The 115,444-nt window shown below is 48.6% G+C and overlaps 7 protein-coding genes, 11 non-coding genes and 1 pseudogene across 33 annotated transcripts; 11 read left to right on the top strand and 8 right to left on the bottom strand.

Annotated features, from left to right (window-relative positions):
• Positions 1-8,635: 8,635 nt before the first annotated feature.
• On the top strand, positions 8,636-13,864 carry SLC25A35 (solute carrier family 25 member 35). 5 transcript variants are annotated; one of them, XM_036341662.1, is made up of 6 exons: positions 8,636-8,994; positions 9,995-10,391; positions 11,428-11,493; positions 11,932-12,084; positions 12,983-13,117; positions 13,290-13,864. In XM_036341662.1, the coding sequence occupies exons 2-6, from the start codon at positions 10,017-10,019 to the stop codon at positions 13,461-13,463; spliced, it is 903 nt and encodes a 300-aa protein (XP_036197555.1). In that variant the 5' UTR covers positions 8,636-8,994; positions 9,995-10,016; the 3' UTR covers positions 13,464-13,864. The 5 variants fall into 5 exon arrangements, with proteins under 5 accessions (XP_036197555.1, XP_036197553.1, XP_036197554.1 ...); XM_036341660.1 differs by having other exon boundaries at positions 8,637-8,994; positions 9,830-10,391; XM_036341661.1 differs by lacking the exon at positions 8,636-8,994 and adding an exon at positions 9,433-9,611 and having other exon boundaries at positions 9,830-10,391.
• Positions 13,837-15,994, bottom strand: RANGRF (RAN guanine nucleotide release factor). The gene is made up of 6 exons (XM_036341665.1): positions 15,213-15,994; positions 15,048-15,134; positions 14,840-14,956; positions 14,499-14,655; positions 14,341-14,426; positions 13,837-14,107 (listed from the first exon to the last, which is right to left on the bottom strand). Exons 2-6 carry the CDS (start codon positions 15,122-15,124, stop codon positions 13,984-13,986), a joined length of 561 nt encoding a protein of 186 aa, XP_036197558.1. The 5' UTR covers positions 15,125-15,134; positions 15,213-15,994; the 3' UTR covers positions 13,837-13,983.
• Positions 15,995-25,143: 9,149 nt separating this feature from the next.
• On the bottom strand, positions 25,144-41,328 carry PFAS (phosphoribosylformylglycinamidine synthase). 6 transcript variants are annotated; one of them, XM_036341532.1, is made up of 29 exons: positions 41,249-41,320; positions 40,771-40,951; positions 39,420-39,600; positions 39,201-39,336; positions 38,294-38,399; positions 37,723-37,912; positions 37,515-37,620; positions 37,017-37,157; positions 36,774-36,898; positions 36,468-36,596; positions 35,826-35,957; positions 35,567-35,695; positions 31,376-31,449; positions 31,105-31,261; positions 30,759-30,820; positions 30,484-30,645; positions 30,137-30,262; positions 29,880-30,011; positions 29,417-29,647; positions 29,104-29,284; positions 28,937-29,020; positions 28,565-28,720; positions 28,241-28,360; positions 27,809-27,954; positions 27,503-27,710; positions 26,843-26,934; positions 26,649-26,763; positions 25,774-26,103; positions 25,365-25,675 (listed from the first exon to the last, which is right to left on the bottom strand). In XM_036341532.1, the coding sequence occupies exons 2-29, from the start codon at positions 40,804-40,806 to the stop codon at positions 25,365-25,367; spliced, it is 4,098 nt and encodes a 1,365-aa protein (XP_036197425.1). In that variant the 5' UTR covers positions 40,807-40,951; positions 41,249-41,320. The 6 variants fall into 6 exon arrangements, with proteins under 6 accessions (XP_036197426.1, XP_036197425.1, XP_036197427.1 ...); XM_036341533.1 differs by lacking the exon at positions 41,249-41,320 and having other exon boundaries at positions 25,144-25,675; positions 40,771-41,242; XM_036341534.1 differs by lacking the exon at positions 40,771-40,951 and having other exon boundaries at positions 41,249-41,328.
• A 370-nt stretch (positions 41,329-41,698) lies between these two features.
• On the bottom strand, positions 41,699-46,432 carry LOC118672119 (annotated as a pseudogene).
• Positions 46,433-46,785: 353 nt separating this feature from the next.
• CTC1 (CST telomere replication complex component 1) lies at positions 46,786-65,286 on the top strand. The gene is made up of 23 exons (XM_036341941.1): positions 46,786-46,919; positions 49,912-50,075; positions 53,397-53,634; positions 53,774-53,985; positions 55,568-55,724; positions 56,470-56,760; positions 56,860-56,988; positions 57,549-57,781; positions 57,902-58,079; positions 58,154-58,354; positions 58,818-58,944; positions 59,510-59,624; positions 59,757-60,084; positions 60,175-60,264; positions 60,523-60,716; positions 62,511-62,599; positions 62,695-62,869; positions 63,161-63,238; positions 63,669-63,813; positions 63,904-63,968; positions 64,199-64,364; positions 64,470-64,596; positions 64,757-65,286. The coding sequence occupies exons 1-23, from the start codon at positions 46,887-46,889 to the stop codon at positions 64,915-64,917; spliced, it is 3,696 nt and encodes a 1,231-aa protein (XP_036197834.1). The 5' UTR covers positions 46,786-46,886; the 3' UTR covers positions 64,918-65,286.
• A 714-nt stretch (positions 65,287-66,000) lies between these two features.
• Positions 66,001-66,074, top strand: TRNAI-AAU. The gene has a single exon. It is a non-coding gene; the product is annotated as a tRNA-Ile (tRNA).
• Positions 66,075-66,499: 425 nt separating this feature from the next.
• TRNAS-AGA lies at positions 66,500-66,581 on the top strand. Its single transcript has one exon. It is a non-coding gene; the product is annotated as a tRNA-Ser (tRNA).
• Positions 66,582-66,881: 300 nt separating this feature from the next.
• Positions 66,882-66,955, top strand: TRNAT-AGU. Its single transcript has one exon. It is a non-coding gene; the product is annotated as a tRNA-Thr (tRNA).
• A 1,769-nt stretch (positions 66,956-68,724) lies between these two features.
• On the top strand, positions 68,725-68,796 carry TRNAP-CGG. The gene has a single exon. It is a non-coding gene; the product is annotated as a tRNA-Pro (tRNA).
• Positions 68,797-69,376: 580 nt separating this feature from the next.
• TRNAD-GUC lies at positions 69,377-69,448 on the top strand. The gene has a single exon. It is a non-coding gene; the product is annotated as a tRNA-Asp (tRNA).
• Positions 69,449-70,006: 558 nt separating this feature from the next.
• On the bottom strand, positions 70,007-70,078 carry TRNAG-UCC. Its single transcript has one exon. It is a non-coding gene; the product is annotated as a tRNA-Gly (tRNA).
• Positions 70,079-70,767: 689 nt separating this feature from the next.
• On the top strand, positions 70,768-83,899 carry AURKB (aurora kinase B). Of its 7 annotated transcripts, none has more exons than XM_036341920.1 (9): positions 70,844-70,870; positions 78,377-78,448; positions 80,216-80,318; positions 80,425-80,464; positions 80,908-81,099; positions 81,387-81,525; positions 81,641-81,789; positions 82,350-82,524; positions 82,709-83,899. In XM_036341920.1, the coding sequence occupies exons 2-9, from the start codon at positions 78,401-78,403 to the stop codon at positions 82,880-82,882; spliced, it is 1,020 nt and encodes a 339-aa protein (XP_036197813.1). In that variant the 5' UTR covers positions 70,844-70,870; positions 78,377-78,400; the 3' UTR covers positions 82,883-83,899. The 7 variants fall into 7 exon arrangements, with proteins under 7 accessions (XP_036197814.1, XP_036197817.1, XP_036197813.1 ...); XM_036341923.1 differs by lacking the exon at positions 70,844-70,870 and adding an exon at positions 77,687-78,052 and having other exon boundaries at positions 78,400-78,448; XM_036341922.1 differs by lacking the exon at positions 70,844-70,870 and adding an exon at positions 77,688-78,052.
• Positions 83,900-88,845: 4,946 nt separating this feature from the next.
• On the top strand, positions 88,846-92,337 carry BORCS6 (BLOC-1 related complex subunit 6). Its single transcript, XM_036341600.1, has one exon. The coding sequence runs from the start codon at positions 89,282-89,284 to the stop codon at positions 90,341-90,343; it is 1,062 nt and encodes a 353-aa protein (XP_036197493.1). The 5' UTR covers positions 88,846-89,281; the 3' UTR covers positions 90,344-92,337.
• TRNAI-AAU lies at positions 91,639-91,712 on the bottom strand. The gene has a single exon. It is a non-coding gene; the product is annotated as a tRNA-Ile (tRNA).
• Positions 91,878-91,951, bottom strand: TRNAT-AGU. Its single transcript has one exon. It is a non-coding gene; the product is annotated as a tRNA-Thr (tRNA).
• TRNAS-GCU lies at positions 92,187-92,268 on the bottom strand. Its single transcript has one exon. It is a non-coding gene; the product is annotated as a tRNA-Ser (tRNA).
• A 307-nt stretch (positions 92,338-92,644) lies between the features above and the next one.
• TRNAW-CCA lies at positions 92,645-92,716 on the bottom strand. The gene has a single exon. It is a non-coding gene; the product is annotated as a tRNA-Trp (tRNA).
• A 2,919-nt stretch (positions 92,717-95,635) lies between these two features.
• Positions 95,636-97,857, top strand: TMEM107 (transmembrane protein 107). Its single transcript, XM_036341804.1, has 5 exons — positions 95,636-95,868; positions 96,011-96,078; positions 96,158-96,258; positions 97,426-97,522; positions 97,718-97,857. The coding sequence occupies exons 1-5, from the start codon at positions 95,782-95,784 to the stop codon at positions 97,785-97,787; spliced, it is 423 nt and encodes a 140-aa protein (XP_036197697.1). The 5' UTR covers positions 95,636-95,781; the 3' UTR covers positions 97,788-97,857.
• Positions 97,858-98,395: 538 nt separating this feature from the next.
• Positions 98,396-98,532, top strand: LOC118672533. Its single transcript, XR_004973098.1, has one exon. It is a non-coding gene; the product is annotated as a U8 small nucleolar RNA (small nucleolar RNA).
• Positions 98,533-115,444: the final 16,912 nt, after the last annotated feature.

Below are 115,444 nucleotides of genomic sequence, written 5' to 3'. Positions count from 1 at the left end.
TCCCTCCCCCTCCTCTCTGAAATCAATAAAAATATATTTTAAAAAACAAAAAAATAAATAAAACACACACACACAAAAAAAAGATAACTAATCAAAAGTGGTCAGCTACGAACATGAGTGGCACTTGGTCCCGCGTGAACCACCCCAAGTTTGAGCGGGAATGTGCGCAAAAGAGGAATTAGATGGGATGGGCTGCCCTAGACCTTTGCCTGCCCTCCCTGGCAGGTCTGAGCTCGTTTCATTGTCTTCTTTCCCCAGACAGACCCACCTGGAGGCTTTTTACCTGTCAGGGCAGCATGTTTTGAGGAACATGAGAAGCTCCTTGGAGCTACACTGAGGACATTCTAACACGCCTGGCAAAAAGCTCCCATTGGGCCCACTGCGCAAAGCAACCACAAAGATAAAAACCATGACTTCTCAAGTCTGTGCAAATCACCATCTATTTAGTTGTGCCCCATCCAATTCCAAAACAAAACTGAGCTCCGTAGATGGCCCTGGGTTGTCATTGCTGCTGCCTCCACCGCGTTGTGCCCGCCCCTCGAAGACCTAAGGGTCAGCGAAGGCTGATGCTCAGTGGGCGAGTGGTGACCAAGGTCATTTCTGCTCTGGGGCTAGCCTGGCCTCAGCCAGCCTGCAGACTGCTGAGGTTTGAAGCAGGAGATGGTGTGGTCAGTGTCCCTCTCATTAGAGCTGGAGGAGAAGCCATCGTGAAGGTCTCAACAAGGCCCGGTGATGCTCTAGAACGGGAGGCAAGCCAGTTGGGAGCAGATTAGATCCAGCTCCAATGTTGCTACCTTTTCCTGGAATGGAACCCTGCATCAGCTTCAGGGGTCCTCAAACTTTTTTTTTTAATATATTTTATTGATTTTTTACAGAGAGGAGGGGAAAGATAGAGAGTTAGAAACATCGATGAGAGAGAAACATCAATCAGCTGCCTCCTGCACACCCCTACTGGGGATGTGCCCGCAACCAAGGTACATGCCCTTGACCAGAATCGAACCTGAGACCTTTCAGTCTGCAGGCCGACGCTCTATCCACTGAGCCAAACCGGTTTCGGCAAGGGGTCCTCAAACTTTTTAAACAGGGGGCCAGTTCACTGTCCCTCAGACCGTTGGAGGGCCGGACTATAGTTTAAAAAAAAAAACTATGAACAAATTCCTATGCACACTGCACACATCTTATTTTGAAGTAAAAAAACAACACGGGAACAAATACAATATTTGTATTTGCATGTGGCCCGCGGGCCGTAGTTTGAGGACCCCTGAGCTAGATGTTGCCATCCTAGTAACAGCAGCAAATGTCTTCTAGGAGACTCTCCATGCCCGATCCAACTCCATATGGTTCTAGTGGGACAGCCAACCACAACAGCCGCCTCCTGGCCACCTGGCCAGGTTTGGTCAATCACAGTACCCATTGCTCCGGCCACAGACACTGGCCCCGGAATGAGCAAGTCACCCACGCCAGCACAGCCTCCTGCCCTGAGCCTCTGGGAAAGAGCAGCTCTCTCTTTCCTCCAAGGTCACAAAGCAGGATAATGTAAGTCTGCAGCAATCTGTGCCTGGGCCTCTCTTCCCTCTCAACAGGGGAAACCAGTCAATAGTGGGAGAAAATGCGCCCCATACCCACAGGAAGCTGAGCCGAGAGAGGGTGGGAGCCCAATTCATTTGAGTCCCTTGGCTGTCCAGGTTCCTAAGCCACTGAATTCACTTTTGTGCTTAAACTAGTTTGAGCTGGCTCTGTCACTTCCTGCTGAAAGAATCTTCGTCACTGCAATGCACTCCCTACTGCAGGGCAGTTGGGTAGCTTCTCGTTTTTGCTATTACAGTTAATGCTGCAATGAACATCTTTGTGTCTCCAATTTGAAATATGACACAGAGTAACCCTAGAAGGGTCGCTGTGATTGATTTTGATGGTGCTTGAAGATTTTCTGGAAGAATGGAGGCGTCCTCGGGTCTTTCTCATCTCTTTACCTCCACATCAGGTGGCCTTCACCCTTTTTCAGTCTTCCTTATGTCGCTCTCTTAGAGTTTTCCTTGAAACTCAGTTAGAGTTTGGACATGCTGATGGGCAAGGCATGACCATTTGGGGAGACCACCCAAGGGAGGCACACTGAAGAAGAAAGCAGGCCTATCTGAAGAACTGTGAAAGGGAAGCTTAGGTAAAAGACAGAGGGGTATGAATGAGGCTGGAGGAACAGTAGAGTCCACACTGTAGGCAACCTGACAGGGCAGAACAGGCACTGAAGGTGTCTGAGCAGGGGTTGGGGAGTGGACAGCAATCGTTTTAACCAGTTTTATACCCAATTTCCCCTCTTCCGGTACCAGCACCTGGTGTGTTTTGTTTTGTTTTGTTTGGGTGGGTTTTTTTGGAGGGGGGTGTCACCCCTCCATCATTCTAGGTCCACATGACCCATCCTAGGGGAATGCATAGCCCAGAAGCAGCCAATCAACACATTCTTTCTTCCCTAGGTACTGAGATTAATTTAGGAATAAGCATGTGACACAAACAGGGCCAAAGCATAATCCACCACGCCTTACTCAGTTATTGGAAAAGAAACTCTTCCCTCTGGTGGATTATTTTCATATATATAATTAATTTCAGAGAGGAAGGGAGAGGGAGAGAGAGATAGAAACATCAATGATGCGAGAGAATCATTGGTCGGCTGCCTCCTGCACGCCCCCTGCTGGGGATGGAGCCTGCAACCTGGGCATGTGCCCTTGACTGGAATCAAACCCGGGACCCTTCAGTCCGCAGGCCGACGCCCTATGCACTGAGCCAAACCAGGTAAGGCTCTGGTAGATTATTTTCAGAGATGGCTGCAACAATCCCTCCCATACAAATGCCCTTTTGCAATGTGGCTTTACCACTCCTCCCATTAAGAGGTGGAATCTATTTCCCCTCCAATTCAATCTGGGCCGGCCCTGTGACTTGCTTTGATCAAGAAATGCAAAAGAAATGACACTGCCTATTTGGTGCCCCGGCCTTAAGAAAACTGGCAGCTTCCACTTTGTTCTCTTAGAAGCTATGCCGGGAGCCGGTCCATGCTTGCTGTTTCAAGGGACCTGGCATATATGGCATACTGTTCTTAATATGTTTGCTCACCTTCTTGGCACTGTGTTTTAACCAAGGTCTCCTCTCTGAGAAAGGTTGTTTCCCCAGGTAGGGATTTTCCCCTGAAGTTAGGGAGGGAATAAAACCCCTCAACTAAGTGCCAGGTGGGTAATTAATCACTTTAACTATGAACAATCATGCTTAAGCTACATAATCTTTACTCCCTGGAATGGAGATAAGAAACGCCCTAACCTTTGTAATAGAGATTGATAGGATTGAATCAACTGGTATAAATACAGTTGTAACAAGACAGCAAGACACAGAACTTAGAATACAGAACCAAGAGAGACGGAACCTAGGCACAGAACCTACAGAACGTTCTCTAGAGACAGAAGAACTTCGCTGGAGAGAACATGGCAAAAGTTCCTGGACTGAAACTGGCCTCAGAACCTAGAGACAGAACCTAGCGAGAGAACATGGCAAAAGATCCTGGACTGAACCTGACTACAGAAATTGGCAAGAGAACCTGACTAGAACCTGGTGACTGAACCTGGCTGGAGAACCTGGACAGAACCTGGCTGGAGAACCTAGCAAGACAACATGGACACAGAACCTGGCTGGAGATCCTAGCCAGAACTTCGCTGGAGATCCAGACCAGAACTTGGCTGGAGATCCTGGCTGGAGATCCTGGCTAGGCTGCTGATCAACTGAACGCTGTCTCCGTGTCCTTCCTTCTTCGCCGACTCCGTCCACACCTTTGGGGACCCCTGGACCTGCTGGGGCTGGACCCCGGCAAAGCTATCCACCATGTACAGCAGTGTGGGTTAGACTACTGAATGGTGAAAAGCCATGTGAAGAGAAAAGTCACTTGGAGAACCAGGATGCACCAGCCATCAGTAGGACTGAGGTCTTAAGACAGAGAATTCACAACAGAGGGCTACTGTAGTCATCTTTTTACTTGATAACCTAAGGAAAAAGAGGTCAGTATCCCTGACTAAATAATCAGATATTGCATGTTTTAAAAATTCTTGCAGCACAAAAGTTGAAAGTCACTGCTATAACGCATTTGTCAAAACTCTTAGAACTTTACAGCACAAAGAGTGAACCTTAATATATGTAAATTAAAAAAAAAATTTAGAAGGTCAAGGGATCCCAAGAAAGAATGCAGAATGGGACTAAATGTAAGTGCATTACAAATGTATGAAATGGCTTTACTAAAGGGAGTGAGGAGGGGGGAGTGCTGGCCTACATAACTTCGGAAATGAGTGGAGTCTCTAAGACTAAAGGCAAAAGGAACTGCACATAAACACTGTGGTCTATTTCATAAAGTACTTTCCCATGGAGATATGGGTTAATTATCCTGAGGCTCCTATATATGTATACTGGAATTGAACAATTAAGCAAATAGATGGCAGATGGTAGGAGCCAAGTTTCTCATTGTTAGAGAGTTTACAGATAAGTATAGAGAGGTGGCTACAATGATCCATGTAGTAATAGACATCTTGTAGTATGAACTCATGTTTAACTTAATACACAGATGCTTACATGTAGAAATATCTATAGACTAGAGGCCTGGTGCACGAAATTTGTGCACTTGTGGGGGGGCGGTGTCCCTCAGCACGGCCTGCACCCTCTTGCAGTCCAGGAGCCCTCAGAGGCCTAAGCCATCAGTTGGACATCCTTAGCGCTGCAGGCTCCTGCCACTGCCACTGTGCTCACCAGCCGTGAGCCCAGCTTCTGGCTAAGTGGAGCTCCCCCTGTGGGAGCGCACTGACCACTGGGGGGGGGGGGGGGGGGGCAGCTCCTGCATTGAGCATCTGCCCCCTGGTGGTCAGTGGATGTCATAGTGACCAGTCGTTTGCCTTCGGGCTGAAACCAGCTCTCTGACATCCCCCGAGGTGTCCCAGATGGGAGAGGGTGCAGGCCAGGCTGAGGGACCCCACCGGTGCACCATCAGGGCCGGGGAGGGACATGGGAGGTTGGCCAGCCAGGGAGGGACCGTGTGAGGACCCCAGGGCATGTCCGCCCATCTTGTTCAGTCCCAATCAGCGCTAGACCCAGCAGCAAGCTAACCTATGGGTCAGAGCATCTGCCCCCTGGTGCACATCATAGCGACTTGTTGACCAGTCAACTGTCTGTCCCCTGGTGATCAATACACGTCATAGCGAGCAGTTGAGCGGCCTTAGCATATCATTAGCATATTATGCTTTGATTGAACAGACAACTGGATGACCGGACACTTAGCATATTAGGCTTTTATTTTATTTTATTTTTTATTTATTGTCAAAAGTTTTACATATGTCTCCTTTTTCCCCAATTGACCGCCCCCCCCCCCAGCCATTCCAACCCCGGGCAAGCCCCCACCTTAGGCTTTTTTTCCCCCCCACCTTAGGCTTTTATTGTATAGGATATGTATACATACATGTGTAAGTATACACAAATATATTTAGCTGCTCTCCCAGCCGAGAGGGTCTAAAAGCAATGACAATCCAATGGCAACAAGCACACCCAGTGCCCAGATTTTGGTTTCAATAAAAGAAACTAGGGCTCCTTGGAGAAATGACTGCGGAAGCAAATATACAACATGAGCTTAGAGCAGCGGTTCTCAACCTGTGGGTCGCAACCACTTTGGCAGTTGAACGACCCTTTCACAGGGGTCGCCTAAGACCATCCTGCAAATCAGATATTTACATTACGATTCATAACAGTAGCAACATTACAGTTATGAAGTAGCAACGAAAATAATTTTATGGTTGGCTCCCAACATGAGGAACTGTATTTAAAGGGCCAGAAGGTTGAGAACCACTGGCTTAGAGTGTCATATATTGCCAGAAAGAAAGAAAATGCTTTAAAATTTTTTTTGCTTAAAAAATTATGGACAGGAATGTGCCAAAGAAACACAGGAATCAAGTAAAAGAGCTCCCAATCTGGCTGGCATGGCTCAATGGTTGAGCATCGACCTATGAAGCAGGAGGTTACAGTACAAGTCCCTGTCAGTGCACACGCACAGGTTGCGGGCTCAATGCCCATTGTGGGGGGTACAGGAGGCAACCGATCAATGATTCTTTCATCATTGATGTTTCTGTCTCTCTCTCCCTCTCCCTTCCTCTCTGAAATAAAAAATATATTTTTTAAAAAATATATATTTTTAGCCCTAACTGGTTTGCCTCAGCGGATAGAGCGTCGGCCTGCAGACTGAAGGGTCCCAGGTTCGGTTCCCGTCAAGGGCATGTACCTTGGTTGCGGGCACATCCCCAGTAGGGGGTGTGCAGGAGGCAGCTGATTGATGTTTCTCTCTCATCAATGTTTCTAACTCTCTATCCTTCTCCATTCCTCTCTGTAAAAAATCAATAAAATATATATTTTTAAAATATATATATATATATATATATATTTTTAAAAAGAGCTTCCAAAGGCCAAAGCTAGAACAATTTGTATGACTGATTATAATAAAGTATGACTGATTATAATCTAAAGTATAAAATAAATATCCATTAGTTCATACTGATAGAAACAGTTGGATATGCCAAACCGGTTTGGCTCAGTGGATAGAGCGTCGGCCTGCGGACTGAAAGGTCCCAGGTTCGATTCCAGTCAAGGGCATGTACCTTGGTTGCCAGCACATCCCCAGTAGTGGGTGTGCAGGAGGCAGCTGATCAATGTTTCTGATTCTCTATCCTTCTCCCTTCCTCTCTGTAAAAAAATCAATAAAATGTTTTTAAAAAATATATAAATAAACAAATGAGGAGACGAATCTCCCATGCAGAATCCAATAGTTTAGATACTTCTCCACTCCTAACATGTGGGCTGTGCATAGTGACTTCCTTCCAAAGAATACAATATGGAACGGAGGAAAGAAAAATAACTGACAAACTACCTTCGGGGATCAAAGTCAACATCAACAGTAACAAGTCATTCTGATGGTGTGTCTCTAGTAGCAGTTCCCTTCACATGATGTGATAAGTGGCAGTTACTTTACTTCCATGGTCTTCCTCCCCCGAACCCATGACCTCAGTCCAATCATGAGAGAAACACACACACAAGAGAGGCATCCATAAAATGCTTTACCAGTACTCCTCAAAACTGTCAAGATGATCAAAAACAGGACAATCTGAGAAACAGTCACAGATAAGAGGAGCCTGAGGAGCTATAACAATTAAATGTAATGTCGTATCCTGGATGGGATCCTGGAACAGAAAAATAACTTGAAGCAAAAAATGAAGAAAACCTGTATAAAGCATGGACTTTAGTTAAAAATAATGTATCAATATTGGTTCATAATTCTAACAAAATATATTAATACAAGACTTTAATAGCAAGGGAATTGGGTTGGAGTACATGGGAACTCTCATAGTATCTGTACCAATTTTCTGTAAATGTCAAACTTCTAAAAAGTAAGCTTTTTTTAATTTACAAGGTCAATTTTTTAAAAATATGTTTTTAATGACTTCAGAGAGGAAAGGAGAGGAAGAGAGAGATAGAAACATCAATGATGAGAATTCTTGATCAGCTGCCTCCTGCATGCCCCACCCCCACCCCCCGACCCCCACTGGAGATCGAGCCTGCACCCAGGCATGTGCCCTTGACCAGATCGAACCTAAGGCCCTTCAGTCCGCAGGCCAACACTCTATCCACTGAGCCAAACCAGCTAGGGCAATTAAGCTTATTTTTTTTAAAAAATAACACTTTAAAAACTATCTCTATGCCATCTGGATATTACAAATAAAACTTTAGCATTCATCAGAATAACCTAGAGAATCTGTTGAAGCATATTGTCAGGCTTCACCTCCAGAGTTCCTGGTATAGGAGGTCTAGAGTGGGACTAGAAAATGTTCACTTCTAATGAAGACCAGGTGCAGCTGCTGCTTCTGTTCCAGGGACCACACCTGAAGAACCACTGGTGTAAACTCAAGGATTAAAACAATGAGGAACTCCCATCCTATCCAGCAGGTGGAGGCATTTGGAGAGCACTCCTTGGAAAATTTTCAGGGACCCTTCCCGAGCCCAGGAGAAGCCCCATTATCTACTCAACCTTCCACCCCATTATCTACTCAACCTTCCACCCCTCCTGCTTCATCCTAAGGCTCAATGACTTAGCAGTACACTGGGGAGGTAGAAATGCTTCAGTCCAAGTCAGCAAGGCACCCAAGAACTTCCCCTGTGGTGAGGGACTCTGAGAGTAAACAATTGCTAAACAAAATGAGAAAGAGCGATAAATGCAGGACTGGAAATGGCTTGAATGTGGAGAATTTGAAAGGTGCCCAGGGTCAGGAGATAAGGAATGATTTGAATGATTTGGAGATCACCAAAAGAAGGTGGCAAGGATATGCTAATCTGGCCGTGGGAGCAGGACACTCTAGGGCACACGGGTCTAACAGCTCTTGCCGTTTCCGGAAATCTGTAAACTGAACACCAGGTGCAAGTCCAACAGTCCCACTCAGGTATGTGCAATAGGTAATTATCATTCCCATTTTACAAAAAAAAAAAAAAAAAAAAAAGCTCTGAAATGTTTGAACTCTTAAGCAACTTGCCCAAGGCCGTCCAACCAGTAAGCAAGAAGAAGCAAACTGGCATTTAGAAGGCCGGCTCAGTCTAAGTCTGGCGATGGCCTCGCACACAGCTGTGCGCCGGAGCACAGGTCCTATCCTCCTGCCTTTTCCCAGCTAGTAGTTTCCCTGGTCGCTTTTCTCAGAACTTTTTCCGTGACTCATGAGCAAGGGCAGGAGGCCAAAATCTCAGGATCTTCCCACCACTCGCGGGCACTGTGTAACCTGAGCCCAGAGACCTCTGTTTGGCAGGTCCGGCTTCCTCCAGGTAGCGGAGGGCGAAAGAGCCCAGCAAAGAGACTACGCTCCCCGGGCCTCCATCACCCGGCGCCGCCGCCGCCACCTCCGCGCCCGCAGCCACACCCCGGAGCTAGAACCCACAAGTCCGGTCCAGTAGGTGAGTCTCACATGCCCCACGGACACAGCCTTAGCTTTCAGGCTGTGCTGGCACCGGCACCCAGCAGGGCGTGGATCTACAGGTGCCAATTCCACTGGGCCCAGACCCGGGACACAAGGGAAGAGGGGCAGCCCCAAACACCCCAAAGCGGGACTGCAGCCTCGCGCTCCGCCTCTGCGCCCGTCCAGTAACCAACCTCTCCTCCCCACCGGTGATAAGCCCTCGGCCCCGCGGACTCCCGACCCGACCCGAGGCCCTGGCACCGGCCCTGGCACCGGCACCGGCCCTGGGGCAGAGCCGGGAGAGTTAACCCCAACTGCCTCCCCGCGGTTCCGGGGGTCAGGTCGCCGGGAGCGCCTCCCATTGGCCGCGGAGCCGGCGCGGCGCTGATTGGCTGGGGCTCTCCCAGGCTCCCCATTGGACGCTGCGCGCCGCGACTGGAGGTGGCGGTCCCGCCTCTGCAGGTTACGGGGCGAAGCGGCTGCGACTCTCGCAGCTCCCGGGGGTCGCTCAGCCCCGGCCTGAGTCCCGACTTACTTCCTCGATCCAGATCTCGTGGCTCTCCCGGGACGTCAGCGGATCTCCTCCCGGATCCTTTTCCTCCATAACCTGCTGGGGTTATTTTTCTTCCTCCCCGGCTTCCAGCTCCCAGCCCCGCGTTTCCCTTCCCTGCTCCCCGGCCCCCAGTAGCCTGCCGTTCTCAGCATCCCACCTGCCATCGTCCTATCCCCCTGGCTTCTGCCCCTTCTTGATCTCAACTCCTTTGACCAACTGAGCCCTATCATAACCTTCTCGCCAAACTCTCCTAAACTCCTCTTTCTTCTCTCTTTGCCAGCTCCTGACTTCCAAATTCCAGCTATCCTTTCACCTGACATTTGACCCTGACACTTGGCTCCAGAACGCGACATTCCTACCTCCTGCAGCCTGTTGAAACTGAGGTCTTTCCTGATTTCTGACCTCGTGTCTGAAGCTCGTTTTGACTTTCTTTCTCCTGGGCCAGTTCTTGCTACCACTGCCCCACCATGGACTTCTTGATGAGTGGCCTGGCAGCCTGCGGGGCCTGTTTGTTCACCAACCCCCTGGAGGTGGTGAAGACGAGGATGCAGTTACAGGGAGAACTGCAGGCCCCCGGCTCCTACCAGCGGCACTACAGAAACGTCTTCCATGCCTTCATCACCATCGGCAAGGTGGACGGCCTGGCTGCCCTGCAGAAGGGCCTGGCCCCTGCCCTCCTGTACCAGTTCCTGATGAATGGCATCCGGCTGGGCACCTATGGGCTGGCTGAGGCTAAGGGCTACCTGCACTCAGCTGAAGGCACCCACAGTCCTATCCGAAGCGCAGCAGCTGGGGCGCTGGCTGGGGTCCTGGGAGCCTACTTGGGGAGCCCTATCTACATGGTGAGAAGAAGGGTCTTGCCTGGGGCCTTCAAGGCAGACATTTGGTGTAGGGTGGGGACCTGGGTCTTCCTTCATAATCTGATACTAAGGTTGGAAGTGGACTTGTGTAGGGGAGGGTGAGGAATTTGAGTAACGTACCTCAGTAAGTGTGAGGACCAGGGGAAGTCCTGGATATCACAGAATTACAGTCTCACAGTCGGCCCCTTCGAGCCATCTGGTATAAGTGAAGGGTCTGTAGCCTGAGGCCCAGAGAAGGGAGGTGACCAGCTCCAGGTCACACAGCTGCTTATTGCCAGGACTAGGTCCTGCTTTGTGCTCCTCCTGGAAAGACTGAAAGGCAGGGTATGAGATTCAGGACAGTGGCCTCTCCAAAGTAAGGTGAGCACATGCCCCCATGAGGCTTTGGGGTCAGAGAGCAAGTTTTGTTCATGATCTCCCAACCTACCGCAGAGTCTGATGGGGAAGCCTGGTCGTGCTGGTAGCTGGAGATCCAGTTTGGGAAATGGAGCTGGCATGACAGACTAGACTCCCCAAGATGAATAATATTAGGAAATATTGCCATTCTTCAACTTCTCCATTTCCCCTCCACCCCCGGCCCACAAGGGAAGGAAGAAGTAGAGGGGTGGAGTGTCTGTGGTGCTAGGAGATCCATCACCCCAGGGGACTGGAGCCAAGAGATAGAATCTCATGACCAATTTGTTAAAGGAAAACAACAATAATTATCAGGTCAAAAGGATATTCATTGTTGAACACCCCCAGTGGTTCTCAACCTTCCTAATGCCGTGACCCTTTAATATAGTTCCTCATGTTATGGTGACCCCCAACCATAAAATTATTTCGCTGCTACTTCATAACTGTAATGTTGCTACTGTTATGAATCATAATGTAAATATCTGATATGCAGAATGTATTTTCATTGTTCGTGACCCACAGGTTGAGAACCGCCGCGAGGAAGTGTGAGGGGTTCAGGCGCTTGGGTCTCTGGGGTGAAAGAATGGTCACTGGGCCATAGGTTGTGATACTCTCTCGTCCCCAGGTGAAGACACACCTACAAGCACAGGCAGCCTCAGAAATTGCCGTAGGGCACCAGTATAAGCATCAGGTAAGATGTTCCCAACACCGCTGGAGTCTCTGCCATTCTCTCCCATCGGCCCCCAGCTTTCTGTCTGCACCCAACAACTCCAACCCAGCCAAGGCTCTGCTCAGCCAATCAGTTCAGCCTCACTCTGCCCCTAATGTCCACCCAGGCCCTCTTTCCCACACGCTCCCCAGCTCCTCTAGTCCTCTGCACCTGTTTCTCCTGCCCTGTTCTCCTGGTCTGCTAATGTCCTCACTTCCATACGCCCTAGTCTGGGATGGCAAGGGAGGGAGCAATGAGGTGGTAGACAATGGAAGGGCCACATTCTGGTGTTAAGCTCACACACAACTGGTTGTCCAGATATCAGATGCCTGTTAAGGACCCATCCTTAGCAGTGTTAGGAGATGGCAGCCCCTGATGCCAGGGTGACTAAACCCCACCTCATGATCTTCCCCCTCCCAGGGCATGTTTCAGGCGCTAACCGAGATTGGCCAGAAACATGGTCTGGTGGGGTTGTGGCGTGGGGCCGTGGGCGGCCTTCCCCGAGTTATCGCCGGTTCCTCCACCCAGCTGTGCACCTTCTCATCCACCAAGGACCTTATTACCCAGTGGGAGGTACTGCCTGGGAAATGGGTGGGGCCGCCCTGGGAAATGTGGGCAGGGGGGAGTACAAGCTGAACTGAGCCCTAGAGGGGTGAGGGAGTGGCAGGATGGCTTGGGGGTCAGCTGCTACACCAAGCATGTCAAACTCAAAGGCCAACAGGCCAAATAAACAAGATGTAAGTTTATGTGGGCCACAAAAAAAACCCCCAAAGCTTCAATTTTCATAGAAACATAGGTTTATTTCGATAGAGACATGCTGAATACAAAGGGCTGAAATAAATGAGTCATCGTTAACATAAAATAATAGAACATTTTAATAAAAATTAATATTTTCTTGAACATTAACTTACCACTGAATAACTGCACAAATAAGCAAATAAACCTATTTTTCTCATTCTCTGAAAGCGAAATATTTCCTGTTGCGCACACCAAACAAGTTAGCCCAAGACTAATGACATGGCCATCGGCTGCTAAAATAACCGCTGCTAGTATTAGTGGAGAGAAATGGTGCGCTGTGCGTAAGGCGTGTAAGAAAATGAATGCGACACGATGATAGTAATGTCATTAGCGAATGTTGTTCGTTATAATTATGTATAACAGGATATTGTAAAAATTAAGTTATGAATTTTTTATTAAAATGTTTCTTACATATCGTTATATTGGCTGGGCTGCAAAAATATTCATTGTGGGCCGCGAGTTTGACATGCTTGTGCTATACCCTTCCCACAGCTTTTGTCACTTCCTCTCAGGTGTACCTGAGCCTTCACAGTGTTATCACACTGTATTAACTGATAGAGTGGAAGCTCCCAGAGTTACCAGCTCTACTGTATTCCCAGAGCAGGGCCTGTCCTTTCCTAGGAGTTGAATGATTGACTGACTGACTGACAAAGCTCTTCCTCCCTCCCTTTAGATATTTCCTCCCCAGAGCTGGAAGGTGGCTCTGGCAGCTGCCATGGTGAGTGGCATTGCGGTGGTCCTGGCCATGACACCCTTTGATGTGGTGAGCACAAGGCTCTACAACCAGCCCACAGACACTCAGGGCAAGGTAAGGGAGTGCTCTGTGGTTCAGGCAGGGAAAACTGCAGGGGGCGGGGGGGAGGAGCAGATTGCAGAGCCAAGTGGGACAGCCTAAAAGGTAGCCTGCAGAGGTGAGACCCCTGCTGGGCTCTGACAGGCTCCTTCCCTGTTCTCTCCCTCCTTCTCCAACCTGCTCTCAGGGCCTCATGTACCGAGGAGTGCTGGACGCTCTGCTGCAGACGGCTCGGACAGAGGGCATTTTTGGCATGTACAAGGGTATTGGAGCCTCCTACTTTCGCCTTGGCCCTCACACCATCCTCTCCCTCTTCTTCTGGGACCAGCTTCGCTTCCTCTACAACACGTACACCAAATAACAGCCACTCCCCCTCACTCCACCAAGTTGGTACTCCTTGGACACTTTTGCCTCCATTACTATGTCCTGGTGACTTCTTACCAGGCGACCTCCTAACCATCAGAGGGGGACAGCCAATCCCACTCCCTATCTGTTTTCTCAGGGTTGAATCACTACAAGAGATAGTTTCCCTCCCTTCCGTGGCTGTCTCTTTAAACTTTCTCTACCTGTCCCCCTGTACACTTCACTCCAAAGTTTATGCCCCCCCCCCCTTTCTTCACTGCCAGCCTTGGGTCCCTTCTGATCACATGTACAACTTTAAAATCCCCCTCCAAGACCAAAGGGAATTGGGGGGACCCAGGTGTCCTGTTAGATTCAAAGGCACAGAGATTATATTGGTTATAAAGCAAGTTTATTTCTGCAGAGAGGTGTCTTATGTTTATCCACAGGGAAGGAATTTGGGGAATATATCCCACCCTTTGTTCCCCTTGCAGATTGGGGTCCCCAAGTCTTCAGCGGCATCATGTAGCATTTCAGCATCTTTACTGGGGACCAAAGATGTTGGGATCATGAAGAGTCAGACTGGTCACCAGCTGTTCGAAGTCACCCAGGCTCCAGGGTGGAAGTGACAGATTTTCAGGGTCAAGAGATGACCTATTGTCAGGGCTTGGGAGCGGGGGAACAGACGGGGAGAGAACATCATCCAGGCCTCATGTGTGGAAGTTACCCTCTTCTGTTCCTGGGACGACCTGGGTATCTGTGACCCCAAAACTCTGGCCCACTCCCACTTCCTTGGAGGACCCCGCTAGCCCGCTTCACTGCTCTGCCCCTCCCAGCCCATGCTCCTGGGGACACCCCCCCCCCCCCCTTGAGCCATGTGCCCTCTCTGTCCTCCTTACGGGGGCTGATTGAAGGTGAGCAGGAGATCAGTCTGGTATGGAGTCAGCCTCAGCAAGGCCTGGTGCAGGGTCACGTCCTTCGCTACCTAAAGGGATCGGTGTCAGGATGTTCGAGGGCCCACCTCTTCGCCCCTCCGGGCCATCTCACTCGCCCTTACCTGCTGGTTCTCTTTAGCCACCTGCTGCTTGCCCGAGAGGACCCAGGCTTCTTCACAGCAGCCCCTCAGGGCCAGGTTCTCCAAGAGGAGGGGCTGCACAGCCTCCACTTGAACAGTCCTAGCGCCCTGCACCCCACCAACGTCCTCAAAGTGGTACCTGGAGTGGGGAGGGACAGGGTCAGGAAGGGGCACCTCCCACCGTCGCCCCACAAGCATTTTGACGTCTAGGCTTCGCTCACTGCGTGACACGAGTTCTCGTCGCCCAGGGAACCGTCCCGCGCAGGCCCCGCCCACTCCGGGCCCGGCCCTCCCATTGGCCAGCCACGGCCGGCCCCGCTCACCGCGCGGCCTCCTCTCCCCGCACGTGGGCCTGCAGCTCCAGAAGCTCCACGATCAGGCTCTGGTCCGTCACGCGGTGGCAAAAAACTTCCTGGTTGTCCGGGACCGGTCGGAGGTCGCTGGAGAGAGGCGAGGCAGGCACCGGTTGACCCCGGTTCCTCTCCGCAGCCCCACCCGGTCGGCTTCCATCCGCGCGGGGGCGTTTCTCACCTCACGTCAATGGCCCCGGGAGGGAGCGTGGCGGAGAAGGCGCCCCCGAACAGTGGGTAATCTTGCGTGGGCTCCATGGGCCAGGGACTAGGGAGATTTAAAGAGAAATCGACACGGGGCCACGTGGCGTCCCGCCCCGCGTCCCGCCGCAGCCCCCGCCCTCACCGGGCTGCCTCGGCTCCGGCCCTTTAAGATGCGGCCCCGCCCCTGCGATCGCGCCGGCCAGTGGGCGCCCGCGCCTCCGCCGCGGCCCGTGGGGCGCTCCCAGAAGCTCGGTCCCTCGGCGGGCTCGGGCGGGGCCGCCTGGGAGTGAGACCCGGTCTTGGGTTTGTGACGTCCGGTGGCGGCTAACTCGCGCCCGCCCGTCTCCTCCTCTTAAAGGGGCCGCACGGTCTAAGAATGTCGCTGAGACCCTCCGGAGGGGTCGTTGCTCGTCCGAGTGACCGGCGTCTGGGTCCGGGGAGACTGTTCTCCGCCAGCCAGGCCCCTCCAAAGGCCTGTGGACAGCGAAGGAGCCGCCAGATCGCTAATTCCCGCATCGGTGGATCGGTTGCAGGGAAGTAAGGGAACAATGGGGCCAGGTGTGAGGCCGGATTAGGATTCGGGCCTCACCCGTTCCTGGAAGCGAGACCAGCCCGGGGATTACATAGCTAATCCTTCTCAAATCTTCGCCTCGGAGGGCGTGGGGAGGACGGCCCATACCGCCCCCCGCACACCTGGACCGAAGCACAGGTTAAGCCCCCTGTTGTTTTCCTTGCGCAGGTTTGTCCTTAAGTTTCTGCTCAGTTCCACCCTCCCAGCTAATCTCTCCATTCATCTTTGATTCCCAACACCTGGCCGAGTGTTGAGAGCATAACAGCCCCATTGTGCACTGGGTGATTAACTTCGTGGTTCTGGAACCCAGGGGGCCACTCCGGCCCTCAGCCAGGAGCTGAGCAAGAGGATCCTCATCCTACAGCCATCCCTCCCACGGGACTCCAAGTGCCGACCATATCTCTGGACCCGAATAATTTTGTAACACGGGCCAGAGGGCACATGTATTTTGGTACCTTACTCTGCCAGGCCCTGTGTGAAGGGCTGGAGACACAAAGGCAATTAGGACACCACCCCTGCCTCGCCGGAGGTATACAGGGAACTGTGAACTCAGAAGTCAGGGTAGCCTAGTGTGGAGAGCGGCCACAGCGTTTGGACAGGGTCAAGCCTGGGACTAATGAGAGGGCACGATCCTCTCCTGGCAAAGCCACGTGCAAGCCCTCCCAGCACAATTATAGCCAAAGGCTATAGTTGTAAGCTCGACCTTATGATCGGAACCTGTGGTCCCACGTGGCTAAGTGATAAGGGCTGCGGGAGGTGCAGCAAGTAAACAAAGCTTGATCAGGTGCATGTAATTGAGTAGATTCGAAAGCTGGGAGAATGTAGTAACCACGCCCTTACTTTGCCTCATGGAGTCTGGCTATAAAATAAAGACTCGGTTTATAGGCTGTGGGGCTGTCTCCATAAAAGAAGCAGCGTCCCACCTAGACCCAGCTTTCTTCTCTTGTCTGTCTAAATCCTTCACCGCCCCTTCTCAGGTTCACCCATGGCCTTGCCCGCTCGGCACAGCCGCAGTGATGGCGAACCTATGACACACGTGTCAGAGGTGACAAGTGAACTCATTTTTTTGGTTGATTTTTCTTTGTTAAATGGCATTTAAATATATAAAATAAATATCAAATATATAAGTCTTTGTTTTACTATGGTTGCAAAGATCAAAAAATTTCTATATGTGACATGGCACCAGAGTTAAGTTAGGGTTTTTCAAAATGCTGGCTCGCCGAGCTCAAAAGGTTTAAAAATAGGCAGGGTCACGGGCACAGGCACAGGCATGGGAGGGACCTAAAAAAAAAGAAAAGAAAATGGGCAAAGGACCTGAACAGACACTTCTCCAAAGAGGATAGATGGCCAACAGACATGAAAAGATGCTCAACTTCACTAATCACCAGAAAAATGCAAATTAAAACCACAATGAGGTATCACTTTATACCTGTCAGAATGGCTGTTATCAATGTCAACAGCCCTAGCTAGTTTGCTCAGTGGATAGAGCATTGGCCTGCGGACTGAAGGGTCCCAGGTTCAATTCTGGACAAGGGTACATGACCGGGTTGCAGGGGCTCGATCCCCAGTGGGGATGTGCAGGAAGCAACTGATGGATGACTCTCTCTTATCATTGATGTCTCTGTCTCTCTCTTTCTCCCTTCTTCTCTGAAATCAATAAAAGTATATTTTAAAATAATAAAAATAAATTAAAAATGGAACTGCATATGACCCTGTGATTCCACTTCCAGGAATTTATCCAAAGAAATCCGAAACACTAATTCAAAAGAATATATACACCCCTGTTTTCATTGCGACATTATTTACAATAGTCAAGATTTGGAAGCAGCCCAAGTGCCCATCAGTAGAGGAGTTAATAAAAATGATGTGGTGCATTTACACAATGGAATACTACTCAGCAGTGAAAACAAAGGAAATCTTACCTTTTGTGACAGCATGGATGGACCTGGAAATTATTATGCTGAGTGAAATAAGCCAGTCAGAGAAAGACAAGTACCATAAGATTCCATTTATATGTGGAAACTAACGAGCAAAATAAACTAACAAAATGGAGACAGACAAGAGACTGACAGTTTCAGTGGGGAGGGTAGTTGGGGGCTGGGTGAGATGGGTGAAGGGATCAAGCAAAGAAAAAAATACTCATGGACACAGACAACAGTTGGCGATTGCAAGAGGGTAGGAGGAGTTAAAGAGGGTAAAGGGGATAAATAGTGGTAGGAGGAGACTCGACTTAGGGTGGTAAACACAAATACAATATACAGATAATGTATTATAGAATTATATACCTGAAACCTAATAATTAATAAAGTAAAAATAAAAAAGAAGCAATCAATGAATGCATATATAAGTGGAACAACAAATCAATGTCTCTCTAAAAAAAATCAATAAAAATAAAAATAATAGAAAAGTTAAGAAATGTTGTACAATAAAGAACTTGATTGTCTATGGTTCCTAAGAGGGAAATTCTAAATGCTTGGAATTTCCCTAGCTAGCAATAGAAGTTCTTTGTTACTCATAATGGGCCCTGATAGTTTATACTAATGAGATGATTAGATAGTTTATGCAAAGGAGAGTCAGGATGGGGGAAGGCCACATCAGAAAAAACAGCCACGTGATTAAACGGTTAGCACTTTGAGCCACTTGTTAACAAACCAATAAAACCCCAAACCGATAAAACGCCAAAATTCTGGACACTGAAGCTCAGGGAAACTTCTTGGTTGGTAAACACACTAATGTGCCAGGAGGGTGGAGCACCCTTACTCTCGGGGAAAAGGGCATGGACGACGTGCTTCTGGGATCCTTCCAGACCTTGCCGATGTATATTCTTACAATGAAATGGTAATCGTGAGTACAGCACTTCCCTGAGTTCTGAGAGTTATTCTTGCAATTACTGAACCTGTGAGGATGGCAGGAACCCCTGAATATGTGGACAGCCTGGGAACCCATGAGATTTATGGCTGGCATCTGAAAGTAGGGCAGTCTCATAGAAAACTGAGTCCTTAACTTGTGGGATCTGGTGCCAACTCCTGATGGTCAGCACCAGAATTGTATAGTAGTAGTATGTCTAGTTAGTGTTAGACCAGTTGGGGGTGAAATAGAATAAGAACCCATTATACTATCCCAAGTTCAAGGTGGTAGAGGGTCTGCACTAAGCTGGTAGAGGAAGAGTTCCCATCACAGCTCTTCAAAATCTGATGGATCCTCATGGAGAGGAAGAAGGCAGGTCATATTCCCAAGGGTAAGGTGGGGTTTTCTTCGGCTGCAACCCAAACTAGGATCCCTGTGTCGCCAACCCAGTTGGAATGTCCCCTGACCCTGTCCCTTCCCTTGGAACCTCCTAGAAGGTGCCACCAGGAGTTCTGAGGGGTCCCAGACTCCAAAGTGCCTTTTAATTTGGCTCTTTTCACCTGCTTTATTAGTCAAGGCCATTTCCTTATATATGAGGTATTTGGGAGTGGGGAGAGCTGTCTGTACTATGTTGGGAAAGGATCTAGGGAAGAGAGGTCGGGTGAAGACAAGGTCAGCAGAGCTAGGATTCAGTGGTCAAGGAGAACAGGCTGGCCTCTCTAGTGTCTTCTGTTGCCCTGGATACCTTCCCAGGGGCATCCCAGGATACTCCAGTGACTCATGCAGTGGGAAGCTAAGCCAGTCAACTGGTTAGACTGTAACGTTAGCAGTGCCCTTTCTTCTCAGTCTCCCCTTCTCTGCCAACCCCTTAAGTGGGGCATTACCAGGCCCTACACACTCCTCCTAGATAACCTCACCCATGCATATGCCGGTGCCTCCCAAACCCTCATCATGTCCACCCAAGATCTCTTTTTTTTAATGTTTAATATATTTTTTATTGACTTCAGAGAAGAAGGAAGAAGGAGATAGAAACATCAATGGTGAGAGAGAATTATTAATCGGCTGCCTCCTGCACACCCACCACTGGGGATCAAGCAGACAACCCCGGCATGTGCCCTAACCTGGAATCAAACCTGGGACCCTTCTGTCCGAAGGCTGATGCTTTATCCACTGAGCCAAACCAGTTAGGGCCCCAAGACCTCTTCTGCCTCCTGGAGGCCCCTAATTCATGCCCCACCAATGCCTCAAACTCAACACAACCCTAAGCAAAGCAAATCTTTCTCCCAAACACGAGCCATCTGCTGTGCTCCTATTACAGCTGATGAATTATCACCCACCAATGAACCCAGCAAGCAGACTGGGCATTGGCTCTTTTCTTTCTCTCCTCACATCCAGATCCTAAATATTCTACCTCCGAATGTCTCTCAAATCCTTCCATTTCTTTCCATATCCACTGCCACAACCCCAGTCCTGGCCAACATTATTTCTACCTGGATACTGCAAAGCCTTCTTATTGAATCCCCCACATCCTTTCCTTTCTCCTCTGTAGCTGGAGGGATCTTTCAAAAATGCAAATTGAGCCTGGCTGGCGTGGCTCAGTGGTTGAGTGTCGATCTCTGAATTAGGAGGCCATGGTTTGATTCCTGGTCAGGGCAGATGCCCAGGTTGCAGGCTCAATCCCTGGTGTGGGGTATGCAGGAGGCAGCCGATCAGTGATTCTCTCATCATTGATGTTTCTCTCCCCCTTCCTCTCTGAAACCAATAAAAAATATTTTTAAAAAAATGCAAATCTACATGTTTATCCTCTATATAACCCCCTTCAAATGGTTTCCCATTGCTCTTAGGATAAAGTCCAGATTCCTTAACATGCTGCTAGTGCCTGTCCCATTTATAGTGTTCCAGACAGACCCATGTTTGTTCAATTCCTTACTATCGCTCACTTCTGAGGCTTTGCAAATATTCTTTCCTAGGGTACCTTCCCTTCCCTTTCTTGTAATAATCTGCTACTCATTCCTCAGGTCTCAGCTAATCCCAGGAATCCTTCCTTGTTCCTAAAACTTTGGGCTGCATTCCCTGCTAAGGGCTCCCACGGGACCCTGAGCTTCCCCTAAAACAGTGGTTCTCAACCTTCTAGCCCTTGAAATACAGTTCCTCCTGTTGTGACCCAACCATAAAATTATTTTCATTGCTACTTCATAACTGTAATGTTGCTACTGTTATGAATCGTAATGTAAATATCTGATATGCAGGATGGTCTTGGGCGACCCCTGTGAAAGGGTCATCCGACCGCCAAAGGGGTCGCGACCCACAGGTTGAGAAACGCCGCCCTAAAAGATACTTCATTGAAATTCCTTGCTCCAGCCCATGTGGCTCAGTGGTTGAGCATTGAACTACGAACCAGGAGGTCGAGGTTTGATTCCCAGTCAGGGCCCATGCCCGGCGTTGTGGGCTCGATCCCTAGGAGGGGGCTTGTAGGAGGCAGCCAATCAATGTTCTCTTTCATCATTGCTGTTTCTCTCTTTCCCTCTCCCTTCCTCTCTGAAATATATATATATCTATTTTTTTAAGGAAGAAATTCTTGTTCCAACTTTCTCCCTGCATGTGTGCCACCTGGCAGGAGGCCCTTGGCCATTTTCTTACCCAAATGACAGATTGGGTGTCATATCCTTTGTCCCCTTCTGCGCAAACCCACCCTTCCCCAGGGGAAAATGGCCCACCGTCACAGGCACTCCCGGTGGGTTGCGCACAGAGGAAGGTCTTTCCTGAAGCCCAAGATAGGACCCAAGACCCAGGCTCCATGATTTCAGTCCACAGGGCTCCACCCTGTGGCTGTTTGCTGCCCTCAAGTGCCCAATGACAGATTTCTTTGATTTCACCCCAGGGTCTTGAATACCACAGGTGCAGGGGGAATATAGCTCATGGGACTGGGGGATGCTGCAGGCTCAGCTGCTGGGAGACCCCGCCTCCGACAGGCTCACAAATGGCTGGCCCCACCTCTTCTCCTGGCAGTCAGTTCCTGTGTCCATGTCCTGGTTGTGTCTGGTGCCCCAGGTGCTGTTTGGAGGGACGCTCTGGAGAAAGTGGCCTCCTCCAGGCAGCCCCATGTGGACCCCGCACACGCCTCCCGGTCCTCAGCCTCCCCAGCAGTGCTCTTTGCAGCACCATGAGCGCCCACAGGGGACTATCATGCTTGCTCAGCTCAGTGCTGTTTCTTTTGTTCAATTAAGACAAGACTTACTACTGGTTCTCCCTGTCTCCTCACCCCCTCAACCCAGCAGGAAGCAAGAATAAAGAGAAGCAAGACCCGTCCTCTAAGGACACTTGGAAGCTGTACACACCACTTTCTTTCCCATTGGCCAGCATCTAGTCAGGTGTAAGGGAAGTGGGGAGAGGTCTTTATGTTGAGAAGCCACAGCCCCTGCTAAAATACTGGAGGATTCTATTTCTAGAGGGGGAATCGGATATGGAGCATTGGGCAGTCTCTTCCACAGGGAGTACTGGGGAAGTAGGCAGAACACAAAGGGGTGAAGGTGACATAGGAAGGCATAAACCTAAGATGGGCACGATTTTCTTTGAAGAGAGTGGAAGTGCTACAGGGAAGACGCAAATTCCAACTCCCTGGCCTGAGGACAGTGAGGTGTGAGAATAAAAGCCATCACTTGGAGAGGTTTTCAGAGAACTGGTTTTCCATGCAGTGAAGAGAAAGCCTGGAGGAGTTTGCTAAAGGGCCTTGAGAGAGGTAGGGAAAGACAGGAGCTGGGCCAGGGTCCAGGAAGGACAGAGTTGTGTGGCTACTGGATGAGAACAGATGAGAAGCTGGTCCTGGCAGTGTCAGAGGGTCAGTCTTGCGTGGCCAGGGTGATCCACACCAGAAACTGTTCCACCACCAAAATGTATAAATTTACCTATACAACCAATCAGCAGGTAATCACACACCATCCTACCTGTGCATCAAGCATTTAGTAAACTTGGTATCTAAGCCTTGCTATCAGCCCTCAAATTGTACATTTGAGATTATCTAAACATTTTACATATACATACACGTTGCTTCCCAAGGGCAGGGATATCCAAATGTGCAAAATAATCCATATTAGCCCCACACTGCTCAGGGTGAGTCAGTTTGCAAAACAAGAAACAATTATTTTCTCCATAGCCCTCATTTAAGTCTCATTGTGACCAGTCTCTTCTGAGAGGTGTGATCCATCTCCCCACTCCCTCAGGCCCCATACACTCCAGGATCTGAGATAACAGTCTCCATTCTCAGGGATACATCTTTCATCAAGATGTTGAACTATGTATGCCTGGCCGGGGCGGCTCAGTGGTTGAGCATCGACCTATGAATCAGGAGTCATGGTTCAATTCCCAGTCAGGGCACATGCCTGGGTTGTGGGCTCAAGCCCCAATGTGGGGCGTGCAGAAGGCAGCTGATCAATGATCACTCTCATCATTGATGTCTCTATCTCTCTCTCCCTTCCTCTCTGAAAACAATAAAAATATATTTTAAAAATAAATTTAAAAAAAAAGATGTTGAACTATTTAGGGGCAAATGAACTTGAGTTGTATAACAGAGAAGTCACAGGAAGTGACTTCTACACACAGTCCTGTGAGTAAAGGAAGCAATGGGTAGCTGTCAGCAGGAACTCTTGATAATGCTGCTGCCAAGAAATGTGACTGCAGGACAGTGAGCCGCAGATGCAGCAGAGGGAGCATGGGCCTGGCTCTGCCGCTTACAGCTGTGTGACCTCTAGGCAATTTAACCTCAATTCTTTCTTCCTTTTTTTTAAGAAATGGGGTTAGTACCTTGCTGAATTCTGTGAGAAATAACTTAGATACATATAAACTGCCCAGCACATGCTTGGCTCATGGTAAATGCCACATTCAGCTACTGTTTTAAATTCAGTTAGACATAAATTCCCTGGGGCAATGACAGCGCTTGGCACTGCAACAAATCACCCGATATTAATAGAATGGTTAAGACTCAGTTGTAGGAATGAAAGTGCTGACCACTCCTGTCAGGAAGGAAGCTGTTAAATTAGCAAAATTAGGAATATTGAGTTCAGAGGCCAGAGACCCTATCAGAGAAACTTCTGCCAACAAAAGCTTACATGTACACAATGCTGCATTTCTAATGAGGAATCCAGAAAGCTTCTGTTTTTCAGATAAGAATGCTGACATCCGGACTTGTATGCTTTTGTTTGGCTCCACCCTCTAAACCTCAGTGATGAGGAAAGGGCCGGAAAACATCCCTTCGAGCCCAGGTGAGTGACAGGAAGCACCACGTGGTGAAGGGAAGTAGGGCAATGGAACCTTCCTCCTCACCCCACCGTGCTCTGTGAATGCTAATTTTCCACTGCAGATTCTTTTCTCTGAACCACATGCTTCCTGGGCTCATGAAGGATAAAAAAAATTACAGCAGAAATACTACAAACAAACCCAACAGGGCATTGGAAACTAAAGAGAAAATAAACAAATGGGACTACATCAAAATAAAAAGCTTCTGCACAGCAAAAGAAACCATCAACAAAATAACAAGAAAGCCCACTGCATGGGAGAACATATTTGCCAATGTTATCACCGATAAGGGTTTAATCTCCAACATTTATAGGGAACTCATACAACGTAACAAAAGGAAGATAAACAATCCAATCAAAAAATGGGCAAAGGACCTAAATAGACACTTTTCAAAAGAGGACATTCAGAAAGCCAAGAGACATATGAAAACATGCTCAAAGTCACTAATCATCCAAGAGATGCAAATCAAAACAACAATGAGGTACCATCTCACACCTGTCAGACTGGCTATCATCAACAAATCAACAAACGACAAGTGCTGGAGAGGATGCAGAGAAAAAGGGACACTCATGCACTGCTGGTGGGAATGCAGACTGGTGCAGCCACTATGGAAGACAATATGGAGTTTCCTCAAAAAACTACAAACTACTGGGTCAAACTCCCATTTGACCCAGTGATCCCACTGCTAGGAATATATCCCAAGAAACCAGAAACACCAATCAGAAAGGATATATGCACCCATATGTTCATAGCAGCACAATTTACCATAGCTAAGATCTGGAAACAGCCTAAGTGCCCATCAGTAGATGAGTGGATTAGAAAGCTGTGGTACATCTACACGATGGAATACTATGCTGCTGTAAAAAAGAAGGAATTCTTACCATTTGCAACAGCATGGATGGAACTGGAGAGCATTATGCTAAGTGAAATAAGCCAGTCAATGAAAGAAAAATACCACATGATCTCACTCATTTATGGATAATAAAGACAATTATAAACTGATGAACAAAAACACAGTGGGGCCTTGACTTACGAGTGTCCCAACTAACGAGTTTTTTGAGATACCAGCTGTCTCTCCGCTGATTTTTTGCATTGAGTTGACAGAGTAATTTGAGTTAACAAGCTCGGTCTCGGAACGAATTAAACTCGTAAGTCAAGGCCCCACTTTGGATACAGAGGCAGAGCAGCATCGAACAGACTGTCAAACTACAGCAGGAAGGCTGGGGAGGGTTGGTGGGTGGGGTTAAGAGATCAACCAAAGGACATGTATGCATGCATATAAGCATAACCAATGGACACAAGACACTGGGAGGTAGGGGAGGCCGGGGAAGGTCAAGGGGGAGAAAAAAGAAGGAGACATATGTAATACTCTTTGTAATACTTTAAGCAATAAAACAAAATTTTAAAAAAACACCAAAAAAAACACCAACAACATAAGGCAAAAGTGGGCGGGTTTTTTTGAATTTTGGTCCTTATCTGTCCAAGACACATTTGAAAATAACGAGGGTGCTTCTGAAGGTGACGAGGTAGAGAGCAGCAGTACCCCAGGGACAAACCATGAGGCCAGAGGAGTCTCCTGGCGGCTCAGCAGCCTTCTTCCTGGGTCCAGTTCCGGGCGTTGATGAAGAGCTGGAGCCAGGGGGAGGTGGTGAGAGTGTCGAACGGAGGGGGCTGCCATGCCCACTGCCAGGGCCTCACAGCCCGCTCAGGGTGAGGCATGAGGGCCAGGTGGCGGCCATCAAGAGAGCAGACACCAGCCACACCCCCTGGGGACCCGTTGGGATTGAGGGGGTACTGTTCCGTCGGGTTCCCGTCATCGTCTGCCCAGTGCAGTGGAGCCAAGCCCTTGGCCTCGATCTGGGCTTGGAGTTCCGGAGAAGAAAACGCCATGTAACCTGGGAGGGAAGGAGAAGGGGAGCAAGAGCAAAGCTGTTTCATGCCCTCTCCCCACCCCTGCCCCCAGACACTCCCTCCTGCCTTCCAGCTGTCTCACCTTCACCATGGGCGCTCCACACAGGCAGCACGGCCCCCTCCATCCCTCGGAGCATCAGGGCTGGCCCGGGCCCCACACGCACACTGGCCCAGCGAGACTCAAAACGCCCAGACAGGTTGTGGCGAAGCAGGAGGCCGGGCTGGGCTGTCCAAGAGTCGGAGTCGTAGCCCATCTCCTCTTCCTCCTTGTTGGGGTTGCCTCCCACCCAGCCCAGCAGAGCCAGCAGCTGACAGCCGTTACACACACCCAGGCTGAAGGTGTCTGGCCGCTTCCGGAAGCGCCTCAGCTCAGCCCCGGCCTGTGGATGAAAGGTCACGGCAGCTGCCCACCCTAGGAGGGAGCAGGACAGGTGGAGTGAGACTTGGAATGAAGGGAGATGGCTGCTTTTCCTGCTAACATGCACTGTTACATGCCCTCAGGCCCGCCCCCTCTGCAGAGCTCAGGGCAAGAAATGGGTTCATCTGCTTCATTCATATTGCCAATTCCTGGGCCAGACATGGCCCATGAGAAGTCTTTTGCTGGACCAGCAGAGCATTTTCAAAATTTTTTATTTAGTTGCTTAACATTTAAAAATAAGATTTCATATGAAAATCTGGATTTCTGGCTTCTCTTAAAAAACAGAAGGATTGAGCCATGCTGAGCCAGCTCTCCCACAGCACAATCTGCTGGAGGTTCGACAGGGTGCGTGCCCTCCAGCCGAGGGGGCACTGCCCCACCGGCCACCTGCCTCATTTAAGTGAGGCATCTGGCCCAGAATGAAGGCCCTCTCCCTGGGCCTGTGGAGGTGCGAGGCCAAGGCGCAGCCTAGGAGGAGGGGAGCTAAGGCACCTCCTCAGGAATGTGGGGAAGGAAGTGGGCAGAGCCTGCGCGCTGACCTTTGGCAGAGCCCAGGACATCTGCGTAGCTGAAGCCGCCCACGAAGGCCACACCGCGGAACGTGTCCAGCTTGACTGCCCCCGAGCAGAGGTCTTGCATGGTCACATCCCACACCTGGCAGGGTGGGGAGGGGAAGTGTCAGAGGACACACAGTCTGAGGCCCATCCCCAGCTCTGCCAGGCTCACTGCTCACCTCGAACCCAGCCAAGTGGAAGGCATCGGCCATCTCCCGGTCTCCGTTACTGCCCTCCTCTCGCAAGATGGCGACTCGGGGGGTGGGACCACCTGGGGGGGAGAAGTGTCTCTTCTAGAGGGCCACTTCCCACCCCAACCCCCAGGCACCTTTTTATCCCTAAATTTTTATTAATTTTTTTTAAAAATATATATTTCTTTATTGATTTCAGAGAGGAAGGGAGAAGGAGAGAGATAGAAACATCAATGATGAGAATCATTGATTAGCTGCCTCCTGCACACCCACCACTGGGGAATGAGCCCGCAACCCAGGCATGTGCCCTTGGCCGGAATCGAACCTGGGACCCTGCAGTCCGCAGGCTGATGCTCTATCCACTGAGCCAAGCCGGCTAGGGCTATTTATTAATTTGAGAGAGAGAAAGAGGAAGGTAGAGATAAGAGAGAGAGAGACTGATTTGTTTTTTCACTTATTTATACATTCACTGGTTGCTTCTTGTATGTGCTCTGACCAGGAATCAAACCTGAAACCGTGGTGTGTCGGGATGATGCTCTAACTAACTGAGCTACCTGGCCAAGGCCCCTGGACTCCTTTTGAGGAGCAGGCCGGGGCCTCCAGGCCCAAGGTGCCCAGGAAGCCAAGCCTCTGCACACACTTCCTCACCGGGCTCGCGGGGCACGGACGCTTTGGGAAAGCTGGGGGGCAGGCAGTAGCGGGGCCCTGTCCGCTCCCTGAGCCCTTGTTCCTCCTCTGCCACACAGCTCGGCTCTGCCTGCAGCCGGTCCAGCTGGAAACTCGTCTCTTCCCAGAGGGCTCGCAGCTGCCCAACAGGCTCCTCCAGAGCCACAGCCCCGTTCACTGACACCCGGACCTAGAGGGGGGCGAATCTCTCAGAGGCCAAGGGCAAAATGCCCAACCTGAGGCTGGAGGAGGTGAGCCACACCGCCCTCCACACCCGCTCTTCCTCACCATGGCATGGGGCCCGACGTGCCCCGTGTGGCCCAGCTCCAGGCAGTGGAGGCCAGCATCCTGGTATCGCTTTAGCACCTGGGCCAGGTCTGTCTCCTGCACCTCCAGGACCAGGCCTGGCTCCTCAGCGAACAGCATAGGCAGCACTGGGAGAGCAACGGGGGCGTCAGGGGGACTCGAGTACTGATATGACTCGGGTAGTCAGGGGGGTATGACTGAGGATTGAGGGAGTGGAGCAGGGACTGGGGTGGGGTGAGGTCTATGAGACTGGGATACAGTCAGAACAGGGGGTGCCACCCGGCTCAGTGGTCGGAGAAGACAGCAAGGGACTCAGGGGAAAAGGAGTTGGGGACACTATATTCTTTAACAGGACATGGGTTTGCAGGGTGGGACAGGCAGCTCCCGCCTGAGTCTGGACCCTGTGCTCCTCACCATCGACCTCAGAGGCAGGCACGTCCACTTCTATCCCACAATTCCCAGCAAAGGCCATCTCCAGCAGGCAGGTGATGAGACCCCCATCGCTGACATCGTGGCCTGAGCAGAGGAGGCGGTCTGGAGGAAGAGGAAAAACGCTCAGCAACCTCCGAGGCCAAACCACGCCCCTGCTCATGGGTAGAGAGTATGTGTGAGAATGTGGGCATACACAGAGAGCCAGAGAGGAGAGCAACTGCTCCCTCTTGCCCACCCTCACATGCTCAGCTGGGGAATGCTGCCATTGCCGGCCATACCCACCACCTGCACCAGGGCCTCACTCACCTCTCAGCAGCCCCTGGGTGATGCTGAAGGCACGCACCAAGTTTTCAGGAAGGTCCAGGTTGGGAGGGTGCTCACCAAGCTGGGAGAAGCACTGGGCCAGGGCTGTGCCCCCCAGCCGGTGCTGCCCAGGACTCAGGGGCACGTACAGCAGACGGCCTGGAGGGACAGGGAAAGGTGAGGGGAGATGGATGGCTCATGAGCACCCAAGTTCCAACAGGTGCGCGGACACCCAGACCCAGTCCCAGAAAGCACCGCAACCCGTGCGGACATGGGGCAGGACGTGGCAAGGGCTGGTTAGCATTCACGATGGAGACCCAAACAAAGGACCAGGCTCTGAATACACAATGCAGGGAGGAGGGCAAGAACCCATACCTCTCCCTCCAGGACACTTGAGGTCCGGGGTCACAGTGGCTGTAATGTCTGGACAGACAGCATAGGCTGAGATGACCAGTGACCCTATGGAGCAAGGAGTAAGAGAGTAAGGTGCCAGCCTGGACCCGCAAGGTCCCATCCCTCTCCCAGTGGCCCCCAGACCTCACCAGGAGCCAACACAGTCTCAGAGCCAACCCGGGCAGCCATGCTGAGGGAGTCCTTGCCGCCGTCCACTGCCACCCCCAGGGCCGCCATCACTGCCACCATAGCCTCACAGGCATCGGCCAGAGCCGCCCCCTCCCCTGGGAGCTTGGCTGCCCACATCCAGTTCGCACTGCACTTCACATCCTGGGAAGTGGCAGAGACTTGGCATTAGAGGGGAAGGGAGGCCACAGCATGAAGGGCAGCGGGGTAACTGAATGGTGGATGTGGATGTGTCCCAGAGGCCAGGGCTCCAGGCAGAAGCTGTGGGGGACTCACCCGGAGGTCAGTGACTAGAGCAAACACCAGGTTGGTGAGGGCCTCGGCCACAGCCAGCCGGGCAGCAGCCTTGGGGTCCAGCAGGCTCTTGACCGGCTGCTCTCCCAGGGCTGTGGCAGCTCCTACGAGCTCCTGGTGACTCAGTGCCACAACTGCCACGTCTGCTAGAGGAGTCTGCAGGGGCCCGACACACTGCTGCTGGGCCACCAGGCCACCCACGGAGCGGTCCACCTGTGGAACCAGGTGGGGTTGGCAAGAGCACAAGGGCCAGGGATACAGGATTGGCGGGAGGCCTAGCTTGCCTTGACCATGCAGACCAGAGGCCATGAGGGTGGCTGCCCTGCCCCTTCTCCCTTGGGGCTGGTGAACCCCACAGCAGTCCCCAGGGATGGGAGGCCAGGGGTGGGTGAGCTGGGGGAAGAGTGCAGAGGGCTGAGGGCCAGGGCAGGAGTGCAGGGAGGACCTTGTTGGTGAGGTAGCGCTTGCTGGCCACAGCAGGCAGCCTCAGGACCCGCTCTAGGGCCTGGCGCACGCTCAGCCCCGGAGGCAGGACCAGAGGCTGCAGCAAAGGGACAGTCCTCTGGAGGAAGAACTCCTGCAACACAGATGGCAATCGGGGTGTAAGCACCTGGGGGAGGGCTGGCACACTGGTGACAAAGCACAGGCAGGGCGACAGGGCCAGGAGAGGAGAAACTCAGCCTCCTCCCCAACCCCACGTACCTTCCGAGGCATCTTGCCCAGCACCCAGTCCAGCTCCAGGTCCACAGGGGTTGTGTTAGGCATCAAAGGGGCATCTCCCTGGCCCTTTCTTCCCACAGGACACTGCCGGTCATCCACCAGCACTATCTGCAGACCACAGGCACGGTGCCCAGAGGGAATGAGGCGATGACCACCGCAGGGGGCGCTTCAGAAAGCGGGGCAGAACGTGCTTCCCCCCTGGCTGGTTTCCCCTGGTGAGGTCCTAGCCCTTTCTGCCTCCCACATCCTGCTCCCCATAACACGTTTGCCACCAGCTGTACCTAAGCAGCTCAAGCCCACCCACAGTGTCTGCTTCAGGGGCCACTCACTCTCCTGTCCCCAGTGATGGTGCCCACAAAGCAAGCTGGGCAGCGTTCCCGGGCGCCGACCCGACGCAGGAAGTCCCGGTCTGAGGGCCTCAGCAGAAGCGCATTAGACTCCTGGTACTCAGCCCCCCAGATTTCCAGGGCGTTCAGGGTTGGGTCCCCGAGCTGCACACCATGGAGGAGGAGGAAAGAGAAGGGTCAGTGGGTACTCCCAAGTTTCATGTGGGCAGGCTGGGCTGGAGAGACTTTGATAGCCAGACTTCCGGGAAGAGACTCGCCTGGAAGCAGCTGGTGTAAATAATGGCTCCAGCCGGGTCGCTCAGCTCCTTTAGGACATTGCCTGGTGAGAGGGTTGCAGGAAGAGGTGGTGATCTGGGTCTGGGCAGCACCAGGCACACAAAGGGCAGTCCCTGGCCTCCAAGTTCTGTGTGTCCCTGAATGAATCCCTGCTACACCCGCACCACCCACTGTCCCATGCAGCAGGCTTCCGTGCCCCAACCTTTAGCCTGTCCACACAGTATATAGGGGATGGAGACCAGAGCTGCATGGTTCGTTGCAGATTCTTGACGCCTCTTCCTAAACCAAACCTGGCAGGAGACCAGGTAGGCCAGCCCCTTCTCTCACCATTGCCACCAGCACCCTGGTCATGGAGGCTGCAGATGGGGTTTCCCCTGGGGGCCTCCACACAAGCCCGAATCACACGGTTCATCTTCTGTTCCATCTCCGGGTCTCCCCGCTGCACAGCCCCAAAGTCCAGGTCACTGGCATTGTCTCCCTGCACCTGCGGGAACATATGGCATAGCTCAGCTCAGGGGGCTCAGGAGCTCCCACTCCCCATCCGCACACAGGGCCTGGCAATATCATGGAGTCTGCATCTGCAGCTATTCCTACTCACCTGTACAGACGAAGCAGCTCCGCCCCCCACTCCAATCCTGTAGACAGGACCCCCAACCTTTACAACATCCATGCCTGCAAGGAGGGAGGGAAGATTCAGAACACTGAGAAAGTGATTAAAAGAAATATGAGTATGAAGAAGTGTGAGGACAAAGGATAGAGCAATCAAAATTACAAACACAGCCCTAACCCGGTTTGGCTCAGCGGATAGAGCGTCGGCCGGTGGATTCAAGGGTCCCAGGTTCGATTCCGGTCAAGGGCATGTACCTTGGTTGCGGGCACATCCCCAGTGGGGAGTGTGCAGGAGGCAGCTGATCAGTGTTTCTCTCTCATCGATGTTTCTAACTCTCTATCCCTCTCCCTACCTCTCTGTGAAGAATCAATAAAATATATTTTTTTTAAAAAATTACAAACACACATATTCTTTGATTGGATAAATACACTTAGAGGAATTTATCCACCAGATTTATTTGCACAGGTACAGAATCACCTATGTCCAAAATTAAACACTGCAGCATTATTTGTATTACCAAATTTAGGAAATAATTTGAATGGTAACAATAGAGAACTGATTAAATAAAATTATGGTATATCCACACAATGAAACACTAAGCCACCAAAGAAAAGAATTACATATGAATATAATGAAGTAATATGACTGCATCGGTATGAAATGATCTCTAAAATATATTGCTAGGTTAAAAAAAAGCAATGTATAGAAGTATGCACACCCATTAACAATAGCATCAAAAAGAATAAATTACTTAGAAATAAATTTAACAATAGAAATGTAAAACTTACTCTGAAAATTATAAAATAGTAGACTTAAGTAAATGGAAAGGGATCTCATGTTCATAGACTGAATTAATATTGTTTTGATAGCAATACTCCCCCAAAAGATCTGTAGAATCAACACAGTCAGTCACCTTTTTCACAGAAATTGATCAGCTGATCCTAAAACGTCTATAGAAATATGAGGGACTTCAAATAGCCAAACAACACTTCTGCTTTTAAAATTCACTACAAAGCTACAGTAATCAAGGTTGTGGTACTAACATAAGGATAGATAGATACAGATCTATAGAATATACCTGGTATAGGTCAATGTACTAGAACTGTTGAGTCCACAAACAAACCCACACATTTATGGCCAACTGACTTTCTTAACATACATTTTTGTTGATTTCAGAGAGGAAGGAAGAGTGGAAGAGAGATAGAAACATCAATGATGAGAGAGAATCATTAATCGGCTGCCTCCTACACGCCCCTACTGGGGATCAAGCCCGCAACCCGGGCATCTGATGTTGACCGGAATAGAACCTGGGACCCTTCAGTCTGCAGGCTGATGCTCTATCCACTGAGCCAAACCAGCTGGAGCTGGCCAAGAGACTTTTTTTTTTTTTTAAATATATTTTATTGATTTTTTACAGAGAGGAAGGGAGAGAGCTAGAGAGTTAGAAACATCGATGGGAGAAAAACATTGATCAGCCGCCTCCTGCACATCTCCCACTGGGGATGTGCCCGCAACCCAGGTACATGCCCTTGACCGGAATCGAACCTGGGACCTTTCAGTCCACAGGCCGACGCTCTATCCACTGAGCCAAACCGGTTTCAGCAGGCCAAGAGACTTTTGACAAGAGTCCCAAGACAATTCAATGGGATAAGAAAAGTCTTTTCAAAAGGTAGTGTTGGGACAACTGGATAGCCACATATGAGAGAATGAAGTTTTATAAATTAGTATAAAAATTAATTTAAAATGTCAGAGACCTCAGTGTAAGAGCTAAAAGGTACAAAAATATTATAAGAAAACATACAAGTAAATCTTCATGACCTTGGCTTAGGCAATGGTTTCTTGGTCATGACACTAAAACCACAAGTAGCAAAAGAAAAATTAAATTGTATTTTACCAAAATTAAAAACATTTGTGCTTCAGAGGATACCATATAGAAAGTAAAAAGACAACCCACAAAATGGGAGAAAGTAGTTGCAAACCATGTATCTATCTGATAAGGGTCGAGTATCCAGACTATATAATGAACTCTTACAACTCTATTAAAAAAAAGATAAATAACTCAATTTAAAAATGGGCAAATAGACATTTCTCCAAAAATATACAAATGACCAACAAACATATGAAACGTAAATCAAAACCACAATAAGATACCACTTTATGCACATATGATGACTATCATCAAATAGAAAGCTAATAACAAGTGTTGGTGAGGATTTGGAGAAACTGGGACCCTCATAAGGGGGATATAAAATGCTGTACTGCTCTGGCCATTTTTTATTTTTTAAATATATATTTTAAAAATTTATTACAGAGAGGAAGGGAGAGGGAGAGATAGAAACATCAATGATGAGAGAGAATCACTGATCAACTGCTTCTTGCACTCCCCACACTGGGGATCAAGCCCACCAACTGGGCATGTGCACTGACTGGGAATCGAACCATGACCTCCTTAGTTTAACCACTGAGACAGAGCGGCTGGGCACTTGGCCATTTTTTTAAAAAGTTGAATATAGTTACCATGTGACCCAGCAATTCACTCCTAGTTATATACCTAGGAGAAGAAAGAACATAAGTACACAGAAAAACTTGTACACAAATGTTTATAGCAGCATTGTTCATAACAGCCAAAAATAGAAATAACCCACTTGTCTATCAACTGATGAATGAATAAATTGTGATATGTCTATACAATGGAATATGATTCAGCCATAAAAAGAAATGAAGTACTGAGACATACTATAACATGGATGAACCTTGAAGATATTATGCTAAGTGAAAGCCAGACACAAAAGGTCATGCATTGGATGATTCCATTGATAGGAAATGTTCAGAACAGGCAAATCCATAGAGACAGAGAGTAGATTAGTGGTTGCCACAGGCCAAGAAAGGGGGATGTGGCATGACTGCTAATGGGTGCAGGGTTTCTTTCTGGGGTGATAAAAATGCTCTGGAATTAGTGGTGATCGATGTACACCTTTGTGAATATACTAAAAACGAGTACATTTTAAGAGGGTTGCCCTAGCCGACTTGGCTCAGTGGATAGAGCATTAGCCTGCGGACTGAAGAGTCCCAGGTTCGATTCCGGCCAAGGGCACATGCCTGGGTTTTGGGATCAATCTCCAGTGGGGGCGTGCAGGAGGCAGCCAATCAGTGATTCTCTCTCATCATTGATGTTTCTATCTCTCATTCTCCCTTCCTCTCTGAAATCAATAAAGAAATATATATTTAAAAAAAAAAGAGAGTAAGCTTTTTGGTACGTAAATTACATCTCAATAAAATAGGTAATAAAAGAAAAAGACGTGTATGCACATACGCTATTTATTCTTTTTAAAAGGGGGAAATAGCCCTAGTAGGTTTGGCTCAGTGGATGGAGCATCAGCCTGCAGACTGAAGGGTCCCAGGTTCAATTCTAGCCAAGGGCACATGCCTGGGTTGTGGGCTTGATCCCCAGTGGGGGGCGTGCAGGAGGTTGCCAATCAATGATTCTCTCTCATCATTGATATTTCTCTCTCTCTCTCCCTCTCCCTTCCTCTCTGAAATCAATAAAAGTATATTTAAAATAAATAAATAAATAAATAAATAAATAAATAAATAAATGGGCCAGATATACATATGGTTCTGTTACATATGCAGGAAGCACCTCTGGTAGGGTACAAAAGTTACTAATTAACACTGGTTATCTCCAGGGAGGGAAACTGGGTGGCTGGAGGTCAGGGAAGGAGCGTTTTCACTGCATCTTCTCTTTTGCCTTTGCAATTCTGAACCACATGACTGGGTCACTTAGTCATAAATGGGACCTGGCCTTTATCTTGATTCTATTACAGCACCTGGCACAGACCTAGCATGGAAGGGGTGTTCAATAAATGTTTGCTCAACTAAACTGAGCTAGCAGATAAAAGCCCCTGGCATATAACAGGCACTGAATAAACACTGGCTGCCTTGACCTAGCAGCGTGGGCCCCTGTCAGGAAGTAAACTGGGCAGGAGGCAGAGGCAACACAGACTGAGACGGCCCGTTGCCTAAAGCCCTGACCTGCCTTGACCACCTGTACTGTGAAGAAGAGGCATGGGCTGGGAAATTAAAAACTAACCACTGAAGTGTCCTCTCAATTCCCCTCTGCACCTGCCACGTGCTGGAGAGAAAGCTAGCCGGATCTGGAAAACGTCAGGGGGCTCTTACCTGACTCTGGGGGCTCCTTGCTCACGTGCTCGGCTTCCATGGAGCCAATGCCCCCACTAAACATGATGGGCTTGATCCACTCACGCCGCTGGCTGTCTGGGAGCTGGAGGCCCAAGGAGCGGGCAAAGCCTGGAGTGTGGACGTCACAGGGAGAGGAGACAGGATCACCACCCAGTCTCCTCAGCGCTCACTCAGCCACACACCCCGTCCCACCTCCAGTACTAGGTATCTATTCTCCCCCGGGCCCCCCGAGCCTCACCGGCCAGCACTGGTTCCCCAAACTTGTTGCCATAGTCAGAAGCCCCATTACTGGCCTCAATGGCAACCTCCAGGGGCCGGGCAAAGTTCCCAGGATACTGGAAGCTGGGATCCTCCCAGGGCAGATTGTAACCTGGTAGGAAAGAGAAAGTTGGGTAGACTGTAAAAACAGAAAACGGAGGAGCCAGGCCTCTGGGAAGAATCTAAGCCACCAAGGACTACCTGCACCTGTAGAATGTTCCATTTTAGGAAGCCCTATTTTAGGAAGGTGCAGTTTTCCTAACGATTGGTCTTATTTCTCACCTCCCACACCAGCCTTCCCTGGCTCTTGGGACCAGAGTTAAGCCTTTCTAAGTAACTGGATTTGGGAGCAGGTGATGGTCATAAGTCTGACCCAGTACCACACTTTCTTGATGAGTGGATACTAGTTTATAAATTGTGGTTCTACAAAGCCAGAATGGTGACCTGAGTTCCCCCTGGCATATAGTCCTCATGACCATGGTCGATGAAAAGCCAATTACTCTAGAGCCCATCATCCCATAATGACCCAGGATGACCTTTGACTTAAGAGATATAAGTGTTTGGCGCCTGCCAGGACAAGGAATCTGGAAGCAGAGATGTCTAGAAAGGAAAGAGATGGGACCTGGGATGTGCAGATTTCCAAAGCAATAGCCAGCAGTGCCAGCCACCACGTGGGCCCCACGTCCCGTGCACTGGACATCTCGGATCCGGCCCCCTGTGCCCGTGGTTGCACCGCTGAAGGGGGCTACTCCTGTAAACAAAGGGGTCAAGGTCTGAGTACTGAAGAGACAAACCCAAGCTCTGACCACCCCACTGAAGATAAAAACCACCATCCTGCTCTACTGTTTTTCACAGGCCCAGCCCAGGGGCCTGGGAGCTGAGCACTTCCCGGCATTCTCTGCTCTACCCCTCCCAGGACCCAGCTCACCTGTGGGGAAGTTGTGGGTCTCTGCTGTGAAGACAACATGTCTCAGCCCCTGCTGTTGCCGGAAGCAGCTTGGCTGTGTGGGGTCCTCGGGCCGCAGGAATCGGACTTCCTTCCCCTGGATTGCACTGTGGACACATTCGCTCTGGACTTTGCTTCCTTCTTGGGATCTGTCCTTACCCAGCCAGGGTCTAGGGGCCTCCCCTCCCCTAGGCCTGAAGTTACCCCAGCCTTGGGCGTACCCACCTGCTGTTATCACAGAACTTGAGGACGTTATTGGGATTCGAGAATGCCTGGGTGCTCATGATGGACTCGAAGAGCGACTGTGCCAGCTCCTGCCCATCCACGTGGAGTCGGCCCTTGAAGAACCAGTGTCGGCTGTGCTCGCTGTAGGGGATGACATGGGGAGGGGAAGGTAGGGTGGAAACCTGAGGTCATTTCTCAGGCCTTGCCATGCTTCTCACCAGCATTAACAGCAGAGTTACAATCTATTCATACTTAGATAATATCAAAATATATTCCCATAATCTTCAAACATTGTCATTGTGGAATGTCCAGATCCAAAGTGAAGAGAAAAACCAAGATTTGAATGTAGACTACTGGGTAGGTGGGGAGCCCAGACTTCAAACAGACTCAGGGAGGCCCCATAAAGCAAAAGAGAGCCATGAAAGCAAGTCCCTGTGGTCTGCCCTTCTGACCTCCACAGGCTCAGACATCAGGACATACCTCCCCATTCCTCCCTACCTATTGGACTGAGCCAAGTCAAAGGCCTCCACTGTGCTAGGGTTCCGCTGCAGCTCCTGGAAGCGCTTGGTGTAGAAGTCCAGGTCCCAGGAGTCTAGGGCCAGACCTAGGAGACGAGCCCAATCAGAGTTGACTGTTGGTCGCAAGCTGCCACTTCCCAGGCCTCAGCATCCCTACCAGCCTAGCCTGGGCCTTCTTCCCTGCTTACCTAGCTCCTGGTTGGCTTTCTCCAAGGCAGGCCGGCCCTCAGCCAGTATGTTGATTGGGCCATCGAGGAGTGCTGGGATGCACCCGATGGAGAAGCTCTGGATGGGACGGGGGAAGTGCTGCTCCGTCATCCGGTCAAACAGGGTTGCCAGAGCAATGGCCTCCATCTCAGCTGAAGGGGGGTGGGCAAACTAGGGGTGGAGACACACAGAGTACAAGGGGTAGAGAGCTGAAGAAGAGATAAAATAGTCTACTTTCCATCTTCCAAGCCAGGCAGGGCCAGCCCACTGCTAGCCTATACGGCGCCTCTGTTCAGATTAGAAAAGTAGTTCCTTTCCCAGCATGATGTGAGGGTGCAGGTCAGTGAGGGGAGCAGAGGCTGGAATTTCGGTCCCCTTCACTCTTCAACCAGGTGCCCTCAAGCAGTGAATAACCTGCGAACAGGGCAGGCCTAAAGCCAGGAGCTCCTTCCCCCGTCTCTGCCACTATTTCCCTAGGGTTTAGAGCCCACTCTCTTATCCCTGACCCATCTCCTCCTCCCGATCCCCCATCCTGATGGCCTAGCACCTCACCGAGAGCAGGTAGCGCCGGGTAGTCTCCACGCGGTCCCCAGCCCCCAGCCCAGCGGCCCGGCACACTGACACGATGTTGGTGGACGTCGGCGTGGAGAAGTTCAGCCTGAGGAGTGGGCCACACGGTGAGGACCTGAGAGCCCCAGCTGAGAAGACAGGCCCTACCCACTGCTGTCCAGCAAATCTCCCATCTCCACTACCCCCATCAACGGCCTCCAGCCTCAGACCAGGGCACTCATAAAACTGTTTTCAGTCCTAACCGGTTTGGCTCAGTGGATAGAGCATCGGCCTGTGGACTCAAGGGTCCCAGGTTCGAGTCCGGTCAAGGGCATGTACCTTGGTTGTGGACACATCCCCAGTAGGGAGTGTGCAGGAGGCAGCTGATCGATGTTTCTCTCTCATTGATGTTTCTAACTCTCTAGCCCTCTCCCTTCCTCTCTGTAAAAAAAAAAAAAATCAATAAAATATATTAAAAAAAAAAAAAAGAATCATGATGATCTAGTCAAAAATACCAACCATAGAAGGAATATCACTCCCAGAATGCTCTAATCTCCTTCTAAAAAAAACCAAAACCAAAACCAAACAAAACTGTTTTCAAAGGTCACGCAAAGCAAACCATAATTGTCCTTTTTGCATCAAAACGCTTTGATTTCAATTTCTCAGAACTCAATCTGTTTTATTTCCAGAACATGCCTGGGAGCTCGCTCAGTCTTCGAAGGCATCTTCCCACGTGGGGACGGCATAAGCATGGTTTTCTAGGCAGGGAGTAGGATGGAGCAAATGAAAAACAAATCTGAGGATCACAAGAGGAGGAAGCAAAGGAATGGAAGTGGAAGGGGCAGGCAGTATGTTTAAAAGAAATAGTGTGCCTGATCCTGGAAGGAGTTGCCCCAGGGGAGACACCTGCCTGGGCCCAACCTCCAGCAGCAGGTCACTGGAGCCAGGAAGGAGCCAGGACTCCTGAGCGACGTCATCTAGCAACAAGGGGCAGCCAAACAGCCACATCAGCTTCTTCATCTCCTCAGCACTTGGGAGGGACTCAGCTGCAGGGAGACAGGGTAAGGATCCTTGAGCCACTGCCTGGGCACCGGGGTACCTCCCTCAAGAACCCGATACTTGGTCCAACCTGTCCAGTTCACATTGTAGCACAGCTCGGTCTTCACGCTCTGCAGCTCTGGCAGTTTCCCTTGCAGCTTCCGTCGAGTGTGGCCGGCCGCTGCATCTTCATGGCCAGAGGGACGGACATAGAAGTGAAGGACGGAGGACATCTCTTCAGATGTCCCTTGCTGGAGAGATGAGTTAGGTTCCTAAAAAAATAACATTCACTGTAGCCTATCTGCTGAACCTATTTCCAGTTTTCAGGACAGCTGAGGCTTTGGAGGCATTAAGGATTGATGGGGAAAGGGATCGGGGCATTCAGAGAAACAAGGTCACCTGAAAATGTAACCTTGGGGGTTTTAACGAATTCTGCAAAATGCAGGCTTGAGCGGTCTGGGACCTGGGTGTAGATACATCCTTGACACTCGGTCCCTGTGCACCTGCCCTTTGCTGGGTCCCAGGTAAGTTCTTAGGAACTCTCCTTCTCACCCATAATGTATCAACACTGGCTTCTCTTCTATTCCTCTAACTCACCAGGTTCAGTTCTGGCAGGCATTTTTCTCACCCTGATATGTATTTGCATGGCCAGCTCCTTACTCTTTAGACTTCAGGAGAAATTCACTTTCTTGGAATGGATGTCTTTGACAAACCGGGCTGAAGTAGTCACTATCGGATGGCCCTATTTTAATTTCCTATATTGCACTTATGGCTGACATTTTTTTAGCTCTACCTTCCCCATGAGAACAAAATTCTTCTCCATGTGGGCATGGACTGTAGCTGGTTTTTCTTCATTGGTAAACACACTGGATTACCAAGGCTTAGAACAATACTTGGGTCTTAAAAAGAAAATATATAAATAATCATCTTGGCCGGTTTCTCAGTGGTTAGAGCATTAGCCCATGGACCCAAGGCTCTCGGGTTCAATTCCCAATCAAGGGCACATACCTCAGTTCAATACCTGGCCCGGATCAGGGTGCATACGGAGGCAACCAATGTGTCTCTCACATGATGTTTCTCTCTCGCCCTCTTCCACCTCCTCCCTCCCTTCCACTCTCTTTAAAAAAAACCAATGGGATTCGGTGAGGATTTTTTTTAAAAAAGGGAAAAATCGAAAACGTGTAGCCTTGGCCCGTGTGGATAACTGGTTAGAGCGTGGGGCTGCACGGAGGGACTCGGGTTCCATTCCCAGTCAAGGACAAGTAGCTGGTTTGCAAGTATGATTCCGCCCTTGGGGGCGCGTGGGAAGGCAACCGATTGAAATTTCTCTTTCCCCCTCCCTGCCTCCCTTCCGCTCTCTCTAAAAATCAATGTGAGGATGAATTCTTAAAAATTTTCAAATAAAACTTGTTGACGGACTAAACTCGATTTCCGTCACTCACCAATATCTTCCGACACCCCCCTCTTTCGGGCCTCATTTCGGTAAAGGGCGCTTCTGCCGAGTCAGTGCTGACGGCCCCTTCCTCCCCGTGCTGACCACCCTTGGTGAAGCGGGGCCCTCACCGTTGTCCTCCGTACCCTAATTCCTTCACAGGGGCCGTATCACACCACTTGACTTACGTCCTGGTGAAACAGAAGCCAGGACAGAGCTGTCTACATCAGGGATGCACCCCCAACAGCTAGCACAGCGCCTGACACAGGAGGGGTCGGCAGGTGTGTTTCTGTTGCAGGGAGAGGCGAGGGCATGAGTCTACGTGGAGCCCCTGCAGCCCGGCGTCCAATGGACGCCCGCCCTGAAGCCGGCTGGCGGGCCCAGCGGGCGCCGCTCGGCTCGGCTCGGGGGGGTAACCAGGCCCGGGGAGGGTCGTGACGGGTGCGGCAAGCAGGGCTATCCCCACGGCGCGCGCGAGCCATACGCACGTGAAAGCGGTTCTCCCGGCCACAGGGCTCCTCAAGTGCTGGCGCGCTCGGACGTCATCGGCGTGCGCGGGAGGGGCGGGGCCTCGGGGCGCCCCGCCCTCCGCCCCTGGGGAAAGGCCTCTCCCGCAGGTGGTTTAGCCCACACATCTGTCTTGAGCTGCCGTGGAACATCCGCTCGGCCCCACACCCCGCCGCTCTGGTTTCCGCGCAAACTGTGACGGAGGCAGATCCTGAGAGCAGGAAACGGAATGGGAAGCATCATCCATGCCGGGACTCTCTCCCTACCTTACTCCTTGGTTTTCTGTCTCTTTTTTCTTTCCTGAACGACTGAAATTATTTGATTCCTAGCAGAGTGGAGGCATATGTTTTCATTTAAAAATTTTTAAGGCTACATGACTGAGCCATGTAATTGCCAAGGCCAGTATGTATATACAGGTAAGAGGTGGAGCTTTATTTCTTGGTCTCTTCCTCCTTGGACAGAGTGTTGTTGATTTCCTCCTTCTTGCCTCGATCCGCTCTTCACGGCGCTTGCGTGCTTCCTTGGTCTTAGACCTGCGGGCCTCAACCTGGTCAGCCAGAAGCTTCTTGCGAGTCTTGTCTGCCTTCAGCTTGTGGATATGACCCATAAGAATCCGCTTGTTTTTGTTTTTTTAAATATATTTTATTGATTTTTTAAAGAGAGGAAGGGAGAGGGATAAAGAGTTAGAAACATCAATGAGAGAAACATCGATCAGCTGCCTCCTGCACACCCTACTGGGGATGTGCCGGCAACCAAGGTACAGACCCTTGACCGGAATCGAACCTGGGACCCTTCAGTTAGCAGGCCGACGCTCTATCCACTGAGCCAAATCAGTCAGGGCAAACCCGCTTGTTTCTTCACATGTTACTCTTCACTTTCAGGTACAGGCTGTGATACATGTGGCGGTCAATCTTAGATTCACCGTATCTTCTCAGTAGCCTGCAAAGGATTCTCATCCCCCTCATCCAGGTTACTTTCTCAGGCATTTGAGCATTGGCTGTACCCTTTCACGTACCTATGCCCATATGCCTGCCCTTCCTGTGGGCCAAGGTGTTTTTCTGGCATCGAGCCCGGGAATGGACAGTCACAGGTTTCCGGATGCTCAGCCCATCTTTGGCCAGCTTCCAAATCTGCTGAAGGAGTTGGCATTGGCGATTTCATTGGTCTCATTGGGATCCAGCCAGATTTGCCACAGCGGAGGACACTGGAGGAGAGCCACTCTGAAGCCTGAGCATACCCATGGCGTGGCTGCAAGAGGGAAGGAAAGAAGGCATGTATTTTTAATTGCCATATTCTTGCTCTTTATAATAATAATAATAATAATAATAATAGAAAAAACTTACTGAGCAATTTACATGATCTTCACACACACACACATACACACACACACACAACCTATTTTACTAATACAGAAGCTAAGGCTCATTGCAATGTCTTGCTCCTTAGTTTTGTACCTCAAACACAGCACTTTCTACCTATGCACATTTTTAAACCCTCGTAATACATAAATGGCACAGTGGAAAGCGTTTAATCAATAAGAATTTAGCCAAAACCGGTTTGGCTCAGTGGATAGAGCGTCGGCCTGCGGACTGAAGGGTCCCGGGTCCGATTCCGGTCAAGGGCATGTACCTGGGTTGCGGGCACATCCCCAGTGGGAGATGTGCTGGAGGCAGCTGATCGGTGTTTCTCTCTCATCGATGTTTCTAACTCTCTGTCTCTGTCCCTTCCTCTCTGTAAAAAAATCAATAAAATACATTTTAAAAAAAATAATAAGAATTTAATAGTCTACTTACATAGATAAGGTCAGAATTAAGGGAATCAGCAAAGTACAGTGGGGCACCCCTAGCAGAAAGTGGTTACCACCTGTAGGCTTAAGGCACAAAGAGAGAATGGTGTTTTCAGCTGAAAGAGATGTGGAGCCATGAAAGAAGGGCATCCAACAGGACAGATGAAGCCATTGCCACAAGTACACTGTTGAGGGATAAAAGGAATAAACACTGGGTTCTCTCCCCTTTTGACCTTGTTTCTCTGTACAAACTCTTGTTTCCTACCAGCCAAAGCCTGAGGGCAAGGAAGCTGGAGTGGTCACCAGGTCAGGCACAACACCCAGCCCAGTGGTCTTTTTAACGAGTCAAGCAACACAGAAATGTTCAGAGGAAAAAGTGAAAGTCTTTATTCTCATCTCTTTTTTTTAATTTATTTTTATTTTATTGATTTTTTTACAGAGAGGAAGGGAGAGAGACAGAGAGCTAGAAACATCGATGAGAGAGAAACATCGATCAGCTGCCTCCTGCACATCTCCCACCGGGGATGTGCCCGCAACCCAGGTACACGCCCTTGACCGGAATCGGACCCGGGACCCTTCAGTCCGCAGGCCGATGCTCCATCCACTGAGCCAAACCGGTTTTGGCTATCCTCATCTCTTCACCCCATTTCAGTCCTCTCTCCAGGACAGGGCCAAGACTAAAAGCAAGTGAGGCACCTTGGGTGCAAAACTTAATAAATTGTAGGTGTCTCCCCCTCATTCCAGCCCTGCTGCTGATGTGAGTTATTACCTGTTTGGTGTGTAAGATTCCAGGCTGTTGAAATAGTACTCTCTGGCTCCCTCTGACGGAGGCCACATGTTCATCCTTGGCATCTGCTCACTCCTGGGTTTCTTTCACTCCAGGTACTTCCTGACTCCATCTCTTACCTGCCTTCCAGCTCCTTCGGAGGCTCTAGTTTGCTCAGCCCTCTGTCTGTCTGGTTCTGACTTCTCCACATTTTAGCACTCCCAGTGCACCATGCCATTTCAGCTTTCACTTCCATATAGTGACTTCCAGATTCATCCATTTGGCCCTGATCCTTCCTCTGACTTTGGTCCCATATCTCCAGCTGTCCTTTGGACAAGCATAGCCTGTTAAAAATCACCAGGTCTGAGACAGTTCCCAATCCTCCCACTTCCCTCCCTCTGTGACAAACTAACTAGTCTTCTCCATGCTTCCCTAACACCTTCCCACCACCACTTTCCTGTAAGACACTTATTAAACCAAGCCTTATTTATTCGGCTGCCTCCTGTTCTCTTGTGCCCCTCTCATTTGGTCCTGCATGCTGCCATCAGATTAAGCTCCTAACCTGACATTTAAATTACACCAATGGAGGTGTCTAGTACCACTCTCTCTGATCACTATAGCCTACCGTAAACTGAACTCCATCTTCTATAATCTACCAAAAGTAAATCCCAGGATATAGGGCACATCTTCATGAATTTAACAAGAAGGGGAGTCTTCCAAAGTTGAGAAATGCTAAAAGCAAAAGGAATAATTTAGTTTGGGAGTTTAAGTAGGCTTTGACTAATATTCTAACAAGAGGGTCAGTGCAGCTAGAGTGGAGTTAGAAGAGCTTTCAGCTTCTTCTGGGGGGGGGGGGGTTGTTGTTCTGGAGGAAAGGCAAAGAACACAAACCTGACATGATGATGGAACATAATTGCAAACAAAGGTTCACTTTATAAAGAACTTGACATCAGAGTGCATAACTAGTTCATGCAGTAAGCAATAGAAATTAAAAAGAGTGAAGATGGGAAATACATAAAATGATTCACTTTAACCAAGCTGCTAAAATTATTAACATTATGACGTTTGAGGCATGAGGAAAGATTCTATTCTTGTTCTAACTAGCCTGTGAACCCCTGGAACTTTCCAGTCCTGGATATATCTGGACACACACCAGACCTCCAGGTAACCCTCTGACTACCCCACTGAAGGACTCACATATCCAGACCAGCTAACATCCGTTCTCTAGACCTCTGGATATGACCAGACCTCCTGGCACCCATCTTCCAGACCACCTGACATCTGACTGATAACCATCCTGACAACCCTAGGGTTTAAAATGCAAAACTGATAATTCTCAGGAATGTTCTTTTTACTGTAAAAACTCTTAACCTTTTTTCTTCTTCTTTGGAACACTTCTAAGTTTTTGCCTAATTGTGTTTACAGTTTGCAAACACTGAGGTCCTTGAATAAATCTTTGTCATTTATTTATAGATAAAGCCTCCTGACTTTTTGAGTACGTTTGACAGAGGTCTTGCATCAAAAGTGAAGCTGAATTAAGGGACACCATAATTTGTAGAGTTACAGTCTTTATTTTCCTATTACATGACTAGAGGATTTGTATTGTCTACAGTGTTTATACTTACTATCTCATAATCAATGTTTATTCTATCCTGTTCCAAAAATGTTTCGAAGCAACTATAAGTGCACAATGGCCTTAAATGCCCCTCTCTCACTTTACCTCTTTTTTAAAAATTGATTTCAGAGAGGAAAGAAGAGGGGGAGAGAGGTAGAAACATTAATGATGAGGGAGAATCATCTATCAGCTGCCTCCTGCACACTCCCTACTGGGGATCGAGCCCGAAATCCAGGGATGTGCCCAACCAGAACTCCTGGTGCATAGGTCCACCCTCAACCACTGAGCCACCCCAGCTGGGCTATTTTAAACAAATTTTAGCAAATAGGCCATGTGCTAAAAAAAAAAACAAAAAACCTGGTAATTTCACCAACATAAATAAATATTACAAGTCTACAAATATAGTCTACATATTTAAATCCAAAACTCGCTGCTTCTAAACAATGTTCAGGAATGATTAGCATGTGAATATAGCACATCAGGCACAGTGACTGGTTCTGCTGTCACCTGAGATGACTTTCTGTAGCAGTTTTTATTTATTTTATTGATTTTAGAGAGGAAGGGAGAGGGCTAGAGAGATAGAAACATTGATGAGAGAGGAGCATTGATCAGCTGCCTCCTGCACATTCCCACTGGGGATGAAGCCCGCAACCCAGGCTTGTGCCCTGACTGGGAATTGAACCAGTGAACTCTTGGTTCAGGGGTCCACGCTCAACCACCGATCCGCCCCAGCTGGGCTCTGCAGCAGTTGTAACCGCTGTGGCCTGTCGGTCCTTGTTCCAAGTGCGTTAAGCCACGCCCCAACCATGTGCATTTGTTTACTCTCAGTGAAGAGTGAATGCTCGCATTCACTAGATCTATTCAGTATACATTTAAAATTACAGTAATACATATAGAAATTTTTTTCTGTGAAATTAAACTTTTCATACAGACTTAATTACACAATGTGTCAACGTAAGTAAAAACAGGTAACTAGCTAATTTAGTTAACATACTCATTCAGAAAACTTATTTCATTATATAACGGACTCTGGGCTTTAAGGGACGCCCCCCACCCCCACCCCGCGCCCGACCCCTGAATTAGTCCGTTACGGCGAGGTTTTGCTGTACTCTGGCTGCATTGAGGAGGAAACACTTCTCTCTGTTTAGTACAAAAACCAGGGAAACGTACAGATGCTAAGAGTTACCGACCAGGCCGCTGCGTTTCAGGCCCCGAGCTCCCCTACCCACCCCGGGTAGCCAGATGGGGTGAAACGGCGGGAGATTGGGCGCCCGAGGGCGGGGCAGAGGTGGGCGGGGCGTTGGTGGGCGTGGCACTCGGTCTCTGGGTGGGGGAGGAGCCGAAGGTGCAACGGAGAACGCGCCCTCCGATGACGTCACGGGCCGGCTCTCCCGTGAGCACTCGCGCCGACGCCGGTTGGCTTAGCTCGCGGAGCAACGCCTGGGGCGTATCATGGCGGCTCGCCGCGCTCAGGCTGTTGGCTCCGTGAGTGCTGTTCCCCTACCCTCGTCCTTTTTTTCTTGTCTGTCCTGGTTTTTCTTTCTCTTCCTGTTGCCCCCACCTTGCCTCCCTGACTCCGCTGGCCGTGCCCAGCGAGGGGGAACCTGTGAGGCTGCCTGTCCTACCCCTCTCACTGGTTCTGCGAATATATTTATTTATTCCTTCACGCCTGTGGCGCCGCTGTGATCCCTAAACACGTGTCGGGCCACTCTTTAGACTTCCAGCCCAGGAGCAGACTGGGGGCGAACTGTGCACTGTGGGTGTCTTGGGGGAGACCCCTGACGCGGCGGTAACTGGTCATCAGGAAAAGCTTTTGAGACCCAAAGTGCGTGTAAAGAGTTCGCAAAGCAAAAAAAATCACTGAAGGAGCGTTCAAGGCGGAGGCAAAAACATGGTTAAAGGCAAGAGGTAGAGAAGGTGTCCTTGAAAAACAACACGTTCAGATGCGTGGTGATGGAGGAATCAGAGCCGACAGGCTTGTAAGTCTTGCTAAGCAGCGACTCGAACCTGAGGCCAGTTGGGAGTTATTGAGGGTTTTAAGGAGAAAAAGGATTGGATGAGATTCGTGTTTTCACATCCTGAGGTGGCAGCGTGGAAAGTGGACTAGAGAGTACCAGTTAGAAGGCTGTGGTTGCCAGGCAACCAGAGAGGACGGTGATCCTGGCCGAGGCACTGATGTCGAGGGACCAGGGGTGAAGGCAGATTGAAAAGGGAAGCGGGATGAGGACATCCGGGTTGCAGGGTCGAACTGTGTGCTTGGGGATGCTATTTGCAAGGTTAGTGAGCACTGGAAGAGGAGTGGATGTTGTGAAAAGTTCAGCGGTGAGCAGCTGTGGTGCCTGCAGGTTGGCCAGGTGGAGAGTCTGCCAGGCGCATGGGTAGAACTAGAGCTAAAGTAGAGGTTTAGGAACCATCAGCATCTATCCATGGCATCCAGTGGGTGAAGTCATTGAGAGGAAAATGTCCAGTGTTGTCAAACTTCAGCCTATATCACTATCAATCTGGGGAGCTTATTTAAAATACTGCCCCCCTCCCATTCTGACTCAGTAGATGAGGTCATCTACAAATCACATGTATTGTTAATGAAACTGATGACTCTGAGGTACCGCTTTGAGAGAAACCGTAGCGTTCAATGTGCCAAGCAATGGACAGGCTTTCAGAGAAGCAGGGGCTTAAAAAAAGCAACCAAGAGAGGAAGACGCAAAAAGTCTGAAAGTCTGGGCTTTGATTATGCTGATGGGGAGCTCTGAATGAAGACCTGGTCCCGGTTTGACAACCCTGACCATGTATGAGAGTGGCTGAGGTGGAGTGAAGGTGAACGTCAATAGCAGGGCTGTCCACAAGGACACTGATGTCATCTAGAACTTGAAGACTGGTTTTTGCTAAAAATGAACTGAACCTGGAGGTTTGGCCAGAAAGCTAATTAAGGAGCATTGAGGGACAGGGATAGAACTGTAATGGCTTAGAATTATCACTGAGGATCAAAAAGGATGAAGGTCCTTCCCGTAGGTATTGTTGAACTCTGTCGGAATCCTATCCTATATAATAAAAGGGTAATGTGCAAATTGACCCTAAGGGCGGAATACTGGGAACCACTGGGAATGACCGGTTGCTATGACATGTACTGACCACCAGAGGGCAGACACTCAACACAGGAGCTGCCTCCTGGTGGTCAGTGCTCTTCCACAGGGGGCGCTCCGCTCAGAAGCTGGCTCATGGCTGGCCAGCGCAGCTGCAGCAGGCCTAAGCCATCAGTTGTACATCCCCTGAGGGCTTCCAGGCTGCCAGAGGGATGTCTGACTGCCAGCTTAGGCCCCATCCCTTGGGGAGCGGGCCTAAGCTGGCAGGTAGACATCCCCCAAGGGCTCCTGGACTGTGAGAGGGTGCAGGCCCGGCTGAGGGACCCTCCCCGCCCCTGAATGCACGAATTTTCATGCACCAGGCCTGTAGTTATAAAATAAAGCTGCCTAGCACTGGGAAAAGGCCAAGCTGGACCCATGCCCTAGAATTATCTACATATAGAGAGAACTGTGTTCAGAATCTGTGACAAGTATATACAAATAGTTCATGTCCTCCTTAGGAAGCCCACATCTTAGATGAAAAGATAGTACAAGAAACAAATGCAATGGGGTTGTATTATATATGTATTTAGCTTATGGGAATTCAAAAGTATAGATGACTAAACAATGGAATAATAAAAAATTGTACTCATGTCCTTTTTTATGTACTGTTCATTATTAGGCACATTTTCATTTATATTACTATAAAGTACTATGTCCTATTTTTTTTTTGATATTTTTCCATTGATATTTTAGAGAGAGTGGAAGGGGAGAAGGAGAGGGAGAGACAGAGAGCAAGAAGCATAGATGTGAGAGAGAGACATCAATTGTTTGCCTCTTGCATGCGCTTGGTTACGTGCCCTTGACCTGAATCAAACCCAGGACCCTTCAATCCGAGGCCTTATACTCTACCCACTGAGCCAAACAGGCTAGGACCTATGTCCTATTCTTTATGAGCAATTTAAAGGATTATTTTCAAGGGTGATTTTGAACAATCTTTTTTTCAACCTGCTGGCTTCATAGCTAGACTCTATATAAGATGGGACCCACTATCTTTATTGATCATTGCTCTTAATAAAGGTATGTGCAAGATGCTGTGGGAGCCCTAAGGCGGGAGCAGCATTCTACCTGGGATGGTTCACAGAGGAATATAGGTTCCAGTTGAGCACTTTAAGGATTGGTGCAGGTTTGTTAGAGAAAGATGCAAGACCAGAGCTGGATGGCCAGCTGTCTGAGTTGATTGTATAGCTGGACTAAAAGACTTCTAAGATTTCTTTAAGCTCTCAACTCCTTTACATTTCCTCTTCATTTACATGCCCTCTTGATTTTTTTTTTTTTTCTGTTCCTTTATTCTTCCCCAAATTTCTTCGTGGGCAGGATTGTCATGAAGTTGTTTTAACTAGATTCACTTTTCTCAGGAGAAAACCTGGCTTGAGGCTGCCCAGGCCTTCATCCAAGAGACCCTGTGTCCACCTGGCAAGGAGCCTACTGTCCAGTTCACTCAGTTGGTAATTGACTGTGTGAAGACTACCTGGTTGTCCCAGGGAAGGCACCAGGGTTTTACACTGCCCCTCAGCTACAGGTAAGGAAAGTTGGGGTTCAGGGGGAAGTTCGATTTGGAGTGGAAAAGGAAGGACCAGAGAAAAGTGAGGGGAAACTTGGTAAGGCGAGGGAAAGGAGGAAACACACCCCCTTCTGCCAGACACTTCCATTCTTCATCAAGCTGCTTTGCTTTTCCCGTAGTTCTCCAAAGTAGGCGTAAGTTAACTTTAGAGAAGAAAAGGAAGGGAGAGGTCGAGGAGAAGCCTGAAAGAAGGTTTGGAGAAAGAACTCTCAAAGTGGGGAGGAAAGCTGATACTATTTTATTTTGTGTGTTAGGAAACTAAGATTCACCAAGTGCAGATGGTTGTGTTTAAGAACTAAGTGTAAAAGGTATTTTGTTATTGTTTTGCTTAGTACCATTTCCTAAGCTGTTCTAGGCAATATTAATAAAATAACATAAGAAAAGGGCTCCATGGCTAAATAAACTTGAGAGACATTGGATATGATAAACTATTCTAAGAGAGTCATAACACTCATTAACATATTGAAGGCTTTGAAATACCCTGCAAAAAGAAACCTCATAGAAGTATATACTATTTTGAAAATAAAGTATTTATTCATGTGAATATTCTTATATATTTACTATATATGCAGTTATCCCTAATCAGTATACAGTAGAGTTTTGCATACCTTTAGACTTTATATAAATTGTATACACACACACACACACACACACACACATACATATATATATATATATATATATATATACATATATCTTTTGCAATTTGCTTTTTGTACTTGACATTACGCTTCTGAGTTTTATTCATATCGATAGCTCTAACTCATTTATTTTAGCTACTTTTATGGTATTATGTGAGTATACATATCACTGTATATTTATCTTTTAAAAAATAAAAAAGGTAGAAATCTGTTCTGCTTTGTTTAATTTGTCATTTACCAAACTTATTTGAGAGCAGGAGATGTTTTCCCTGACACTCCCTTAACCTGCATGTAATTTGGGCAACACTTCAGTCAGCTTGGCAATCTGTCTCAGTCAGTGAAGGCAGGGGATCTTTGGTGAGAAGACAATGTAATTGTACTCCGTGTTATCTAAAATACCATTTTCAAAATTCTGTGTAATTTCTCATCCATGGACTTCATTATACACCAGTGGAAAATAACAAGTGTTGGAGAAGATATGGAGAAAAGGGAACCCTTGTACACTCTTGGTGGGAATGTAAATTAGTGCAGCCACTATGGAAACACTATAGTGATTTCTCAAAAAACTAGAGTAAAACTCCCATATGATCCAGCAATTCCTCTTCTGAGTATTTACCTGAAAAATATGAAAACACTTATATATAAAGATATATTTACCCTATGTTCATTGCAGCATTATTTACAATAATTAAGTCATGGAAACGCCCTAGCCAGTTTCGCTCAGTGGATAGAGTTGTGGACTGAAGGGTCCTGGGTTAGACTCTGGTCAAGGGCACATGCCCAGGTTGGGGGCTCCATCCCCATTTGGGGGCATGCAGGAGGCAGCCAATCAATGATTTTCTCTCATCATTGATGTTTCTATCTCTCTCTCCCTTTCTCTCTGAAATCAATAAAAATATTAAAAATAAATAAATAAATAAAATGATCATGACCTTCTAAGTATTTGGAACATCTGAAAAACTAAAAAAAAAAGAAAGACATGGAAGCAACCTAAGTGTCCACTGATGGATGATTAGATAAAGAAGATATGGTACATATACATACAGTGGAATACAATTCAGCCATAAAAAAGATGAAATATTGCCATTTGCAATAACATGAATAGATCTTGAAAGTATTATGCTAAGTGAAATAAGTCAGACAGAAAAGGACAAAAACTGACGATTTCACTCATGTAGAATATAAAACAAAAAGTAACAAGTAAAAACTCAAAGACAACAGAATGGTAATTACCAGAGGAGAAACAGGGTGCAGGGAGGGTGAAATGGGTAAAGAGCTCACATATATGGTATTGGAAAGAAATTAGACTTCGTGTGGAAAGCCCTTCATAAGAGTACACAGATCTTGACTTAAAATCTTATACACCTGAAAATTTTATGTTACCCCAATAAATGTAATTTAAAAATATTAACATCAACAAGGATGGGGGGAAATTTTCTAAACTGGAATACTAAGAGAAATGTCTGTATTAAAATGTTATTCAGCCCTAGTTGGTTTGGCTTAGTGGATGGAGTGTCGGCCTGCGAACTAAAGGGTCCTGGGTTTGATTCCAGTCAAGAGCACATGCCTGGGTTGCAGGCTCGATCCCCAGTAGGGGGCGTGCAGGAGGCAGCTGATCGATGATTCTCATCATTGATGTTTCTATCCCTCTCTTCCTCTCCCTCTGTGAAATCAATAAAAATATATTAAAAAAATAAAAATATAATGTTATTCATAGCCCTGACTGAGTGGCTCAGTTGGTTAGCATCATCCCAATATGCCAAGGTTGCAGGTTTGATCTTTGGTTAGGGCACACCAAAGAAGAAGCAACCAATAAATAAATAGAATAACAAATTGATTTTTTTTTTAAAACATATTTTATTGATTTTTTACAGAGAGGAAGGGAGAGAGATAGAGAGTTAGAAACATCGATGAGAGAGAAACATCGATCAGCTGCCTCCTGCACATCCCCCACTGGGGATATGCCCGCAACCCAGGCACATGCCCCTGACCGGAATCGAACCCGGGACCCCTCAGTCCACAGGCCGACGCTCTATCCACTGAGCCAAACCGGTTTCGGCAACAAATTGATTTTTTTTCTCTCTCCCTTCCTCTCTCAAATCAATAAATGTTATTCATAACTACACAGAAAAGGAAAATATATACTTCAACTGGTTAGCTTCAGAATAAAGACAAAAAGGATCACAAATCAAATAAATAAACCAGTTGGTAACTAAAATTGCTGGTCCACCAGAATGTAAATCAGCACCCTACTGTCTTCATTGAGAAAGTGTTGCCTGCAAAAAAGAGTTGAACTAAACAGTGAGCTTATTGACATTGTGGTTAGCCAAGTACTTAAGGCTCAATTTTTAAAACCTTAAAATTTGCCATATTTGATTCAGCTCTTTTTTATAAGAAGTAAAATGTTACAAAGTGAGTGAAGTCCCCTAAGTGCTCTATCCTGATCCAGTTCTCCCCTATCCCTTCTCCTTAAGCAATCTCGCTCCCTCTCTCCCTTCATCTTTTCCCCCTTCAATCAATTGAACTTTTCCCTTAGTCCATTTTCCCCATTGACCTTTCCTTGGGATATGGGGAGATTTGTCGGGGTTGAGTGTAACTTCCTAGGTTTGGACACAACTTTGCTCCCTTCCTTCTGCAGCTTTGTCTCAGTACAGGACCTCAGGAGCCACCAGCACCTTCCCTGCTGCAGCCACCTGACATGGAGCAGTACTGCATATCAGGCTTGGGCCCAAGAGGCTGGACTCGGTGGGGCCGCCCTCCCCCGAGAGCGGCTGTTACTTGTAGGGACACTAACAGACTTACCGGCGGACTTGGAACAAGAGTGCAGAAATGGAAGCCTCTATGTGAAAGATAACACTGGTATCCTGGGCTGTGAGGTGAGTAGCAAGGGGGATGCCAGATGCCTCAGATCCTAACAAGAATGGTGTCTAGGGAGTGAGGCAATTAAGTGTTGGGAACAAAGGTGGAAGCAGGTAAAAGGGATGCTGATTAACCCTTGATGTTGGTCTTTCCTAGCTCATAGATCTGGACCTTTCTTGGTTGGGCCATCTCTTTCTGTTCCCCAGTTGGAGTTACCTTCCTCCTGCCAAGTGGAATGCCTCAGGAGAAGGGCACTTGGAGCTCTGGGGTGTCCCTGTGCCAGTGGTTCCCTTGACCATCAGCCCTGGCCCTCCGACCCCTATTCCTGTTCTCTACCCGGAGGCTGCTTCCCGCCTCCTCAGGCACAGGTAATTCTTCGCTCTCCAGGGGAAGAGGGAGCACTATGAAACCGGGAGGAGGATGGTGAGTCAGTGCAAAGAAGGAGAGAAAGGTATTGAGAGTAATATTGATGAGATGCTCCAAATAAAGGGAATAATATGGCCTCTTTGGAATACCCATGGGAAAATGGAAATTTTTTTTCAAAACATCAAAACAAACTTCTGGTTATTAACAAAACTATAGACACAGCAATGTTTCTCGGTGGGACAAGGAGCTTCTCTGGGTCCATTGTGGTGTCGCATGTACGTTCTGGCACCCAAATTGGCTGCACTGCTCCTTCTGGAGAGACACAAACACAACCTCTTCTCCCCCTTTTTGTTTTAGTAATTGCATTTTAAGAGTTTGATTGGCTACTAAATCCTGAAGTGTCTTCCCCAGTCTGCCTAGTGTCATACAGAGACCACTGGAATAGAGACAGAGATCCCACTCTTGTTCTTGCTTGTTTAGAAGGCGACTTGAGAGGCTTACGAGTAATAGTCAGCTTCCCGAAGGCTTGTCTTAGACCCCCATCATCCCAGTCCTGCCTGCGTTGTTCCCTCTCTGCCTCCTCCTCCAACTCTCCTTCTTTTTTGGGAGGAAGCACCTTATCCAGAGGGCTTTCCCCCATAGGAATGGTGGACTGGAGGAGGTAATGGAGGTGCAGAAGGTGTAAGTGGAATTGGCAGCCTCTGGTCACTTTCTACTATTTGTCTTACATCTCCTGCCACATTCTTCCATCCTCCCTCCGGAAGGGGCTCCAAGTGGTCCCGAATCATGGACCACAAACTGAAGATAGAACTAGGAATCTTCTCTGGGCCTCCGGCTATATAGCAATCTTTAAGTTGCTTCCATACCTTTTCCCATATTTCCATATTTACCTCTCCATCCTCAGGAAACCAAGGACAAATCTTCTTTACAACATTTAACAACTCAAGGAGCTGTTGCTGTTTTACGGAACAGCCTCATGCTCTGAACATGGCTTTAAGCATAGATATATATACATTTTTATCTTGTGACCCTGTATTTCGCATATTTTACACCGAGCTAATATTACCACACTTCGGCTCCCTACCTCTTTGTTTTTTGGCCTTATCTCACTTTTGCTCTTTAAGCTTACTTTCTTTTCTTTTCTTTTGTTTTCTTCTTACCTTATGCGCGCGCCTTTGGAGCCTCCTTTCACCCAACCACCTTTTTTAAGTTCCCCCGAACTCAGGCCTGTTCGGACGCCATTTGTGTCTCGCCATTTGTTACGGCCAAAGGGGCCTGCTCGGACGTCACTTCTTACGGCCAAAACTCAGGCCCTGGTCCCAGAACTCAGTCCCTGGTTGGGCGCCATTTGTGCCACGTCAGCACGACCAAGGGTGATCCCGAGTGGGGGCGGTGAAAGGATTAAGGAAAGACAGACAAGAGAATAATAGCTGGATCTCGGTGGGACGCTGCCTCCCTGATGAGGAGACCAAAACGGAAATTTATAATCATAATTGGATTATTCTTTACAGGGAAGGGGAGGAATTTGCAGGGGAAAAGAAGAGAAATAATGACTTCTTCCTCTCTTCTTTCTCCCTTCTTTAGAAGCAAGCTCAGAGTTATACAGCCAAACCTGGCTGGGAAGCTGGTTCGATTGAGTGCTCTGGTGAAAAGTAAAAAGAGAGCTTACTTCATTGCGTCTCTTGGTGAATTATCCCCAGCTGGCAGCCAAGCTGGCAGCCATGTATCCATCATTGTGCAGGTGAGGATTAGAGTCAATTCAAGCTGTGTACTTTTACTAATATTTTCCTACTTTGATATTTCTCATTTTTCTATGCAACTGCCAAGAACATTCCTTTTTCATCCTGGCCAGTGTTTTCATTGCATTGCTTGTTCTAAGTTCTGAACATTTCTACGATGTTGCCTCTTCTTGAATTCTTCTTCTCTCTCTCTCCACTTCAAGATGCCCTTCAAGTTTCTCTTCTTTCACTTGGCCTTTCAGTCATTCCGACCCGTCCTTAGTCAGTGTGCATTCTTTGTGCCTCTTGATCATCCATGGCTCCATATTGTTACTTGGGTTTGTGTCTGTGGTTTGAAATATGCTGGAGAAGAGGGAACAGTCTATTATAGTTCCCATAACATCTATCCTAATACTGGATACATACGTACCCAGTGCGTATTGACTAAATAAATAGAAATTGTTTATACGTTATAGGGTGAGAGAGGGGAAATGCAAAAAGGATATAAGTTTCTGAATGGAATATTTATGTATTTGGAAGGAAGTTTTAGGGATGGTTTGTATCTTGGGGGAGGGATTTGGCATCTCCTAAGAGAGAAAAGAGATCCTAAAAGTTCTATGGCTTAAGATTTAATTGGCAAACAAGGAAGATGAGGCAAGGAAAGCTCCTAAGGGCAGGTCTTTGAGGTTAAATTATGATGGAAAGGGACAGAAGGATAGCTTGTGAGAAGCATCTCGTGTCCATGTTGCCTGCCTCTGCACAAGCCAGGTCCCCGCCCAGCTGGTTTGGCACCGAGCCCTTTGGCCTGGCAGGGCCTACGTGCTGACAGAGCTGCGCGCATCCAAGATTCATGGTCACCGTTACCGTGTTTGGACCACCAACCCCTCCTCTCATCTGTTGCCGCTGAAACCAGAATGCGTGCGAGAGCTGGACCTGGACCTGGAGTTGGGCAGAACTCTCTTGGAGGCTGACCCCAAGCCACTCCCCGGGACAAGCAACATCCAAGACAGGCAGGAGCAAAAGGGTCTTTCCCGGGACTCCAGGCTCCTGTCATATACGGTGAGCATAAGGGAGAGGTCCTAGAGCTTCAGGGGCAGGAAACTGGGTCTCCAAAGAGGAAGGGAATGGGGATGAACAGGCCCTTTGACCTCTTTGCAGGGAACGGTCACTGGCGTGCTGAATCAGCCCGCTGGCCTCTATGAGCTGGATGGGCAGCTGGGGCTCTGCCTTTCCTACCAGCCGTTCCATGGCCTCAGGCGGGTGGTGCGACCAGGAGTCTGTCTGGAGGTATGTGAGGGATCAGGCTGCTGACCAAAGAGGCTCCTCAGCAGCTGCTTCTGCCTTTCTAGGCTGGTCTTTTCTGGCCGCGGGGTGGGGACCTTTACAACAGAAATATAAAAACAATAAGGGTGTATTGGGGGGTGGGCATGTGCGTTTGTTAAGAATGATTTGGATGAGAGCTCAGATCAGAAAGTAGAGGCCGGGGCAAAAGGAGGAGGGCTTGGGACCAGAGCATCTCCTTCACAGAAGGGCATCTACCTGGAGGAGGAGATGTGGGAGCTGAAGCGCAGGTGTAGCGAGGGCCAGATGAGGTCAGGCAGCCTGCTGAGCAGGGAAGCCATGCCAGCCGGAGCCCCCTGGCCCACAGAAGGGCTGAGTGGAGCTGATGAGAGATGAAGGCTTCCCCAGGGACGGTGGGTTGTGATGGAAGGCGAGGCGTGGGGGATGAGAGGAAATGACCTGTATGGGAGAAATTGGGACCCGGGCGGGAAAACTGCAGCCAGCTCTGCGTGGGGTCACTGAGTGGCCTTCACCTCTGCTGCTTCACCTTTTCTGCTTGCCCCCAGCTCCAGGATGTTCACCTCCTCCAGTCAGTGGGCGGAGGGACAAGAAGGCCGGTGCTCGCCGCTTGTCTCCGCGGTGCTGTTCTACTTCGGGGCTTCTCTCGTCAGAAGCCTGAGACTCAGTCTTCCCTCCAAGCCTGGGGGGCCTCCCTGTATGAGCAGCTGGTATGGGAGCGTCAGTTAGGACTTCCCCTCTACCTGTGGGTTACCAAGGCCCTGGAGGAGCTGGCCTGCAAGTGAGGAGGATGAGGGTCTGGGCTGGGCTGGCACTGGGGGTAGGACACCACCTCTGTGAGGGAAGCAGGGTCCTGGGAGAGGCAGGGTCTTGGGGAAAGTGACTCAGCTCCTTTCCCAAGGCTGTGTCCCCACGTGCTGAGACACCACCAGTTCCTGCAGTGCTCCTGTCGCGGGAGCCCCAGCCTGGGACTGCAACTCCTGGCTCCTGCCCTGGACGCTCTAGCTCCACCGGGCATCCCCAGTCGGAACGCACACAAGGAGATCCTTGAAGAGCCACATTGCTGTCCACTCCAGAAGGTGTGAGGATGGGGAAACGGGCTGGCGGGGGCGTACACGGGATGCCCGATCCGATTTTTCTTCTCTCCTGACAGTACACTCGGCTGCAAACTCCTTGCTCCTTCCCCACTCTGGCCGCCCTGAAAGAGGAAGGGCAGTCCAGGGCCTGGACTTCCTTTGACCCTAAGACCCTCCTGCCTGTCCCAGAAGTTTCTCACCTGACCAGTTGCCAACTCAATCAGCGCCTGGCCTGGTCCTGGCTCTGCCTGCTGCCCGCCACCTTCCATCCAGCCCAGGTAAGTGGGCTCCAGCAGGGCTCAGGGCACTTCCTCTCTGCCATTCTCACTACCACTGTCGTCGTCATTTTTCATCATGTTGACTGACTAGCCTTCTAACTAGACCACCCCTCCCTGCAGCAACTAGAAAGAGTGAGGTAAAATGCAACTTGGATGACAAAACTCTCTGGCTTTAAATCCTTTTGTTGTTTTCCCCAGTGCACGTAAAATAAAACCCAAACTTCTTCTTGTGTCTGCTGAGGTTCTCTAACTTCGATTTGAACACTTTCTCTCCTACTACCAAGTGTGTGAACGCATGTGTGTGTTTTTCACATCTGTCTTCCCCCCTCTAATATAAGTTCTTTGAGGTTAGAGACCATGTCTTTTTTACGTTGTAGCTAACCTTTAACAGTACCTCGCACATAATAGATGCTCAATATGTGCTTAATAAATACTTGATACCTTGGCTTTCATCTCCCTGCAGGTTTTACTTGGGGTTCTGGTGGCTTCATCTCATAAAGGTTGTCTGCAGCTTCGGGACCAAAGTGGTTCCCTCCCCTGCCTACTCCTGAATGAGCGCTCGCAGCCCGTCACCGACCCCCGGCTCCTAGGTTTGGAGGCCAGAAGTAGAGAGAGGGTCGTCGTGGAGTAGAGGGTCTCAGCACATGGGGTTTGAGAGGAAGCACCTGCTGGGATTTTCTAGAGATGCCGAAGTGGCAGACGTTCATCGCGTTTGGGGAGAAGTTTGGGAGACTGGTGTCAGCAAGTAGAGAAAAGGAGCACGGGGCTCCCTAGCCAGACTTCCAATCCCTACCTCGAGCCTAACGCGCACACCAGATGGCCGCTCCCACTTCCCACCTTCTTCGTTTGGAGGAATAATGGTCTTATTGGACCCACTGAGATTTGTAGACAAGGAAGTTCTGGAAAGCAAAGTTTTCTTAGATCTGGGAACAGGCAGGCGTTGTATGGATTTGTGAGAAAGGAGATCGATGCCTTTCAGCCTCGGAGGCCAGGGGTGGGACGACATACGGGTGGAATGGTTTCCCTTGGAGTGTCATCCCCCTGAGGTGGGGTCAGGCCAGGTCTGGATTGGGCAGCAAGACCGGCAGGATGGTCTGCTCTGCTCCCCACTCCGCGGGTCTCTCTGTTGCCAGAACAGAAAGCTTCTTTCCTCAGGCTGCTTGGTGCGGGCAGAGCGCTTCCAGCTGGTCATCGAGAGGAATGTCAGGAGCAGCTTTCCTTCCTGGCAGGAGCTGAGCGCGGCAGGCTTCATCCAGGAGCAGCGGGCCAGGTCGGCTTCTGGGGGAGTGGCTACCCTCCAAGTCTGTAAGGGGAAGGGGAAGGGCCTGAAGCAGAGGTTGGATGCTGGGGCCACAACACCCAATGCCTGTCTCACTAAGAAACCTGTTCCTTTCGCCAACAGAGTCTATGTCCAGTTCTTTCTGGCTGACGCCCTGATCTGGCCTATGCCCAGGCCTCTCCTTCACTCAGCCACCTCCTCCACACCTCCTCAGGCAGAGCCTTCCCTCCCCGAGGGTCCCCACACAGAACAGAGCCGGCTGTTCTTGCTGTCCCACAAGGAGGCACTGATGAAGAGGAACTTTTGTGGTCCCCCAGGAGCCAGTCCAGAGGTGGCCAAGCCCACCCTCAGTTTCCACATATCAGGGAGCTGGCTCGGGGGTACCCAGAGGAAGGAGGGAACTGGTTGGGGCCCACCTGAGCACAGGGGAGATGAGAACAAGGATCCGAAGGTGAGCTGGGACTTCAAAGATCTAGGGCTTGACCTGTGTGCCCCTGGCTCCTGTCTGAAACCCAAGGACCCCCGCTGTCCTTCCTCACAGATTCTCCTCATCTTTATTGGCCCCTCAGTCCGCTGGTTCGAGTTCTTGCACCCTGGGCAAGTGTACCGACTCGTGGCTCCTGGCCCTCCCGTGAGTGCCCTACGTCATCAGACCCTCCCCCAGAAAGATTTTTTTGGCTTGGGATCTGGAGAGGAAGTGCCAGTGCCTGGTCACTCTCTAGGTCTCCTAGCAATAAGGTAGATCTCGATCAAATCGAAAGATTGTCTATTTCTAAGTCACTTCCTTCATCAGGCTCCAGAGAGAAGTCAAAATTGGGTCATAGTATTTTGTGAACCTTCCTCAGGACCAGGGCACACTCGAGTCCATTGTCTTCCCATTTCCTGGCAGACACCAGCATTGTTTGAGGAGGGCGGTTCTTCCTGTGTATCGCAGCGTCCTCTGGAGTTGGCCGGCTGTACATCCTGCCTCACTGTCCAGGATGCATGGACCCTGGAACTTGAGCGCTCCCGGGACATCCCAGATGTGCCGAGTACCAACAAGGCACTGCCTGAATCCTCGCTGACCGACCTGCTCAGTGACAAGTAAATGTCTGCCAGCTTCTCCAGCTCATTGGCTGCCCTCTGCTCCTCTGCCGTGGTTAGATACGGTGAATGGTCCATTCTCTGCTACAGCGTGTTTCTTTCCTGTGATTTAGCTCCTACAGCAGTGGTTCTCAACCTCTGGCCCTTTAAATACGGTTCCTCATGTTGGGACCCAACCATAAAATTATTTTCTTTGCCACTTCATAACTGCAATGTTGCTACTGTTATGAATCGTAATGTAAATATCTGATATGCAGGATGGTCTTAGGCGACCCCTGTGAAAGGGTCGTTCGACCGCCAAAGGGGTCACGACCCACAGGTTGAGAACCGCTGTCCTACAGGAAGATGTCGGTGTAAGATGGAAATTGTGTTTCATACCTGATTTCCCCCCAGCATGTTACTGTTTTGAAGTGATCATGAGCAGGCTTTCTCACAAGTCAGGAAAAGCCTTAGCAAGAAGAGGAAATGTAAGAAACAATAAAAAAAGTGTAAGGACAAACACTGAGAATCTATAGAGAAGAGCTTTCCTTTAGTACAAGAAGTGGCTTATGGCTTTAGGAACAACTATACTTCCCTCATGTAAGCTTTTCAGGGTGGCTGCAAGTGCAAATGAAGAAGCTGCAGAGAGCCCGAGCCAGTTTGCCTCAGTGGATAGACTATCAGCCCATGGGTCCCGAGTTCGATTCCGGTCAAGAGTACATGCCTTGGTTGCAGGATGTGTGCAGGAGGCAACCAATTGATGTGTCTCTCTCACATCGATGTTTCTCTCTCTCCCATCTCTCCCCCTTCCTTCCACTCTGTCTAAAAATCAGTGGAGCCCACCTGGCTGCATGGCTGAGTGGTTGAATGTCAACCTTTGGACCAAGAGGTCACAATTTGACTTCCTGTTGGGGCACATGCCCAGGTTCCAGGCTCGATCTCCAGTGTGGGGCGTGCAGGAGGCAGCTGATCAATGATTCTCTCTCATCATCGATGTTTCTCTTTCTCCCTTCCTCTCTGAAATCAATAAAAAAAATTTTTTTAAATCAATGGAAAAATACCCTTGGGTAAGGATTAATAAAAATAAATTTAAAATAAGAAGCTGCAGAGATATTTCTCCTGTATTAAACAAACGAACAAAACCCTACTGAATTGTAGGTGCAGTTTTTATGAAACAGGTCTCTACTAGAAGTGAATTTTTTTCTTTAATATACTTTTTATTGATTTTAGAGAGGAAGGAAGAGGGAGAGAGAGAAACATCAATGATGAGAGAGAATCATTGATTGGCTGCCTCCTGCAAGCCCCCCACTGGGGATAGAGCCTGCAACCCGGCATGTGCCCTTGATCAGAATTGAACCCAGGAACCTTCAGTCTGCAGGCTGATGCTCTAACCACTGACCCAAACCAGTTAGGGCCGAAGTGAATGTGTTTAAGGATCTATGATTTGAAGGAGGGGGCATGAGCCCCAGCATGTAAACTGTAGATAATGGACTGACTAAGATGGAAGCGGAGATTTAATTCTGCTGGTGTACTTCTTGGTAAGACCTCTGATTACAAAGTTGTATAGGTTTTGAGTTACCTGCCACAACCTTATTTTTCCCATAAGCCCTGTTGTTTTTATTTTTATTACCCCACCCCCCACCCCCAAAAGCCCTGTTACTTTCAGTGTGTGGTTCAACACAGAATGAGAGTTTTCAGAACCTTATAGATGACTTTCTAGCAGAGACTCTGGCTACTTTTTCTGTCCCTGGACCTGACTCTCCATTCTCTGCTTTCTTAGGCCTCCATTCTCACTATATTTTTTTGACCCTTCAGCTTCACCGATTCCTTGGTGTCTTTCTCAGCTGAGATTCTGTCACGGACTCTGTGTGAGCCACTTCCTGCTGCTATCCGGACAAAGCCAGGTAATGACACCTCCTTTGGCGGAAGGTATAAAATGGAGTGATGGGACCTTGTGATCCAGACAGACACCACTGGCCCCTCCCCTTTCCTTCCGTAGGGAGCACTGAAGCCAAGAGAGGGTGTGTGAAGATAACTGTGGCTGTGGAATCTGCTGATTGTGAATTCCGCCCTCACTTGGACATATATATCGAAGGCCCACACTTGCCTCCCCCACTAGGACTCCTTCCAGGAGCCCGGGTCTACTTTAACCAGCTGGAGAAAAGAGTTTCCAGGTAAAGATCTACGTAGCTGGCTTTGCCTCCTCTCCCTACTGATGTGGTTTTCTTGAATGTTCACCGCTACCTAACTATGCTACAGCGACACCTCCTTTTCGATATTATGTTTGCTATGTTACTCTGGAATTTATGCCCTCTACCCTCACGAGATGTTCCAGACCAGTCCTTCCCTCATTATTCCCTCCTTTAATAGAGCCTGGGCGAGGGTGCATTCCTCAGGGGAGTAGCCACACCTGTTCCCCGTTCCAACCTCAAACTGACTTCTTTTTCCTCCTCTTCTACTTGCAGATCCCACAATGTTTACTGTTGTTTCCAGTCATCCACTTATATGCAGGTCCTGAACTTCCCCCCGGAAACCACAGTCAGGTCAGTGCCCCAGGTCCTGATCCCCAAACTTCACAGCCTCACATCTGCATCCCACACATGTTCCTGGTTCTGGAATTTTTGCCATAACTACAATCATTTCCAAGCCTAGCAGAATGTGTTGAGTCAGAGTCCCAAATAAAAATGCCCAATACCTGTCATTTTACCCAGAAAGATTTGGTGTTCTAAGCTCTTAAAGGCTTTTCAGGCTAAAATGCAACTATCTTTTCTGGGCTAACATCTTGGTTGTTCAAGCCTGAGAAATAATTGATGATGATTTGAGATCAGAAATCAAAATGGGGACCATGGGGCTTCCAGGAGAGCATGGGTGCCACTATTATCTCCATCCCTAAGCCTGCTGAGTGCTCCCAGATAGACCCAGCCTTCAGAACCCCTTTGACTGTTTCTTGACACCCGTCTCTCTCGCCTTTAGTGTTCCTCTGCCCCACATCTACCTGGCTAGACTGCTGCAGGGTGGCCAGGCCCCATTCCAGGCCGTTGCCTCCTGCCATATCGTTTCTGTCTTCAGCCTTCAGCTCCTCTGGGTGTGTGCTCACTGTACCAGTGTCTCCATCCAGGTATGGGAGGGGCAGGCTGGGCTGGGTGCTTTGGTGCAGAGGGATGTGATGGGACCAAGAGGATGTTTCCAACCACTTTCTTCATCCCAGGGAAGGTGTACTCATCAGGGTTCCACTTGCCCCACTCAGACATCTGTAAGCCAGGCCAGCATCAGGTGAGAGTGCAAAGTGGGCACCTATCACCCCATTTATTTCCCTATTACATGGCTTTGCCTGTGTGCTGTCTCTGTGTTAACATAATTCTTGGCTTGTGGGAATTGCTTTGATAAATATTTTTGAATGAATAAGGGTAAGTGAGTTAAAGATGACACAGTGGAGAGGGAGGCATGTTGGGTTCAGGTGACTGGCCCTGGGTTTGCTCTGGGAGTTTCTGTTTCTACCCCAGGCTCCTGGTGGAGGATGGGACTGCTGAAGCTGTGGTGACCTGTCGGAACCATCATGTGGCAGCAGCACTAGGGCTGTGTCCTAGTGAGTGGACCTCCCTCCTAGAGCTTGTCAGAGGGCCAGGGAAAGTGGCCTTGCAGTTTATAGGGCCTGGAGCCCAACCTGAGGTGAGATGTGGCTGGGAGGTGGGGCTCAGATACCCAGGTTCCTGAGGGCTTAGTAGAGAGTTTAGGAATTTTGAGTTCTGATTAATCCTGAGCTTCCCTTTTTAGTCCTCAGCCAAGACTGATGAGCCCTTGACCCTCTTCCTCCGGACACTTTGTACCAGCCTCTCTGTCCTCCGCCCTATTGTGCTTTCTTTTGAGCTTGAGCGGAAACCCTCCAAGATCATCCCTTTAGGTAAGGAAGTAAGGATGGGAGGGTGGGGTGTAGACAGATGGGTCCCAGGAGGAAGAGCGATGAGGGGTTGATGGGGGATTTCTGAGGTTGGGGAGGAGTATGGTGGATGGGGAGTAACAACCACGTGCATAGGACATGCGTTTTCCTCTTCCTGTTTCAGAACCTCCTAGACTGCAGCAATTCCAGTGTGGGAAGCTCCCGCTCCTGACTCATGTGAACCCCAGGATCCAGTTGTCATGTCTGTCTATCCAGGAGCCTGAGCACTCCAGCTCCCTGGGGGCATTTGCTTCCTCCGGCACCGGAACTGCAACAATGGCCTGAAAGGTCTTCCTGCCCTGCTGGAACACGGAGGCCTGGGCCCCTGCTTCTCCCACTCGTCGTGGCCCTTACCTTCTTGGTGATTGAACTAGGACTCCAGATCCCTGTATTCACTAACTGCTACCCTACTGTAATTTCTCCTCCATATTCTTTCTTGTGCCAGCCTGCCTTGGGGACATAGGGGAAATAGGCAACTCATGGCACTGTTGATATTTCCTCTCTGGTTGGGCTAAAGCCACCTGCACTCATTGGCCCTTAGCACCTGGGTTCTGTCTTTGTGGCAGGGGCTAGAGGAACAAGACACTTGCCCCTTGTGGGGGTACTTGTGACAGGCCCCTTGGCCTGCAATAAAGCTCTAGTGATATTTTTACATTTGTGCTGTCTGTGAGGTCCCAGGTCTCCTGACCTGGCAGCTGCCCATTGTTCACCATCATTTCCATCCTTGTTTTCCACCAATGTCAAAATTGGTTTTAAGAGCTCTGGTCCAGCAGAAGAAATGATACCAAAAGTCAGACCCAAGGGGAGTACATTGGGGAATTGGAGGCAAGTTAGACAACATTTCTGATGGTGTCAGTCAGCAAGATTGGAAGAAGTCAGGTATGCAAGCCTAGAGTTGTTGGGAAGTACAAATGGGAATAAGAGGGTGGAATCGAGGGAGCGCCAACATTGGAAGAGTCATGTGAGGAACCTATCCTCTGGAACCTCAGTGAAGTGGTCAGTGCTGTAGGTTTCCCATAGGTCAGGCCTAAGGCAAATTCTTGAACCACACCTTGAAACCAGTAGGAATTCCTAAGTCAGAACCCAGACTTAGGGGTTGCAGGATCAAATTAGTTGGGGATACTCATATATTTGGCCCGCATTCGCCCATTTCTTCCCTGGGAGCTGCTTACTCAATGAAGAAGAACCTGACCACACCTCATTCAGAGGGCATTTCTTTATGGTTTTTTAAAGATAACTTCCAATCAGCATTTGGGAAGCTTTTAGAAAGCAAAGCTAGTTCTGCACAAAAGTTCCTTGTTTAATAATGTTGGCTACATTATTTACAGTTATAGATATGTAGATTCAAGGTCCCAAGCTTACACTACTGGCCGGTTAGCTCAGTTGGTTAGAGCGTGGTGCTAATAACGCCAAGGTCGCGGGTTCGATCCCCGTACGGGCCAGCTTACTGGTTTGTTTTTTTTTTTTCTTCCCCCTTCTCATTTTGTTGCAAGGAAGTTCTTTCCCAGAACCAGTTGCTTTCTGACCGCAAACAACACAGGTCCCACTGCTCTTCAAAACTCGAATTGTAAGCGCACTTCAACCTTTGGAAGGGTGCTCCCTCAGCTAGGGCGCAGGGAGCGTTCCCCGGAGACTTCCGCCTCGTCTCTTCCCTGGGAGCGCGTTGTTGGAGGCGGGTGGCAGGAAGGGGAAGATCGGGGACAAGGATTCCAGAAAGGCGGAGCCGCGAGCGAAGGGGTGGATCCTTATTTGTAACCTGCTCTGGTGTTCGCTCTCGCCGGGCTCCTAGTCCTGGAACCATAAAATAGTGATGTTTGCTGGGCATAGGAACTAACAAAGGTTTCCGACACAGGGCAGTTGTGCATGTGTAGTCGTGGCCGAGTGGTTAAGGCGATGGACTAGAAATCCATTGGGGTCTCCCCGCGCAGGTTCGAATCCTGCCGACTACGTGCTCTTTTTTCTTCCCCTGCCTCATCTCTCCTCCCAAATACACATTGCTGTTTCCCAAAGTCAAACTTTCGGTCTGAGCTTCAGAAATCCTCCCATTACATGAATCCTCGATTCTGGGAAGCTCCCCAACGGCGCATTTTTGGCGTAAATCTTGCAACATTATGGAGATTCCATGGATGGATGTTTGATGCCAAACTCAGCTGATAAATCAAAATTAATGTTAGGTCTGAAATTGATGTGGCCAGGCTCCAAACAGTATTTTCCTATAGTGTAGTATCAGAGACACTCCTAGTGACTTCGGCGCCGTGGCTTAGTTGGTTAAAGCGCCTGTCTAGTAAACAGGAGATCCTGGGTTCGAATCCCAGCGGTGCCTCTGGCTCTAAGTCTGAAAACAGTCCCGTTTTTTCGCTGAATCCATGTCTCCTAATGGATTCATTAATTGCTTTTATTTTCAAAGACTCAAAGGTTATACATTTTCGCACTCGCAGCATCCAGATTTCCTTTTGAGTCGAGCTGTCAGTCCCGTGAATTCCTACACCTTCCTTTGCTCAGCTGATGCTACACACCCCGCCGGCACTGGGGGGAGGAGGAGCGCTAGCCAGGCCTGCTCCTCCAAACACCGCGGGAGGGTGCATCTTCTATGTGCAGCTCCCGCACCAAGCCCTTCACATACAGTTACGTCCATTCTCCACAAGCTGGCATTCTGTGTTAGGAGTTAGCAGAGGTCTGGCTTAGCACTACCTGGTTTCTTGCAAGAGGGCGCTGAAGAGCTGGGACCCTGTGGACACGGTGGGTAGAGAAGAGTCTCCAGAGCCTGAGGAAGGGCAGGCCCATTTGTGGAGCACTAAAGCGAGGCTGGTGCGGGTAGAAGTAAACGCTACGGAGAAGGAGGCAAGAAGTAGGTCGTTGGCAGGGCCTAAACCTCCTTGGAAGATAGGCAGAAAGGTCTGGACGCCATCCCTTGGCCCAAAGCAGGGGGGGAGGGGGGGTGAGGAATTGAACCCTTCATTGAAGTCGGGCCCCACCAAAGTATCTGTGGGCTGGCCATTAGGAAGGGCCTGGCCACACGGCTGGGGTATGGAACGAGATGGTTCAGCTCAGAGATGCTACCAGGGTGTCCAGTGGCCAACAGATCCGAATCCTGCTGGGAATACTCCCCAGAGTTGGTACTGAGCTGAGGGAAGGCAGAACGCATGGCCTGCAGCTGAATCGTCAGGCGCTACCAGAACTCTTGGCAGTCCCCAGGTGAGAGCATAGCCAGTGTATTGAACAGTCCGTCCGGGTCTACTGGCTTTGGGCCATACCAAGCAGGCCCTTACCTTCTGGGGGTCTTAGGCAGCAGGTAAGAGGGTCTCCTTCTGGGTCACCCTAGGAGAGAACTGGAGAGTGGAGGCTGCACGGGAGGGTAGGAGTGAACTGATCTCACAGGCGGGTAAACCCTGGGGCCAGGCTGGTATGGGTGTTAGAAGTCAGGGACCGTTCTCAAGGCTTGACGCCCCGCCCCACTCATGCGGGTTGGAAAGCCGATTTTCCCTACCTCACCCCGCCATCTCAGTGATGCCTCTTCCGTAGGTCTTCTTGGCCCCAGGAATTATTCCACTACCACACGGTCTGGGAAGACAATGGGTTACTAGACAAAAGGCTTCAGCTTGGGGCTGGTCCGGCCCGGATACACAGATGCAGGGACAGAATAAGGGACTGGTGTTCACCTAGAGATTTCGGGGCTCATTAATTGTCCCCAAGCAGGCAGCTCCACCTTTGTCTCCAAAGTTCTGCGCGGGGGCTCTGGATCCGAGGACGGCGGGCGGAAGCGGGAAAACTCGAGACTCCAAGTTATGGAATTGCGGCGAGAGAGGGACTGGTGGGAACGGGAAGTGGGGTGCTCGGGGCAGTCCTGGAGGGCTGCGCGGGAGTGAGACCGAAACCACTCTCTTCCACTTCCCCCATGTTATTTCCTGGGGAGAGTCGGAGCTCGCGGACCCGGAGCGGAGAGGGTTACCCAGGCCCTTGTATCCGAGTATTCAGTGTCCCGGTGAAGGGTCCTGAGCGCACCCCAGGGCGGTTCCACCGAGCCTTGTGGCCCGAGAATTGAAGCAAGCCTGATACAACTTCTACAGACGTCTGCGGCTAACACTTGGCGTGGGCTCGTTGGTCTAGGGGTATGATTCTCGCTTCGGGTGCGAGAGGTCCCGGGTTCAAATCCCGGACGAGCCCTACCTTGAGTTTTGCGGAGACTAGGGCATTCCGAAGAGTTTGATATTTGAATTACGCTGAGGTGGCTTGGAGGGGCGCGGATATGCAGAGACCACTTTTGTAAGCGGACACTCCTGTGGCAAGAAGCAGCTCGCGATATGAACTCCTTGACGAGCTAGGAGGTGCTAGGAAGAGCGCAGGCACTTCCGGACTTGACTGGGCAACACTTAGGATGGGCTTCCTCCTTCCTGCTTGGTACCTCTCCAGAGCTGCCAGAGCCAGCTTTTGGCTTGATTGATGCCGGCCAATCTTTGTCTGTGGATGATAGTAAAAAGGGGTGCGACCTATTCAGGGATGTTTTTGCGAGAACCCAGGTACTTAGATCTCAGGTCTCTGCAGCCTTGGAGGCCTCTGTGTCGGTCCCTTCTGTACATTTCTGCTTTTGGGGGGATTCGCGCTCAGTTGTGGTTTGGAATGTGCATAGGTTTCACGTCAGTATTTCTCAATAGAAAGGACAGAATCCCCAGGAACCTCACCTGGCCATGCTGAGTTCGGTGAAACAAACAGATCAATGCTTCGGAAAGGCCGGCCTTCGTCTTCTTCCTCGTTAGTATAGTGGTGAGTATCCCCGCCTGTCACGCGGGAGACCGGGGTTCGATTCCCCGACGGGGAGAAGGAAGTACCTTTTCTTATTTCTTCCATCATTCTGTTTTAAATCCTATTTATTTAAGAAATACCCATCCTGGTCCCTGGGGTGGAGATAAAAAGAAAGAGGGGGAAAATACAGGAGGACCTAGGGCGGTCCTTAGTACGGTGGCCGCAGCAGTTGGAGGTTGTTGGGAGCAAGTTGCTCTTGGTGCTACTCCATGGAGAAGACGTGCATGGCTGCAGCCCCGAGACGCTCGCACCTTACACTGGACTGCGACGAAGGTGCTGGAGAGAGCGGCGCATAGGGCCTGTGTGAGAGCGTGTGCGGAGGTGACCAGAGCGGAATAGCGGAGGGGAAGACGGCATCATCTTGCCTCCAGCACCAGCATTCTCTCTCCTGTGATCAATTGGGAGCGGGTGAGGCAACTTTGCAGCGTACGCCTTTGCACCTGCCACCCTAGAGACAGCTCGTCCTCTCGATGAAAAGGGGTCACGGAGAGTGGTGACCTTAAGCAACTGTCTGTGTGTGGCACTGGGGCCAGATTCAAGGAACGTAGGGGGGAAAAAATATTTAAAAGAGCACTGCGTTGGCCGGGAATCGAACCCGGGTCAACTGCTTGGAAGGCAGCTATGCTCACCACTATACCACCAACGCCGACGGTTCTTCCAGTCCTTCTGTGTTACTTAAGACTTAGATACCGCGGTACGGTTGTGGCCTGTGTGCAGTAATTGCGGATCTGAACTGGGGTGCAGCCAAGGGTCGACGGGAACGAAGCCAAAGTAGAAGTAATGTCTGTTGTTTTCGGAGCACGTATGTGTGAGAGGCTCGGCTCCCTGCACCGCTAGTGCGCTCCCCTTACCCCAGGAGAGACTGGTTATACTCAGTCTACAATGGCTTTATTATCCCCAGAAATAAATCTCAAAGACATATAAAATCGCTTATATTGCGTGAGCTCAGTGTATCTCACAGTTAAAGAATTGGGCCTTAGACAAAAATCGTGCACCTATGGATGAGGACAGTGGGTGGGGAGTGAGGGCGGAGGGTGGGGCGGGAACTGGGAGGAGGGGAGTTATGGGGGGGAAAAAAGAGGAACAAATGTAATAATCTGAACAATAAAGATTTAATTTAAAAAAAATAAAAGAATTGGGCCTTAAACCAAATGTGCTTAAGCACAATTTGTCCCGGGGAGGTTTAACTCCTAAATGCGCGCTCATCTAGCCCCCTCGCGGCTCGGAGAATCAAACCGACAAAATCTTAGGGGCGTGGCTTTCAGTGTAAACTCCGCCCCTTGTTGCTTACACTGTTTCTGCTCTCAAAGCCCGTCAAAACCCCTTACTCTCTCGGCCTCTAGGCGCAGTGGTCATGCATCTGCCCGCAGATCGGAAGTCTGCAGTGTTCGAATCAAGTCGAGTCGAGGTCACACAAGCCAGATGTTTACAGTATCTAGTAAGTATTCAGTGACCATTTTCCGGAAAGGGGGGGGTGGGGTGTGGTTTTATTAGATAAGAAAAATATAAACCTCATTGTAAAACTGGTTTTATTAAATAAGTAAAATATAAATCTCCTTGTTTCTGTAACTTTCTTTACTAGAGTGTCTGAATTTTCTCCTAAATACAAATTTTGGAACTTTCATTTTCATCTTAACTGTTTCAAGCAATTACAATAGTAATACCTTTAATCTCATAGATATTTTAGGAATTCTAACACAGAAATTGTTCATGAATAGGCCCCAATTCTTGTTCACAAAATATAGTTGGAGCAATATATATTTTATATTAGAAATAAATGTTCTATATTGGAAAGAACATAACAATAATGAATAATTTTAAAGTAATAGTAATTTATAGATATTGTGATAAACCAGGTTTAAAATTTGGCGATTTAACTTCCGCTAATACCCATAATCTTACAGTCCAGTATTTTTAATTATCATTATAATAGAAATATGATTCCATCATCCTTATAATTTTAATGACCACCTAATATTCTATGACGTCTGTAAACCACAGTCCTTCCCCTTCTCCACAGTTCTGCTTTCTGAGGAAGGTTATAGATACCCACAGTCAACTGTGGTCTGAAAATATTAAATGGAAAATTACAGGAAAAAATTCATTTTTTAAATAGCTCACGGCTCTGAGTAGCTTAATGAAATCTGGTGCCACCCACTTTATCCCTTGGGGATGTGAATCATACTTTGTTCTCCCTTGGTGTCTGAGGGGGATTGGTTCCAGGATCCCCTGGGAAACCAAAATCCTCAGATGCTCAAGGGTATATAAAATGATGTAGTATTTGCATATAACCTATGTACATTCTCCCGTATACTTTAGACCAGTGGTCAGCAAACTCATTAGTCAACAGAGCCAAATATCAACAGTACAACGATTGAAATTTCTTTTGAGAGCCAAATTTTTTAAACTTAAACTATACAGGTAGGTATTGTTATTAACTTAATTAAGGTCCTCCTAAGCGGGCCTTTGCTAAAAACATCCTCAATCTGAGGGGTCTACCTCAGCCAACGTACCCCCACTTCTTCTAACGCCACTTCTTCAAAATAGACTGCCCAAGCCGAAAACGACTTCTGTGCATGGGGCACGAAGTTTCAATCGCACTGTATGTGTGCCCCCGCAGGTGATATTTTGCGGAAGAGCCACACTCAAGGGGCCAAAGAGCCGCATGTGGCTCACGAGCCGCGATTTGCCAACCACTGCTTTAGACCATCTCTAGATTACTTATAATACCAAATATAACGGAAATGTTTTGTAAATGGTTGTTATACTGTATTGCTTGGGGAATAGTGACAAGAAAAAGAAAGTCTGTACATGTTCAGTGCAGATACAGCCATACAACCATCTTGGGTCTAACTCCATAGTGCATGTCAGCAACAACGTAACTTTTTTTAAAAATATTTTCACTTTGCTGTTGGTTGAATCCATGGATGTGAAGCTTGTGGATATGGAGGGCTGACTGTATAGACTGTTTTTTTCTATACATACATATATACATATCGTTTTCGCTTAAAGGAAGCACTTTACAGCTTCTCTTTGGCATATCTGAGTTGATGACATCACTACTTTTATGCTTTGGGGCCATTATTAAGTACAATAGGGGTTATTGGAGCACAAACTCTGTGATACCACAACAGTCGATCTGATAACCAAGACAGCTATTAAATGACTAACTGGTGCGTAGCATACACAGTTGGCCCACTACTGTATTTTATTGATTTTTTACAGAAAGGAAGGGAGAGAGATAGAGAGTTAGAAACATCGATCAGCTGCCTCCTGCACATCTCCTACTGGGGATGTGCCCGCAACCCAGGTACATGCCCTTGACCGGAATTGAACCTGGTACCCTTCAGTCCGCAGGCCAACGCTCTATCCACTGAGCCAAACCAGTTTCGGCACGTCACAGATTAAACCAACTGCAGATTGAAAATATTTGGAGGGAAAGAAAGCTACAATTTTGCTGACGTGTACTATAGAGTTAGGCCTACAATGGTTGCATGGTTATGTCTGTATTGGACATTTACAAATCTTTTTCTTGTCATTATTCCCTGTATAGGATGTACAGTGTTGCTGACATGCACTATGGAGTTAGACCCAAGATGGTTGTATGGCTGTATCTGTACTGAACATGTACAGACTTTCTTTTTCTTGTCACTATTCCCTAAGCAATACAGTATAACAACTATTTACAAAACATTTCCATTATATTTGGTATTATAAGTAATCTAGAGATGGTCTAAAGCAGTGGTCGGCAAACTGCGGCTCGAGAGCCACATGCGGCTCTTTGGCCCCTTGAGTGTGGCTCTTCCACAAAATATCACCTGTTGGCGCGCACATACAGTGCGATTGAAACTTCGTATAGGATTCAGTACTACCTGGGGTTACAGGCATCCACTGGGGGACAGTCTGTCCCTGGTGGACAAGGGGGGACTACTGTATTAAACAATCTTCGTATTAAACAATCTTCTAAAGGTAGACATGTTGGTTGTTCAATTGTCTGCACTTTTATTCTTGTTACTATTTAAAATGTGGCCATGAACATCTTTGTACATTCTTATTTCTTTGTCTCTTCTGAATTAGGTCCATGACATAAATTCCTGAAACCCCAGCTCCAGGGTTAAAGATTCTCCATAGCTGTACTGCTCAATGTACTGCTGTCCCAAAGGCTATGTTGCTTTTTCAAGCAAAAACAATCTTTCTTTTGTTTTCTTTTAAAATTAGTTATTGTTCTATTATAGCCTTCTTGTTTTCACGATTTCGGTACAAAATTTCTTTTTATGTTTTAATCACTGCTGATGTTCTCTCCATGCGAACTTGAAGTAGAACAAAATGCTATTAAACACAAATGCTACAAGACTTCTCAGTAGTCACTAAAAGCCCAGAGCCATGTGCATTTTTACTGCTTGCAGTAAACTGGAAAAACAAAAACAAAAAGATCCAGTCCAGCCACTCCATTGACCTTGTCTTTCCCAGTGGGAAATGCCCTCCTTGCCCTCTCTCTCCTGAACTAACAGTGCCTTTGTTAGTGTGAAAGGCTTGAACTGCTGGAGAGGAATTTGGGTCACCTGCACCAGCAGACACCCACCTGACCAGGCTAGAATCTGTGCCTCACCCTCCTCTCTGCTCAGCTCCCTAGCTCATGCCCCACTTTCTGCCAGAGTGGTCTCTGTGCCCCGTGTGCCCAGATGGAGACAGACAATCACCTAGCCATTTCTGAAGAAGTTGTGTGCTAGACTTGAGAACTGTTGATGACTTAGCCAGGCGACAGCCCAGGATTTCTGGCAATCTAAAAAGGAAGGTGTGTGAGGTATGCAGTTGGCAGGCAGTCCTGCACCTACTTGCTGCCCACCTAGACTAGAGCACCTTGCCTGAATTAATCTATCTCTATATATAAAAGGCTAATATGCTAAGTGTCCAACGGACTGACTGGTCACTATGACGTGCACTGACCACTAGGGGGCAGACACTCAACACAGGAGCCGCCATGACTTGCACTGGCCATTTACAGAGAAAGGGCACCACAGACCTGGCACTCACAAAGCAACACTCAGCTACTCCCAAGTGGGACACCAGCCCCACCACCCCGGAGAGACACCCTACCAAATCACAACCAACTCTGCCAAGAACCCATGGTGCAAAATGCAGCTCACAGCCCAGCCCGGCTGGGAAATGGTGGCTGTGAGCACCAGGTAATGACCTCACATAGCAACACCCGGTTTCCTCTCCCTAGTGACTAGCCTCCTTGGAGTTTCTTTAGCCCAGAAACACAACTTGCTTTACAGCCAGGTGGAAACATTTTACACTTTAACCAAATGTCTGTGAAGCGTTTTCCCATGCCTCATCTCATTTGATCCTCACAGAAGTCCTGGAGTAGGTAGGTAGGAGACTCAGTGGAATCCTATTTTCTTTTCATTAGCCGGAAAATGGAGATTTAGAAAGCTTAGAAACTTACCCGACTGGAAAGAAGTAAAAAATGGTGGACCTTGAAAATGACTTCAGGTTTTGTCACTGCACAGAATATAGTCAAACACTGCTACAGTAAAATATTTTACCCTTTGTTCTCCCTACGTGATCTACAATAATAATGTGCTTTGTGTTGATATTTACTGCTGTGTTGCTGACAATTACCTGAAAGAGAAGTTGAGGTGCTTCACTGGGCTGGAAAAAAGTTTAGGTAAATCAGAAAGCAGGTCTAATTAAGCAAGTAGAATATATATATATGGCTAAGTTACTCGTGCATGAGCAATACATATAAAGCTCTCACTGGCGCCAATCGCATGCATGTGTTTCCATCTGTCATTGTGGATTGTGAATTTGGTTGGCACTTTTATTATAGAGAAAGGGCAAATAGCGATATTAAAATATTTCTTCTAATTGATTTCCTTTCAATGTGCATGAATTCATACACCGGGCCACTAGTTATTTTATAAGGAGATACAAAACAGTAAGTTTCTAACTCTGTCTTTGCTTCTACATTTATTAGTTGACATTAGCTCACGAAGAAGATCCTTTTCTCATCCACTGAGGCCAGCTGATTTATTAATAATAATAAATCATAATAAGTCATAATAATGATAAACATTGAGGGCTTACTGTGGTAGGCCCTGTGCTGAGTGCTTTAGCGACCTTACTTCATGAAATGCTGACAGCAACCCTGCAAGGCACTATAACTATGCCCATGTTAGAGCTGACACGCAAAAGAATTGAGCATTTTGCCAAGCAATGAAGATTGTAAGTGGCAAGGCCAGAGGCACCCAAGCCCATAGTCTTTCTGCTACATCCTGCTGCATGCTGTCCCCTCATAGCTCATCTGATGAGTGACTACGGGAAGGTCAGGGGCCCTGGGAGAGAAGCATGGTTGGCAAGTGTGGTTTATGGTCTAGGAGAGCTCTGGGCGTTTTTAGTGATTGACCAAATCCAGCCCACAGACTTGTTTGGTGTCTTATTTGCCAACATTTACAATTCAGTAAAGTTCACATGTAAATCTAGTTTTCTAGCTTCTGTCCATACTTAGGCTACACTTCCATATAGTAACAATCAACTAGTGCCGCGTATTCCCTTCACCGTTCAGGATGTACTTGGCCGCATTCCCCACCCCTCCCTGTTGCTTTCCCAACACTAAGAACCTATTGTGAGGCATTGTGCCTGGGTAGAATACGTTTGATAAATCCAGTACAGTAGCTCTGTCCCCTGGAGTCTTTAAATTACTGCTTGTACATTATGTCAGAAGATATTGGGCCTTTCAGGGATGTTTGATGGGCCAGCATAAAGTCTGGATTTGCAGCAGGATGGTCATGACCCTCAAATCTCTATAGATACCTCATCATGCACAGATCTTTGACTTTTTAAATTAATCATGGGCTCCCCAGAATGCAACTGTAAATAACTGTCACACACCTATTTTTACCACCATGCCCCCTTGCTGCTTTCCCAGTAACTGTGCCACCTGGCAACCATAAAGGAAATGTTAAGACAATCCCAGAGAGAACAATCCAGATCTCTACCATTGTTTGGTTCCTGAGCCAACTACCTACTTTTTGATTCCTTGTTATGAAAGAGAACATAGATCCCTATCGTTTATGTCATTGTTCATTTAGTTTTCTGTCACTTGCAGCCAAAAACATTGTGAACTGATCAAGAAACCCATAAGGATTTATTTGGTTTACATTTGGTTGGATCATATGAAACTGGTATTTTTATAGGCCAAAATGATGAACTAGCAGCAGTTTTGCATCATTCAACCTGTAGATGTGTGTCTGTTAGTATGCTTTTGAAAGCAAATAACAGAAATTTTAATTCAGTGCATTAGGGAAGGAGACCTGGACTCACTTAAGGAAAGTGCTGAAATAGGCATCCAGAGACTCAACAATATCATCAAGGCCTTAGTTCTGCCCAGGTCTCTCTTCTGCCTCCTGCAACGTCAGCTTCAATGCAGGCTGCGTGGTTTCTTGTCCACCTCTAGCAGGAGAAAAGGAGTTTCTGCCCAGCATTCTGGAAAATTCTAAAACTCCCAGTAAATGGCCCCATAGGTCACATGCTTATGCCTGAATTAGTGACCATGATCCTGGATGATCTCGGATGAAAAGGTGTTGACTAGTATAAATCGAACAGAGTCCACTCCTGAACCTGGGATAGGGTCACATCTTTTTCCCAAAATTCTAAGTACTTTCAGGAAGTGGGAATCACTCAGAGAATGGAGGCTGGTTACATAACCACAATGTCCACTCCAATAGGTCATCAATCTAGGAATTTGGAGTTGGCAGCAACAGAAACAGACAACAGAATGGGAGACAGGAAAAATTAGGGTGTTATTATTTGAAGAAAGAGGAAGGGTGCTGGACAGGCAACACCACTTACAAATATCCACTAGTTATTTCATAGATGGACCCAAAATGAATTTATTTAACCCAACAATGAAATTTGAGGTCGTAAAGGGCAGAGGAAAAGGGAGTGTGACAGGAAGGTGAGAAGTGAGAGTGAGTCCAAACAATGTGGCCTTCATCAGGAGACGCAGAGAAAGGTCTGCTGGTGGGAAATTCTTATTAGGAATGTGAGCGAAGACTTTAAGGAACAAAATAGTAGTGACACAAGAATAAACACACAAGCAAACAAGCAGTATAACGATAAAGAGTCCAGAAGTAGATCCAAGTATCTATGATGACTTCATATATCAAGGGTAGCATTTACTTACTTACTTAATTATTTATATATTCATTCATTCATTCATTCATTCATTCATTCCAAGGGTAGCATTTAAATTCCCCTGGGAACAGTGTAGTTTATTTAGCAAATGGCGCAGTTCATACACACACAAGGCTACGTACCTGCAATATTAAAGGTTTAAATTAAGAAGAAGAAAAAAGGACATGAGAATATTTGGTTGGGGCATAAGGGAAACCTGCCTAACGCAGAACCCGAGCGTGCTGCCGCTCTCATTCTGCTGCTTCCATTGGTCCCTCATGGGCAACGTCCCTGGACAACCAGCCAATGAGAATTGAGCATGGGCGGCGCACTCGGCCAATAGGGCCAAAGCAGGAGATTTGAAAGGGCCTCGGCGGGAGCGCGGAAGGGGCGATTCGTCGTTCGCCGACGGCCGGGAGGTTGTCTGTGCCACGGGCCTCGGGTGAGCAGACCTCCTTTTGCGCCGGGAGAGGGCTGGTGATCAGGGGGATCTGGGGTCCGTTGGGCGCGCATCCGACCGGCTACTGTGCGCCCCGGGGTAGAGAGAGGGTCCTGGAGAGGGGTGGGGCGTGGAGCAGGGCAGGGCTGTCGGGGCCAGCGGCCGGGTGCGCCCGGGAGCGCCCGCAGCGGTCAGCGTGCTGACCGGCTCCGCTGCCTTTCACCAGCCCCAGGCAATCGCTTCCGGCCAGATAGAATCAATCCGACCCCTGCCTTTCTCGCTCCCTCTTGTTTTCTGCTTCTCACGGCTCTGTTTCCCTTTGCTCAGCTCTCCTCCCCTTTCCCTCTAAGGATGACTCAGAAGGAGAACGCCTACCCGTGGCCCTACGGCCGGCAAACGGTAAGGGCTTTGCTACTTCCCCTTCCCCAACCCGCATGGCGAGTTCCTGCTTGGAGAGTTGAGACCCTGCAGAAGGCCATCTCCAGGCACTTCCTTTGCCATTGTGCTCCCAGAGTTCGCTGGCGGCACTTGGTCTGCTTTTCTGCAGCCACATCCCGCCAAGGGTTGCCAGCTTGAATCTGAGGACCTCTGGGCTTAACCTGCCAGTTATATACAAACGGTAACTGAGGCTGAGCCGCCAGGGTCGGCCCTTTAGGCCACGATTACCAACCCTTGTCCTGAAAGTAACAGGCTTAATTGTTTTGGAATTTATTTTAAAGACGGGTGTGAGATAAGGATCTAAATAGATTTATTTTTCCGGTTGTTCCAACACCTTTCATTGAAGAGTCTACCCTCTGATTTGAAATGCCACCTTTATTATTATATTCAGTTCCCATATCTATGTGAGTCTATTTCTCGACTCTGTTTTGTCCAACTGGCTTATTTGTAAATTCTATATTCATATTTGTAAATTCTATACTCATATGTTCCCTGGGAACAGGCTTTTAGGGCCCCTCAGACTGTCTTCCTCTCTTGGCTAAAGGAGGAAGGAAGGCAGGCGTCACACAAGCTTTGCTCCATGTGTGTAGGGCTTGGGTATCCTGGAGGGTCCACCTGCCGCCCTGTCCACCAGCTCCCTCCCTCATGGAGTACTGAGTGAGTCTGTGAGAGTGGAGGCTGACTGAGAAACCACTGTCACTTCTACAATGGTCACTCCCAAAAGACAGTTTTGTATATTTCCCAGAATTTGAAAGTGGGAAGTGGTCCAAAGTCATCGGAGTATTCCCGTAGTGTCTCTAAAGTCTGTTGTTGCAAAGGGGTAAATACTGACATTTGCTGAATATTCAAGGCCTCCGGGACCTTATCCAAGCCTTAATAGACTGAGATTTTTTAAAAAAAAAAATGTTTTTAATAAATGGTATAGTATATATTTTTATTGCATATTTCAGAAGTTCATTCTTTTCCATTGCAGAGGAGTGGTCTGTTAATGTGACTATGCCATTGTTTATTTACACGTTGGTAGACATTTGGGTCGCTCCCAGGTTTTGACTGTTATGAATTAAGCTGTTGTGACATTTTTGTGCATCTCATTATTGATTTTGAGAGAGAGAGAGAAACATCTATGTGAGAAATGTCTCTTGGTTGCCTCCCACACATGCCCTGGACCAGGGATCAAACCCACAACTTGGGTATGTGCCCTGACCAGGAATTGAACCTGTCATCTTTTGGTGTACAGGATGATGCTCCAACCAGCTGAGCCACACTGGCCAGGGTTGAACTGAGATTTTTAGGGGACTGAGAAGGTCTCTGTGCTAAAACTCCTTGAATTATGGATGTTCATTACCCCAGCCTCCTACTGCCCCGGGGGGTGGAGAGCTGGGCGAATCGGTCAAGTTATGAGGTTATGAATAGGACCATAGAGGTTGGACAGCTTCATGTTGAGAATGTGGTGCGGGCCAGGCCCAAGAGGTGAAATGTTAGGTATTGGGGTAAGTCCTTTGCTCCGTATCTTAGGCTGACTTGGCTTGTGTATGAATAACCCATTAATATGGGGTTCTGAGCAGATTATTGGGGCTGAACAGCAATAGTGCGGTCTCACTGTTCCTCTGAACTGGGGTTGGGTGGGTGGGGTGGCTCCGTAGCAAATACTGAAGTGCTGCTTGCAGCACATTCCAAACCGGTCACTGGGACAAAGGCACCCTCAGAGCCCCCTGTGCTCCTTCCCAGGCTCAGTGTGGCCTGAACACCCTGCCCCAGAGAGTCCTCCAGAAGGACCCTACCACCCCGTCTTCGCTCGTCCTCATGAGCCGCTCCAATGCCCAGCCCACAGGTAACTGGGACTCGGGGAAGAGGATTGCCTGAGGGGACTCGAGTCTGGGAGGGTGCAGGGATGAAAATGTTAAAGGACAGCCTCAACGTACCGGTTCTTTTCTTAGCTGCCCCTGGCCAGAACAGCAATGGGACACCCAACTTAATGTAAGTGCCCAAGCCGTGGGGTGGCAAGGGTGAGGGTGGGGCAGGGAACAGGTGGGAAATGAGAGAGGTGGAAGCTGAGGGCAGGAGGAGCAGGGATGCGGCCGGAAAGCCTGACCTATCTTCAGCTCCCTTGGGAGAGAAGCGGGGCTGAGGAGCAGAGAGAAGGCAGACACCTCAGGTCAGGGGTCCTCAAACTACGGCCCGCGGGCCACATGCAAATACAAATATTGTATTCGTTCCCGTTTTGGTTTTTTACTTCAAAATAAGGCATGTGCAGTGTGCATAGGAATTTGTTCATAGTTTGTTTTTTTTTAAACTATAGTCCGGCCCTCCAACGGTCTGAGGGACAGTGAACTGGCCCCCTGTTTAAAAAGTTTGAGGACCCCTGCCTCAGGTGGCCCACACACCCTTGCTCAGGTGCCTTCCCCCCACTCTCTGATCAGGCGGTCCTTCACGATCGATGACTTTGAGATTGGGCGTCCTCTGGGCAAAGGCAAGTTTGGAAATGTGTACTTGGCCCGGGAGAAGAAAAGCCGTTTCATCGTGGCGCTCAAGGTCCTCTTCAAGTCTCAGATAGAGAAGGAGGGTGTGGAGCACCAGCTTCGCAGGGAGATCGAAATCCAGGCCCATCTACAGTATGGTCACTGCCCTCGGCGCCAGAGCCCCTCTGCCCCCCGCCCCCCAGCTCCTCTCAGCCCCACCTCATCCGGACCGCTTTCTCTGCGGCTGTGGCCACGTAGCCCCACTGAGCTCTCTATTGCAGCCAGAGCCTTGAACCCAGAGGCCTGTCTCCAGTTCTCCCTTGCCACTTCCAGCCCTGGTGTCCCCAGCCTGGTCCAACTTTGACCTGTACGGGACCTGTCATCGTCCCCATCTCCTTATGCCCGGATGTGTCCTGAGGCCTCTATGTCTCTCCTCCCAGGCATCCCAACATCTTGCGTCTCTACAACTATTTCTATGACCGGCGAAGGATCTACCTGATTCTGGAGTATGCCCCCCGCGGGGAGCTCTACAAGGAGCTGCAGAAGAGCCGCACTTTTGACCAGCAGCGAACAGCCACGGTTGGGAAGGGGTGGGCACCTGGGACGCCCACAGTGGGCCTGAGGCTGGGGGGGGTAGTGCTTCTGGCCGCTGGAGGCCCGTCCTGGTCTGACCGCCTGTCATTGGCCTTCCCAGATCATGGAGGAGCTGGCGGACGCGCTGATGTACTGCCACCAGAAGAAGGTGATCCACAGAGACATAAAGCCGGAGAACCTGCTCCTGGGGCTCCAGGGGGAGCTGAAGATCGCGGACTTTGGTTGGTCTGTACACGCCCCCTCCCTGAGGTATGTTGTGCCGGGAGGCCAGCCCCGGGTGAGGCCGGGAGGTTCGGATCTTGTTACCTAGAAACACTGGGGTTTGTCCTCGTGTAAATATATAGACAGACATAGCAATATCTTTACAGAAACAGGAGGCTCGGTTTTGTTGCCCAGATTTCTTATTCAATATATTGGGGCCCTCTTGCCATATTGAGAATACTCCCATGTCATTTTTAATGGCTTCCCACTGTTGCAGAGTAGAGCTATAATGTGATTTATTTCAGTAGGACATGCTTGATGGGCATTAAAGTTGTCTCTAATTTTTCCTTTAATTCTAAGGTGAGCGTTGCCCTCTCACCTGATTATTTTAAGACACGTCCCTCCGTTGGGAAATGCTGGGCAGGGTATAAACCCACCTCTGGGGCTTTGGTTTGTGGCTTCACCCACTGCTACCCCACAAGCCCTGTCGGACCAGGGTCTGTTGCATCCCTGTGCATCCTGGGGTCTTGGCTCACTGTTGTCAGGCAACTAGGAAAGGAGAGGCCATTTGTCTCTGGGATCCCTGCCCACTGCCCCCCCTCCCCCAGGAGGAAGACCATGTGTGGCACCCTGGACTACCTGCCTCCAGAGATGATTGAGGGGCGCACGCACAATGAGAAGGTGGATCTGTGGTGCATCGGAGTGCTCTGCTACGAGCTGCTGGTGGGAAACCCCCCCTTTGAGAGCGCTTCACACAATGAAACTTATCGGCGCATCGTCAAGGTGCGAGGGCTGACCCAGGGGTCTGGCTGGGGCTTTGTGCTGGCTGCAGGGGTCAGGGGCTGGGAGTGTGAAGAACATACTAGTAGTTGTGGGGCCTAGCCCTCCAAATAGAACGAGCAGTCAGAGGAAAAGCAGCCAGGATGAAACCAACGGGTCCTTTCTTCTCCTTTCTCTACCTCTGCAGGTGGACCTGAAGTTCCCCCCTTCTGTGCCCGTGGGAGCCCAGGACCTCATCTCCAAGCTGCTCAAACATAACCCCTCAGACCGTCTGCCTCTGGCCCAGGTCTCAGCCCACCCTTGGGTCCGGGCCCACTCTCGGAGGGTATTGCCACCCTCGGCCCTTCAGTCCGTCCACTGAATCGTCCGTCATTTACTGAGCTGCGTCTGTTTGTACGTCTGTATATAGTATGTGTAGTTGGAAGGAGGGGGTCTCTGGCTTGTTCCCTTATTTGTCTCCTGCCTCCTTTTTATTTAATAAAGGCTGTAGCTTTTTGTAATGATGAGTGCAGGTGTTATAGGTGGAAACTTTGCTGGGATGAAGCTGTCCCCTGTGGGAATAGTTGCCCAGGGATGCCAAGGATGGGTACTGGATTACTGCCCCGGTAGCACCCTGCCCTCAGCTCTGATACCAACCTGGTCAGCTCCCAGCCACCTTGTCCCCACTGTCTTTTCTCTCCTCTGCTCTGACTCCCAGGGTCTCGGGGTGCTGGGACCTCGGCTGTACTCTGCTAAGGCTGACCTCTGCCCGCCTCTTACTTCTCACTCTCAATTGTCTGACCTCTAGTCTTTCTCCTGGTTCAGCCCCTGCCAACCTAGGAGCCATTGGACAGTGCTGTCCCTAGCAGTGGTGTTTTCCTGCTCTGGTCAGGATCTAGTACGAGAGCAAAGAGAAGCAGCACTGATGGTGTCTCATTCCTGACTAAGGTTTCACTGTTAAGGATGATGTTTACGGTAAACATTTTACCTCATTTTACAGTTAAGGCAACTGAGACACATGATCTGCCCAAAGTCACACAACTAGCGAGTGGGGTAGCCCAATTTTAAAACTCCGCATTTAATGGAGTAATGGTGTAATGCTGCCTTTTCACAGCAAGCACATTTATTATGTATATATGATGTATATACACACACACACACACACACACACACACACATATTTCACAGAAGTGGAGCAAGAATTCGTTTTTGCTTTTACTAAGTATAGCTTAAAAACCTTTATCAGGTTAAGGTGGGACTATTCTCTTTCTACTTTGCAAAGGGTTTGGTTTTTTTGTATCAGGTGTTGACTTTCATCAAATGTTTTTTCTGTATTAATTATTTGCTCTTTCAATCAATGTGGTGAAATACATCAATAAATGTTCTAATCTTTATTTTACCTCAGTTTTTCGTGCTGTATTCGATTCCTAGAATTCCCAGAGCTAGAGTAACAAAATGCCACCAACTTGGTGATCTAAAACAACAGGAATTGCCAGAACCGGTTTGGCTCAGTGGATAGAGCGTCGGCCTGCGGACTCCCGGGACTCCCGGGACTCCCGGGTTCGATTCCGGTCGGGGGCATGTGCCTTGGTTGCGGGCACATCCCCAGTAGGGGGCGTGCAGGAGGCAGCTGATCGATGTTTCTGGCTCTCTGTCCCTCTTCCTTCCTCTCTGTAAAAAATCAATAAAATGTATTTTTAAAAAAATACTAATAATAAAAAAAAAATAAAACAACAGGAATTTACCTGGACAGCTCTGGAGGCCCCAAATCAAGGCACCCATAGTCCCACCCTCCCTTTGAGGGCTCGAGGGGAAAATCCTTGCCTCTTCCAGCTTCAGGTGGCTCTAGGCATTTTTTTTTTTTAAATCCTCACCCGAGGAAATTTTTTTCCCATTGATTTTTGATTTCCAGAGAGAGGGAAAGATAGAGAAAAATACCGATGTGAGATTGGTTGCTTCCTGCATGTGCCCCGAGGGCCCTGGTGGGGGAGGAGTCTACAACGGAGGTAGCTAACTTGAGATCTGAATCAAACCTGGGACCCTTCGGTCTGCCCCCGCAGACCAGTGCTCTATCCACTGAGCCAAACCAGCTAGGGGCTCCAGGCATTTCTTGGCTGTGGTTCCATAACTCCAATCTCTGCTTCTGTCTTCACATGGCCTTCCTTTCTCTGTCTCTCTTCTGTGTCATAAGAACACTACTCATTTGATCTGCAGCCCACCCAGATAACCCAGAATGATCTCAAGGTCCTTAATTACATCTGCAAAGACACTTTTCAAAAAAACTGCACGTTCATAGGTTCATTAGGGTATAGATACAGCTTCTTGGGGGCCACCATGCAATCTGCTACACATGCCCATAGAGGAACAACTGAATGATGTTCTAAGGCTTTTTTTTTTTTTTTTTTTTAAGCAACCTGCTCATTTCTCTTTTCCCCGAGATAGCCAATTCCAAATCTTTTTGCTATTTTTTGAGTTATTTTGCTCTTAGTATTTATCATCTATTTCCAAATCACATGCTTCTGTTGCTATTTCATAAATCTTCAGTTTTAGGTATTTATTACCTATTATTTACCAGCTATAAAATTTAAGGACTGAACTCTTTTACCCCTCTGCCACTATGTATATGTTCACAGGTTCTGTCCTTGCACCCTTTTGATGTAGTTACATCATGCTTTTGGTTAGATTTATTCATTGGACAATAGTTATTGAGTGCCTTTGACATCCCAGGCTCTTGAGCAGTGAATAAAGGAAAAAATCCTCTCAGCTCATGGGCTTTGCAAATCTAGAGGACCCATGTCCGGTGTTTGGATTATCATGAGATGCTAGCCAAGCTGACTCATGTGGCATTCTAGTATTTTTTCTTTCTTGTACAGCTGTTGACTGTCCCTGAAGTTGTCTTATTTGCTCATTTTCCTATGTATAGGTCACTAATCCATCTCCAACTTCTCCTTCAGTGTGAGCACTTTAAAGCTGTCAACATCCATCAAAGTGTCATTTTACTGCATCACACAGGCCAGATATGGAGTACAGTATTTTGTGTTTTTCAGGTCTCAACATTCCCTAATTACCATGATGACTTCTTCTCTGATCCAAAAGTATTTCAAAGGTGTTTCAAAAATTCCAAACACACGGGCTTACCCCTACCTGTGCTCTGCCCCATTTCTCTCTTGCCCTCACCACCAAGCCTGCCAGGCAAATGCCCTGTGCTTACAACTCCTAATTCTTAGGCTCCAGGCTTCACTACCCCAGGGGTTGGGTTTGAGCCCTGTATTATCTCTAAAAACTTTTTTTTTTTAATATATTTTATTGACTTTTCACAGAGAGGACGGGGGGAGGGGGGAGGTTCATTAGAAACATAGATCAGCTGCCTCCTGCACATCTCCCACTAGGGATGTGCCTGCAACCCAGGTACATGCCCTTGACCGGGATCGAACCTGGGACCTTTCAGTCCGCAGGCCGACGCTCTATCCATTGAGCCAAACCAGTGTCTTTCAGCTCTAAAAACTGTTAACTTACACAAATTAAATGAGTTCATTCACATAAATAATATAAGGTGAAATTCCACTACTAATACCAGTTTGGTAACATCTTTCTAGTCTTCCTTTCCATTTACATTCATATCCATATTATCCATATACTTCTAGAAAACAGCATTTTTGCCTTTAGCATGTGAGATTTCTTTAAATAGTATTGACCTGTATGTACTGTTTTGTCACTTCCTTTTGGTCCTTATGATGCCTTAGAACAGCGGTTCTCAACCTGTGGGTCGCGACCCCTTTGGCGGTCGAACGACCCTTTCACAGGGGTCGCCTAAGACCATCCTGCATATCAGATATTTACATTACGATTCATAACAGTAGCCACATTACAGTTATGAAGTAGCAACGAAAATAATTTTATAGTTGGGTCACAACATGAGGAACTGTATTTAAAGGGCCAGAAGGTTGAGAACCACTGCCTTAGAAGGTTCTCTATGACAGTTCAGATAGATGTTTTGTAAAACTGCCATATTATAACACTTAAGATGCAGGTTCCTAGGTTTTTAAGAAAGCTATTCTGTTGATGGAAACGTAGACTATTGTCAGTGTGTTGTACTATGGCCGTGTCTTTTACGCCTGGGGAATGTCCAATAGATTTTGCCCAGTTGCTCTCCAAAGTGGTGGGGCAACTCACACTCCCGCCAGCACTAAGGTAGTGTGCCCACTTTCCTGCACCCCTGTCAGGGGTGTTGGTTTTCCACTCCCCAAGTCACCAAAGCTCCTTAGGCATGCCATATCTGCTCCCATCTCAGGGTCTGTCTAGAATGCCATTGGCAGCCTATTTTGAGCCTGAGTCCATGATGATTTTGTTGAGTTACGAAATTAATCAAACTTGGCTTTAGAGCATCGTCCAGTACACACACACACACGCACACACACACACAAAATTGCATGTTTGATCCCTGGTCAGAGCATCTCGATGTTTTTCTCTCACATTGACTTTTCTCTCTAAAAAAAATCAATTAAAAAAATATCCTCAGGTGAGGATAAAAAAATAAATGGATGAACCCTGGTGTCCTTGGCCATTTTTCTAATATATGTGTCTTTTGCTAGTTTACTTGTAAAGACAAGGGGTATTAATTTGTCATATACTGCCAATATTTTTTTTTCCTGTGTCTAACAGAAAGTTTAGAGTGGTTTTCTTTGTTGGCGTTTTCAGTTTTATGTTGTCAAGTATACCATCTTTTTCCCTTATGGTATTTGACTTTTGGTTTTTCTTTTAAAAATCTTTATCACCCCAAACATAAAATTGTGATCAAAATGGAAATTCTTTTGGTGTAAGGAATAAAATAATTGTTTTTTGTTTTGTTTTAGTTCCAATACCTGGTCTCATACTAAACTCCCATATACAGGGATTGCAGTTTGTAAGAAAAAAATATGGTCCTAACTGGTTTGGCTCAGTGGATAAAGCATCGGCCTGCGGACTGAAAGGTCTCAGGTTCGATTCCGGTCAAGGGCACATGTCTGGGTTGTGGGCTCAATCCCCAGTGGGAGGCGTGCAGGAGGCAGCCTATCGATGGTTCTCTCTCATCATTGATGTTTCTATCTCTCTCTCCCCCGCAATTCCTCTCTGAAATCAATAAAAATATTAAAAAAAAATATGTTCATTTATGGGGTAGCAGGCAAAACATGGGCCTTTAACAAAACACTTGTCCCTGATTGCAGCAAAAGTCACCCTTCTCTAGCTCCTGGCACTGTGTAGTAGTACAGGCCTTTTAGGTCAAAATATTCTATAAATATTGAAAAGAGTATCCCAAAGCCTCATAAGCAGTGTGCATATGTGTGGAAATATGCGTCACATCAGACACCCAGGAGTGACCAACAGTGTGTGACAGTGACAGGCAAACAGGAGGAGGTGAGCCACTTCCCAGCAGCCTGCATGCAAGAAGTGGCAACGTTTACCCGTCAAAGTCCGGGAAGTAAGTAAGTAAGTAAGGCTTTGCAGGCCACACGGCCTCTGCTGACACTACTAAACTGCCATGTGGCACAAAAGCGACCACAGACAGTACATAAACCAGTAAACATGGCTGTATGACAAAATTTTATGGACATTAACATTTGAATTTCTTATAATCATACGAACTTTCACATTCTTTAGATTATTTTTCAACCATTTAAAATGTTTTAAAAAACCCTCCCAAATTACACTTTGACAACAAACACGTGTCAGCCACTTCAGTATTGTAAATACCCTTGAATGTAATACATATGGCAAGAAATAACAGGACTTGTCATTAAACTTTAGCTACATTGAGTTTTAAGAAATAAGATTTGAAAAATAAGAACCTTAACACTTAAGCATGGAATAGAGCTTGCCAGTCTTTTTCTCCATTACAAGGTAAAAATTGTCTCTTGATATTTCTGTTTATCTAGCTTAGGAAGTTTTAACTTAATAAAAAAAAGCAAGAGCAAGTGTAAATCCCGGAGGTGGGAGCATGTCTGAACCGTGAGGAGGAAGCCAGTGTGGCTCCAGCAGGACCAGTAAAAGGGGAAGAGAGGAGATCAGAATGGTACCAGGGCTCTGGCCTGCATGTAGGGACACTCACTTACTGAATATGTATCCAGCGGCAAAATCCCAAGCCATCCTCCAAGGGAAGAGACTCAAACCTGGAGGGAGCAGGAGAAGGGACAGAGTGGCGAGAGCACAGGAAAGCCCTTAAATCGGCCTTGCTGTCCATTAGTCGCTCTGAATGGTTCACCTGCTAGGTCTGTGAGCCGAGGACGGCGGTACGAACCACACATGTACTGCTGAAGTTGTTTTCATCCTGATGCACTAGAGGCGGTTCAATCCCGATGGTCCGAGCAGGACACACTACGTATTTCCATCCCAACAATCTCTCTCAGGTCCTCCAAGTCGGAGGCTTACACGTGCGGTTGCTAAGCAACGGCTGTGGGCGTGGCCCTTTGGGCATAAAGAGTCGGAGCCCCGCCCTTGGCGGACGCGGGTATTTCAGGATCTTGCTCTTTCAAGTCCTCCCCCTCAACTTTCTCAATGGGCGGGGCTACGACGGCAGCTGTCACCTCCTCTCCGCCCCGCTGGCTCTCACTTGTGTCCGGGTCTTCGATAGCAGCTCTTTTTCCGGGACTTCCTGGTCGCCGTGACCAATCAGAGTGTTGTTTCCGTCCTTGCCGTGGTCGGCCCGCAGGCCTCGGCGCTCCTCTACCTACGCCTCTTAAAGGCGCCGCCAACGCCTCGGGAGCCCGGGCGCACCAATTCCTCGGTTCCTGTTCCCAGCTGCAGTATGGAGGCGTCCCACGGGCGGCCTGGGCCCGAGTCAGACCTTCTGACTTTGGGGAGACAGCGAGCCGCGGTCTTCGGCGGCGGGCCGGGCCGAGCGCCTTCTGAACCGCCCGCAGGCTTCCGGGTGTCGCGAGAGGAAGAAGCCGAGAACGTTGGAGGCTCGAGCCGCCACGCCAGGGCGTCCCCTAAGACTTCGAGCTACGGCGTCGTCCACTGGCCCGGACCGGAGGCTCCGGAGAACGAGGTCGGCCGCACAGTGATGCTGTGTGGACCCGGGAGCCACCCGGGAGCGCCGGATCCCGAGCACAACCCGCACGGGTCTTCCATCCGCCAGGACCCCGAGCCGCCCGAGGACAAGCCTGTGTCCGAAACGATCGGCCGTCGAGGAGGCCCGGGAGGCGGCGGGATGGATGTTGAGCCGGAGGAGGAAGACGACGAGGGGGCGGCCGGCCGGGCTGGCAGATCGTTCTCCAGCCGACTCCAGGACAGCCGCAGCCTGGACGGGCTGAGCGGGGCGTGCGGCGGCGGCCCTGGGTCCCCAGCGGCTGCGGAGTCCGGCGCGGGTGGCGGGCGTCGCGCCACCATCTCCAGCCCCCTGGAGCTGGAAGGCACGGTGAGCCGCCAGGGCGACCTCACCCATTTTGTCGCCAACAACTTGCAACTCAAGATCCGTCTGAGCAGCACCTCTCAACCCCCGCCCCCTGCTCCTGCGCCGCCCTGTTCAGCGCCCTCGTCCACCCCGGCCATCCCCCCCATCGACCCGGACGTGCTGCGGGACCTGGAGCGGCTGAGTCGGGAGCTGGGCGGCAGGGTGGACCGTCTGCTTCGCGGGCTGGGTGGCGCGGTGCAGGAGCTGACAGCCCTGAGCGTGGGCTGCATCCAGACCTACCGCGACGCCGTGGACTCCCTAGGCGAAGCCGTGGACATGAGCATCAAGGGGATGTACACCCTGCTGGCGCGCTGCGAGGAGCTGGAGAGGGCTCTGCAGCCGGTGCAGGGGCTGGCGCGCCAGGTCCGGGATATCCGACGCACCCTGGAGGTGTTGGAGGCTCTGTGCAAGTGACCAGGAGGGCGAGAGAGACCAGGCCAGGGCCCAGTAGGATCCTAAGGACTCTTCAAGATGCATTTAGCAGGCCGGCGGCCACTCGCTGGGCCGTACGCAGGTGTATCTGGGAAGTTCTAAAGGCTTTCCTGGTGGGAGGTGATGATGCTCAGCTTCTATTCAGTTGGCCATCTGTAGCTACGTTGTTTTCCTCAGCTCTTCTCTAACTAAAGCACCGTCCCTGGGAACCCAGGGCTTCAGGCCTGGGCTTGAGAGACATGCTAGGTGGGATCAAGAAAGGGGAACAGAGGCCCCAGCCCCCACTGTGGCCACTCTGACTCCAGTATCACATCTCAGGTGCCAGGAGCGATGGGAGTTTGAGAGGTCCTTGGTCACACACCGTGCAGACAAGGATGCACACCTGCAGATGGATAGCCTCCTGCCTTTGCCCACTGGCCCCCTACCATCCCGTTTCAGCCAGACCAGGGTGGAGCTAGAGGAATGCATTGCATGGTAGAGGGGGTGAGTTGGGAGTGGTCTCACTGCTCTCAGGATTCAGTAGAATTGTTGCTGGTTTTGAAGCCCACCTGTTGTGGAGTGTTCTAATCAGTTTTAACTTTCTGAGTTTTTGTGGAATTAAAGTGCTGCTGCTGCTGCTGCTAAGGCTGAAGCTGTGTCTGTGTGGCGTTACACGGATTGAGGAGCCAAAAAGAATGGGAATAAGGGTCGGTCTTTTTCGTGGAGCTCCCTTGGGGTCGGTGCTGGGAGTGAGGTGGGGGACCCAGGCCAAGTGGGGAAGGATATCATTCCGGCTCTTAGGCGTCAGGTCTGAGGGGAACTGCAGGACACAAACATGACCCAGAGATCCGATAAAAGCAGAAACGAAGCAAGGTGCTCCAGAAGAGAAAAGGAAGGGATTGTCTTCTCAGATGCTAACACGCCTTAGTCCGGGAGGGACTGGGTGAACTGGACATTTTATCTGTGGAGAAAGATGGGGGACACTTGTTAGCTCCATTCCTGATCCCATTTCCCACACTGCACTGATCAGTGCCGCATGTATGGTTTGAGACAATCTTTGTTCCAACCCCTGGCACCCTTCTGTTTACAGCTCACATAGAAAGTTCCAGCAGCCACCATGTTATGATCAGATTTAGAAAGAGATCACAGAAAGACATCCAGTTTTGTTTTAAAACACTAGCACTTTGAACTGTGCCTCAACAAGTTTCCCTTTTGAATGTAAAGAATTCCGGGGGTGGAAATGTTCTAGGAGCCTTTTTAAATTCAACCAGTGAAAACTGTTAAAAAGGATTACTTACTGGCCCGTACGGGGATCGAACCCGCGACCTTGGCGTTATTAGCACCACGCTCTAACCAACTGAGCTAACCGGCCAGTGGTGCTCTGGGCTTCCATATAATACTATATAGAATTTACAATGCGTTCTGCTGGAAAAATTAAAGAATGAGTAAGAATAAACAGAATTCGAAGACTAAATTACCAAACATTACAAGTATAAGCTGCTCTTCTCGCAGTCTCAGCAAAAGACACTACCCACTGAGGCACCGCTGGGATTCGAACCCAGGATCTCCTGTTTACTAGACAGGCGCTTTAACCAACTAAGCCACGGCGCCTAGTGCTGCGGCATGTGGGAACCTCATTTCTTGGCCAGGTCAGCTCCAGAGCAGGTAAGTTAATGTCCAGTGCTGTTTTAGAACCAATTTTGCCCAAACCGGAAAATGCAGAAGGGACGAAAACCCCAACTGTTAGCGAGAATGAACGAGTGACACGGAAATTGAATGTGGGCAAACGGAAAATAAGAGAAATTCTTACTTTCGGATTACAAAATTTGACATAAACGACTTAGATCGACGAGGATGGGATTCGAACCCACGCGTGCAGAGCACAATGGATTAGCAGTCCATCGCCTTAACCACTCGGCCACCTCGTCCACGAGAACTCAGCCTCGTCTGTTTCCTCTGAGGTCTGAGCTCTTACTCCACAATTAAAAAAAAAAAAATGTTGCGAATTCATTCCTTGAGATCCTGCCCAGCACTGCGGAGCCGATACGCAGAACGTTGAACTGACCGAGCTACATTCTCGCCTCGCGAGCTCCCAACTCTCTGTTCTGGGTTGAGCGCCGTCCCTACGACCCTGGACCTGCCGCAAAAAACACGCGAGATTGCTGGACTCTCTCCACGGGACGGCGGGAGACTTCGCGTCAGGAGACCTCTCCTTCCGGCCCCTACAAGGTGCTGCTTCTCCTACTTGATCGCTAGAGCTCATAGTTGAAAATGATGGAAATAAAGAAAAAGCGATCAAAAGCTTGACCCCGACGTGATTTGAACACGCAACCTTCTGATCTGGAGTCAGACGCGCTACCGTTGCGCCACGAGGTCGACCGGCCTCTGGGCTGGTCAGGTCTCCTCATAACCACTGGATGTTGTTGTTTCCAGGTGCCCGGGGTCTCAGGGATCGAAGAGCAAGAGCCTAAGGCCTGCCTGAACTTCCGGCGTCAAACTTGCGTTGTAGGGCGAGCTGGGCACACTGACCCGGCAGTGGCTTTGCGAGCTCCAGGCTCAGCAGTCCCTCCGACCCCTCCCCGGGCGCCGGTGGCCCAGAGCTGGTTACCTGGGAGACCCAGGACGCACAGCACGTCAGGGAAGGACATGCGCAAAAACGGCTGATTAATAAAATCAGTACGTGAAAAAGTGATGGGGCACTTCATACTGGTTGCCGAAATCTGAGCCCACTACTCAGATTTAACACCAGAAACAGAGAGAGGAGCAGGCATTACGTCTCTCCTGCTGTAACGGAGTAAGTACAAGCCACCACTCATGATGTATTTTTACCAGAAAGCTGAACGTGAGACTGATCTGACAACCAGTTCACAGGAAACACAGAGCACAGAGGAATAAGTCAAATAAGCCGGTCAGAACACAGCCTGTACGTGGCCCAGTGTCTCCAACAGATGACTGCAAGAAAACTAGGAGGAAGGAGGGGTGGGGAAGAGCCTAAGAGTAAGAGCGACGTATGGGGTGGGGTGGGGGCACACATGTAATGCGTTCAACAACACAGATTTTAAAGAGAGACTATGAGGCACATTGACCAAGTACAATGTGTGAACTTCATTTGGACCCTGATTCAAGCAAAGTGTAAAAATCAAAAAACAAAATATGTGAGTGGGCAATTTGAACCTATCTGGTGATATCTGGAATTTACTTCAAAATAATCGAATAGGGCTGAGAGGAAAAGGACAGAGGAAGCAAGGTAGGTCTCAAAGAGGATCGTTATATTATTTTCACTTTTACATATGTTTACATTTTTCCATGATCAATTTTTTTCTAAGTTCTTTTATAACCAGTTCAAATGGGAACATGTGGGTTCGAGAGTGTACACCCAGTCACCTGCAGTACCTCCTATGGCCACAGGCGGGCTCCAAAACTCAAGCTTTTGAGAAGATTTCTCTAGGGTACTCTCTGTGAGCCAAGGTCATGGAAAATCACAGGACAGACAGCCCTAACTGCCTGCTCACTATTAATTCACAACGTGAAATGTGACTGCCCAATTCTGACTATCTAGTAGTTCCTCTAGGCAGGAAGCCTATTATTAGGCGAATAACTCCCCAAACTTCCAGCTTGCTGGGGCCCCAAATTTGTCATCCTTGAACCCCTCCCGTTTTCTCACCTATTCACAGCCCCTTGGTCAGACCTTATCTTCTTGATTCCTTCCACTTCATTCTACCTTCTTGACCCACCCTGGTCCAATCTCATCCTAGCCTTCCTGGATAACTTTATGGCTTCTTCACTAGCCTTCTGCTTAAAAATCTTAAAATCCACTCTCCAGTCTGGCTGGTGTGGCTCAATGGTTGAACATGGACCTATGAACTAGATCATGGTTCCATTCCCGGTCATTGATGTTTCTCGCTCTTCCCTTCCTCTCTGAAATCAATAAAAATATGTGTTAAAACCCACGCTCCGTGTTGCAACCAACGTTACCTTCTAGAATACAAATCTGGCATGTCCCTCCCCAGGGCTGCAAGGCTGGAGTGATCCGACCCTCCCACCTCACCTGGGTCTTTTCTCCCCCTTCCATTGCTAGGCTTCAAACACAGTGGCTTCTGTTCTGTTCAGCAAGCTGGACTTGGGCACTTGCTGCTTCTCCACCCAGAATGCCCTTTCCCCAGATTTCACACCGGCTCCTCTTCGTTTTCTTTGTCCCGGGGCCTCTCACTGCAAAAGCAGGTCCCAGTCTCCCCGCTTCCATACCGTGCTTTTCCTCTCTGAACAGTCAGACTTGGTGAACTGCCACTGAGGGAACTTGGCTCTGAGGGCCTGGGCTTTCTATTTCCAGGAGGAAAAGCCTGTAAGTTACAGAGGGAAGAAAGGCAGGTTCAGATACGGGGTCCTCGGAAAAGCAGGGGCCGGACAACCTAGGGACACCCCCCTCTCCACGTTCGGTTCCCTAGTCTCCCCTGGCCCAGGGTAGTGGGAGGCCAGAGGGATGCGGAGGAGTTAAGGGGAGAGAGTGTCCATGCCTTGGGCATGGCGGGGCCCTAAGTGGCGAGGACAGCGGTCGGAAGCGAGCAACCCTTACGCGGAGGCATCCCGGGCCACGTAGTGGGGGCTGGAGGCTGGGGGCTGGGGGCTGGGGGGTGGGGGCTGAGGGCTGGGGGGTGGGGGCAGGGGCCGGGGACCGAGGGGTGGGGGTGGGGGCTGGGGGTAGGGGTGGGGGCAGGGGCCGGGGACCGAGGGGTGGGGGTGGGGGCTGGGGGTAGGGGTGGGGGCTGGGGGTGGGGACCGGTGCTGAGGGTGGGGACTGGGGCTGGGGGTAGGAGTCGGGGGCCGGTAGCCGGGGGCTGGGGGTGGGGGCTGGGAGTGGGGGCTGGGAGTGGGGGTGGGGGCTGGGAGCCGGGGGCTGGGGGTGGGGACTGGGGCTGGGGTAGGAGTCGGGGGCCGGTAGCCGGGGGCTGGGGTGGGGGCTGGGAGTGGGGGTGGGGGCTGGGAGCCGGGGGCTGGGGGTGGGGACTGGGGCTGGGGGTAGGGGACGGGGCCGGTAGCCGGGGGCTGGGGGTGGGGGCCGGGAGCCGGGGCTGGGGGTGGGGGCTGGGAGTGGGGGTGGGGGCCGGGGGCCGGGACTGGCGACGGGGAAGAGGAGGTGTCCCCGGGCTGGGACAGGGCGGGTTTCCGTCCGCCGCCCCGTGCGGGAGATTTGGCGGCGAAGTGCGAGTCACACCGCAGACACCGACAGCTCGGTGACCCAGAGGCTCCCAGCGGCTCGAAATTCACTGCTCTCGCGAGATCTTCAAAGATCCGGTCCGAGCGCGCCGCTTTCCGTTGTTGCCACGGCAACTGGGCGGTGCGAGTGCCCGCGGGAAGGAGGCGCCCACATTCCTCCCCGCGAGCCCAGGGGATTGAGAAGTGGCCATCCATCCCTGAGCTCCCAGCCCCGGAGGCCTCGGGCCATGGGCCGGATCTCGGGGCTCGTGCCCTCTCGTTTCCTGACGCTCCTGGCGCACCTGGTGGTCGTCATCACCTTATTCTGGTCCCGGGTAAGACCTACGACCGCCCTCCTCCCGCCGCATCCCCACTGGGGTGGCCCCTGCCCGGCCCCGCTCTCCCCCAGGACCTGAGCAGTCGGGTCCTCACACCCCTATTTTATTTTCCATTCTCTTTGCCCGGCTCGCTCTCCAGGACAGCAACATCCAGGCCTGCCTGCCTCTCACGTTCACCCCCGAAGAGTACAGGGAGCAGGACATGCAGTGAGCACTTTGGGTGGGAGTGGAGGGGCCTTAGAAGCCCAGACCCCACCCCCTGAGCCCACCCCCTTCCTCTCCGCAGGCTGGTGGCAGCGCTCGCTGTCACCCTGGGCCTCTTCGCAGTGGAGCTGGCCGGTTTCTTCTCAGGAGTTTCCATGTTCAACAATACCCAGAGCCTCATCTGTATCCTTTCCCACAGGGCCCATTTCCACCACGCACCCCCTCAGCCACCTAAGAGCCCTTTGGGGTACAATAGTGTCTGCCCTTGCAGACAAATAGAATCTCTCCAGTTTAGAGATCGTCTTAGTCAACGCAGATTGAATACAATCCGCAATCATTTGTCAAGCTCCTGCTATGCACCAGGCAATGGAGATCCCCAAATGAGGGAAAGCAGTTTTCTACCTTGAAGAGGAGGCAGACCCTATAATTCAGTGTGCTAAGCCCTGGGCTATAGAAGTGTGTGAACATATAAAGTGTGGGGAGCCGGCACGGCCATGGCATACTCATGCCAGCTCAGCCTGGTTCAGTGACCCTGAGGGGGGGCGGTGAAAGGCTTAGAAAAGACAGACAAGAGAATGAAAGCTGGGTCTCGGTGGGACGCTGCCCCTCTGATGGACAGCGCCAGTGCCCACAAGCCATGGCTTTATTTTATAGCAGGCCCCAGGAGGCAAAGTAAGGGCGTGATCAAGATGTTTACAACGTTCTCGTGGGTTTCAATCCCACTCCACTACATGCACCTGAACTCTATCACTCAGGCACGTGGGGCCACGTGTTCTGACCACAGATTCAAGCTTACAGCTATAGCTGTTGGCTAAAATTGTGCTGGGAGGGCTCTGCCTTCCAAGCTGGGACTTGCACGTGGCAACGAGAGGACTGTACCCTCTTATTAGTCCGAGGCTTGAACCTGTCCAAACACTGTAGCCGCGCCCCATAATAAAGCACTATGGGAACTCAGAAGAGACAGAGGAAGTGAGGAAGATGGATCAGAGAAGGCTCTTGACCATTGAATTGTGGGCCAAGAGGACCAGGGCGCTGGTGGGTGATTCCAGCAGAATGTATCAGGTCACTGTGAGCAATCTTGTGTGGCCTGGGGTAGAGGGGAAGCCTGTTCCTACCTCATCTGGAGAGTCCAGGCTGGCCCCTAGATATGCAATGGGGTACCCTGGAGGCCCAAATGTGCAAGCTCAGTTCTGGTCTCATGGCTCTCCTAAAACTCAGAAGGCAGGTCTGCTGGCTCTGGCCCTTGCAATTGTTGAGGGAGCAAGAAGTGACCCTGAGAGAAAAGGCCTTTTCTGGCCCATCACCACCTGTTGATTCAAAGGTTTTCCTTGACTCAGGTGCGTTACCAAGCCATCGGGGCTCACTGTAGTGCATCTGTGGCCCTCTCCTTCTTCATATTTGAGCGCTGGGAGTGCACCATGTACTGGTACATTTTCGTCTTCTGCAGGTACAGTAACAGTCAGTGTTTGGGGGTGGGGGAAGAAGGTTTACTCTAAATTTGAAGGTTTACTCCACAGGTGAGATACCAGATCCACTCCAGCTCCTGTAGTCTTTTGAAGTCCTGCCCCACCTATACTTTGGGGGTGGGGTTTTGAGGATTTTTATTGGAAAGGGCCCTAAACCTACCACCTACTTCCCACAGTGCCCTCCCGGCTGTCACTGAAACAGCATTATTCATCAGCGTCTTTGGGCTGAAAAAGAAACCGTTCTGATTACCTTCATGAGAGCATGAAGAAAGGCTGGAGGAGCATTCGCCGTTCCTGGAAGGAGGAACCCCGCCCCCCCCCCCCCCGCCCCCCCCGCCAACTCCCCCTAAAATGGCATTTGGTGGAGGATGTGTTAGAGTAATTAACTGTCGAGTTTGGGATTTACTAGCGTTTTATTTAGAGTTCTGTAATTAAATCCTATTTTAGAGTAGCCTCAAAACTTATAAAAATTTCAGGGGAGAATTGGGGTAGCCAAACTACTAGAGAAACGGAAGGCTGTTTTCCAGCCTTGTAGACTGGGAGATAATATGTACCGCTTTTATCCTGGTTATTACGGTAAATGGCGGAAGGGAGTGGGCGGAGATATGTAAATAAGTGGTGCTAACGGCTAAGACTGCACGCTCGCGAGCGGAGCATTCTGGGAGAATTTAGTTTATTCCTTTTGATTGCCAAATGGAAAAAACACAGTATTTTGAAAGATATGCAAATAAATGTAGCAACAGTAAAGGAGGAATCTGAATAACTTTAGTGCTCAGGCTAACGTGTTATGTACTCACCCTATGTTTTCGTGGGATCCCTTTCCTGGAGCCCGGAGTGCGCAGAGACCGCTTTTATCGTCAGGTAGGATAATCCTTACCTGTTCCTCCTTTTGGAGGGCAGATTGGAACATGATGATTGGAGATCGCATGATTCGTGATTAACGTCTCTGCGTAATCAGGACTTGCAACACCCTGATTGCTCCTAATCTGATTCTTCCTGACGATCTTCCCCCCTTTGATTTACGTTGGCAGTAGGGAGCTGTTTGCTAGGGTGTTAAGTGTTTGCTTTTTCATTGCTGTGGTATTTTACAGTACTTCTCCGTGGGAATTCAGTACCTTTTGTCGTAAGTTTTATATCTGAGCTACATGTTTTCGCTATTAATATTCAGAAGGAAAAGATGTGGAAAACTTGAATGAACAAAGAATCATTTTGTTTCTTTGGTTTTCTATAAAATGGTAATGTCAAGAACAACTCACAAACGTTAATGTTGATCATCCTTGGTGTCACAGATGGTCTACTGTCTAACCTTCTATCTCACTATGGCAAGCAAGAAAGGCCACCTGTTCAACGGGGATTTTCCTGGTGGTTGGAGCTCCCACCCTGAAACCTGGCAAACTTGTTCCCAGGGGAGCAATATCCCACCTCTGCCTGCCAGCACATGGCAAGAACATGTTTAAAAGGTTATTAAAACACATATACCGATTAGGTATTATACATACAAACTACAAAAGTTGTAACTTGTCACAGGATAGATGCTTCCTGGTTTGGTGTATGTTGGGAAGATGGAACCAGGACATTCTAAAAGTCTAATGGCGTCCTAAAAGATGCTTTCTGGTGTTGCCTCTCAGGTGCTGCCTCACACATACATAACCTTTCGCTGTCCATATTTTCTTCCCCTGGCAGCCCTTTCCAATAAAAATTGAGGAAATATTCTTCCAGGATTTGTAAACTATTATCAGATTTGTCTAGTGTTTTCTCATGTTTAGATTGAGATTATGCATTTCGGACAAGAATATCAAAGAAGTGACTCAAGTCACTGAGGAACCAGAAGTTTCAACATATCTTCATTGTTTCACTTTTTCTCTTACTTGAAAATGTAAATAAAAATATCAAACAACATTCATGTTGAAACTATATAAATGGATACGACTCCATTTATGAAATCATGGATATGAAAGTGAAATATAGAATAAAGAATATTGTATATTTTATTTGTGCATTGTTACATATCCATTATATTAGTGAAATTTGTAATAAACTTATATACATACATAAATGGACACTTTTTTGAAAGTTGGTTATCATTTGCCAGCACATTCCTGCCCTACCATCCCACGAAACTACTCATCATTAATTACTCCCTTGTGTCTAAAACCAGAGGTCACTTTTCAGACATTATTTTTAAAATATATTTTTATTGATTTCAGAGAAGAAGAGAGAGGGAGGGAAACATCTATGATGAGAGAGAACTGTTGACCAACTGCCTCCTGCACATCTCCTACTGGGGATGGAGCCTGTGCCCTGACATGACCGGGAATGGAACTATGACCTCCTGGTTCATAACTCAACCCTCAACCACTGAGCCATATGGGCCGGGCACTTCTTAGACTTTAGCTTGACCTCTTTTCAGCATATAACATGTTGACTACTCTTCTCTTTTGAAAAATTTTTCTCCCTTGGCTTCTGAAAATTGATTCACCTGGTTTACTTCCTACTGTTCTGGCTGCGCCTCAGACTCATCCAGTGAATACTGATTGAGGACCTACAGTGTATCAGTCATTGGGGACATAATACTGGTTTGTCTCCTTTGCTTGTCCCTTAAATGTTGGTGGTCACTACTCCTTGGTTGACTTCATCTGCCTCTTGTCTTCAAACACCAACCAGATGCTGCAGGTTTCCAAGTCTTGGCTCTCTTATGTGAGCTCTAGCCCAGGGCAAAAGCTATGGGAGCAACCTGAGGGTTCAGAGTGCACCCTCTATCCTTGGCTGTGTGATCAGCAACAGGTAGGTCGCTTAAGCTCTCTGTGCCTCAATTCCCTCATACACACTCCAGAAGTCGCTACTACAGTAGCTACTACAAGCGCTTCAACTATTTGTTTCTTAGTCAACACCAGAAGCTTTGCCAATTAGCATCAGAAATAGGTTTCCAGCCCTGCCGTGCTGGCTCAGTGGTAGGGCATTGACCTATGAACCAGGAGATCATGGTTTGATTTCCAGTCAGGGCACATACCTGGGTTGCAGGCTTGGAGGGTGTGCAGGAAGCAAACAATCAATGATTCTCTCTCATCATTGATATTTCTATCTCCCTCTCCCTTCCTCTCTGAAATCAATAAAAAAATATTTTTTTAAAAAAAAAAGAAATAGGTTTCCACTTTATTGTGAAATTAGTGGCTTGTTAATCAGAATAAGCCAATCACAAAAAGATAAATACTTCATGGTTGCACTTATATGTGGTACCAAAAGCAGTCAAATTCATAGAGACAGAAAGTAGAATGGTGGTTGCCAGGGGCTAGAAGAAAGAGGGGGAGGGAATTATTAAGGGGTACCAGTTTCAGTTTTGCAAGATGAAAGAGTTCTGGAGATTGGTTGCTCAATAATGTGAATGTATTTAACATTACTGCACTGTACATTAAAAATATAGTTACAATGGGTTAATTTTGTTATGTATTTTTACCTCAATTTTTTTAAAATAGATAATTGAAAAATAAAAATATCAGTGGTAAAAAGTGGGATTATTCAATAAAAGAACAACTGAGTAACCATCTGGAGGAAAATATGGATCAATACCTTACACAAATATTACAGGTAGATAAATGATTACATGCCCAGCTGGTGTTGCCCAGTGGTTGAGCATCAACTTATGAACCAGGAGTTCACAGTTTGATTCCCCATCAGGGTGTTTCAGACTCGCCCCCCAGAAAGGGTTGTGCAGGAAGCAGCCGATCAAAAATTCTCTGTCATCATTGATATTTCTATCTCTCCCTCTCCTTTCCTCTTAGGAAGGAAGAAAGGAGGGAGGGAGGGAGGGAGGGAGGGAAGGAAGGAAGGAAGGAAGGAAGGAAGGAAGGAAGGAAGGGAGGAAAGAAGGAAGGAAAAAGATTACAGTATAGCCCAAGCCAATGACTTAGTTGGTTGAGCATTATCCCGAATACATCCAGAGGTCACGGGGCACAAGTCCGTATTGAGGGCTCGATTCCCCCACCAATGTTCCTCTCTCTTTCCCCCCCCCTCTCAAATCAATAAGAAAACATACTTAAAAGATTACAGTATAAAAAAATGATGAACTCAAAGAAACCTCGAAGCTTTTAACCTTTTTATTTTGAATAATTTTAGACCTATGGAAACTGCAAAAATGGTACAAAGTTCCTGAGTACCCTTTACCCAGCTTCTCCAAATATTAACAGCTTGCATAGCCATCCTATCTAATAATAGACAAACATGGTAATTGACCGTACCTTTGCTACACCTCCCATAGGCTAATCAGCACAATATGCAAATTAACCACCCACAAAGATGACGGCTAATTTGCATACTGCAGGCAGGGCGTGTCAGCAACATCCCAACTGCCCCACTGCCACCCGGGCCTGGTATTTGCCACCTAGGGCGGTGGGGCGAGACAGCGCCATCCCACCTGCCCTGCCGCCATCCGGGCCTGCTATCTGTGACCCAGGGCAGCGGGCGTCCCATGTGCAACCCAACTCAGGGCGGCCAGGCAGGGCAGCAGCAATCCGCTGGCCTGCCCAGGTGTCCCGTGTGTGACCCGACCCAGGGCAGCGGGGCAGGACAGTGTGGCTCCTCTGTCACCCCAGTTTCCTCATCACAGCTCACTTGGGGGCCTAAGCCTTTAGTCAGACATTCCCCGAGGGCTCCCTGGCTGCCAGAAGGATGTCTGACTTCAAGCTTAGGCCTGATCCCCCGGGGAGTGGGCCTAAGTCGACAGGTAGACATCCCCCAAGGGGACCTGGACTACAAATGGGCGCAGGCTGGGCTGAGGGACCCCCCCTAAGTGCACAAATTTTTGTGCACTGGGCCTCTAGTCTATATATATAAAAGCTAAGCGACTAGAAGGAATGGAAGGATAGGTCACTATGACGCTCACTGCAGACAGCCAACCAGCCCAATGGGGGCGGGGCCAACCGGCCAACCTCCCGCAGCCCCTCCCCTGGCTTGCCCCACAGATGGGGCCCCTAACAAGGCGGGTCAGCTGGACCCCAGCTGGACCCCACCCGTGCACAAATTCATACACTGGGCCTCTAGTGGTATAGTAATTGAAACAGGAAATTATCATTGATACAATATTATTAACTAATCAAAAGGTCTTAAATTTTGCTAGTTTTCCAACCAATGCCCATTGTCATTCAGGATCTAATCCAGGGTTTCACATTGGATTTAGTTGTCATGTCTCCATAGCCTTTTCCAATCTGAGACAGTTCCTTGGTCGTTTTTTTGTTTTGTTTTGTTTTGTTTTGTTTTGTTTTGTTTTGTTTCCCCCCTTGACACACTTGAAGAATAACTGGTGAGTTATTTTGTGTAATGTCTCAGTTTGGATTCGTCCAGTGTTTCCTCATGACTGGGTAGGTTATGCATTTTGGGCAAGAATACCACATGCAGAAGTAAATAGTTTAGAATGGGGGAGACATTTCTAAGTATGAAAACAAAACACAGAAGTCATAAAAGAGAAGACATACATTTGAATATATATTAAAATGTTAAATGCATGCATGGCAAAAGTTAAAAGATAGATGACAATCAAGGGAAAATAGAATTCATATTGCAGAGAAAGGGCTAATGTTGATACATAACTATCTCCTACAGATCTATAAGAAAAATACCAACCCAATAAAAATGTACAAAAATATGTATGGACATTTTACAGAAAAGAACATATAAACAACTCTCAAATATATTGAAAGATGCCTAACCTCATTCACCATAAAAAAATGCAAATCACCCTGCCTGGTGTGGCTCAGTGGTAGAGCCTCAGCCTACACAGCCAAGGCTTGTGTGTTTGATGCAGGTCAAGGGCACATTCCTGGGTTGCAGGTTTGTTTCCTGTGTGGGAGGCAACCAATTAATGTGTCTCTCTCTCAGACCCATATTTCTCTCTCCCTCCTTCCCTTCCTTTCCATTCTCTCTAAAAAAAATAAAAGAAAATGCAAATCATGTTTAATTTGTATTTGTAATGACCAAAAAGTTTCATAGAAAGTTGGAGAGGGTATGGGTTTAAGTAAGCAGGCCTCGCCTGTTTGCTGGTGGGAGTAATAATTGGAAATATATCCACAAAAAGCAATTTGGCAATATCCATCAAAATCAATAAAAATTACAAGTACCCATACCCTTTGACCTAGGATTTTCATTTATAGGAATTAGCCCTACACATTTGCATATAGGTGAAACGGGAATGTGTGGATTATTTATTTTGCAGTTTAGTTTGTATTGGAAAAGATTGGAAACAATCTAAATGTCAATAGGGGATTGGTTAAATTATGTTACAGTGTAATACTATGCACCCAGGGGGGGAAAAAAAGCAAACTTTATATACTGTTATGGAATGATCTCCCAGTTACCTGACAAAACTAAGGCACAGAAGAGTTCATATACCGTAGTTTGCTTCCCTTTGTGTAAACGAGTGGAAAGCTCTGAGCACAGAACATCTGTGGAAGGAGGCACAGGGAAAGGGAGGCCTGGTTGTTGGGTGGCAGAAGGTGGGTAGCTGTGAGACAGGGTTAGAGAGAGACTTCCTCCGTCTGCTCTTTGAACTTTTGGAATTTGAACCACATAAATTAAAAAACAAACAAACATACAAACTATAATATTTAAAAATAATAAGAGCCTGCAGCTGCTTATCTTCCCTGTTCGGAAATGAAGCTGAGTCAGAGGCTGGAAAAGGAGAGACAGCCTTGCTGACACGTGAGCACCTGGATCCTGCCGTTTCCAGTTACGTGAGCCCTCAGTCTTCCTTCCTTTTGGTGTCAAACGTCTGTTTGAGCCGTTGTAACCATGCAGGAACTTCGTGTCTTTAATACGAGCCTTTCTGAAAGCATTTAAGATATTGATATGGTATATGTTGTCAGTTGGACCCTTTCGCCCTAGCTGTTTTGGCTCAGTGGATAAAGCGTCAGCCTGCAGACTGAGGGGTCCTGGGTTCCATTCTCATCAAGGGCACTTGACCTGGCTGCAGGCTCGAGACCCAGTAGGGGGCGTGCAGGAGGCAGCTGATCAATTATTCTCTCTCATCACTGATGTTTCTATCTCTCCCTCTCCCTTCCTCTCAGAAATCAATTATATATATGTATATATATGTGTGTATATATATGTGTGTGTATATATGTGTATATATATGTGTGTGTATATATGTGTATATATGTGTGTATATATATATGTATGTATATATATGTGTGTGTATATATGTGTGTGTATATATGTGTATATATGTGTGTGTGTATATATGTGTGTATATGTGTGTGTGTGTGTGTGTGTATATATATATATATATATATATATATATATATATATATATATATATAAATAATTTCTCCTTTCTCCTTTCTGTCCCCCCACTCTTTTCCTTAATCATCAATCCCTTAGAACCTCAGGTTCTGGTCAGCATCAAACTCTCTTAAGAACAAAGCCGCAAGTCTCTTGACCACAGAAACAAGAGTTTGGTCTAGCTACAGATAACATCGTGGCTTCAGTTGTGGTTCAACCCCAGGCCCAGGGAAGCACAAAGGCCCGACAAACCACACCCCCATGAAACCAGACAGAACAAAGCCAGGACTGACGTCAGGACTCGATATAGTGACTCCTCTGGTCCCAACCAATCAACAGAGCCCAAGACCCCAAATCCTTTAGCCACCGTGAGTAATGATTTCCCCCTATATAACCCATCACCTGTGACTCCAGTTGGGGCGCCATTTCCTTAAAAATAACCCTTTACTTTCTTGGCTGCAAATTCCTGTTTGTGTTTGTGCTTTGATGCACACAGGCAAACAGAACCCTTTGGTCCAGTAATGCTGTGTTGGCAAGTGTCTGGATGATTATGTCCATCAAAGATCTCAAGGCTCTCCCTCTTGGGAGCAGGCCCCCGCCTTTCCCGTGGCCTCTTCTTCCCTTTCTCTCTCTTAAGCTCCAAGGGCCTTTCTTGCTTCCGTAACTTGTTTCCTATGCAGCCCAGCTGGCTCACTTCTCCTACCTCTAAAACTTTCTAAATGAACTTTCTCTTATAATTTGAAAAAAAATTAAAAAGATCTCCTGGTGTGTTTTTTCTTCAGCTTTACTGAGGTATAATTGACAATCACACTGTGTTTAATAATCTCTTTTCTTGTGTGTTATTGCAACTCCTGGTGCCAGCAGAATGCCTAGCATTGTAGAATGAAAGAGCCCTCATTTAGCAAATGAGGGAAATGAGGCCCAAGGAGAAAGCCATTTGCTTCAGGACATCATGCAGACAGGACGAGCTGGGATTAGAACCGGAGTCTCCTGGCTGTCAGGCCAAATCAGCTGCCTCATTATCGCAAGAGTGGATCGAGCACCCACTACCAGCAGGCTCTGGCTTGGCAGGTGATATGGAGGGAAATAAGGAAAAACATGGCTTCTTGCCAACCACACTATTTAGAGGGGGACTCCCTCCCTACCCCCCACCCCCACCCCACCCCCCGCAAATAGAGGAGCTTGTCGACCCCAGTGAAGCTCTAATGAATGGAGGTTGAAGAGTGAGTGGAACCAGGAGGGATCCCCATCTCCTAGTCCCGGCAGACTCTGACCTGCCTGTCTTCTCCTGCCCACACAGGGCTCTGGCTTGTGGCTCCCGCACTGCCCATGCCCACACTACCCAGCCTCACAGTGGCCTTGAGGGCTGGGCCTGTGCTGTCCAGCTGGCTCCCTGGCTAAACTGGTAGCAAGTGATCAGGGCTTTATGAGTCTAATCAGGGCTGTCCTTACAGGAACACTGGGCAACGGGTCCTGCCCAAACCCATCTTCCCCAAACAGGTGCCCAGGAGTCCACTATTTAGGCAACTGTTTAAAAAAAGACACCCCAAAGCACTTCTCTAAGCCTAGGTTTCCCTAAATGTAAAATCAAGATAATGCCTTGCTCATGGGACTGAAGGCTGAGCATGGTGGGTATTTACAATGGTCCTAAGAGCACTGTTGTAATAGCAAAAAAAAACACACACAAAAAAAACTGGAAACAACCTAAAAGGCTGATCCCTGAAGGGTTAAATAAACGGTGGTAAAGCTTCTGGTTAAACATGGAAGACGGGTCATGAGCATTTGTCTTCTCTCCTTTCCAAAGGTTAACCAAGTAACAGGAGAGCATTCACAGTGGTGTAAATCTACGAGGACTACGAGATCAGGAGAGAAGACAGCGGCAGACCAAGGATTTCAGCAAGGTTTTGGAGGCTGGACGTCAGGAGGACATGATGCCCAAAGATCCTGCAGGTCCCCAGGTTCTGGGTCTGGCCACGCTAAACACAGGGGGAGCTGAGAGTCTGTGTTCAGTGATGAAACCCCTGGGGCTGCCTCACCTCACACTGCGTCACACATCCCACCCCTCCCTCCCCACACTCATTTTTGAGGAGGCTTTGAATTTGGGGGCACTAGGCCCAGGCCCAGCAGAGCTGAGGACCGAGACTAGAAACAGGACCCCCATCCTACTCCAGATCCACGCCCTCATCAAGGGCGGGATGAACAGGAGATATTGTTCTCTCAGAACACTCAATGGACCGGAGAAAGCCTGTCACCACCAACACTGGGAGTCCACGTGGAAAAGCTTCCATTGTCCTACGGCAATACTAATAGCCAATGAATGTCCATTCACCCCCCCACCCCCACCCCCACTTTCCAATCATCCTCTCGGTGGCTCCCTATTGAATATGAACAGAAAGCCACAGACCAGCAGACATTTGAGGAAAGCCTCTAAAAGAAAGAGAGACACTCTCCCATCCATATACAGTATTAAAAAATGGCTGGTGTGGCTCGGTTTGGTTGAATGTGGTCCCATGCACCAAGAGGTCACCAGTTTGATTCCCGGCCAGGGCACATCTCCAGTGGAGGATGAGCAGGAGGCAGCCAATCCATGTCCATGTTTCTCTCTCTCTCTCCCTTCCTCTTTCTAAAATAAATTAAAACATATTTTTTAAAAAGCTAAAGAAATCTGGAGAGACAGAGATACTAGGGAGCAATAATAAAACAACAAAAAACCCATAATTTAAACTTTTTAAAAAATGGAACCCTGGCTGAGTAGTGGTTGCAGGTTCTATCCCAGGTCAGGGCACATACAATAATCAACCAATGAATGCATAAATAAGTGGAACAACAAATCGATGTTTCTCTCTCTCTCTCTAAAAAAGAAAAGAAAAAAGGGGCAACTCAATACAGATAGTCTGTTAGTATTTGTACTTAAAATAGAAAAAAGAAGTATCTACAAGCATTTACAAGACTGGAGACAGCAGCTGTGTCAGGTAGGAATCCTGGGCAGCTGGAAACCAGGGTTCACTGTACATTCCTTTGTAACTTTTGAATTTTGATCATTACCTATTACCTAGTTTAAAATCTAATATTGATCTCACATCCTCCCACAACCACATCAAAATTACAACTAAATTACAGAACAGCCATCACTGAGAGGCTTGAAATCTAGGAGAACAGAAGCCGTATAGCGAAGGATATGAAGAAGTCACGCTGAGACAGGTAGGAGGGGTGGAGATGGGAAAGGCTGGCCCCACACCCACATGTGGGAGGGATGTCTTGGCTGTGGAGGTCCCCCTGGAGGAGGAGGGGCCCCAGCCCAGGGTTCCAGTGCCAGGAAGACAAGTTTCCATAACTTCTGGCTGTGAAAACTAGCTGGGATTATGGCTGAATGAGCTGGAAGACTGCTGTAGTCCCAGGTGTTTCTCTAAAAGGGACCCACAGATGGACTTACTCTGACTCACTCACTCTGAGCTCCAGTGCAGGGGCAGCAGCATGAAAGGACGAGGGACATATGGGGAGGAACTGAATTGTCTCGCATCAGGACGAGGGATGGAGGGGCAGCTTTCTCCAGACAGAAGAGCTGGCACTAGCCATTGTTTCTTTGCTGAGCCCTCCCCTATAGGTGCTGGTGGGCACCATAGCTGAGTCTCCATCAACCTAGCTAACACTGTTTACCCTGCCCTGATGATTCCCTGAGACCCTGCCCCACTCAACTTGTGGGCCACCCAAGCCATTTCCAGGGGCTTTTCCATAAAAATGGCCTTTTTGGCTTATGCTTCAGACTTTACTAAAATCTCTCAAACAAGCCACATCTGGCCTTGGCATGCCATGTACCTTTCACTAAGTGGCTCTGGGCCTGGCACTAGAGGCAGCCAGCCTTGTTTTGCAGTTTGGTGTCTCCTGGTCACCTTCAAGCCCAGCACAAGTAGCAGCCACCTGTAGATTGCTTTGTAGCTCATGTTGGGTGGCCGGATAGCCAGGTGGTGGCCCCAGACAAGGCACAAGTGGTGGCTGACCTTGGCCTGAACCTCCTAAGAAGCCTTAGACCCAGCATACCTAGTGGCCAGCTTCAGACCATACCAAAGCACCTCCATGAGTGACACACTGGAGGGGTGGACTCAGTAGGCACCAAAGCCCCACTGAAGTGAGTCCTGTTCCATGGGGTTGGCTCCTCTACATGGTGATGGCTAGTCCTCACAGCCAATTGGCCTGGGGGCAAATCCCTCCCACTGCTGTGCCAACAGCAATCAAAGCTCAACTACAACAGAAGGGTCCACACAGCCCACATAGGGAATGCACCTGGAGCACCGGCTCAGGTGACCGGGGAGGCTGCACCACTGGCCCTAGAGGACACCTACTACAGAAGGCCACTCTACCAAGACCGGACTGGGAGACACAGCAGCTCTAACTAATACACTGAAACAACACAGGGAGGCAACCAAAAAGAAGAGATTAAGAAACATGTCCCACACCCTGCCTTACCTGCTGAGGTGATGAGTCCACTACTCACGTGACCCTCCACCTTTGTGGATTCCTCTTGGTTTGTGATCAGTGTGTTTCTTGAGGTTGTACAAACTTGTTGACCAAAATCAATACTTTTGTTTGTATTCTCTGCACTGTTATGCTCTCTAAATGGCCCACTGAATATTTTTATTAACTTGTTACACATTTTTTGTCTTTGTCTACATTATTTCTTTTGATGGTCTTTTATTTGGAAGGTTACCTGCTGTTGCGTTTAATAAATTTGTTTACTTGATTGACAAAAAAAAAAAAAAAAAGAAAGAAACATGTCCCAAATGAAAGAACAGAACAAAACTCCAGGAGAAAAAAAAAACAACACTAAACAAAATGGAGACAAGCAATCTACCAGATGTGAAGTTCAAAACACTGTTTATAAGAATGCTAAATGAACTTAGGGGAAGAGTAGATAAACTTAGAACTTCAACAAAGAGATAGGAAACATAAAAATGGAGATAGGAAACATAAAAAAGAAATAGTCAGAAGTAGAGAATACAGTAACAGAAATGAAGAATACATTACAGAGAATCAGCAGTGGAAAAGAGGAAACAGAAGGATCAAATTAGCAATTTTGAAGATAAGAAAGCACCCAATTTGAAGAGCAAAAAGAAAAAAATCCCTCCCCAGTGAGGATAGTTTAAGGAACCTCTGGGACAATTTTAAGCAGACCAACATTCTCATCATGGGGGTGCTGGAAGGAGAAGAGAGAAAGAAATTAAAAACCTAGCTTAGCCCTAACCGGTTTGGTTCAGTGGATAGAGCGTTGGCCTGCAAACTGAAGGGTCCTAGGTTCGATTCTGGGCAAGGGCATGTACCTTGGTTGCGGGCACATTCCCAGTGGGGGTGTGCAGGAGGCAGCTGATCGATGTTTCTAACTCTCTATCCTCTCCCTTTCTCTCTGTAAAAAATCAATAAAATATATTTTTTAAAAAACCTATCTTAAAAAATAATAACAAAAAACTTTCCTAACTTGATGAAGGAATAGACATACAAGTCCAGGAAGTTCAGAGTCCCAAACAAGATAAATCCAAAGAGGCCCACACCAAGACACATCATAATTAAAATGCCAAAGGTTAAAGATGAAGTACTTCTTTAAAAAAAAATATTTTTTTTTTTAATGAATTTTTCGAGAGAGTGGAAGGGAGGGAGGTAGCAGGGAGAGAAAGAGAGAGAAAAACATCTATGTGAACAAGACACATTGACAGTGGCCGGGGTCAAACCTGCAACCTAGGTACATGTCCTTGACTGGGAATTGAACCTGAGAACCTTCAGTACAAGAGGTGATGCTCTAACCATTGAGAACACTGGCCAGACCAAAGAGATCTTTTTTTAAAAATATATCTCATTGATTTTTTACAGAGAGGAAGGGAGAGGGATAGTTAGAAACATCGATCAGCTGCCTCCTGCACACTCCCTACTGGGGATGTGCCTGCAACCAAGGTACATGCTCTTGACCGGGATCGAACCTGGGACCCTTCAGTCCGTAGGCCAACGCTCTATCCACTGAGCTAAACTGGTTAGGGCCAAAGAGATAATCTTAAAAGTAGCAAGAGAAAAGCAGTTAGCTATATGGGAGCTCCCTTAAGATTGTCAGCTGATTTCTCAACAGAAACTTTGCAGGCCAGAAGGGGTTGGCATGAAATATACAAAGTGATAAAAAGCAAGGACCTACAACCAAAATTGTTCTACCGAGAAAAGCTATCATTTATAATCCAAGGACAGATAAGGAGCTTCCTAGACAAGAAAAAGTTAAAGGAGTTAATCACCACTAAACCAGTATTACAAGAAATGTTAAAGAGTTTTCTTTAAGAAAAAGAAGAAAGATTTTTAAAAATATGTACAATAAAATCGCGATAAATACATATCTATCAACAATTACTTCAAATGTAAATGGTTAAATGCTCCAATCGAAAGATATAGGGCCCTGGATGGTGTGGTTCAGTTGGTTGGGAGACGTCCTATGCACCAAAAGGTTGCCTGTTTGATACCGGTCAGGGCACATACCCAGGTTGCGGGTTCGATCCCTGGTCAGGGTGCCTATGAGAGGCAATTGATCAATATTTCTCTCTCCCTCCTCCTTCCTTTCACTCTTAAAATAAAAAATCAATAAAAACATATTTTAAAATAAAAGATATAGGCTGGCTGAATGGATAATAAAACAAGATCCTTCCTTACATATGCTGTCTACAAGAGACTCACTTCAGATAGAAATATACACATAGACTGAAAGTAAAGGGGTGTAAAAAGATATTTCATGAAAATAAAAACAAAAACAGAAAGCTGGGGAAGTAATACTTATACAAGATAAAATAGACTTTAACACAAAGGTTATATAACAAGAGACAAACAAGACCCAGCAATTCCACTTCTGGGTAATTATTTGAAGAAACCTAAAACACTAAATTGAAAAGACATATGCAGCCCTGTTGGGTGTGCTCAGTGGTTACAGCATCGACCTCACGCACTGAAGGGTCCTGGGTTCAATTACTGGTCAAGGGCACAAACCTGGGTTGCAGGTTTGATCCCTGGCCAGGTCAGAGTGCATGGGGGAGATGATTTCTCTCCCTTTCTCCCTCTTTTCCATTCTCTCAATGGTGGAGGGAAATATCCTCGGGTGAGTATTAACAACAGAAGACATATGTATCCATATGTTCATTGCAGTATTAATTACAATACCAAGATATGGAAGCAACCGAATTGCCCATCAATAGAACAGATGAATGGATGAAGAAGAAATGGTGCATATACACTGAGTGGCCAGATTATTATGACCACCTGATGTTTGTAGGCAAATTAGCTATAATTTCGTGCTGAAGTTGCTAGAGGGCTAGACCATTATAAATAGGGAAGCAGGTTGTTTACCACAACAGGAGAAGTGATTCTGAAGGAATGGGTAAACAATGCAATTTAACAGCCTTTGAACGTATACAGTATTTATAATGGAATATGATTCAACCATAAAAAAGAATAAAATCTTGCCATCTGCAACAACATGCATGGACCTGGAAGGTATTGTGCTGAGTGAAATAAGTCAGAGAAAGACAAATACTACATGATCTCACTTACACATGCAATCTAAAAAACAAAGTAAATAAGCAGAAGATAAGCAGATTCATAAATACAGAGGGCATTTTGACAGTTGCCAGATGGGAGGGAGGTTAGGGTAAGGGATGAAAAAGCTGACGGTATTAAGAAGTACAAATTGATAGTTACAGAATAGTCACGGGGATGTAAAGTACAGGCGCATCCCCAGTGGGGTGTGCAGGAGGCAGCTGATCTTTCTCTCTCATCGATGTTTCTCTCTATCCTTCTCCCTTCCTCTCTGTGGAAAACCAATAAAATATATTTTTTAAAAAGAATATAGTCAATAATATTGTAATAATTATGTACGGTGTCAGATGGGTCCTAAATTTATCAGGGTGATCACTTTGTAAGTTATGTATCTAATCACGTATACACCTGAAAGTAATATAATATAGTAAGTATGTCAACTGTAATTTAAAAAGAAAATTATTGTAAAATCTATTTTTATTGATTTCAGAGAAGAAGAGAGCGGGAGAGAGATATAGAAACATCAATGCTGCGAGAATCATTGATTGGCTGCCTCCTGCTGGCCCCACACTGGGGATCGAGCCCACAACCCAGGCATGTGCCCTTGACCGGAATCAAACCTGGGACCCTTCAGTCTGCAGGCTGACGCTCTCTCCACTGAGCCAAACCAGCCAGGGCAAGAAAATTATTTTAAAAGTAAATAAAATCTAATATTGAATTTTAAAAATATCATTATCCCTAGATAAGAAAAGATATTGCATTTTTTAAATAAAAAAAAATAAATACAACAAAAAATTTTTTCCTCCAAAAAAGGAGGATATATGAAACCTTCCAGAAAGTTAAATTAAAAAAAAAGAAAATGACAAATGAGTTGGGAGGTGACCAGGGAGCCTCAGCTTTATGTGTAATATTTTAATATTTTGCAAGGAGATTGCAGTCACATTGTTTTTGCATTAGGAAACTGAGCACTTGTAGCAATCTCCGTAAAGCCTCTGGCATACAGCAGGTCCCTGGCAGTTCCTCTCCTCTCCAGGAACCCAGGGCTTGGCAGGCAGCTCCAAAGGGCTCCGTCAGGTCACGGAGTTTGGGCAGCTGATTGGATGGTGGTGGTGCAGCCCCTGGGTCTGCATTCCAAGCACTATTCCTAACTAGAAGGCCTTGATCTACATGCTGTGTTGAGGGACACACAGGGTCTCTGAAATGAATGCCTATTTTGGTCTGGTTTGACTCACGTGGATGGAGCAAGTTCATTAGTGTGGAATGGCCCAGCCCCCTTTCGTCCCATCTTCTCAGGCAGTTATGTTAGGAGAGGGAAAAAACAAGAAATGAAAACCTTTATTAAGCGTCAACTACATCTGAATCACCAGAGGTGCTTGTTGGAGGTGTACTTGGGGCCCTCCCGCAGTGGGGCCCAGAGATTCAGCTGACAGGCCCTGAAGCAGGTAAATGTAGAAGCCAGATCTCAGTTATACAAATACGTTACCTTATTTTCCTTTAGTTCAACTTACCCTTATCTGGGTCTCCATTCTACCTGCTCATTCCCTCAATCATTTCCAGGTCATCCCTCACCTCCCCTTCTCCTACCTCCACCACGGATGGATCTAAATTTGGGGAGTTCCTTAACACCACAGCACAGGTTTGGGGCCGGGGAGGGGGGGTGCTGCTCAGTGAGAATTCTCCGAGAGAAATTCTCCCAGTCCCGACCCCATGGATCACACATGCCCTCATTTCTGCTCTGGGGCTGCTCCCACCAGGGTCCAGTAGCAACTGCCAGCTCTCCACGCCACACCCCGCAGTGGCCCTGCCGCATGGAATTTATCTCAGGTTCTGTCTCTTTCATGTTCTGGACTCCGCCACCAGTGGAAATGAGACCAGGCCTAAACCAGTGTCTACCTCCTTGTCTAGTCCTCGGCTAGCTTCACAGCTAGTGCAGGGAGGGTGTTGGGGCAGAGTTGGGAGGGGATGTGCCTGTGTGTACCTCCTTCCAACTTCCTGTCTCACCCCCAGGTACTGTGGCTTTTGAACTTAAAAGCTTAGAATTTGGTATGTTTGTTCACCGGCTAGAGAGTGGAGTAGTTTCAGGACCAAAAAGCAAGAGCCAGCCCCCCACAGTGGGATCTGAGGCCATCATGGGAGCCACTCTTTTCTTCCTTTTCACATAGGTTGAGCCACTAGACGTTGTGTGTCAGTGCACAAGGATCAGCGAAGGGGCTGCTCCACAGAGGAGGGGGTTGAGAGCATTTTATCCAGCTCTGCTGAGTCCCCACACCCAACCATCGGCTCCCTCCTGCCCCAGCTAGGAAAGGACACCTCTGGTGACACAGCCAGTCCCCAGGCGTCTGCTGGGAGGGGGTGGGTGCTGCCTGGGGGAGGTTCTCACAGCTGGAGGCCCTGGGAAGCCTGCGGGGGGGGGGGGTGTGGGGGGGGAGCGAAGAAGCTGGCTCTTGTCTCAGAGGCCAAGGCCACCAGCCTCCCCCCTTCTCCTCTTCCAGGGGCACAGTGACCCCCACTAGGGCTCCAATAAGATGCCCCCTTCTGCATCGTGGAACCTGCATAGGGCCTATGGCCGTTCCCTGCTCCCATTTCCTCCGGGCCGAAGTGCGGGGCCTGCGGGGAGGAGCTGGGTGGGCCTGTGCAGCTGCAGGGTATGTTCACAGGATCTAAGGAGCCATCAGTCAGGCATGGAAGGGGCACGGATCATCTTCTGCACCGTGTTCCAGCTCAAGCCATTTAACAGACACATATTTAGTGCTTACACAGCTAATGTATTTTAGGTCCAGAGACCGGGATGGGAACTGCCCAAGGTCACATCTAGGAGACTAATCCGCGCGTAAAGTAGGTCCACTAACCTGCGGACAGCAGGCGCCCCCTTTGCCTATTGTTCTTTCCACCAAAATAACAACAAAGCAAAGCAAAACAAAACAAAAACCTTGTCCCTTCTGGCCCAGCCCAGTGCTCAGGAGAAAAGGCTGAGCCCTCCTCTGCTGGCCAGTCTGCAGCCACCAATGCGGGCAGCAGCCCATCGCGCAGCCTCCCGCTCCTCCCTGGTGCTAAGCTGGCCCACCTCCGCCGGCCTCGCCTGC

This window comes from Myotis myotis, unplaced genomic scaffold (genome assembly GCF_014108235.1).
Source record: "Myotis myotis isolate mMyoMyo1 unplaced genomic scaffold, mMyoMyo1.p scaffold_m19_p_17, whole genome shotgun sequence".
NCBI classification, from domain to species: domain Eukaryota; kingdom Metazoa; phylum Chordata; class Mammalia; order Chiroptera; family Vespertilionidae; genus Myotis; species Myotis myotis.
Note: the sequence above shows the minus strand (reverse complement) of the source record. Positions and strands in the feature narration are given on the sequence as shown.

Excerpts from the sequence above, each read along its gene's own strand:
- SLC25A35 (XM_036341662.1), top strand. The coding sequence starts at position 10,017 with ATGGACTTCTTGATGAGTGGCCTGGCAGCCTGCGGGGCCTGTTTGTTC. Across the intron at positions 10,392-11,427 it reads TGGGGAGCCCTATCTACATG|GTGAAGACACACCTACAAGC; the intron begins GTGAGAAGAAGG and ends TCTCGTCCCCAG. Across the intron at positions 12,085-12,982 it reads ACCTTATTACCCAGTGGGAG|ATATTTCCTCCCCAGAGCTG; the intron begins GTACTGCCTGGG and ends CCCTCCCTTTAG.
- RANGRF (XM_036341665.1), bottom strand. The coding sequence starts at position 15,124 with ATGGAGCCCACGCAAGATTACCCACTGTTCGGGGGCGCCTTCTCCGCC. Across the intron at positions 14,957-15,047 it reads CCCGGGGCCATTGACGTGAG|CGACCTCCGACCGGTCCCGG; the intron begins GTGAGAAACGCC and ends GCCTCTCTCCAG. Across the intron at positions 14,656-14,839 it reads CGGGGAGAGGAGGCCGCGCG|GTACCACTTTGAGGACGTTG; the intron begins GTGAGCGGGGCC and ends TCCCCACTCCAG.
- PFAS (XM_036341532.1), bottom strand. The coding sequence starts at position 40,806 with ATGAGGCCCGAAAGAGGGGGGTGTCGGAAGATATTG. Across the intron at positions 36,899-37,016 it reads AAGTTCTGTGATAACAGCAG|TGCAATCCAGGGGAAGGAAG; the intron begins GTGGGTACGCCC and ends ATGTGTCCACAG. Across the intron at positions 30,263-30,483 it reads CCATCACTGGGGACAGGAGA|ATAGTGCTGGTGGATGACCG; the intron begins GTGAGTGGCCCC and ends TGTGGTCTGCAG.
- CTC1 (XM_036341941.1), top strand. The coding sequence starts at position 46,887 with ATGGCGGCTCGCCGCGCTCAGGCTGTTGGCTCC. Across the intron at positions 55,725-56,469 it reads ATGTATCCATCATTGTGCAG|GTCCCCGCCCAGCTGGTTTG; the intron begins GTGAGGATTAGA and ends TGCACAAGCCAG. Across the intron at positions 64,365-64,469 it reads GGCCTGGAGCCCAACCTGAG|TCCTCAGCCAAGACTGATGA; the intron begins GTGAGATGTGGC and ends TTCCCTTTTTAG.
- AURKB (XM_036341921.1), top strand. The coding sequence starts at position 70,787 with ATGCATCTGCCCGCAGATCGGAAGTCTGCAGTGTTCGAATCAAGTCGA. Across the intron at positions 80,465-80,907 it reads AATGGGACACCCAACTTAAT|GCGGTCCTTCACGATCGATG; the intron begins GTAAGTGCCCAA and ends CTCTCTGATCAG. Across the intron at positions 81,526-81,640 it reads ACCAGCAGCGAACAGCCACG|ATCATGGAGGAGCTGGCGGA; the intron begins GTTGGGAAGGGG and ends TGGCCTTCCCAG.
- BORCS6 (XM_036341600.1), top strand. The coding sequence starts at position 89,282 with ATGGAGGCGTCCCACGGGCGGCCTGGGCCCGAGTCAGACCTTCTGACT.
- TMEM107 (XM_036341804.1), top strand. The coding sequence starts at position 95,782 with ATGGGCCGGATCTCGGGGCTCGTGCCCTCTCGTTTCCTGACGCTCCTG. Across the intron at positions 95,869-96,010 it reads TCACCTTATTCTGGTCCCGG|GACAGCAACATCCAGGCCTG; the intron begins GTAAGACCTACG and ends CTCGCTCTCCAG. Across the intron at positions 96,259-97,425 it reads CAATACCCAGAGCCTCATCT|CCATCGGGGCTCACTGTAGT; the intron begins GTATCCTTTCCC and ends TGCGTTACCAAG.